At 40.7% G+C, this 144,179-nt stretch overlaps 4 protein-coding genes across 11 annotated transcripts in view; 2 read left to right on the top strand and 2 right to left on the bottom strand.

Annotated features, from left to right (window-relative positions):
* Nucleotides 1–39,411, bottom strand: part of BRD1 (bromodomain containing 1) — a 41,152-nt gene extending 1,741 nt beyond the window's left edge. Inside the window, exons 1-12 of one of the 4 annotated variants that reach the window (XM_044423321.1) lie at nucleotides 38,937–39,409; nucleotides 31,150–32,527; nucleotides 26,256–26,412; nucleotides 25,872–26,003; nucleotides 23,566–23,694; nucleotides 22,266–22,578; nucleotides 19,833–20,096; nucleotides 16,204–16,692; nucleotides 4,739–4,874; nucleotides 4,005–4,132; nucleotides 2,500–2,609; nucleotides 1,390–1,544 (exon numbers count right to left, since the gene is read on the bottom strand). In XM_044423321.1, the coding sequence (XP_044279256.1) occupies nucleotides 1,390–1,544; nucleotides 2,500–2,609; nucleotides 4,005–4,132; nucleotides 4,739–4,874; nucleotides 16,204–16,692; nucleotides 19,833–20,096; nucleotides 22,266–22,578; nucleotides 23,566–23,694; nucleotides 25,872–26,003; nucleotides 26,256–26,412; nucleotides 31,150–32,513 (3,377 nt within the window). In that variant the 5' untranslated portion in view covers nucleotides 32,514–32,527; nucleotides 38,937–39,409. Of the gene's footprint in view, nucleotides 1–1,389; nucleotides 1,545–2,499; nucleotides 2,610–4,004; nucleotides 4,133–4,738; nucleotides 4,875–8,215; nucleotides 8,424–16,203; nucleotides 16,693–19,832; nucleotides 20,097–22,265; nucleotides 22,579–23,565; nucleotides 23,695–25,871; nucleotides 26,004–26,255; nucleotides 26,413–31,149; nucleotides 32,528–35,186; nucleotides 35,228–38,936 lie in introns of those variants that run through there. The other 3 variants (XM_044423323.1, XM_044423322.1, XM_044423324.1) reach the window with 3 other exon arrangements.
* A 10,688-nt stretch (nucleotides 39,412–50,099) lies between these two features.
* ZBED4 (zinc finger BED-type containing 4) lies at nucleotides 50,100–64,657 on the top strand. 2 transcript variants are annotated; one of them, XM_044423428.1, is made up of 4 exons: nucleotides 50,100–50,270; nucleotides 55,128–55,179; nucleotides 56,370–56,472; nucleotides 59,506–64,657. In XM_044423428.1, exon 4 carries the CDS (start codon nucleotides 59,863–59,865, stop codon nucleotides 63,364–63,366), a length of 3,504 nt encoding a protein of 1,167 aa, XP_044279363.1. In that variant the 5' UTR covers nucleotides 50,100–50,270; nucleotides 55,128–55,179; nucleotides 56,370–56,472; nucleotides 59,506–59,862; the 3' UTR covers nucleotides 63,367–64,657. The 2 variants fall into 2 exon arrangements, with proteins under 2 accessions (XP_044279363.1, XP_044279364.1); XM_044423429.1 differs by lacking the exon at nucleotides 55,128–55,179.
* A 5,383-nt stretch (nucleotides 64,658–70,040) lies between these two features.
* On the bottom strand, nucleotides 70,041–101,801 carry ALG12 (ALG12 alpha-1,6-mannosyltransferase). 4 transcript variants are annotated; one of them, XM_044423489.1, is made up of 10 exons: nucleotides 101,695–101,801; nucleotides 98,450–98,625; nucleotides 95,691–95,823; nucleotides 95,325–95,498; nucleotides 92,830–93,024; nucleotides 91,605–91,708; nucleotides 90,424–90,647; nucleotides 87,902–88,071; nucleotides 82,870–82,945; nucleotides 70,041–72,631 (listed from the first exon to the last, which is right to left on the bottom strand). In XM_044423489.1, the coding sequence occupies exons 1-10, from the start codon at nucleotides 101,708–101,710 to the stop codon at nucleotides 72,397–72,399; spliced, it is 1,503 nt and encodes a 500-aa protein (XP_044279424.1). In that variant the 5' UTR covers nucleotides 101,711–101,801; the 3' UTR covers nucleotides 70,041–72,396. The 4 variants fall into 4 exon arrangements, with proteins under 4 accessions (XP_044279424.1, XP_044279427.1, XP_044279425.1 ...); XM_044423492.1 differs by having other exon boundaries at nucleotides 92,830–92,847; XM_044423490.1 differs by lacking the exon at nucleotides 101,695–101,801 and adding an exon at nucleotides 99,968–99,976.
* Nucleotides 101,802–102,577: 776 nt separating this feature from the next.
* On the top strand, nucleotides 102,578–123,284 carry CRELD2 (cysteine rich with EGF like domains 2). The gene is made up of 10 exons (XM_044423504.1): nucleotides 102,578–102,899; nucleotides 104,013–104,095; nucleotides 108,104–108,214; nucleotides 112,415–112,506; nucleotides 113,474–113,650; nucleotides 115,360–115,455; nucleotides 117,746–117,829; nucleotides 120,505–120,600; nucleotides 121,680–121,820; nucleotides 122,767–123,284. Exons 1-10 carry the CDS (start codon nucleotides 102,720–102,722, stop codon nucleotides 122,817–122,819), a joined length of 1,113 nt encoding a protein of 370 aa, XP_044279439.1. The 5' UTR covers nucleotides 102,578–102,719; the 3' UTR covers nucleotides 122,820–123,284.
* Nucleotides 123,285–144,179: the final 20,895 nt, after the last annotated feature.

Genomic DNA, 144,179 nt, shown 5'->3' with positions numbered 1-144,179 from the left:
GGTCTGTAGATGCCTTGAAGCAGCAATTCTGAGGCAGCCAGCTCCTTGCTCCCTTTGATCTTCTGAAGAGATGTGAAATAAAGGATGGACCCTGCCAAGCTTCAGAGGGCTGCATAGGGCAGCCTAAAGGTGCCACAAGCAGCCTATGAGTTGGAGATTCCCTATGGCTGATTCAAGGATGATCTCTCACCACTGAACATTACACATTATTTGATCTGCAGGCTACCAGCAGCCACAGCGTTATAATTATGCATAAACAACTGATAAAAAGGTCCAGGATGTACATTCATCACCTAGTCATTCATGAGCAAAGTGTGAACCAGTGCTTTCAGTGCTTGCCCCATTTAAGGTAAACAGTCATGCATCAGCACACCACATGAACTCTTCTCTGGAGCAAGCCCATCTTGGTATTTACATACTGAACATTGTTCAATATTACTGTGCAACAGTAAAGTTACTTTGTATGGTCTAGTTCACAAGATTACTGTGGCTTAAACAAACCATGGTAGCTTGCTTAAAGCACAATGGTTAGGGCTTTAATATGTGTAATTACCCTCCTGGATATGGCTTGCCATTTCATCTGAATCTGGGCAGCATGGCTTGTCTGAAGGCAAAACAATCCTCAAAAAAAACCCAACATAACCCAGGCAATGGTTATTTGAAGCTTTTTTCCCCACCAAAAAGCCATGTGACTGGGGTTTGGAAACCGCAATCTTTATCTGGATATATATTTTAGTAAATGATGCCTGGAACACAAGCTGCAGGGGTTTGTTAAGCCATGGTAATTGTGCAGACTATGTCAATATGTAAGCCCCTTTTGCATACAGTGATGAAAAGAAACTACTGCAGAAGCCAGCAAAGGGTTAATTTTGAATTTGGTAATTTTTATTTCTCTACATAAAGCAAATTGTTGTTGTTTTTTAAATAAAACTGATATGACCTCTATACATCTGACACATGAAGGCAATGCAGAAACAAATAGATTTTTTAGAACCTGGAAATTTTTTGCCTCCCATAATCAAGCAAGGACAAGATAATATATTCCTTCGATAGGAATAGAAGATAAATGCTATAAATATCAGGTATAATTCCTGTCAAAGCAGTATTTTCCAGTAAAAGAAAATTCTAACATACCATGATTTTTGGTAGTATTTTAGATTCAATTGTTTCAAACCTCCAGTCCTGTCAAACATGATAATAAGCATGTGCAGTTCCAATTTTACATCTCTCCATGCCTGAACTGGCACACTACGCTCTATTCCTTCTGCAAAGTTCCACTTCCAAAACATGGAAGAAGTTACAGAACCCAATTCATCACATCCTTTACTTTCTTTACAGCTAAAATACATAGGATTTATTCAACTGAAGGAGTTTTTAAAAGTTACATACCAACTTCTTTTATTGTCAAAAAATAAAACCAAGAAAAGCTTCTCATCTGATTTGGTCTGCATTTGTTCTCCAATTTTCAATACGTCAAGGGGTGGCACTGGTATTGTAACACCATTGTGATGACCAGCAACACGAGGCATTTTAGGGTCAATTATCTAGAAAATGGGGGAAAGGATGGTATATTACTAGCTTTCAGAATTCGCTGAAAATATTAATTTAAATATTCAACAACATCAACGGGTTGGATCTAAGGTTAAGCATGCATGACATGACAGCTATCAAAAGCCAACTTTCCTTCATCTTCCTGCCCACAGAAGAAACTGCCTCTCCCAGAACTCCTTCAAGTGCATTGAGGGATGAGGATCCTGCTGAAAAGGTAACTATGACATGGGGAATTTGCTAATGGGGAGTGTAATTTGCAAAAGTTAGGCAGAGGCTATTACTGTGTAAATCTTTACTCTGGATCGGATCTACTGCAGGCAAACTCAGATCCAGTTCAGACGTTAGCTTAGCAATGTGGCAACATTGCTTATAACAAGGTTGATAAGTTTACTGTTGCCATGCAGGGGAAGATCCTGTAGACAAATCCCATGCTATTATGATAAAAGTTGTATTCTTTTTTAGGTAAGTTAGTTAAAACAACTGAGACCTGAATATGTTTTATGTTTTGAAATGCTATTTCATTATGGTTATGTTCAGAAATAAAGTTATCGTTATTAACTTTACTCACTGAACGAGACACCTGGGCAAGCTTGTTGTTTTAATGAGTCCAGTGACAGCCATCCCCAATGACCACAAAACATATTATGAGTTATATATAGTACATGGTGGTATTGAAATTGGCTGTTAAAGGGGGTATCTGTAAAATGGATCCACATAGTGTAGTTATAAAGCTAGATTCTGACAGCTTCAACCCATGACAACTATCATTTGTTATTTTATGAGCTCTAACCCGTGCCTTAATAAATCAAGCAATTGAAATAAATAAAACCTTGCTTCTAGTCAACTATAACGTAAATGTCAAACACAAAAATATTCAGAATTGGTTAATCTGGAAACAGTGAAATTTAACTAATATAAATTATCTTGGGCTTTGGACTGCTAACTCACCAGTGCTGGATAGGAAGGATACCCACTGCATTTGGCCCAGACAACTTTTAGAGGCTCAAGGACAGAATTGGAAGCGTCAGTAGAAATCCACATGCTGCTGTGTCCGACTTCTAAAATGAATAATTATTTCAGAAATTAGTTCATTAGGATCATTTGCAAACAATACATGTATCATGAGGGGCACTGAAAAGGCAAATATAAGTGTACTTTGAACCAGACATCAGCATGAAGCAACTGCTATATGGTTTGGATCAATTTTCAGCAGCAATCTTTCCCACAACCCTTGCTATACCAGTCTCTGATAAAATATCAGCAAAAACCACTAAGGAGTCAGTTTGCAACAATGCTTTCCTTGCAAAAAAGGCGGACATGTCACCAACATAATGTTTGAGATCACACAACATTATTACTCATTGGCTGATTCTAAGAGTATCACAGAAGACCCAGTTAAAATCATACGTCCAAGTGCCACAGATTTTGTGAGATAGCAAAATCTGGACTGGTTCCACATTTAGCTGCATGCAACATTGTTGACAGAAGCTGACTTCTCCTCCCTTGTTTCATGATGATGATGATGTTGTTGTTGTTGCTGTTATAATACTGCCCAATAGCTGAAGCTCTCTAAGCAGTTCACAGCATTATATATTCTTACATACTACTTTGGGAGGGCCTCTGCCCTCAAAGGTAGCCAAGAAATGTTTAAATAAGTAAGTGGTGGCCCCTGAAGCTTCTTAAAAATACCACACAGAGGACTGGGGCACCCTGATGGATAAGGCAAGTTGTGACATAGGGAGCTGAGGGAGAAGAACAAATTTTGGGAGACCCCCTTTTCCCCTCAGCATCCTTCAACTTACCTCATTATGCAGGGTCCCAAACCCTCTGTACAGGATTCTGAAAGGGTATCCCCCTTGCACATTCCTAGATCTGGATGCAATGTACACAACTTGCAATTTATATAGAAGGACAAAGCAAGCAAAACTAGTATGAGTAAGTCAGACAGCTCAGAGAAGCAGGAAAGAAGCATCAAAGGGAAGTTGGTTCAAGGAAGTCAATGCCAAATGGGGCATGACAACTTGAAAAAGAGAAGCAGTATGATGGATAAAAGAAACACTATTACGAACATACTTAGCATTAAACAAAAGGTATGCAAATAGTTGAACAAGTCAATGGGAGTTAGATGCATTGTAGATAACAAAATGTGGGGAAAGGATTAGAGGGGAAGAAAAATATGGGTGGAAGGTTTGTATTTGTTATGATCAACTTTGAGCTGCATGTGTGTCTGCACATGAGCAAGCAAGGAGGAGAAATACACAACTGATCAAAAGGGACAACATCTGGGTATAAAAATCAGGCACACATTAGGAAAATCTCTTTTATACACAATGAAATTGTCAAACAGTAGATATAAAAGCGCACAGAAACATATGATATAGTAAGACATGTCCTTTTGGTACCTAGAGAACAGACAGAACGCCTGAGAAATGCTTTACAAAAATGTTAGTTACCAGCTGCAATTCTTGCTGCTTTTGCGTAGTTTCCATTTTCAATACATGATATCAACTCACTTCTGTCTTCTAACGTGTGTCTTCGTATAAGTGCTGGTTTGCCTTTTCCACACTTTGGCAGGCTAAAACTACAAATATTCAAAGTATTACTACAAAATGCTAAAATATTTACTTTTTTGCAGATAAAAAAGTTCTCCACTTCTTTAGAAGGTTGTCAATATAGTTATTTACATGCCAGAGTCATTACATGGTAATTAATGCTCTGCCTACCTGACTGACAACTTTTAAGAGCCAGCCTGAACTCAGACAGTTCAAAACCAGTGTTGGAGATTTTTAATCACTCTGTAGATAACTCACCTTTTAAACTATTCCCTTAAATGAGATCCTGGGTGGTTTTTCTATCTGTCAAAGGGCTCCTTCCATTTGTGGAAGGGACTGCAATACAGTTGACATTCCTAACTGTGGAAATGGGGAGGCAACTTTCACTAGTTTCCTCCTGAAGTCCATCATGCCACCTCTCACAGTGTTTCAGAGAGTTTTCTAACTCTCCAAAGTGAGTTTTCAGAGAAAAAAGGGGAAAGGAAGGACTGGTAAAAAGAACTGGTGAAACATGCTTACAGCTCTTCTTCTTGAAGCATTCTGTAAACACCATTCTGATCAAGGAAGACTAGATCCAAGCAATTGTATTTGTTCATCATTTAACTGATGCTAAAAATACCAGTTTTTTGTTTTACCTTGAATTACACAACAGGCTGTTACTTGAGGATATACTAGACTCTGACGCGCAACGGCGGCGAGGTTCGACTTTTCTTCCTGGAGTATCATCTAAATCTGGGTCTTTACTGCCATTCCCAAAACCATTTGAAAGACCTGGCAGGTTAAGACAGAAAAACACACAAATACAATTTGAAAATGCATTACATGTTTTTCTATGTATGTTTGAGGGGTATGCATTATCTAGCATCTCTAACAGAGCTGCGACATGTGCAAGAAGAAAGAGGAAACATTAAATAATTAAGGGAGAATAATTAAGAGAAACATGCAAAAATGTAGAGACCAGTGAAGAAACAGGAAGCCAAGTCAAAGGAACTAACGATCATTACAAGACATATTAAACAATGCTGATCCTAAAATAATACATGCAATATCAAGTATGAAGAAACATTCAAGACAAATCTAATTAAATAACTGCTTGGAAACATATAATCTAAAACTGCAACACTGTGAGTAAATATAGCACTTAAGCAATCCATTCTGCTTCTCCACTGGTTAGAAGAAAATGGAAAGTTGTCCTCCACTTGGGAGCACTCCAGTGGATCAGTGCTCGTTTCCATTAAGTCTAAATAATTCTGACACTATTGTCTACAGTTGCTGCTCAATAGATAGGATTGCACATAAGCCAAACACAACACCAAACAAGTCCAAACCTCCACAACCCAAATAGTTCAACAGTTCTTAATTTTAGTGTATGTTTGCTTCAAAACTGGGGGTGGTAGTCCGTATGAAAACATTTGAGAGATGGCTCAACTGACCAATCCAGCCTGTAGAGGATACACTAATGAAGACTGTCAATTTTCTTGGTATGCAGTCTAAGCAACAAATTATGTATCACTGGAAAGCCTTAAATCAAGTATTTCAGTGGCTATTTTGAAAAACCAAAGACTAAATAACATAACTTTTCTTCAGTTAAAGCAAGTATTATGTTTAAAACACAGTGATGAATCCTGCAGCTTATGACCCTGTTGCAATAAAAACCAGAGACAACCGGCTATGACAGAACGCAAACAAAACCAAAGAATTCTACTACAATTGCCTTGTACCTACATATGCTCTGGTGGATGGAAATGTGTTAATGTAACATGGGAATCAATAGCACACTATCCTCCTACCTCTCATTAGCTAATTATACTTCTAACTGACTGACTGCAGAGCAAGTACAGAACAGCATGTGGTGGTGGGCTGCAGAGATTGGCCTCTATTAATACGGACACACATTTCCATACACTAAGAGTATGTTGGGCACAGGAAAATCAATGTGAAAAACAGTAGTCAACAATTTGTGCCATGTTACCTTGAAGTTTTCTTGAAGCTTCCACATTAAACAATCCAGAATTGTGTATATGCCCATTCTGTGAGATGGTGCATAGGCAAAAATGATTCCATTACTCACAACAGTAAATATGTGCACAAATCTTAGTGAAAAAGACTACTACTAGAAATAGCAGTTACAGGGCTAAATCCTCATGCAAGTAAGACCTCCAAGCTCCTCCAAAATGGAACAACTTAAGTTGAAAGAAAATCTTTCACAATTATAAAGATAAATAGAAATGGAATAGAATGCAAAAACAAATCTGGACATTCCAAGCAATATGCACACATAGAGGATGGAAGCAGGAGCTTGAAGGGTCAGCATTGTCTTTCTAAAAGCACGCACTCAGATGCCTACAATTTTGCGAACCCTCAATATGACGGCATGAACTGAACTGCTTTCTCCCAATCCCCACTTTTTTTCCTGCACAAGTACAAAGCCTAAGCTAGAACAGTGCAGTTTAAAATATTTGGTCAGACACCTTCATATGAGCCCAGGCATAATGGTTTAAAACACATTCAACTGAAGTTTAATTTCCTACATCCCCAAAGAATTTTATTACTTAGGTTCTGCTGAGTTGCAAAAATATAGGCACTATATTTTTTTTAATACAGATGGTAAATGATTTAGATGGAAAAGATGTTCATGGGAACAAATACAGTTCCAGATACAACTTCGTGCAGGCCAACAAGTTATTTATGTATGTTTTTATCCAATTTATATCCCACCATTCAACCAAAATATGGTCTTCAAGGTGATTTAACTGTATTAATACAAAGGGTTTGACAGAAATAGTTAAGGTTATAATAAGAGGAAAATTACTAAACAGTACGTGGAGTTCCAGTAATCACTGCACGGGCAGTGGGGAGTCTGAGAATCAGTACTCAGCTTCTGCAACTGAGATGTTTTATTAGATGCATCTTTAAAACTGCTGCAAATGGTTAGTACTATATCAAAAGCTTATTAAACTCATGCTTTTCCATGTTAATGGATTCTTACTAAGTTGTCGCAACACTTCTGTTAAGAACAGTGCATCCTTACTACTGGTATTCTGAGTAACATTTGGAAAAGAAGCCATGTTAGCCTTTTTCAACAAGTAAGAGTCTATGATATCTTAGATACTAACTACCTATGAAAGTTCATAGTCATGGTCCCATTTCTAATAATGTCTGGTTAAATAAGTTCTTAACTACATAACCTTATGGTAAGTCTGTGAAGGTGGTACAGATCTGTGAGTTGTAAAGAACTCTAAGTACTATTAATGAAACTGTTCTAAATAACAACCATGTTTGCACTCAGACATTCAAGCACTGAAAGGGAAACCTCTCTTACAAAAACTTATAATCAAACACAGACTACTTTAACACTGCCATGATCAATTATGCCAAGGTTAATGTATATAAAAACAAAAATAGACCACTGTCCACCAGATAACTATTGTATGCTGACGTTTCAAAAAATTTAAGCAGCAAGCAATTTTCAAAGAACATAAGCTAAAGGGAAACATTAAAAGTAAAGAAATATTTTCATATTTGTGAAAAGATAAACAGGAAATATTGCACTTATTTAATATCCCTGTATTTTTAAATTCAATAACCCTTTGGTTTTAAGTAATCCAAAATGTATCTTAAATAACTGTCTATAAATAATACAGGAATGGGCAGGCTTATCTAAACATTAGGTAAGGGTGCAGTAGGCAAGCATTTTTAATAATCAAGGAGATGGTGACAACTCCATTTTTTTCCACTCAGTACTTATGTAAAATCATGTGTGTATAATTATATTTATGGTTCAGTAATTGCTACCATCTTTTTATTTCCTAATATACAGATGTTCATATTTTATGAAATCAAATAAAGGAGGAGAGAAAATATTTACCATATCTGCTGTATTATGAAATCTAAATCCTGGCCAGGGGAAGATTAGATTGGTTTGCAGAGGAATGGAGATGAGAAGGAACATCCTTAACCAATCACCCCACAAGGAGCATGTCTGAGGTAAGAGTCTGGGGGATTGGTGAAACTGCGACCAATTTATGTCACATAGATTGCAACATACAACTTTATAACTTACGGAGATGGGACAATATACTGAATGAAGAGCATAGGTTCATATATATCAAAGACTTCCTCCAACAGTGTTCAAGATATTGATTTTGTTTTAAGGATGGCTGGTGTCTCCAACATGATCCAAAATAATTACTTGAAATGTAATTGTCTTTCTGCGTTCCAAAATGATCATTACATTGAATTCCAGTCCGTGTTCAGGATAATAGAAAATAATTAGGATCCAAATAGATAATTACTCATCATATTAGTTAATATGAGAACCTGGAAGACAGTGAAAAAGCCATTTAGTCTCACTGAAAGGAAAAAGAGCTCTAAATAAGTAAGCCCTCCTCCCAACAGTTTCCAGAGCAAGATTAGCAAAAACTAAGCAACCTATTCATGTATTCTACCAGCCATATTTATTATAATATTTGAAAGCGAAAGACTGTGATAGTCTCCACTCTGAATCAATTGCTAGCAGCAGGGAACCGGGAGGGAGGGGGGTTTTTAATAAAGATAATGGGTTTTTTTTAAAAAAACAAAAAATGCTCTCCAATGAAAGAAGAGGACAGATCTTTCTTATACGTTTCAAATGTTATCTATGTACCCTCGTTTAGAAGTCACCAGCACTAGCTCTGAGGAAGTATCAATAATGCAAAAGGACAACAGCAAGGAAAGCACAAGAAAGTATCTTGCACATGCAGATTTAAAATGCATATTGTAGGCTAACATGGCTAGGGTCACAAGATGGTAGTGAATTGATTTTCACTATGTACAAATTAGAAAAGGAAACAGTTGTAGGTTTGGGTTTAACTACAAAATGACCGCCCCGCTCCTTTGCTCTTCCCATGTATGGTAGTTAAGAAGTTTAAAGAAGGCAGAGAAACCACATGTTTGATGGAGAACATCTTGGGAACCTATGTACTGGATATCAAATTAAAAGAATATTCAAAGATTTTAATGTATTAGAGATTTATTTATTTATGTTTAGATCCCACTTTTTTCTTAAGAAAGCAAAGCGGCTTACATCATTCTCCTCCTCTTGCTCTCAATCCTATCCCCACAACAACCCTGTGAGGTAGGTTGGGCTGAGAGTCTGTGACTGGCCCAAAGGTCAGCTGAGTCCCAGTCCTGCGCTCTTAACCACTACACCACACTGGCTCTCATTTTGAAAATTTATAACTACGTGCTTTGCAATCAACAACTAAATCTTACAACACAGAGTATTTCAGAAACAGCATTTATCATTATTGTCAACTGCTTTAAGAAAAAAGAAATGGGCTTGTGGGCATTTAAATTTCACAATTCCAAGAGCACATTCAGCTTTTTTTTTTCCAGAAATCATCTCATAATTTCTTCTTAGAATCTCATCGTGCAGAAAAGTTTAGAAAGGATTTTGCTTTTCCACAATGGAGACGTAATTCATAACATAATCCTGCTGATGTTTTCAGTACAGTACTGGGAAACATTATCATGTTCAATATTTCTAAGAAAAACAGGATGCTACTTCCCAGTTTAAGGGATAGCTTATTTGCCTTATTCTGCCAGTCCTGTACTTGTGTCAACTACATACTGAACTAGAATTTTGATATAGTAATAAGAAAACTAGGAAGTACATTTTTATGAAAACAGACTTCAAAAGATTGCATAAACATCTAAGATCCAGAAAGAAATATCCATAGCTTTTCTTCCTGAAAGGCAACAGGAACAATTGTTTAAACTCGCAATACATACCTGATACCTTTAATATACTTATTTGAAAAATACTAGTGCACTGAAACAATATATCCAATCAAATAGACTGCAGCCTTGCAGTCCTTTAATTTCAACTGCTCCCAGTCAACAAGTAACTATTAGACATTATTTTAAAGACTGTAGCAAAATCTAAATGAGGAAAATATTGAACCATATACTTTACTGATGTTTCGCAAAGATTTTTTGGATTTCTAGTTTAAAAGAATTTCTAGTTGAGTTAAAAGTTACAAGACAATTTGAAGAGAAGCACGCACAAGTTGAAAACACTTAAAGCTTTCTTTTTCTGGTGCCAGTGATTGAACCAATATCACAAAAAACCTTGCTTCTGGAGTGGAAATTATAGCCATCTTCTTTATAGGTTTTACAAGTATTTACTTCTCTGCTGGTGGGGATACTGTGGACTCCTGCAGCCGTTTGAGATATTTGTATTTGAACCATTTTATACTCCATGTACTCTAATGATTCTGGAGAGTTTCCTGTGCTGTTTCGTCTCCTGCCACATATTTCCAGTATTTTTTTAATAACTTGTGATTGGGTACAAGTTATGTAGGCAATAGTGCAAATACATAACCGGAGTCCATTCTATCTCTTAACTTTATAAAAATGAATTTATTACACACACAAAATGCCAAGATATTTTCTCTACTCCATTTTAAAGTTATTATTTCTTGAGCACTGTTGATGATTTTTTTTACACTTCCACATGTATATAAGACGCCCATTACAAAGCACAGCAAGGACTGGTTGCATCCCAAGAGCGAATATTACTTTAGGGGACTGATTTTGTTCCAAACTGAAATTCACTTGATAAAGGAGTTAATATTCTCATAATGCAAACTTGCAGCACTGGTTTCATGCATGTAATATTCTATAGTGGAAAGCCCCTATTGGGGCACAATGCACAACTTAACATTATCTACTTTGAGCCACTGACATTTCTGGTCTCCATTTTGCCTTAGCTTTTGTTAACATTGTGGGATCCAACATCCCACAAAAGTCTTTGTTATTAGCCTATGGTTTTGGAATGTTATAACCAATAGTAACGTAAAATGTTCATCAACATGAAGGTGCCAACATTCATCAAAGGTATGCATTGGATGCTGCTTGAAATATTGGTAACAGTTGGGATAGGCTTACAAATATCCATTTATCAGTGAAGAGTGCCTGTTGGAAGCAGAACGCAAATCTCCAGTACAAAAGTTGTGATTCTACTGCAGTTCTGATCAGGGAAGAGCACAGATAATGCCTAACTATTAAACCACACAACTTTTCCTGAACTTGTGGTATGTATCTTCCATTTCTTTGTAATACTGAGGCTGATATGCGTAACTATTCAGAGTTTCAGACATGTGATAAAAGCAGAGAAGATAATGAACTAGTTCATCAACAGTTGAGGGAATCAAAAGAACAAGAATTTGACTTGTTCGCTGTGCTGCCAGCCATTAGGTGAATATAAGCATAAGCACAAATAATATATGCAAGAAAGTTCTGGTAAGTAGGAACCCTTGACCACCCCCCTCAAAATGTTCTGACTTGGTCAGACTTGTAGCTACTAAAATAATCCCAGTATAAACTCAAATAAGCTGTTTGAGGATTTTAAAAGTAATTACAAAAAAAAGTTCTCTTTCCAACATAGCTGTGTAGAACATTTATAGAAACTGCAGTAGGCAATGGACATATGTATAGACCGTGGACATTCAACTGTAAAACCCATCTCTTTATACCTTCATTCACATATAAGCATTGGAATATACCAGGAAACAACTTGCCATATAGGCTGCAATCTCAGCAATCTAATACCCATCAAGAGGCAGAACACAGTGGCTGGGTTAAGACAATACAATAAGCCATGGTGGGGGGTTTTTTACCATTGTTGGTCTGTCACATTGTCTGAACCCATTCATGGTATTTCACCATGGTAGGTTTGGTCTTTAGAGACCAAGAACCCTAAGAAATAATGGTTTATTCTATGGTTTCCTCTGTACCACCATGGCTTGTCATGTTGTCAGAACCTAAGATCATTTTTCCCAAGCCTGGCATGCAAATAACATGGAGTTCCTTGGAACAGAAACTGCAGGAGCCACTCCAGTTACCAAGTTTTTATGTACAGACCAGAGAGAAATAGGTGATGCAGGCAGGGAGCAATGCACTGAATTTCAGGCTCAGTTACTGATGGAAAACATGATAACAACAGGAAGACTGAGCAAGGAAGTTGGAAACTATGGCAATACAGAAACCACTTGATTGTCTGATGGGTAGCTCATGGTGAAACTACAAACTCTTGGTTAAACTACAAACATGCTGAGTTGTGTGGACCCAGTCAGTGAACCCCATATAATCTATCAGCTGCTTCCCGTAACTGATCTTAATTGAAAAGCTAAACCCATCAGACACATAAAAAAATGATATGGAAACAAGTATCTGAGGTAGTATCCTGTATCAGAAGAGCGGCTCTAGGTGGACCAGCTGCAAGGAAATGGACAAAAGGTTGCTATTGCACTCATCTCCTGCTTGGGGGAATCCAATGGATCAGAATGCTGAACTAGATGGGCCACTGGTCCGATCCAGCATGGCTCTTATATTCAAGACTGTAAAGAGGACAACTTATGTCTAACATTTATATTATTCAGACCACAAACTAAAATTGTCAAGATCACTGAATCACAGGTCTGAGTTTCTTTGAGATGAACAACCACTCCTGTTTCTCAATTTTTAGGGGTATTAGATTTGTGACTATTGAGAAAGGACAGGGCACTTGGAAGCTGCCTTATTTTAGCAGTTTCAAGCAGACAAGTGAAGTATAAACAATAAAAAAATTACCTCTGCAATTCAGTAAAGCAGTTTATTGCAACCATTATATGAAAGTAATGGAATGCTTGAACTAAAGGTGCTTAAACACAGGGTATCAAACCCTATTATGAAAGTGTCAAGTAGATCCACAGAACTGTTTAGTATTATACGTATTTTTACACACTGATCCAATACAGACATAGGGTGAGTTTGCATGTTCATGGAGGAAAAATAAAACATCTTCATGAGCTACATAATTAGTATAATTACCTTTGCTATTATGATATCTGCACCTTGTAAGTGTGAGTGGTCTGGGTTATTTGATTTACAAAACAACCTGAAACCTAGGACCAGTCACCCATCCTTACTGAGTTCAGATGTCATGACCTGTGCCAGGTGAGGATAATTATTGTAATTAGGTGGCTTGTGACCACACATACGAGGAGGAGAAAAACTACCATGATTTATTTTTGTTCTGCTTATGAAAATCTAGTAAGAATATTCCCTATTATCTACCCACAGTTAGAAGATTAGCTGTGTAGCATGATTAGTATTGCCTCTCTGCTCCTATGCAAATCTCTCCTCCTTTTTCAGGGTTTGCTTTAACCAAAATCTGCTGTTACATCTACACTGGTGCTAATCATGGTAAATGCTGATAATCATTGTACTTTTAAGTGGGGGCCTTGTGGCTGAAATAAACCAATATGCTTAAGTAGGAAGTATATAGGAAGCATAAAGTACATAGGAAAGGGAGAAAGGAGCATTCAAGCCTACCCATTTTCCTAACCATGGCTAAATAAATAAATAAATAAAAGTTACATTAACAAAAGGCCATCCAAGATGAAAAATATTTTTTTCAATAAAACACAAGGCCAGGCAAAAACATTTTCCCCATTATTTTAATGTTTAATCAGTTTTAATGTGGTCTTCATAGTATTGAATTATTGGATACTGTGCCCTACTTTGTTTGTTGCAAACCATCCCAAGACACCAGTAGATGGACAGTCTATAAAAGCCTTAAATAAATAAATAAAATTCTTAACATAATATACAATTTGACAAGTAACACCTAGACAAGCCTAGCATGGTAATAGCAGATGGGACCTCAGTTTGAAGGATAAGTAAATGCTGTACTATAGATAGGGGTCACCTGTTCCAAAAGAATAAAACAACAGCATGAAAACACCCATGGACTCTCATACAATAGCTATCACAAAAACAACTTTTTCTAGCTCTACCTGGAGTTTCAGTTATGTCCTCTCCATGGTAATTATGATAATAACTCGGTAATTCATGCCTTGTTAGTCTCTGCATTAGACTACTGTAATGTACTCTTCTTCTTACTGCCTTTGAATATAGCATGGAAACAATTAGTGCAAGTTCCAGAGCAAAGGTTTCACCTAGTACAGGCCAATAGGATGAGAGAACACCATTCCAGAGATAACTTACATCAGCTACCTGTTTTGCTTCCAGGCCTGTTTTAGAGTGCTCACACACATCCTGGCTCCTGGTTATATGAAGCAATACTTCCTCTTACCTATCCCATGCACTGCATTCCTCTAAGCATGTTTTTAAGAGCATCCTACTATTTGAAGCATGATGGGGTATCATGAAATCTAGAACCACTTGTCAGAGAAACCCTTCCCCTCCCCCGTCCTACTGAGGCTTTTCTGTCAAGCCCTTGGTTGAGTTTTAAACAGTAGTAAAACCACTTTTATTTCAGGAAGCTTTTAAATCATGGGTGGGCAGTTTTGAGAGTTATTGGAGGCATTTGCCCCCTTGAAGCCCCTCTGTGGCCCATCACAACCACAGCTCCAGAAAAATGGCATCTGGAACAGCTATGGAGTGCTGAAAAGTCTGAAAGGCCATTACAAAGTTTTAATATATTTTCACAATGGGGGGCAGTGGCAGCATTAGGTCCTACAGTTGGTCATCCCTTTTAAATGAAACAGGTTTTCAGATTAAAAAAAAATGTTATTTTTATTGTTAGATGCCTACTGATTCATCACATTGTAAGTCTGAATTCTGAATTGCTCTGAAATGGTGCTATAGAGCAATTTAGAAAGTTAGCAATGGAACAGCCAATGGAATAAAAACATGGAGTCATAATGGGATTTTACATGTTTATGATGCATTTATGTTTGCTAGAGCCTAAAGTAAACCGACACAGACATACAAACACAAGTGTCTTAAAGAATGCACCAGGAACCAATATATATGTCCAGTTGTCAGCTAGACATAAATATTTTAACTCACAGGTCTTTTAGTAGTTCTGGCATATGGATTCAGAATAGGTGTTTCCAAACTAAAAAATTGTAAACCCCTGTATATGCACAAATAAAGATAACCAATCAACCTGTGCTGCTGACACTGCTTTAAATGTTATGAACTGATTTGGCATAGCTTCTCCATATGTAAACTGTAAGCATTTGTTTACCTTTTACTAGAGAAATAGCAATGTGTACCTTGGTAAGTACAATTACATTACATGGTACAGCTATTTTTCTTTCAGGAAAAAACAAAGTAGCTCCAATGCTTGACAAAAAGCATGTCTGCAGATAGGAGAGCCATCTATTCCGACATCTAGAAAACCTCCGTGTGCCCCAGTGTGTACATAAAACTCCTGTTCTGGCTTCAATAGGAAGAAACCCCTGAGCATGCAGTAACTGGTACTATTTCAGAAGTCCTGCTCACTATAGAAGTTCTTAGTTCAATCTATGCAGAGAATGACTGCAACAACTGAAAAGCCAGGTACCCATCACTCATAACTTTTTCAGAAGACTAAGGAACAAACTTTTTAATGTGATCAAGAAATGGCTAAAGCCTTAAGGCATGCATGTGCATTTAAAAAATGGTAAATATGGGACTGGATCCAAAAGTACACATATGCAGTTTTGATAAGTATTGCATGGGAAGAGTGAAACTAAATCCAAAGATATTCCTGGCAAGTATGAAAACTGCTACACAACCTATTTACTACCACAGAGCACAAAGTATTATGAAAGCATTCATGAAATGGCACTAACAGTCATTTTCGCTCCCAACTCATGATTTCTTTGATCCAACCCATCAACACCAGGACCGAACTTCACTTTACACTGAATATGGGCCTGCTTCAAAAATGGAACAAATGAACTGGTCAAAACTTTGCGTAGATTCGTATACATGTTTTCCAGCTGTTTTTTAAATAGGAAATAATTGTTCTTATGTTTCAAAACAAAGGCATCCACATATGCATTAAAAAGTAAAAAGCACAGATTGCAACAGTATTAGTAGAAAAAGTATGGAAGAAGATCTATTTTTATTTGATTTAAAGAACAGATCACAGACAGCTTTTATAGCAAAACGCAGCCTTTAAATGCAAGGTAGACAACATGGATAAACAAGCTGAGATAAGACTGTATAAGTATACAAATAAATATAAAGCTGTATCATTATCAATTGGACATGACTTATTTTAATATTAAGTAGATTTATCCATGTTATCTTCAGAAAGAATACTGAAGCAAATCTTTACCTGTATCCAAGCGCTTTACAGGGGACTCATCATCCACCTCAGAATCTCCACATGCACTCCTTGATCTTTTCCTGGGCTGCAGTAGTGTCTCCAACCTTGGAAGGACTACAGACAAAAAGGTTTTGGTCCCTAGCTGTGGAGAAGTTGGCTGGATTTCAGTGTTCTTTGCAGACTTTGGGGGGCTTACACTTTTCGATTTGCAGAAGAGAATTGATGTACGTCTGTTTACATCAGTTGATGACTCAGCTACAGCAGAAACAGTCGACTCACTGAGATTACTGTCAAGTAAGTGTTCTGGAGTGTGTCCATTTATTTCTTTCTGAATGGATGTACTATACAATTCATTGCCAAATTTTACTCTTTTGTAAAGTTTATTCTGCTCTGGATTGAGTTCTACTGGTTTGAGGGTTGGTGGCTCTGAATTAGTCTCCGAGTTTGAAGGAAGAGGTAATGCATCTGATGGTTCAAGTTTAGGGGGAGATTTATCTCCTGAAAAAATTAATAAAGTTCAATTTTTGAAAATTGATAGTTATAAGAGCTACTACAAAAACTTAGTATCAAATATGTAGCCCGCAATAATTACTGTTTGATACAAAGTATAACCCCTCATGTACATAAACTTTAAACAAACTATCCTAGTTAATGCCTATGTTTATGTGGGAGTATAAGCATGGAAAAGGTTGGCTCTAATCTTCAACATATTTATTCCATTGCAGCAAGTCCCACTGGAACCTCAGGACTTACTCTTAGTATTATGGATTTCAACTGAACAGTTTTGATTTGCATCCAAGATTTAATAAGTCTCTAAAATACTATATAATGTGAGAGAAAATAGTATTTCATGACTTAAACTGCTCATGAAAATACTAACTAATAATTTTTTAACTGAATAATACATACTAAACTTTTGCAGTTTACCTTTTTACTTCTGCAACTTGAATTGCTTTGCTAAATTAGTATATTATTAAGAACTACAAAACAACTTTATAGTTATGGTTACAAGTTTCAATTCAGTAAAACTTGCACTTAAATTTCAATAAAAATGTGTGGCAGAAAATACCAGTCTATCAGGGAGAAATAAGAAAACTTCTACCAATTCTTCTTTTCTCCATTATTTACTTCAGTGCCATTTTAAACATTCTTTACACTGGTTATGCACTAGGGAGAACGCCTCACATTTGGGTCAAGAAAGTGTTTTTAAGCACAAAAGGTTCCAGTGCTCAATTGTCTATATATAAGCTCCAAACACAGCACCTATTTCTACTGAAGTGCTGTATCAGTATTTTAAAACTGACAACACTGCATGGATGCTTTTATGTTGTCAGCAACCCAAACAGTTCTAGATGATAGATTTCATTTCCCATATCTTTTTCCTTTCATGTATTTCCTCCCCAAAGATGCTAAAAATATTGAGCGTTTTTTCACCTAAAAACTATATCAATGCCAGCATTGGTTTTTAACCTCATTTGTATAGTTGACTGAAAAAAAATCTCAGGACACTTACAGATTATATATTTTGTCCTTAACTTTTTAATTTGGTTTTGCATAAGTTTAAAATAGTTTGTCTGTAAACCTAACCTGAAAAAATATCAGTTTTCCTGGGGTTTTTATTTAGAAAGGGATACTCAGTGTGATTCATATTAATGGACCCAATGTCATAAACAGAAGAACATGGGCTGTTGATATTTTAAATAATACAGGGCAAGATGCATAGCTGTGATTGTGAGAACTGTGTGATGTGTCCAATGGTGTCTTTTTGACAGCACAGAGAACAATTGGACTACATCTTCATTTCCCCCATATGCAGACCCTCAAATCTACTATAGGAGTCATGGGGACCCTCCAGAGCAGGGCTGGTAGGCATGCAGGGGAAAAGAAAGGAAAAGGGGACATCTGTTGTGCAAACAGAATATTGGATTTATTCCTCCAAGACTAACTGACATGTACACCTGAGGTATATGGGCAGTCACCTTAGAGACATGTGAGCAGGGAGGAAAATACTTTCTGGTAGGTACATGAGAAATGCCACTACAACTAATGCAACTTTCCATGGAGTATAGTACATGAATGAAACCTTGAAAAGAGCTATTTAGCTACATTAGTTTAGTCTCTCCTCTTTTAATACATGCTCATTCAACTTTTACTACAGTCGGAATATGCAAATATACTTGTTTGGCACATACACAAAACTACAAAGAACTTTTTTTTTGAAAGATGAGTTTTCATTGGTTTATGAAGAAAATAACTTATTTTACTGCTGTGAAAATATAAGTTGTTGTCCTGTTAATAACAACGTTATCTGGAACATTGCCAACAGGCTCAGTCTGGAAGGACCTGAGTGAGACTAGAAGTACATTTTCTGGTATCGCCAGTCCCTATGCTAGCATGCAGTCTAATCCCATCCATGTTGTTACTTGCAAGTAATTTCTTGTAATTCATATCCTCAAAGTCAGCCGTGCCTGATGTGCCAACTCTCCAGATTTGTGAAGACTACAACTCCTAGAATGCCCTTACCAGGACAACAGGTCTGGGGAAGGCTATTATAGGTTTAGAAATGCAAAGGATAAGGAAAAGAAATAGAAAAATTCAGACTCCACTAATCTCCCCTCCACTGGAAAATTTGAGGGAACACTGGGAAAAAAGCTCCCATGAAAGATTTTCTGTGTTACAATAAGCAGGATATATTTTACTTATTCAAGATTTGTAGTACAAAGATTTTTAGCAACACAATCTACAGTGATTGAGAATATTATTTCCTGTGTTTACTGCACCTAGAGGACACTGTCACCTTCATGAGAGGAGCGGGCAAGGTTTTTGCTGCCTCTGAATTGGGGCTTCTTTTCTTCTACTGACCTTTGATCAAGTCTCGAGATATTAGCAGCCAGTATCCTCCACTGACTGTCCTTTGGATCTGGTCCCTCTCTTGCAGTTGATTTTTTCACACCACCCACCCCCACAGATGAAAATGACACAGGCTTCCTGCTAAAGACTATACACCATTTAAGGTTTTAATATTTTCAATGTTGTTATACAATTTAATCTGACACTTTTTCTCTAGGATTGGGTATGCTAAAATCTCACTTCTACAAACATTTGTGCTTCTGAGGCTGCGATCCCATTGTATTTTAGCACCATTTTAAAAAGTGGATCTTACTTCTAAGTAAAAAAAGCATAGCACTGCTGTATGAATTTCATAGAATATTAAACTGCCATTTTGTGTGCTAAGTTGTAAATCCATTGCATTATGTTGTTCAAGCAGTAAAATAAGTTTGATAAGAAAGTACTGCATTTATTTCAATTTTCCATTGCCAACTCAAGAAAAGTGGGGGGAAAGGGTGACCTTTTTCTCACATGATGCAAACATTTCTGGAATTTTACACTATAAGGTACTCTTAGAAGCTGGCCAGGGAAGTGGCAAGGTAGGTAGGGGTGTGTGTGTTAAGCTTAAGTACCTCCCTTTGTTATCTAGTAACCAACATTAAGAATTAAATCAGCTTTTAAAACAGACATGTTTGCAGGAGTGCAAGGCTTCCAACATCTAATACTAAATAAGCTCTTCCAGCTTCCCCAAATGCTGTGGTAGCAACTGCCAACTTATTAATACTGCCTTAAATCAACAAATCTCTTACCTTCTTCTTCACCTTCACCTTCTTGTTCTAATACTGCATTTTCTTCTTCAAAACTTCCAATACCTGATTCAATCTGAGGGGGCTGATGTTGCTGACTTATCTTGCCACGAATCAAGTTAATTTCCTTCTTTAAAAGCTTTGCTCTTTTGCTCCTAGACCCACTGGATTTCATTGCACAGGTGAGATCAAGTTTTTCTAACAACTCTCTCAGCTGCTCTTCCAAAGACATGTGCACTCTGTTAGCAGGATTCAGTAACCTATCCACTGAAGTTAAAACATAGACATTGAACAGTATTTTTTCCAAAACATTAAGAACATATCTTAAAACAGCATAACTCAGCAGCTATTAAAACAGCAATAATTCTCAATAACTTGCAGAATTCTATTCTGCCAGTATAGTCTCTGCCTGAGACCTTGAAGAGCTACCACTAGTTAGAATTGACAGCCCAGTTCACATAACACAGCAGCTCAGTAGTGGTTAAAAAAAACACCTTGGGTTACTATGAACAAGCTAGTACCCTAGTTCACACAGCTCAATCATTCCCAGGGGACCCCTTTTGGTCAGAGGCTGTGTCACTGACTTGACTGTTGCAACAGGAGCTTGAAACCATGACTTGTCTCTCCCCTGTCAAACTAAAGTGAGAATCTTCTAGGTCATTCACACTAACCAGGTTGCTTTTTAAATCATAGATTGATATGATGTGCTGACTGGTTCAATGTGGCAGCTACATATGCATACCGGTGTTCTTCAGATGTAGTCAAGTGCTCCTGATGTCTCCATTCGTTTTCTACCATTCAATATCCTAATCAACATTAACTACACTACATAGTTTATGTAGGGGATTTAGTGTAGGAGTCACAGAGCAAAAAGCTGTACTTTAACCAAGTGCAGCAGAGTAGGTTTGGGATTCAATACTCCACATTACAGTAAGATAGACGACTGGCCCCACCCTTACAGAAACCTTTCAAAGAATTATTCCCACATCACTTTTGGACAGTTTATTCTATGCTGGTTTTTTCCTGCAACTGAAAGTAACCCACTTCAAAATATTCCTATTTGTTTCAAGCAGAGTCATAATAGGCATGTTATATCACAGCTCTCATGCTTCTACTTATGCAAGACTTTGAGTAGACTTGTTTTTGGATTTCCTTTCACATTCCTAGTGGATGCTCTAGTAGATATGTAGTACAGCCATTTCATAAGTAGAAGATACCTTCTACTTGTGCAAGAACATCTTTTGTACCCAACTCAATATATTTAATTTCCCTCACACTCACAAAAATGAATGTACTACCTGGATAAATTAATCTTAATGTCATGCTGTCAATGCCACTGATGTTTCTCTATGAGTTATAGTATCACACTTCTGAATGCACTTGACAATCCTATTTCAAACAAGTTGCAATATACAGTATTAGGGATAGTTTAGAGTTTCCTTCCTTTTGAATTTCTCCTGAGTGCAGCATTTGCAATTCATCTTGGAAAACTTATGAACAGCACCATGCATTTGCTTTGTGCCATTCTTCTACTATGCATTCCTGGAAGTTATCAAGCAAGGGGATTATAAGTATTAATTTATCTTTTTAAGTCAGTTTTCCCAGTCTTATGAGTGTCTGAACAAGAAATACTTTTCTTGAACCTTGTTGTAGAGCAGAAAACTTATTACCATGATACTACAGCTGCTCTATGAAAATTTTGGAAGGAGAAAACATCCTTCCATCACTACCTTAAGGGCAATATAACTCTCTCTCCTAATATGTGTATTTCAACTGTTTCTATATGAAAGAAATCTGAAACCAAGTTATTTTTCTTTTAATCAGAGCTCAGAATAAGAATTCTGATACTGACATATCAGAGCACAAGGAGAAAAACCTCATGAATTAATGTAAGTAATGGAAAGCTATGGCAACAGCAAACTAAAATGTACCCATTCTAAACTTAAAGAAACTCAGCACATCAATTTGTTCTGAGCAGAACAATGAGTATAGTCAATTCATGGAAGAAATCCAGAACTGAACAGGGAAAATATAATCTCATCAACCTCACTCTGTTAAAATGTTTGTCATCTTCCTATGCAAACAGAACAGTAACTTCAAACTTGGGTATGTTATCTTACAATGCTCAACTATGAGACCTTTGCTGCTCAATACACAATACTGATTGCTTCCTATAACATCACTTGCACTCAACAGTTACAATCTACAGAACATATATCTTCATCCCTTCTGTGTCACATCACAATATATTGTTTAATCTCTGAATTACTTTAAAAAATCATCTGCAAGGTGGCAATTCCGGGGACTGCTACGCAGTGGAAAGTCCTAAGTACTGGCACTCCTTGCCTTTTGTGTACAACAGACTTGCAGATACAGAGAAGCAATTTGTTAGCATATCCAATATCTTGACAAAACTGGGTTATGATATGTCCTTACCGTCTTCCCACGTAAATGGTGGAGGAGATTCAAGTTTAGGCCGTTCAGGTAAGTGCATTCCAGTTTCATTATTATACCCAATTGCCTCAGCATCTCTTCTAGCTTGTCTCAGAACAATACCTCCTTGATCTCGTAACCGCACAGCAGCTCTGTAGAATATTGTATCTTTTGCATTATATTTCATACAGTTATCAATAATAAGGTTGAAATCTTCTTCAAACTCACTGAGATTTTTATAACCTTGGGTGTCTAACCGTTTTCTCATAGTAGAAAAATCCATAGGATGTTTAATATGATCCAGATAATCAGGAACCTGAAGTATGTTTTTTAAAAAGACATGGACATATATTAGTTATTGTCATTTTGATTAATATAGTAAAACTGAGCATATTATATACAGACAGTCCCCAGGTTACAAACTAGAGTGATCCCTAAGAAAATGGAAATTTGTCTTTAGGTCAAATTTGTAAGTGAGATCACATATAGTTGGCCCTCCACACATACAGGGTTTAGGGAAACAGGACCCTGTGAAAGTGGAAAAACAATGAATATATCTAGCCCAACCCTTGCCACCCAAACTCACCAGTGCCGCCTCTTTGCAACAAAGAAATGCCAGAGAGATTTCTCTCTCTGGATGGGGATGGCAGGAAGACCTGCTTTAGAGGCTTCCCTCTCTCCCCTTTCAATTCTTCTCACTCTATGGTACTGATGATTTTCTACAGCAATTTTTTTAAAATTAACAGGCTTTATGGCAGTTCATTCCAGAGTTCAGGTTGCTCATAACTTGGATGTTTGTAACTCGGGGACTGCCTGTATGTCAAAATGGCAAGAGTGTATATACTGTATCAACAGAATGCAAAATTGTCATAAAGATAAATTGTATTTGTATGACTTTCATTAATTGAACATCAAAATAAGAGAAGTACATCTTGGAGCTTTGTTTTCCAAACCTTCCTTTTTACCCTATTGTTAAAGATAAACTTTTATTTCAAAGTGATCCAAGCACAATCAACTTAACTTTAATATTTAGTTGAAAGTAAATTGAGGTGTTTATGATTAAATGCTGCAAATCTGTCAAAAATCAGATAATTTTATAAAATAAGTATTTATATTGCATGCACCCACAACAAAAGTATTTCATTTTACAGTTAATTTAGTAAATCAAATGTCAATAAATAAATCCAGTGACATCATATATTTCACTAAAGCTTTTGTTAAGATTGCTCTAAAAACACGATTAACAATTATATTGTTCTGTGCTGGTAAACTATCAACCATATCAGAAAGACTGAAGTTTCACCTCTTTAAGATTCACTGGTTGAGCAAATATGTGAGCAGAATCCTTTTCCTGTAGCTGTTCTAGTACTGACCGCAGTAGTACACTAAATGGAGTTAGCTGAAGTTCCATAGCAACCTGTTCCACTTTGATCTACACAATGGAAGAGAAACACAGTCCAGCTCATTACCAAATATGATTGCAAGCTACTTAACTATTACAGTGACGATACAAAGTTAAGGTTTAACATATCAGCCTTAAAAACTCAATCTCAAACAGGTTTAAACAGAAGTAATTCTACTACATTTAATGGGTCTTCCTCTCACATAAGTATGCAGCTAAATGCAGCCTTATTCTTATAATAGTACACTGATGCAAGCAGCAAAGCTACTTGCATTACAACCATTTATAGCTTAAGGATAAAATTCCGTGTGCATTTGGTAACATACCTAACTGCAACCATAACATTTTGCAGCAGCCCCAAGTCTGAGTTTCTGGTGAGCACACTTAGCATATGTGGGGTGCCTGCCAGGAATCAAGCCTCTTCTGAGCCATGTAAAGCCGTTTGGACCACTGTACCTGATGTAAAAGAAGGGTGGTCATGTGAGACTCACCGAGAGTGGAGCTTCACACAACTGCAGCAGCATCCCTCTTCCATGCCGCATACAGCACCTACTGAACTGCTGCACCTGACACGAATGAAAGCTGGTTGCATGCGACTCACCAGGAATGGAGCCCCTGTGTGCCCACAGTGGCATCCTTCTTTCATGCCATGCGCAGCAGCTGTAGGGGCTGCTGAATTTGACATGGAAGGTCGGTTGCATGCCTGCTCCCGGCAAGGCCCATGCAACCAACCTTCTTCCATGTCAGGTGCAACAGCCACTTGAGCTGCTACATCTGATGGGGAAGAAGGTTGCCAGGTTTGCAAAATGTGTTGTGTGAGTGTTTGTGGACTTCCCTTCAGCTTGGCTTGCTTTGCAAGATTGGGCTGAGCATGGGAGAAAGTCCATGAATGCTACAAGAATGGATTCTGCTAAGGTGCCTCCCAATTCTAAAAAGGAGGAACATTACTGCCAGGTATACTTGTATATAAAGGGTAGAAACATCCCACTCCTATCTGATGCATGCAGAGAACCTCAGCCCACCTCTCAAATCTGGTATTTCCATGGTTACACTGCACTTCCAAGGTGCCCCAAGCAACTCATAAAATGGGATGGAGAGAAGGTCTAATGATCCTCCTGAACTTGATGCTAAGGCAAGATAGGAGCTCATGACTGTGCTTATGCTGTACTTCAACAGTTGGCTCAGAATACCCAAGAAGCACAGCTCAGCTGCACAGACTAGTCACTCAATTCCTACATGATATGGAACTCAGGAATAGGCAATATGGCTTCTCCATGCAGCACTGGTTTCCAAGTGGCAAGCACAAATTTAACTGCTGGAGTTCTGATCCCCCAGCTTCATGCTTGGGGGAAGTTGTTCATGAAGTCATGCTTTTGTAGTTGCCTTAAGTGTATCTGTAACCTGATACAACTCCAGTTCTCTTCTAGAGACTGGAAGCTAGGCAAAGGAGTTGTTGTAGACTTTGTGCTTCAGCACACTGTCAAAATACACAACCAAAATAAAATTGTTTCTCTATTATAGGAAGAGTAAGACTCCTGCCAACCATACATTTAGGTCAGCTATCAAAACCATTCAAAATATATCCTTTGAATTACCATACATACCAGCATATAAGGCAACTTGTGTATGAGGTCAATATTTTGGGCTTTCTTTCTGGTGTTTGTCATATGTTGAGTGTATAGGGGAACCCCCAATTTTTGCATTGCTATTTCCAGTTTCATGGGTCCTCTTATATGCCAGTATATAAAGGTATATCTCCAGCAAGAAACAGCAAATATCACTAGGGAAAAAACGCAAATATCTCTAAGCAAAAAACACAAAGATCTCTAGTCCCTGTGTCCACTGAGAGACAAAACATGTGAGAGAGGCTGGCTAGTGCTGACACAAAGTGCATGGTGTCCCGTCCCGTCCCCCCACAGCCCCAAACACAGTCCCTGGAAATATTCGTGATTTTTTGCTAGAGGTATTTGCAGTTTTTCCACTTTTGAGGTGGTCCTGTAGTTTCAGGCATCTACTGGGGAGCTTAGAACCCATCCTCCACAGATACAGGGATGATTTTTTTTCACCTAGCATGTAAGACAACCCCCCCACCCCAATTTTTTCCTCACTATTTCTGGTTTCAAGGTTCATCTTATATGTTGGTATAAATGCTGGTCCTCTATTCAAACTCTGCCTTCATAATTCTACTAAAATGAGTTATTACATACCTGTTCTCTTTTTAATTTTTCTCGTTTTCGTATAAGCTCTATTAACAACCGTGCTCTCTCAAGATCATGGCGTAGCCTTTGCCAGTACTTCAACTTCTCTTTTAAGGCTTGTGTTTCTTCATCATCTTCCCTCTTAATAAAGAAAATAGCAGTTTATATGTCTATCAACACAATTATAACTCATATTCTAAAAAAGTGTCAAAACAATTTTAGTCCAATTACTGAGAAGCTTTTGAAATTATTCCAAGAATACTGTTTTCTCATACAAAACAAGGAGGGATATATAGCTAATGAGCAATTATACTGATTCTAGGTATTTAAGTCATATATAATCAACACAAATCATATGAAGTACTTAATCATGCTTTTGGTTATGATACATACCTGCTGAGTGTTTCTTTGTGATTGCAAACTAGACTGCAGCCTTCTCAATAAAGGAACACCATTTCTGGACAGCCTTTTAAGTAACCAGTAACTGTGTACTCTTTCAACAAATTGTTTTTTCCGCTGAATGGCCACCTGATTCATAATTTTATTTAATCTAAAACAAACAAGAGAAAAATAGTATTTTATAATAAAAGTTACAAACCTTAGCCTGAACTACAAATCTTAATAGTTTTTTTTAAATATTTTTCTCAATTTCCTACTTATGTTCAATTTCCTACTTATACTTTTGAATGACAGGTACTCATCCCACATGTAAATGCTTTTAGCAGCCCCCTTCAGTTTCAAAAGTTTACCATTTACCATGTGTGTCGGTAACAAACAAACAAACAAACGGAAAACTCTATGGCATGAGTAACTAATTCTTTGGATCTTGAGTATCAAAAAGAATTACATGAAACTGGAAAAAATAACTCCTTTTTGAGAGTATTACGTACTTTTAGCAGTTACCTAGTAATAGTTTGCAGCATTCCATACAGCCTAAATTCTTCAATAAATGAACACTTAGTAGCTGGGTTCACATCACAACAAGCAACTCTCTATGGTCACTATGTTTCAAGGTCTGTTACCTCAGTATACCTGACAGATGATCAGGCTTATGGTGGTGACTCTCCTCTCTCCCACCATCTCCTTCCCCCTCAGTCCTCCAGGTGGTATCCCAGGACATAATGCAGCAAAGAAGGAGGCTTCCTCTCTGACAGCCACAATTGCAAGCCAAGTTTGCTGTCACTTGCCAGAAGGAAACTCAGGCAAAGCACCATGTTGGGGATGCCTCTCTCACAAGTAGGACCAAGAAAGAGGAATGAATGGAGAATCCACTGAAGTGCATAACCACCAACCAGGTGTCATTGACCAGCTGATCCTCAATCCTCCCACACACAGAGAGGCATGCTCCCCAAGCCAGGCATTGCTGATTCTCACTCCTGATGCATACACAAGGGGATGGTGTGGAAAGTAGTTGTGTGGTGACCAGTTGATAGCCTGCTCCTGCCCAAAGGCCTTTAGGAATGGAGGCCAGCAAAGCAGAGATGCCTCTGAGAGTTGCACAAAACACGCAGATGTTCATTGGTACGCTCTGGCTAGCCCCAAGAAAAGAGTGGCAACAGGCTGCCCTTGCGAAGCACTTTCTGGTGCTGGCCTTTGTACCATGCTGAGTTGGGTTTGGTACCACAACAGGCTATTGTGGTATCAAAAAACTACAGAACAGACCATTTGTTTCTGTTCACGGTTTCTAAAACTAAATGTACCACTCTGAAATACCATGATGAAGTACAGACATGACAGACAAACAATGGTAGAAACCACCACAGCTTGCTGAGTCAAGCAAACCTATCCTGTGCATATTATTGTTGATTAAATGTATTAATGTATTTTTCCTGCTGCAGTTATGGAGTACAGACCTGAATACAACTGTAGACACATATCACTCATTTATAGCACAGCAACTGTCCCCAACCCCCACAAAAAAAGAGAGAAAACACATTTTGTCAGTTTACAAGCTTCCTCACTTCTCCATGAAATTCCATGGAGATAATTTTCTGACTGAATTTGGCAAGTGGCTATTTACAAGTTTGATTTTTCAGACTGTTCTTTCTATTACTGTGCCAGCTGCAGTTGCTTCATTTAAGCACCAACAGGTAGACCTTGTTTCTTTCTGCTATCTCATTATGGCAAAGTAATCTGGATAATATAAGGAATACTGAAATAATAATGATTTTCTAATAATGGGATGAAATATTTTCAGTGAAAAATAGTTCTATAGATGAATTCTAAAACCTCTACAATAAATGGCTCACCTTACCATTTCCTACATGGAAATTAAATCTGAATTTAAAGGACACTACATACTGAAAAAAACTTCACTAACTTTAACAACTTATATAAAGGCATTACAGGAGTAGATATGATTCTAGTTCATGCACACCAAGCCCTTCCCCCAGGCAAGATTTAGGCCCCTGCCCAGCTCCTCTAGAAAGCCTGAGAACACTCAATGCAATATTAAGAGCTGGATTGAAAAGCAAAACTGGAAACCCTTCCCACCTCCAGGAGCAAAACACTGTGCTCCAACATGACATGGCTTGCATCTGGACCATAGCTCTGCATTGAAAAGTAACAAAATCTCAGTGCATGACCAAAGTTTCTGAGGTTCAGTTACCTTTATGCACTTTCCAAAGATATTAAAATGTTTTTAAATGGTGGTCTATCACCACATATTTACCAAACAATTTGATGTGTTGTTTGTTAATCTCCTGTTCCCATGAACTGTTACAGCTTTTACAGTCTATGGTCTATTTTATGGTATTACATTGATAATTATTGAACTTTTTTCTGTACTTATGTTTGTCAACTTTAGTGTGATTTCAAATTTATTTCTGAAATGTTTAAGATGGATGGATGATGTTTTCTCAGAATTAAGATCCACTATGTTCTGTGAAGCTTTAAAAACACTTATGACTGTAAACAGTATTAGTTCTCTGAAGCTCTAAGAAACAAACATTTCTTGAGCAGACACCCCTTTTTTCTGCACAATAGAAGCTATTCTGGAATCCTCAACTATGAGTAGAAGAAATCTTACACTTATTCTTTAATACTGGTGATCATTAATAGAATAATGGTGTTTCAATAGGAGAATCAGTATGTTCAAATGAAGGGAACACTAATGCACAAAAACTTGTGTCACAATACATTTGTTTGTCTTTTAAGACACCACAATATTTGGCTGTATTTACATACATGGCATACATTTTTTTTCTGTGTAACACCAACATAGTTTTACCATTTCATACCTCCCTTGAAAGCTTTATGAGCTGAAAGGAAGGATATTTATACAGCAGGATTCCCATATCCACACAGATCTGTTCCAAGCCCCCCAACTATCTGCTTGAAACCACAGATAGTAGCAAACAGTGTATTATATATACTATATACAATTCTTTTTTCACCATTTTGTTTGTTCTTACCTTGCCATACATTTTTTTCTTTCCCTATTAAATCAAGAATTTTTGCTTACAGAAAGCACTTCATGACTTCCCTTTCGAGTGGAGGTCAACCATGGATAACTGAAAATGTGGTAACTGAGCCAGCAAATATGGGGGTCCTGCTGTATATTTTTAATTTACTACTTAAATTAAGTAATTTAATTAATTATTGCCATAAATTATCCAAAAATTCTATTTATAAAAAACATACTAAATGTTAAACAATCTAAAAAACTGTTTTCACATGTTAAATAAAGGATTTATTTTATGCTAGGCTCAGACTCTTGATTAAACTCATAGTTGTTTTAACATTCTAGCAGTTCACGGGACAGATGTTGAGAAAATATGTACCATGCACTTACAGTGGAAAACAACTACCCTCACAGCTACATCTGTACTATTGGCACAAAACTAGAAACTCCCTTCATCTTGAATTTGACCACCTCTGCTACTCCCATTTTTTCCTCAATCAATGCACTTAGAAACATTGCAAACAAGGAAATATTTAACTGTTTCTGATATCAGACAGTTCCACATAATAGTTCTCTGGGTTGAATACATCCAACCATATTCAACCCATCAGAGCTGTCCTCAGAGAAATTGCTCAAAATACACCAAGCCTATCTGAAATAAGTACAAAAGCGTAAGAGTACATTTTAAACACCACACATAATAATACAGTGGTACCTTGGCTCACAAACTTAATTTGTTCCAGAACTCTGGTCGTGAGCCAAATTGGTTGTGAGCCAAGATAAATTTCCCCATAAGGTTTAATGTAAATAAGGTTAATACATTCTGTAACTATTTTTTTAATCAGAAAAATGTAAAGCAAAGTGACAAAGAACAACAAAGATCGCAGTCATCTATCCACCCCACCCCATCCCGAGCACGACCACAGCTAACTCCTTACCCCCCCAGCACAACTGCGATCGCACCTGTCATTCCTGCACGTACCCTTCATCCTGGTATGCTGGAGGGGGGGAGATGGGCATGACGTGCTGGGGGGGGGAAGATGGCCGAGATTGCAGTTGCGCTCCTGCATTAAAGATGGGCGCAATCACGGGTGGCTCCTGCAGGAAAGACAGGCATGATCTTGGCCATCTCCCCCCCCCCCCCCCCCCCCCCCCTACCCGGCCCCCCCCCCCCCCGGGGGGGGGGGGCAAGATGGCTGCAATCGTGGCTGCCACCCAATGCGGAGATCGCGACCTAAGTCAAAATTTTTATGAAAATCTTGTTCACGAGCTGATTTGGTCATTAACTGAGGTGTTCATCAGCTGAGGTACCACTGTACATATCATTACAAAGTATACTGTATTTCAAGACCATTTCTCACTTTGCTAAAACATTAAAGTACATACAATTGTTAAATACATTTATCTCAAGTATCTGCTGTCAGGTAACTTAAATTAATGACCATTTATGTTAATTTGTAAAACTAAATAGTTCTGGAAAATTATTTAAATACACATAGGGAGTTATATTTAACCTCCCTGCATGTCTAGTGGTAGTTATCACATATAGTCTTACAAACCCCAGACACGAAAGCATACAATTAAAAACAAGGAATCCCATTAAAAATGTTTTCCTGACTAAATACATTAGCATTGCTAAATTGGGAGTAAGTTCTAGGTGAATCAGCGGAGTTTTCCCTTTAATTGTGAATTAACTCAAACTAACATACTCTCCTTTCTATAGATAGACTGAGTTTTGGGATAAAAATATTATTTTAAGCAACCTGTTATTCAAACAGACCTATAAAGTATTCATTCCTACCAATAAGCTGACAAACAGAAGAACACCGAGGAAAATAAAATAAAGCAAAAGACTAATTAAAGTAGTTATCTATATTTTCTTACCTCTGGGGAGGGATACATGGAGCAGATACTGCAGGCATAACTGTACAGGGTTCAGTCAGTGTTTTCTTTGACTTTTTGGCCTTTTTTCTGACCTTAGATGTAGACCTTGTTTTGGCAGTGCCTTCTTTTCTATAGAGACCATTTTTCATTTCAGCTTCTCCATAAATATTCAGAGGTCTCCTAATAGAACCTGGTGGCGTATGTACATCACAATATGCAGTCTTTTTCACTGAGAATGTTGTGCCACTGCCAGTTAGTTCTTTCACTGGTTCCATTTTCATATACAAACCAGCCTTTTGAGCACATGTAACATGGAATGCTGTATAACAATTTGCTTTGTGGCACTGAATACAGGCACCAACACCTTTCTGTTTACAGAGGTAGCATGTTAACTTCCATCGGGCAGGGGGAATGTTCTTGACTCCATCTATTGGCTCAATAAAAACTGTATTGGCAAATCCAACTTCTGGAATCCAGAGAGCACACACAACATGTCCCCATCGATCATCATCAGTCTTTTTAAAGGCACCTCCTTTGTTTGGACACAGTACACAGTCTACAGGCCTTGAACGCGACTGCAGACACTGCCTGCAGAGCCACTGACCCTCAGGTATATATGGCACCCCGTAACACTCCTGATGCACTGCTAAGTTACACATATCACAAAAAAGAATCACATTGCTGTTCTGACACTCTCCATCCATGCAAATACAACAAACTGCATCTTCATCAATTAAAGACTGATGTTCACCCTGTTTCTGAGTCTCACAATAAGACTCTTTTTCAAAACGGTCCATAAGAAATTCAAACATGTTTTGTGATACAACTGAGACTCCATCACTTTTTCGCTTCTCATTGATTATTTCTAACCATGCATAATCTTCTTCATCCATGTCGTACTCCACTTCATTATCAAGTTCTTCTGAAGACTTTTCAATGAATTTATAGTAAGTTGGAGGCCTCCGTGGTGCTGAAGGTGGGCTGTACTCAACAATATGCACTTTGGGCTCTGGGAGAGTACTTGCTGTAGATGGAATACCATGAGCACTTGGAAGAGCTTCATTTTTCTTTTTAACTTTGTTGTTCCTGTGCCTCTTCGTTCTTAGAAAGACTGGTGGCCTCTCACTATTTTCTTTATTGCTGTTGCATTCACTTAATTCTTGGGCAGTAAGATCATCTTCTAATATAATCTCCAAGGGCTCAAAGATACTGATCCTGTGCAAGCGGCCTTCAATTTCTATTTCTACCATCCTTTGAGCCTGGGCATAGGTCAAGGTTTCTCTAGTAGGGGAGTGTTTAATACTGCACGGAGAAGAAGAGTGTCGTGCTGAAGATACTCGATGACATCTTCCTTTCCTCCTCATTTGGTACTGATTACCTAAAATTATAACCACAATTGTAAAATGCATGTTTTTGCATGAAAACAGGAAAGCAAGAAATAGCTCAGTCTAGCTGGCTTTCTCTTAAAAAGTAAGCTTAATATCTACATTTCAAGAAGACATTTAAAAACTAGGAAAGAGAACAATACTTTTATAAGATCGAATTAAGAATTCCATATATATGTTCTGGAAATGATTCATTTTAATTTTTTAAAGATCTACATTAAACCAATAGGTATTTTGACTTTAAGAGAAAAAAGTAGAAAAAATAAGAATTGCCATTAATACATTTTGGGAGTGGCGGAGGAATCACACTATCTTTAATCTATTCAGCCACAGCAGAAAAGTACATATTCTATGAAATATGAAAATAAGTATTTTTAAAATGACATTCAACATCTACTTCTCATAAGTATTCAGAATTAAACTACAGATTTGCATTATGCATTTTAAGGCAACAATCCTATACACACTTACCTGAAAATAAGACCTATTAAACTTTATACTTACTACTCAGTAGAAATACAAATGATTACACTGGAAACATTGCACATGTACTACATGTAGCTAAGATTAAATATGAGTAGCAAATCTAATAGCTTTAATAATGTATAAACTAGACATTCATACATTAGATTTTTTAAAAATTGGAACAGCCTCAAAAGATTTTCTATAGGACTGAAGCTGGAAAGAGCTTATACACAAGTGTGATCTCAAAGATTATCTACATATCCTAATACCACTTCCATTTTCCAAGTAGCTCCAGTAGCCTCAGCTTGAAGGAGAAAATTCTTCAAATGAAATGCTTCAAACAAACAAGAGTTACAGAACCTGTTTATGACCCTCACATGTATGCTTTTTCACCTTCTAATGCATGAAAAACAGGTGAATGGAACTATGGGAGAAGCAGTCATTCTCATCTTAATCACAAACTAAGAGCTCAATCTTTAGCCATGTCTGACCAGGAAATTATATCTGCTCACACTCTTTAAAGCTTCAATAATACTCATGAATAAGATCCAAAAGGCTTAATCTTCATTTAATATCCAGAGAGCCACCTCCTTTCTCAATCAAATGCTTCTAGAGATTAAGGGACCCTTTAGGTAAAATTCAATAAAGGATGAAGAGCTGCAGCTGGAAAGGACATTTTGTAACCCTACTCCCATGAGCAGAAACAGTATTTGATGAAACATGGGGATGTCTTTTTGGTTCCAGTTAATGCTATAGTATACATTACTCCTGTGAATGTTGAACAGGTTTTAACCTGTTCTAAGAATGACTCTGATTACAAAACATATGTAGTGCATGTGATGGATATAATATAAATTAGGAAGCAGCATGTCCAATGAGTTATTAGGATCTATGACGACATATGAACTGGTCCTTCAAACAAATGTCAATGATAAGACTGTATAATGTAGTGCAGCATACTGTGTGTATGTGTGCGCACACATGTGCACAGAGTACAGTGTAATATGATATTTTATGAGCTGCAACAACTACATTACACTGGCAGAACAGCCCCACACACCAGCAGAAAGTGCTTCCACTCATGGCGACAGGGTTGCAACTAAGGGACAAAAGAAGTGGGGTATTGGTTTCTTTCCCTGAAACATATAGTTTGAAGAGTTATCAGTACAGAAGGAATACTATGAAGGCTCTGCTTTATCATAGGATGGGAAATTTGCTCAATATGCTGAGTCAAGAACAGAACAGAGGGAACCAATGTGTTGCTAAAAGGTGAGAAGAAAAGAAAGCAAGCCAAAAGGGTTATCCTGGGAAAAGTCCCATGACAAAATGCTAACATTTGAGAAAAATGCATTTCTCAATTTGATTAAAAAAGAATAGCCTTGTGTCATCATTTGTTTAAAATAGTGCTTCTTTTTCCAAATGTTTAAGCAGAAACTTACTATTTACTAACAGCAATTACCTGCTTGGCAATAAATCAGCTTTGTAACCTTAACCCTACCAATTAAACAATTCTCTTAAGGCATCACTTCACCTCCTCAATTAATCAACCTCTACCAACTCAACTTTCATTCCATTCATTTTTCAGGAACAAAATAGAATTGTCTATCTAGGCATTAGTAAACAACTATCAGGATTTTTATAGGGATATGAAATAACATATAATAAAGATGCAGGTGACATACTCTTTCAGGACTACAGTCTAGACTAGAATCACACTGTTGCAATACTGAGTTTAACACTTACTCCTTAGTCTTAACCAATTGCTTTAAAAAGTCAATCGGTCAAACATTAAATTTAATCTTGATTATTTTGTATAACAATTGAATATTACTAAGAAATGCTCTGTTCTCTGTGGACTGAAATGATTCTGTGACGTGAACAAAAGTGTATTAAACAGTGTTTTCAACAATGCCCAAATGTTCTTATTGCCTTTCAGAAACTGACAAAAACTAATTATTCAGTTTTAGCAAATGAACAAGATGCTATTTTTCAGAGCTATCAAGGATTAATACCACCTTCTCAAGATCACAGGTACATTCTGTGCTTATTAGACCCCCACACTTGCTAGCAAAGGTGTATTAGTGCACCCACCTTACCTATAAACAAACATTTAAAGCATGGGAGAGAAAAAAGCCATCCTTTAGTCATTCTTAGCATGAACTTTCCCTGAGCATGAAAAGTACCTACATGGAGATCAGTCTTCCACAGGATATGGTAAAATTCCTGTTTTCTCCAGCCCTTTCCTATTCAAACACAAGCATATAGCACACCAGGCCATTAGAATAAATAGGAAGATTGTCCATGGCTCCCATATCCCTTTCCAGCCATACCCTCTTCCCAAGGGGAACAGGGCTCAGTTATGCTCATGGTTCTTCCTGCCTCTGTAACAATTGTACAAGAAATGATAATGCTCTCCACTTATGCTGCAATAACTACAACAGTTGGGGGCAACTTCTGTAATTTAAGTATCTTGCACAATGCACCCTTCAGTGATATGGGCCGAAAATACACCAGGTGAACAACAAACAGTGATGTCTGTTTTCTAGCAAATTTTGAACTAGAAAAAAATTCAGTGTAAATTGAGACAACCTTCAGCATATGATCAGTTTGTATAGGAATATCTCAATAAAGTGATAAAATTTAGCATATTTACTAAATAAACAACACTAATTATGTATCCCATTTTTGTCTTAACGCACAACAAATATTGGACCTGAAATATCTGAAAAAATTAAAGCAAAATGTGATTTAAATGCATCTTGATGGGTTTTACTAGAATTTAAAGACAGTAACATTTACTTTATTTACATTGTTTAAATGAAGCAAAGGCACTGAAAACTGTTGATGCACTAATTCAGTCTTCCCCAACCTGGTGTTGTCCAGCTGTTTTGAATGACAATGCCCAATATCCTTCAGTTAGCATGGCTAGCTTTGGATGCTGGAAGTTGTAGTCCAACAGGGTATCAGGTTGTGAAAGGCTTCACTAAGTAATTTTAACAACCCAAAAAACTATGCATGACTATGATGACACATCTACTTCAATAAACTTCCTTTCCACTGAGATTGTTTAAGCCGCACTGTATTCACTATACAATTTCAATGGAACAACTTATCCTGTTTCACATTAAGACATATATTTCAGTAACATATCCGTATTATCTCCCATACTTACTAGGGATATTCACCCACAAACATTAATTGTATCTCAGCAGTGACCAAGCCTGACTAATACTGTATTTGGAATTGGCATCCATTCTTTATTACCAATGAAACTATGAAATGGATTTTTCCCATGGAAAATATAGCTTTGGATTTGTTTTCTGCAGAATCATTGGTGAGCAGATGCCTGAACTCTAACCATTTTTAAGCTCATTAACTTGGACATTTATAGTTTACTCTGCTGAGAAATTTAGCACATTATAAATCCCTATAAAATTATAGTTTAAGAAAATATTTGTCACACAACTTTAGTTGCAGCCTGAAGCAAGTAATACAACACTTCTAGTAGAAATAAAAGCAAAGAAAAACACATGTTTTATTTATTTAAAGTTATAATAAAAGCTACAGGATTCCAGTCACCAGTTTCTCCTCTACTAACTGCAGCTGTTTTAAAAAATAATAGGGTAGCTGTGTGATGGAATTTGAAGACAAGACACAATTAGAGAAACTTTAATGAGTGACAACTTAAACAAAATCTTTTGCTTTTAATTCCTTCGAGAATACTCATTTTAGAAGAAACAAATACCACTTAAAAACCAATTCAATTATTATTTTACAATGAATGCTAAGATGATAGTGTAAGAAGTTACAACCACATGTATTCCCACAAAATTAGTGAAAGTGCAATGTTTAATCATTAGTTCATAATAGGACATATCCTTCCAAATGCAAGATTTATCCATTCAAACCTATGTCAAAATAGATATTTTCACAAAACAGTCTTTCAGACATCCAGGTAACTCCCTGCTCATTTTCCGAGACTATAATTCCTTTGTTTTGTATTTAAAATTGAAATGGAATTTATCTCTTTAATATTATAAAATAAGGTATGGAAACATCTATGAGCACTTTTACATTACTACTTATACTGAAAATACAGTAGTAAATGTTTTACAGAATAATCTTCATAATGGTTAGTAAAAGAGTACAGTTCCATGGGATCTGTTCCCATTATAAAAGCATGTAGCAAATTTTTCCAATCTGCTGCTTTCCAGATAATCTGGGCTACAATTTCAATAATCTCTGACCATTAGGCATGCTGTCTGGAACTAAGTGAAGTTATAACCCAAAGGGCAATGGGCTGCAGAAGGCTGGCATACAGGATGAATCCCTTAGAAACTGTTCACTTTCATAACAACCCTATAAAGTGGACCACCACCACTTTCACAAATGGAGAAGTGACGAGTGAGTCTAAGAAATGACTCTTAAATCCAGACCTCCAAGTTCCAAGCCAAATTTATGTATTATGTTATCACACTATGTATGGAGTTTACCTTATTGACAACCAGTAACTCATTTCAGAATCTTCTACCTTAAAATAATCAAAATTTGAGAATGAAACTAAAAGTTTGTCTTTGTGTGATTAATCAGTTTAACAGAAGAAAACAGAAGAAATTTTCATGCATTAAACACAAAGCATTTTCCCTGAGCTATAAATATAATCTATACTACAGTAACTACTATAGTAAATGCAAAGTGTGTTCAGAGTATATACTTGCATCAGAAACTAACATAACAGTTATTTATAATTCCATTTGTATGTCACCTACTACTGAGGTCTCAAAGTGGCTTACGATAAGTTATCCAAAAACTAGGTCAGATAAGGAGAAAAATGTACATCATACTGAAATCTTGCTAAAGCTCAGGCTGAATGTTCAAAATTCAGCAACAATAAAAGTGAAAATGTTGCCCATAGTCTAAATAGTCAACTTATTTCTTTCAGAAAGTGCCGACCAAGAAGCCTACATTTTGTCAAATTTATGAGAAAATAACTTTTACAATACCTGCCACTACCCATAGGTGCACTAAGTTACAATTATGGTTATTTGGTATACAATTATGGTTATACCTATTACAAGTCCTATACCTATTACAGGTAATCAAAAGCCCTTCCCTTTTCAAACATACAACTTTTTAGTTAAAACTCTGGTATACAGCAGTGATTAAGAATCCCAGTATCCTAATTCTATACATGTTTACGTTGAGGCATACTTCACAGAATTCAGTGGTACTATCTAGTCACTTGTATTTGATACAAACGAAAAGAAAAAAATGGAAAGTCAGATTTCACTTAAAAAGGCTAAACTGAGCTTCCCAGAAAATAACCCTCCCACCTTGACGTCACTAAACCCATAGCTTTACAGAAAGAAAGGCAGCTGATAATAACCAGAATTAAGTGGTGAATGCAAGTAAGTCACAAAAATTAAAGCTACAATGTACTTATATGCCACCCCTCCTTTCTAGAATGGTTTCACCCGACACGAGATTCAGACACCCCCACCCAAACACTAACTTTTCCCCGCCCCGTCTCCGCCTCATCGTGACATAAACACAGTCGCTGGATAGCTCCAGATCACGCCCCCTCTCCCCTCCCACACCCCGCCCCCGCACCAATGGTTCCTTCCCAGACCCACAAAGTTCCCTTCCCCCATTCTCAGTCCCTCCCCCGAATCTCGCAGAATGGTTTCTTCCACGCCAGGCCCAGCAACTCTTTCTCCAGCCTTTTCCGCGATAAGTCCCCACCGCCTGCTCTCCCTCCCTCTCTCCTCCCCCACTTCATCCACACCCCCGCCCAGGACAATACTCGGGCGGCAAACATGGCGCCCGCCCAACACAACAGCCGCCCGGCTCTCTAGCCACAGCGGAGCTCGCTAGCTCGCTCAGGGGCCACGACTGGACCCGCCAGGCACTCCTGTACGCAGGCCTTTCCGCTCTCACCTGAGGGAGCCGCGGGGACGCGGCTGACAGACCCTCCTGTTACTGAGACACCGGGCTAGGTCCGGTCTAATGGCGGCGCAGGCTTTCGTTCCTTCCACCACTAGTGCCAGGCGGAGGGGAGACCAAGGAGGAAGAGACGGCAGCGGGGGAGGAGGAGGAGGACACCGCGGTGTCGCGGCCGCCCGCGGGCTCCCGGTCGCGGCGGCGGCGGAGGTGGCGGTTGCTGGATCCGGCTGCAGCGACGCATTCGGGGAGGGAGGCGGAGCGCGTCGCGAAGGGCCGCAGTCCGGCTGCGGGTTGGGCGCTGAGGCTCCCGTGGCCGACAAGCTTCCCCTCCTCCCCCCTCGGCACAAACAATGCGGCGGCTTCACCACAGCGCTCGCGCCGGCGGGGGAGGGGAGGAAGGGAGCGCGCGAGGGGGGAGAGGAGGAACAGGACGCGAGGGCGCCAGGCACCTCCCAGCCCCGCGGACGACGACAGCGCCGCGAACGCCCAGCCAGGACTCCGCGCGTTCTGGGGGCGGGGCCACGAGTCTCCCCCGCCGGCCCCCTCTAGGCTCGTCATCCACCCACGAGCCAATCCCCGGCCGGGACGCTCCACGGCTAACTCCCCCGCTCTCCGAGCGGGCACAAGCTGCCGGTCAAGTTGGGAAAGAGTGAGTTTCTGGGCCGGTTGCTTCTTGCCCGCCGCCTCGTATAATGTGTGCTATTAAAGTGGGGCGTGTGTGTACGTTTGGCGGCGGGGGGGGGGGGGGCGAAGGTAGCGTCTTGTGTCGGTGACAACAGCTGCCATTTTAGATTTAGGTATTTGGAGGTTTAACCCAGCTTATTGGCACATCCTACATGGAGCTTGCTTTGAAGCAAAAGGCATCGAGCAAGATGGAACTCCCAGGAGGAAACATTAGGCTGCAATCCTGCGTACACTTCCTTGAGAGTTAGCACCAGTGAATTCAGTGGGATTCACTTTTGTGCAGATGTGCATAGGACTGCACTTCTAGGTTCCTGTTCCAAGCGTACATTACAGCTTTATTTTCTTACTCATGTTTACTCGGAAGATTTTCCACCTAGATCAGTCGGTTTTTCCCAAGTAAGTTGAACAAAAGATGGTGGCTTCCGTGATTACCGTAGTGAAACTAGGCTTTGGAGGAAGGAAGCTGAACTTTTTTCCAAGGTGCACTGCACTGCCACAAGTTCCATTAGTAAAAAAGTCAATGTATTCTCTTCTTGTGATCCAGCACTCAAGATAGTTTGTTTCCAGAAACAAATGTTCTGAAACGTAAGGATACAGTATAATACACGAACGCTATTTAAGTTATACGTACGTACTGCTGCTTCGTTATAGCCGGTAGTATAGGAGTTTGCTTTCCGGTAACAACCCAGTCTTCTGAAAGGCTCAGGAACAATTAAGCGAACCTAACGGGTATAGTATGATGTGAGAATGTGGTGCAGTCCTATGCACATTTACTTGGAAGTCCCATTGAATTCCGTGGTGCTTGCTTCCGAGTTGTACATCAGTTGTACTACAATTTGTAGAAGTATTACATTAGAACCTGACATATGATGTAGTTCTATGCCAATATCATCAAGTAAATATATTCATGAGAACGAATCAACCCTTTCAACAACCTTAAAGGGGGGCTTCAAGACAAAATGTCTAATGTTGATCTGTAGACAGTGTCTTCTTGATTCATGCTTACGTTGAATGGCAAGCTAGAAGAGTCATCCATTTTATTGGATAACCATTTTAACCAAGTCTTTCTGCAGTTGTCTCATTCTCTTACTCTTGGTTGCAGCATTCCAGTCTATTACCTGCCTTTATAATTAAAGAAATTCAGTTTTACAAATATAAGTTCTGGGAAAAATACCCATTTTTGAAAAAGCAACATGTATTTATATCAAATGTTTGGAAGAAAAGTAGTACACAAAAATGCACTATATAATCTTTAATTGCATAATCACATGCTTGTTTTTCCTGCTAGCCAAAGGGATGGTTCAAGTGAAATAAGGATCTACATCTATACTGTTTTTGATCTTTTCCCAACCTTGCAGTTTGCTTATATTGCTGTATTTAAACTAGGCAGTTTCTTTCTACTGAAGAAGCAGTCATCCAGCACATGGCTTTCCTGTTTTGTTGGCAATATCAAGTTGCATCCTTGCAGTTTCATAATGTACGTATTGGTGGGCATGTCGTGAGCGGAGCCGGCTGGTGGTCAGACTAGATGGCCCGGGAGGTCCCTTCTGACTCGCTCTGTTTCTATGTTTCTAAGTATGTTGAATGCTTTATTTAAATAATTCCTTCAGCTTTTAGTTTTTTATCAAACAAATTATCTTCAATTTTAAAAGGAAGGGAATCAAATGCAGAACTAAAATGGACCAAAATGGTGAGAAGGTGCTCAACTTTTCAAGAACCCCTCTTTAAGTAGATGTTAATAAAATGACATAAGCACACAATGGATAGGGAACAAAAAGGGATGTTTTAACAGCTGGTTACCTTCTTAATGATTTAAAGTAATGATTAAATTATAAAGATTGAATGTAAGTTTTATGCTTGTTTAAACTATAATTTTACTGAACCGTTTCTTAACTTTGGAAGAATGGGGGAACAGGAAGTCCTTTTATCACTATAATAGTCATATTTTTACAAATAATGATTAACAAATGTTACTGAATTTGCATATATTGAAATTCAAGCTATTATACTTAAATACTTTGGATTCTCTGAATAAAGTACATATTTTTAAATTATCTTTCAGTTTGATTTAAATAGATTTTGATAATCTTTTCAGGGTATAATGATCTCACAAGGTGGTGTACATGGTTATAAAACATGTACATACAATCACAGTTAAACACATGTAATTTTTTTAAAAACACTCTTTTAAAGTGTTCTGGGAAACTGATGAAAACCTCTTTATTGAACTTATGAATCCACTGTCACAGGATGCTCCTGCAGTTTAGTGGTTAAGAGTGCTTGACTTGGACTCCACAGATCTAGTTTCTGATCCTTGCTCACAGACACTCAAAATAACTTTATAGGATTGTTGTAAGGATGCCTACCATCATACATGCACTTTTCCTAGTTAGTATGTTACATTTTCTTCAATCTGTGTATTTTCTTTACTGCCTCTTACCTCAGATGAGTCTGCTAGAAAAGTATCCTATATCCAGGTAAAGGTCTCAATTTACATTCTTTTCAACACCCGTTTTTTGAAGTGGGATGCATTATCCCTATTTCCTTCCTTATCCAACATGGAGGACAATCAAAATTTTCTAACCTAAATAATATACACTATTGTAGTGTAATTCTGTAGTGTCAGAGTTCAATGGGAGCATGCTTTTGCTTTGCTGTAAGCTCTCAATCATATACACAAGTAAAAGTCCCATTTTATTCTGTGAGAATTGCTTCTGTTGCAAGTAAATGCACCTGAGGATCAAGCTGCCTTGGCTATCCATGAGCTAGTGTTTTGAGGAAGAAGTCCTATGCATGGGCAACTGAGGAACTATGGGAGTTTTCAGATTTTTTTTCTTTTTTTACAAATGTGTCTAAAATGACACCCTTACCAGGTATTTTTGTAGTAAAAGAATAGGTACATACCCAGTGCCAGAACTATGCATGTTATGGTAAAGCTTGTATTTGAGTAATATGGTGGTATCAATAAATCCACATGTTTATTTAATTTTAGTTTTATATTCCAATACTGGCTGGTGAATTTGGAAGTTAGAGAGCTTTTTCTGTCAAAACATGCATAGGATTGCACCCTAATTTACACACATTTCATTAAGAATGCTTTCAGAAATTGTACCCATTTTCAGAGACTATCAGAACATAATTTGCTATAGGCAATTAAAGACTTAGTAGAAACAGAAATACATACAGAGTCCTATATCCCAAAGATCTTTCTCACAGAAATAGAGAAACATGTTCTTTTATCTTGGTGTAAGCCCAAAGTCATACAACTGGTCTAGCTACTAAGTAAAGAAAAACACTTGTGTAACATTTAAAAAGTATTATGGCATGGAAAAGCTTGGATTCATGATTATGATACTGAACGGCCTCTTACAATATCCTTGAGATGCTGAGCAACCAAATGGTTGGGAGTCAACCAAACCAGTAATCTGATAATTGTACGGTTGAGTCCAATCTGACAGACTTGTGTGTGTGTGTTTCGTCAACCCACAGATGTCAGGCTGATAAATATATTCTATTTCACTCAACACCATTATACAGTTCCAGATTCAATTGGCATTTCCAGCCAGACCGGAAAAGACCTCTACCCAGGGTTGGCTAAAAGCTGCCACCAGAGCAATCAATACTACACTAAATGGATACATCTAATTTGATGTAAGACATCTCCTTAAACTATTAGACTACATTCGGGGACAGTATATAACTAACATCGTTGCAGAGGGTATGCAAGAAGCAGTCTATCATGTATCTTCACCTAGGACTACACAGTCGTAGCTGAAACCTTGCATGCAGACTAACACTTTCATATAACAACAGTGTATAATATACTTCACTTATGCCCATATCCCCTCCAGAAATTCATATATCCTTGAATAGGCTTGCACCTTTTACCTTCCATCAATACTACTTTTGAAAAATCTTCCCATACTTCATTTTATTTATTTACTTTTATTATCCTTTTTTATTTCTGTTGTCAAATTATCATTACCATATTCCATATTTTGTTATACCATTCATTGCTTTGCATAACCCCATTCTGTTTCCAATATTTAACCACCACTAACCTGGCTGCAAATTTAAAATCAATTCTTTCTTAACTTCATTTACACCTTGTTTTTCAATAATAACAACACAATTATTGGTGACATTTCTAAATTTATATCTAAAATTTCTCTAATTTCTCCCAAGCCATTTAAATTCCATGGCACTATATCTCAATGTTTTTCCCATTTTTTCGATACATCAAATATTCTTTTTGGTCTCCGTATGTGACTAAACAAACATTCCAATAAAAACTTAACAATACTACAATTACACTTACCCCATATAATCCCTTTCCCCCACCACATTCATATATAGGAACCCCCTTCCCATCTTCTGGAGCTTTTCCTCCTTCCCACTGCTTCGAACTTCTGAGGTGGGGGAAGAGGAACCACCCCTATACAAACCCCAGACACACACTGCTCCCTCCCTGACCATCTATACCCTTTTATTCTATACCCCAATTTCTGTTATATTTCTCACTTCTCAATACTTATTCAAAAAAATCAAAAACGACAACAATACAGAATACATTTTCTATATCTATTACATATAGGTTTTCTTGTCTCTTCCTTCCTTCTTCTATCTCTCCTTTGTTTCTATGGAGAGCCTAAACCTCCTGCTGCGTTATCCAACTTTGTCTCCTCTGACTGGTTTTCTTTCTTCTTCCCTGTCTCCATTCTTGAAAATGTACGCATATCCATTAATTTCTGCATTTGTGCTGCATATTCATCATCATTGATCATTCCAAACTTATTTAGTAACTCCAGCGCTTCCTCCTTTGTATCAACTCAGTAATATTTTCCATTATATCATGGGTGTCCAAACTTTTTGCAAGGAGGGCAAGATTTGGTGAGGTGAAAATGTGTGGGGGCCGACCATTCAGCCTGACATTCTTTGAACCATTAACATTTTTTTTATTTATTTAAAACATTTCTATGCCGCCCTCATTGCAACAAAGCCATGGGGTGGCTCACAACATCCAAAATAAAAATACAATCAATAATTTAAAACATGGTACCATCTTGGCAATATATATTAAAATCTATAAATAATAATAACAGTTAAAATAACTTTTTAATAAAGGTCTTTGCCGGGCACCAAAAAGAAAATAATGACGGTGCCAGGCAGACCTCTCTGGGGAGCGCATTCCATAGGTGGGGCGTCACCACAGAAAAGACCCTCCTCTGGGTACTCACCCTCCTAATATCCTTCACGGAGGGTTCCCGGAGAAGGGCATCCACTGCTGATTGTGGGGGCGGACAGGCATATATGGATGCAGACGTTCCTTTAGATAACCAGGTCCCAAGCCGTTAAGGGTTTTATAGGTCATAACCAACACCTTGAATTGGGCCTGGACTTCAGTAGGGAGCCAGTGAAGCTGACGGAGAACTGGGGTTATATGGGAACAACGCCCAGTCCCCATCAGCAACCTGGCAGCTCTATTTTGCACCAATTGAGGTATCCGGACTGTCTTCAAGAGTAGCTCCACGTAGAGTGCATTACAGAAATCTAGTCAGGAAGTTACCAACACGTGGGTCACTGTCGCCAGGCAGTCGTTCTCCAGATAGAGACGCAGCTGATGGATCAGCCGAAGCTGAAGGAAGGCGCTCCTCACCACCACTGTCACCTGAGCTTCTAGCGACAGCTCAGGGTCGAGGAGCACTCCCAAGCTGCGAACCCTGTCTCTCAGCGGGAGTGCAACCCCATTTAGGACAAGGCCCAAGTCCCCCACCCCAAAGCCAGAACCACCCATCAACAGGACCTCCGTCTTGTCTGGATTGAACTTCAGTTTATTGGCCCTCATCCAGCCCATTACCTCGGCCAGGTATCGGTTCAGTACAGCCACTGCCTCACCTGGATTGGTGGAAAATGAGAGGTAGAGCTGGGTATCATCAGCGTACTGATGACTCTGCAGCCCACAACTCCTGATGACCTCTCCCAGCGGTTTCATGTAGATGTTAAATAGCAAGGGGGACAAAATGGACCCCTGTGGAACTCCATGGCATAACTGCCATGGCGCAGAGCCAGAGTCCCCCAGCACCACCTTCTGGAATCAGCCATTGAGATAGGAGTGGAACCACTGCAAAGTGGTGCCTCCAACTCCCAATCCCGCTAGCCTATCCAGAAGGATACCATGGTCAATCGTATCGAAAGCTGCCAAGAGGTCCAGGAGAACCAACAGGGATGCACTCCCCGTCTCTCTCCCTGCACAGGTCATTGTACACGGCGACCAAGGCAGATTCAGTACCGTACCTGGGTCTAAAGCCGGACTGAAATGGGTCCAGATAATCAGTTTCATCCAAGAGTGCCTGGAGTTGTCCCGCCACCACCTGCTCTAGCACTTTGCCCAGGAACGGAATGTTGGCCACCGGTCTATAATTGGCAACCACCTCTGCATCCAGGGATGCCTTCTTTAGGACTGGCCAGACCAACGCCTCCTTTAAAGGGGCAGGTACCCTGCCGTCTCTGAAAGAGGCATTGACCACCTCCAGGATCCAGGTCGCAATCCCGTCCTTGGCATTCTTGTGTAGCCAAGATGGGCAAGGGTCTAGTAAGCAGGTGGTAGGACGTACTTGTCCAAGCACCTTGTCCACATCATCAGGCCGCAAAAACTGAAATTCATCCATCAATTGAGGACTCGATGGTGTCATTGGCACCTCCCCAACAGAATCTGATTCAATAGTAGAGTCCAGCTCGTGACGAATCTGAGCGATTTTCTCCCTAAAATGCTTGGCAAAGTCGTCACAGCAGGCCTTCGAGGGTGGTACCAGATCTTTCTTTGGGCCCAGCCCCTGCACCACTTGAAAGAGCTCTGCCTGACAGCATTGTGAGGAGGCAATGGAAACGGAGAAGAATTTCTTCTTCGCTGCCCTCACCGCCACAGTATAGGCCCGATAGTGGGCTCAGTCAGATTCATCCCGTGATCTCCTCCACCTACACTCTAGACGTCTCCCAACCCACTTCATCGCCTGTAATTCAGGTGTGTACCAAGGAGATGAACGGGCTCTGCCAGGTGGGAGAGGACGCTTAGGAGCGATTGTGTCAATAGCCCTGGTCATCTCCCCATTCCATAGTTCAACCAAGGCATCGACAGGCACACCAGCCTTATCAACCGGAAAATCCCCCAGAGCCTTCAGGAATCCATCAGGATCCATCTGACTCTGGGGGCGGACCAAAACAATCGGGTCCGCACCCTTACAGAGGAGAAGGCCGCTCTCGAGCTCAAACCTCACGAGGAAGTGATCTGACCATGACAAGGGCATCAAACATAAGTTCATCACCCTCAGATCACGCTCTTCCTGCCCCGTCGAGAAAACCAGGTCCAGAGTGTGTCATGTTCATGGGTTGGGCCACTGACATGTTGAGACAGCCCCATGGCCGTCATGGAGGCCATGAAGTCCTGATCCGCCCCAGTCAGAACCGTCTCGGCATGGAGGTTAAAGTCCCCCAGGACCAACATCCTGGGAGTCCTCAACACCAGGTCCGAGATGATCTCCATCAGCTCAGGCAGGGATACTGTTGGGCAGAAGGGTGCACGGTACACCAACAAAATCCCCAATCTGTCTCCGTCTCCCAGCACCAAGTAGAGGCACTCCAGCTCCGGCCTCGAGAGGACAGGAAGCCCTGAGAGGGAAATAGAAGCTCAATAAACCAGAGCGACCCCCCCTCCCCTTCCCTCCCCTCCAGGCGTGGGCGGTGCTGGACCAGATACCCGGGTGGCGCCGGCACTTTGAGGGCCGCCGGGCCGCTCCCCACACGCCCTGCCCCGCCCCGTCTCCCACTCACGCCGAGGGGGTGGGGCCAGAGCAGGGTCCTCGGTGCTGGTGCAGGCGGTAGCAATTAAATGCAAATGAACAATTTTATGAAAGACTAAACAAATAACTGCACTAATGTGAAGGGTGATACTGAGATCTCGACTGCATTATATAGGCCAGGTCTGGCTCAAAAACAGTGGTTTTGATGCGCAAGATGTCACGCAGGTGAAAGTCACTTAGTCTCCTCCTCACGTGGTTCTTGTTAATGTTCATAACCGAGAATGTCTTCTTGCACAAGTATGCCGAACCAAAGAAGCTCAGTATTTTCTTAGCAAATGTTTGAATCTCTTGGAACCTGTCTTTATCCAGCTGGCGGTAAAAGTTGACAAGAGGGAGCTGTTGGTGCCAACTGCAACACTCAGCGTCACACTGCACCTCAATGAGCTCCAGCTGCAGGTGGTCTGGAGCGTCATCAGGATTCACAGAGAAAGGAGATGAAAAAAGCGTGAACTCCTTTTCAATAGCTGCAAAATCCCGAAAGCGCTGTTGAAACTCCTCAGCCAGAGATGAGATGTCTGCTTCATACCTCCTTATTTGCGCACTCATATTGTTCTGTGGAAAACTGGTCATTATTTCCTGCAGCGATGGGAAATGTGTGGTATTGGGCTGCGTTTGTGACAGGTGCCTTTGGAAAAGTAGCAGCTTGGTCCCAAAGGCTTTGATATGTGAATACAGTTGGCTTACCACTGCATTTTGCCCCGAAGGCTCGTGTTCAGCACATTCAGATGTCGTTTTATGTCAACTAAAAATCCAAAATCAGCCAGCCAAACAGGATCAGATAGCTCTGGCATCAGTTGTCCCTTTTTTGCCAAGAATTGTCCGATTTCTTCCCTAAGAGAGTAGAAGCGCTGCAGTGCAGACCCCCGACTGAGCCATCTTACCTCGTTGTGATACACAACATCTCCGTATTCAGCCAGGATGTCAAGTAGAAACTGTTGAAACTGGTGGTGGCACAGGGCTTTGGAGCAAATATAATTAATAGCCTTCATCACCGGTTTCATAACATGATCATATTTCAGATGTTTGGCACAGAGAACTTGTTGATGAATAATACAGTGGAGTTTTATAGCTTTGCTTCCTTCTTTGCTTAGTTACAGACTAGGGTTGATAATCCACTTCGCTTGCCAGCCATGGCAGGTGCACCATCCGTAATAATCCCAGTGACTTTATTCCATGGTAGTTTCATGTCATCTATGGCGGAACAAACAGAAACTAATCTGTTCCTCTTGTTTGGTCCTTAAGGCTCTGGAGGTCAAGTAGCTCTTCACTCACGTTCATGTCATTGTCCACGCCTCTCAAAAAAAATCAATAACTGAGCGGTGTCAGATGCATCCGTGCTTTCGTCGCAGGCTAACGAAAAAAAGTCACACTCCACTCCTTTTGCCTCCAACTGTCTCTTAATATCAGATGAAACGTCTTCAATTCTCCATACCACAGTGTTACGAGTGAGGCAAACATTGGCAAACTCTTGCTTCTTCTCAGGACAAATTTTCTCCACCATTTTCATCACACAGTCTTTAATAAATTCACCCTCAGTAAAAGGTTTGCAGTGCTTGGCAATCAGCGTTGCCACCTCGTAGCTCGCCTTTGTGGCATTTTCATTTGACTCACGGGCTCTTGTGAAAAAGCGCTGCTGTGTCGTTAAAGCAGCTTCCAGTTTCTTCAATTTTTTGCCGCATTCGTTCCCAGTTAGCTTGTTGTAGTTAGCATGTTTCGTCTGGTAGTGCCTCTTGATATTGAATTCCTTGAAAACAGCCACAGTCTCTTGGCAAATTAGGCAGACACAGTTGTTTCGTATTTCAGTAAAAAAATACTCCAATTTCTACTTGTCCTGGAAACAGCGGCCCTCGCTGTCAACTTTCCTTTTTTTAGTTACAGTCGCCATTTTAGAAATGGGCACACAAGCCTTGTGTCACAAGGGTCACGCGGCGAGAGTGCTGACTCAGGTCTACTGCCATCTTCTGGTGAAATATAACCACCAGCCTTGAAGGAACAGGAGGCAGCAGGGGACAGCTGCGGGAACCGCTGTGCGGTGAAGGGAAAAACGCCGGCCGGCGGGTCTGAGTGACAGGCTGAGCCGGCGGGGAGAAGAGGCTGCGGGCCACTCGAAATTTGAAAACGGGCCGCAACTGGCCCCCGGGCTGGACTTTGGACATGCCTGCCTTAAGGGAAAAGCGGCCGTGCCTGACCCGCAGCGGTGTCTCATCAGCGTCTCGCTGCTGCCTCGTCGCTTCACTTTCGCCCGCACAGAAACCCTCCCAAGGGCAGCCACAGCCCAGATTGGAACTTGAAACAAAACCGCTCACGCGTGTTCAGGAACCAAGACAATGATTTAGCTCGTGCTTTCCTAACTCGCACCTGCTCTTCAACCCACGACCACCATTCAGCGGCAACCATTTTGTCGCCGTGCCCTTTTGCTTTGCCGTCTGTCCGCTTCAGTCGATGACGATGGCCGGCGACACCGTCCGTGACGCAATCGGCTGCGCCGGCGCGTGGCCGCGTGCGTATGACGCGCCTGCCCGGCCGACAGAGGCCGTCTCTTGCCGTTCGCATTGCGTGCCATGTCCCGGCTCCGCCTCCCCTCCTCGCCTGCTGCCCCGAGCGTGGCGCAGGCGCAGTACGAACTGTGGCGGCCGAGCCGGGGGAGTCCGAGTTCAGCGTCGCGGCAGCGGGAGACAAAGCGCCGGAGAAATGAATGGGACGGGCCCACTCGAACCTTCGCGTTAACCATTTCAGCCCCAACAGGGCGGAACCGTAGACGGTAACGCTCGGATGCGAGAGTCAAGAGGTGAGGAAAGAAAAGACCCGGCTGTGGGGACGGCGGTTTATGTGGTGTGTCTCTGTCGGTCTCCGGCCCCCCCTCCGGACTCCTTTCAGCCTCTCGTCGTGGCTGTGCTTGGGTAGTGACGCCTGAAGTCAGTTGAAATCCTTCCGCTGCAGCCAACCCACTCTCCTAACCCGCCCGCCGGCCGTTCCTAAAGCCTTGAGGGTCCCTGTTGAACCGGAGTCGGGCGGGCGCAAGAAACAGCGTCCATGGCCCTAGTGCTCGACACTCGCTCGTGTGCGCCAGCCTTATTGTCTGAGGGAAGACCCTGAGGGGAAAAGCAGTCGCTCAGAACCCCTGTGTGGGACGGGGTGGACGGTGGGGCAGCCTCCATTCCTCCCGCCTTCTCTTTCTCTCTCTCTGTCTCTCCTCCCCACGGTTTTTCCCCTCGGTGACGGATCAGGAAGCCCCCCTGGGAAGGCGCTGGGCCGCACTTCCCTTAATGGAACAGGAGCGTGCGCCTGGCTTTGTCTGGCCTTCGGTTCGGTCTACTTCCCCCCCCCTTCCCCCCCCCCCACACCTTTAGTTCCCGTGTGGGAGTCGCTCATAAAGTATGCCACACTTTGTGCCTTATTGCCCAATGCTAAATCTCCTTACTCTCTCCGTCCGTTTGACATACTTCTTGAGGGGGTCCTAGGCCTTCTGGCGAAAAGAGGTAATAAAATGGGAGGTGGAGTGCAAGCCACGTTGAGTAGAGGGATACCACACCTTTCCCCACAGCAACCTTTTCCCCTTGTAAACAGCTCACTCAGACCCACTGGGAGTGTGCACCCTTTTAAAAGGAAAACGGCCCTTGACTCTCCCCCAATCCAAAGGTGTTGAGCACTTTTGTAAGCATTACTTGATTAATCCTCTTAACAGCCCGGGCAATGAAAGGAGGAACTTTCGGGGTTTGTTTCAACTATACAGATGGGAAGTTTAAGGACACTTCGTGCAGTTGCCAATTTCTAGCGAAGGTTAACGTTTATTCAGCAAAATGGGTGTTAGCATAACTCATAACATGATAACCTGTTTGTGGTTTGACTCTGGAGTTTTTCTAAGGTGGAAGTACTTATCTGTGTAGGAAAATTGTAATGTATGAAGTCACCCTAGTGTTTAATGAGTTAGTGGCTCTTTTAATCCCATAGATATGGCATCTCCAATGACAGGTATACCGGATGGCAGAGCTAGTAAAAACCTCGAACCTTGGAGAGCAGCTGTCACTCAGAATAGTTAGTAGATCAATGGTCTAAATTAGTAATAAAAGTTAGATAGATCAGTGGCTTTATATATATGATAAAAGGCCGCTATAAAGGCTACCTTAGCCTCTACATAGAGACATAGAAATATTTATATGAGTTGTGCATGTTTGGGCTAAATCATGATTTGTGGAACTTTTAAGCACTGGCTTACTGCCTGAAAAATAATCATGGAAAAGTGAGTTTTGACAAGGTTCATGTGGCAACTACTTCATTTAAACTTATTCTGAAAGAACAGCAGCAGCTGAAAGAATCTTGTTGAGCTAGTATGTTTATGAAAATTGTAGGAAGTAAACTTTCTGATTTTGTTACGTCTCTGAGTAGTCAAAATGAAATCTATATAATATGTAGATTTTTGATGTTAATCTGCTAGACACTAAGTACTTAATAATCCTTCTAGATTTTAGTATTTCCCAGGTCAAGAACCTCAGCTTACGTTGTTACGTTATCAAACTGTGGAACCTCATCATGGTTTGATTTATGGAACTGAGACCATTATAAACTCCCCTAATGGATTATTTACCTTGTTGAGAGTAATTTGCATTACTTAGAAATACAAAATACTTTCCCATGCATACAGTTGAGTAGGGAAGGCAGTGCCAATGTGTCAGATTGTCACATCTTTTCTCCTTTGTACTGAATCCAGACTATGCAAATTTAGCTTGTAGAAAATATATGATGCAAAAGCATCTTAAGGTCATAATTCACAAATGATATTCATAGTGTGATCTTGTGCATGTTTACACAGAAGTAACTTGCACTGTATTCAGTGGGGATTGGTCCCTTTTATTTGAGATTTCAGCCTTTAATATTTATGTTTCTAATTTCTTCGTTATACTCATACTTTACTTTCAAATACATGCCTAGCTAATCTATAGTTACATTACAGTGCTGTAATGTGATTTAGTAAGTTATGTGATGCTGCTTGGCCAAGAAAACATATGAGGATGGTAACACTAATGATCCAGGTCTTGTGCATTATTGTATTAGTTGGTATGAAATGTGAACATAACTTCAAAAAAATCTGATCTCTCTCTTATAGCTTTCAGTGTAAGCTTGCAATGTAAATGTTTAATTAATTAGGCATTATATTTGTCTTTTTTCTGTAATCCTTTTGTATTTTGTAATGCATGATATGTCATAAAAGTTAGATTATATTTTTGTATTAAAATGTATCAATCAGTACAACATCAGTATGATCCAGAACAGAAAATGATACTGGTACAGCTGTTCATGACTGAATTTGCACATAGATACATAGGACCACATACTATGGTTGGCCTTCCACATTTGCAGGGGTTGGGGTGCAGGGCTCCTGTGAAAATGGGAAAAAATGCAAATACCTTTACCCTTCCACAAACATTAGCTCTTAGTACTGTTGACCATACATGCACTGGATTGCTTCTTTCGCTCTCTCAGACCTTGGTCTGATCCAGCAGGACTCCTCTTCTTCATTTATTACACAACTATGTTCTTATTTCCTGCTTTTTCTTTCACTCACCTGTGCCTTCTCTTTGCAGCAAGCAAATGCCAGAGAGATTTCCCTCTCTGGATAGGCAGGGCAAGAAGGCATGCTTTGGAGGTCCTCCCTCTCACCCCTTTCACTTCCTCTCTTTCTATGGTGATGACAATTTTCCACACTAAACTGCAAAACTCCAAAAAATATCCCATTTAATTATTGATGGCAAACTTGCAAATAATCCACAAAAGTTAAACCCATGTAAGTTGAGGTCAACTGTGCGTGATCTCAATCCAGTTAAAGTTAATTGTGACTAACAACATAATTTCATCCATGTTTATCTGGAAGTAAATGTTGATTCTATGCAGTGAACCTCACTTCCAAGTAAGGTGTCATAGGATTGTAGCCTAAATCCTGTTGAATTACACATGACTAAATCAGTCTTATTATTTTCCTGTTTACTCACAAATACTTACGATTTTTGCTTTCTGCAACTTATTTGCAGATAGCTACAGAGGACTGCAGCTTAATTACAAATAATTTTATCTGGATGGAGGCCCATGTTACCAATTTCAGAACTCCCCCCCCCCCTTTTATATCTGCAGTCACTTATACAGATTAAATTACTTGCTCATCTCGAAGTATTTTAAAGGATGTCAAGAACCAACCTGCCTGCATTGGTAAAACTGAACAAAGCTGATGATGCAGCTTGTTAACAGGAAGCTGTTCCTATTTTAAAATAAGAATTTATGTATATCAGGTACGGGTGTGGGAGACTTCTTCATACAAGCAGGCAGTAGTAAGTGAATTGCTTCTCTGAAACGTGGTCCTATTCTGTTGACAGTGAGTCATATGCAATGGTGGTGTTCTGCAAACCCAAGTAGAGTCCTGCCATATATTTCAGTTGTGCAAATGTTACTTTGTGGGATATTCCTCTTGTGCATATTCCATAATCTAGTTTTGACTAGTGTCAGCATCATTTGCACTAGCCAAATTATACTGTCGAATACTTCCTAGCATCTGTATCTGAGAATTTGTAATCCATATCTGAGAATTTGCAATCCCAGGATATTAAGACTCATCATACTGCTAACAGTTGTTTGGCTTAGCCACTTTTCCAATAGTATTAATATATAGGAAGGCCACAAACTGCAAAAAGTACTGTTGATAATTTTTTCGGTCTATTGGTACATGTTTTAGCCTCTTAAATTTTTTGTCTATTTGTGTTTTACTATTTTCACCTTTTGTTGATTTCTAGATTGTCCTTAGTTAAATGAGGCATTTCTCTTTCACACACTGTAACTCTTGGAGGTCAGTTCGGAGTTATATAGTAACTATGTTGAAGTCTCATTCATTATCAGAATGGCTTTTGATGTACTTCTGCTTCAAAGTTTGGCAAAGAGTAACAGCTTTTGACAAAATGCACCTATCCAGATAAAAAGAGAAACAGTAGAATTTTTGGAAGCAAATCTGCTTCCCAGTTACTTGCTTCTTAAGTAACTGTTGATTTAGACAAGGTAATTGGGGAGGGCACATACTGTGATATCATAAGAATCTTGGCTACATTACAGTAAACCATGGTTTATTGTGATGGAAATGAGCCTAGCCTCTGTCCAACTCATACAATCTTGCTTTCTTTTCTGGCATGCTGTAACAAAGAGAGCAGAAGATTCTGTATTATCTAAATACTGAGCCATGATCAGTTTTAACTGTGCTTTATTTAAAACAATCTAGCTTCATAAGCCATGGTTTGGCATTGGATTGTTTAAAAAAAACTGTTTTGGAGGCGGTTGGATAACACAACAAACTGCAGTTAAGCAAACTGGGCAGGAGTACTTCTAAACACCTCATGCTTGTGGCAGAGGGAGGAGAAGGGAACCATCCAAGCCAGGTAGGTTGAGACCTGGATGATTCCTCTCACAATAAACCATACTTATCATGACATCTGAAAGCAGCTATTGTGTGCTTAAACTGTGAATGTAGTGTAGTAGAAGGGAGTACATGGGAAATAGTAGCATCTTGTGTGTCTTTGAGCGAAAAAGTAGAACCATATGCTGATTTATACTGAAATAATGCTTTGTTTTCTTCCCCCCTGCTCCCCCTCCCCCAACTCGCTGGTTGCAGCACTAGAGTGTCTTTCTGAAATGAAGCCAGGGAAGGATAGTTTGCTAAATAGGTGAGTTCCCTGTTATCCATATGCATTTTCTTTTACTGGATATATTTTCTATATAAAATTATAATTTTTAATGTTTCACGCTACCGCACAGTCTCTAAAGGTACATTATGCCCTCCCCCACAAACAAAGACAGATAATATTGCATAGTATCATTATGAATAAAGCAATGACATTCAGAAAGATAAGTAGCAAAACTAGAGTTACATTCCAATAGTCAGTTATTTCTTAGGAACAAAGTATATTGAAGTAAGTGTCTTGGGTTGGGGTCTTCAAATAGGGAGAAAGGAAACCAATAAGTTATTCTGAAACGAAGAATTTTGTAAACTAGGTCCAGCACCTTGAAAACCCATTGTTATGTATCTACCTGCAGAACATAACACAATTAAATGATATTGTAGGGTCCTCAATGAAAATCTATGTGAATTTATTTATAGGGAAGAGGTAGTACTGCAATATCCAGGCTGCAAACCCTTTAATCCATTAAAGGTCAAAACCAACACTTTTAATTAGGCTCAGAATTCTATTGGCAACTATTGAAGGTAAAATAATGTCAGTGTAATGTAGGCAAAATGCTAATATACATGCACTCACACATTCCAGTCAAATTTTCTGTGTTACAAAAAGTCAAACAAGCTATTTGAACTGTGAAAAAAGAGACTTTACTAATAATTTCTCATAGTGCTGAAGAATTTTAGGTGCACCAGAGTCATAAAAGAACCAGATACCTGTGAGCACTATCCAGTGCAGCCAGTATGCCAGTGGGAATAACCACTATTGCAACTGGAATACTGTTATAGCTAGCACAGCTGAAAACTGGCCAAAAGTACTGCTTCCAGAATGGGAAAAGTCAGCAGAGCTTCCATGAGCTCTGCTGACTTGCCTAAATTCAGAATTGTGCTAGCAGTCATTTCCACTAGCATACTGGCTGCACTGGATAGTGCAGTGCAGCCAGTAGTACAAATGTATTTAGAGCTGGCAAATTTCCTCTGTGCCCATAGACAGGGATTCCTATATTTGGATGAAATAGGAATCTGCAATCAGAAGTTTGAATCTTATCCATTCGGACATAAAGTTTGTCATTAATTGGGAATGATGCCTGGATTTATAGTTTTCCAGCAAAATTAATCAAAATAACAAATTCAGATAATATTACGTGAATGTGAACATGAATATTATTTGTGTTTGTATAGGGTTTCTGAGAATGCTGGTTTCTTCCTTCAAAAAATCTAATTTGTGAAAGTTGCCACGTTTCTTTATTCATGTGAAGTCTAATTAAAAGATGAAGCCTACAAGGTAAGTGAAATATTGATTCTGGAAACCTATACTTAGTATATCACCCATTTTGAAATCAGTACCAATTTGAAAGGCAGATTACTTTTTTTCACTGAAATAGATTTGACATGTAGATTGCCTTTTTCACCTCAAATTTTAAAAAAATATTTGGGTGATCTCTATTTAACATTTCTTAAGCTCTCACTTGTTGAGCAAAAAGAATGTGTAATTCAGCTTCTTATTTGAGCAGTGAGTGTTTGCTTATTTTGAGCCACCACTTTTTGCCCTCAATGCATGTTGAATTTCATCAAAGTCAGCATCTTAAGAAATAAAGTTGATAAGGGCACAGTCTTATGGATACTTAAACATGCATGATACTGAATCCTAAATAGAATATAAGAGCAGCAATGTCCAGGAAGTGAGGGGCTTTGGGGTGATTAAATATTTTTTAGATTGGAGAGCAGACTGATGGCAAATAACCTGGAGCTGAGAGAGCACTCCCTTGCAAAGTGGATAAAGCCTTTATTATGTTAAAAGCTGACCAGCTTGGTTGGTTTTGTACTACAAGACAAGTATTGCAGTAGGCAATAACAAAAAGAAAGTTGGCTAGAATACTGACCATTAGGGAAATGAAGCTTAATGATAAGAAGTTGATTCCAAACTGAATACCCTTCCTCCCTTCTACACTGAAAAGAACAACCACACCTTCAAGGTTAGTCCTCCTGTTCAAAGGCCAGTCGCTTGGAGTGTCTGAGGCTTCTTAACTGATCTGTCCTCTTCATCTGACACTATGTCTTTAGATTAACAATGTTAGGTCTATTCCCCTTCCCACATACGAATGCTAACTAAACTTTTCAAAAGAAATTGAAACTGTGATGGCCTTGACATTTCAGCTGGGGAGTCTGGCTCCATCTCTTCATATTTGATTCCACACTTTTGAAGGCTCTTTTATAGATGGAGTGGACCAATTCCTACGTAAAGTAGACCATGGCTTAGGCGGTATGGCATTTCCAGGTGCTGTTAGGTGTACAAATTACAGTTATATGAATTGCCTTTGTGAATGATTATGAGCATTGATTAGTTTTTTCCCAAGAATAAGCAAAGAGTAGAATTTAACATAAGTTTAAATTGGTATATTTAGCTGTTTGTATGGAATACAGTTCATCCCCTGCTGTATTTTTCATGTCAGTTGAATATTGGTACCCACATTAACTGAATAGTTATTGAACCAATTTAGTGGTATAGAGCATTAATTTATGTAAACTGAAGGTCAGTATCAAAGAGCAAAAAAGCCTTGTTTAAAGGTGGTAACTTTAGTTAATTATTGGATAACTGTAAACATATGCTTAAGAAAAGAAGCATAAACATAGCAAGAACAAAATATGAAAACATCTTCACAAATCTAGCAGTGCAGAGTATTGTGTTATGGCTAATAAAATGTATCATGTGATTTGCATATGTATCACATTTCTAACTAAAATTATTGTAGGATGATTGTTATAAGCGCTAATGCTTTCTCATTTCAAACAATACTGAAAGTTACAATTGGGTTACTGTCTGTTCTTTCATAGTTGGTCTTGACTACTACAATTAAAGTACAATTTATTAAACTTCCACAGCTGAGTGCAGAAATTGCATTCACATACAAAAGGTATCCATGTTGGTGTCTTTGGAGAGGGGCGGTTGAAAAAGCACTGTCTTTTTACAGCTGAGGACAGACCACAATTACAACCCCCCCCACACACACACACACAAGAAAAAAAACACTTGTAGAATTATGTGCGTTTTACATCAGGATTCATTTCAAACACATGGCACTAACCTAAAATACATTAGAAAGTTATCCCTTGTTCTTTCTTTAGTGTTTTTCCTTCTTTTGTTCATTCTTATTTCCCTTACTTTCTGAGTAAATGAAATAAATGGGCATGTCTACTGTCCGTGTCTCTATTTAGATTAGGAGTACACTATTAATTATAGTAAGGAAACTTGATAAACCAGGGAAACTGTCAGTCAAGTGGCCAATCTAGTTAGAGAACTAAGACAGCAGGTCACACCCATTCACACACCTGTCCAATTTATGCACACACTGCCACAAAACTTACTAGATGAGCAGAGGGGGAGGCAGGAGTTGGTTCAATTACCACCACCATATATTAAGGGGATATGGCCGCCAAATTTTTGAGTCAGCTTCATCACAGCTAAACTGTGAAAAATGAACTTCTGGGCCTGAACTGTTGTCCTAAGACAACCTTACTGCATCTAAGTAGGTTTAGCCCATGAGAGAACATATGAAGACCCTTTGATTCTCTCTTGAGTAGTATTGAAGAAAAGTGGAGTATAAAACATCAATAAATTGGATGGGATGAAAAGGGGAAATAGATACAATCCAACATTCACAAAAATGGCTTCACCTCTCTCTCTTTTTCCTCCTACACCAACTTAGACAGGTGACTGTGTTAGTGATAAAATATACAACAGTAACATAAACTAGCTTTTGTTTAGCCCTTTTTGATTGACATCCATTTTCAGAAGGAGGTCACTGAGATTATCTGACTTGATCTGTTTTCCATGATCCTGTGCTGCTTATCACTTTTCATGCTCCTGACCTGCAGAACTCCTGAACAGGAGTTTTGTATAGTCCTTACTTCAACATTCAACCCTTATTTGGTTTAAGTAAAATATATTAATTGGGTTACAAGCAAATGATAATCAGTGTTCAAAATACCACAAAAATAGTTTCGTATGGTCAAAGTGGTTTTGAACTTGTATACCTCAGCAAAACACATTGGGCTTGACTAAGTCCTTTGACACATCTAAACTAGATATTTTGATCCTGGCAATCAAATAGTGTATAGTGTAGTTTCTTATATGCACATCTGGTAAATTCCATTTTGTTCTGAAAGTTCCATGCCCCTCTTTCCCTTTAATTTATTAAGAATGACAATGTTTAAAAGTTAAGCATAGATGTAAAGAAATAATTATTCACTTTACAAGTGTAAGCAAATCTTACCTGAAGTGGTATCCTTATACTTTTTGTTTTTGTTTTATTTCTAGATGATGGGAACGGATTATAACGAAATTGAAATGAGTATATGATTTTATTGAAAAGGAACTCAACTTCCTCTCCTTAGGCTTCTCTTCACAACATGAAGAATTTGGTACCAACACCCATGAAAAATAATATATGACCTGGAAGTTACAAGATCCTGATGAGGAAAATGAGATTCTGCTCATTAAAGGAAGTGCTTATTTCATAAGTTTGTATAAACACATTTTTATCAAACCTACAAAGGCTAGAATGCAAGCTTATGTTCCACCCCATCCTTTTGTTTGATTTAAAAATATAATTTAAGCCAAATTCAGAATCTTCACTAAGTTATGAAGGAACAACAGAAATAACTGAAATCAATCATGGATACAAATAGGGTGGATTCTCCACAAATTGATGATAATTTTATGATGGATAAAATCAACAGTTTAAAAGTGGAACAAGAAGATGATAGCAATTGTGCTTTAGAAACCATGGATATAAAAACTGAGCAAGAAGACATGAGACAGACAGACAGCAGTGATGAACAAGATGACAGAGAAAAGAATTTTGTCCATGACAATTCAGGCAAATACATCTCTGCAGAAAATGAGGATGATTATGGATCACTGTTTTCCCAATACAGCAGCACTCTTTATGATGTAGCAATGGAAGCTGTAACACAGAGCCTTCTTTCAAGCAGAAACATAAGCTCCCGAAAGAAGTCCCCTGCTTGGAACCATTTCTTTATATCTCCTAGAGACAGCACTAAAGCAATATGTATGTACTGTATGAAAGAATTCAGCAGGGGTAAAAATGAAAAAGACCTAAGTACGAGTTGTCTAATGAGGCATGTGAGGAGAGCTCATCCTACTGTACTCATTCAGGAAAATGGAAGTATGGCAACTATATCTTCTTTTTCTTCATCTACATTATTAATGCCTCCTCAGCCAGCAGATGTTGGAGATTTAACTAGCATGTTAGCCCCTATAAAATTAGTTAAGAAAACTGTTTCTAAGATTCCAACCCCTGATCAGATAGCTCAGGAATCCATTCCTGTAGTTTCTACTGAAGAAATGCCCTCAGAAGTGTCACATACAGAAAAGAACATTAAAGAAGAAGGTGGTGTTGGGTTACCTCAACACTTATCCAACAACCAGTGTGAAGAAACAGTAGAAAATGTAGTGGAGAAAACTGTTCAGGTCCCTAAGGGTGCATCTGGCTCAAGAAGAAGGTCTGCTGTCTGGAAACATTTTTATTTGTCTCCTCTAGATAACTCAAAAGCTGTTTGCATCCACTGTATGAATGAATTCAGTAGAGGAAAGAATGGAAAAGATCTTGGAACCAGTTGTTTGATACGACACATGTGGAGAGCTCATCGTTCTATTGTTCTACAAGAGAATGGGGGTGGTTCAAGCATACCCCCTCTGTACTCTGCTCCTCCAACTTTATTGCCACCTTTATTGCCTTCAGATAGTGATCCTAGTTCTGTGTCATCTCCTGGAAAAATGGCTAAAGAACCAACCTCCGTCTGTTCTTCTCCAGATAGAATGGCTGAAGAAAACAATTCTACTCTTCCTTTGGGAGATACGCTTATGGAAGACTCCTCATTATTGTCATCATCAGAAGATATAGGTGAAGCCTCTTTAGTTTCTTCCCCTGAGAAAAGCCCTTTGGTATTTGAACATGGTTCTGTTTTTCATCAGAATAGACGGATGATGAGAAAGCTTAAATCAGAAGTATGGCATCACTTTTCTTTGTCTCCAGGGGACAATTTTAAAGTTGTGTGTAGACACTGCAGTTGTTTGATAAACCGTGGGAAAAAAGGTGATTTAGGCACAAGCTGTTTGACCAGACACTTGTATAGACGCCACCCTGAAGTCATTGGGATTCAGAAGAGCTTTATTGATGTTAGCTTAGCAAATTCTCCTTATGCTACCTTGGCTTCTGCAGAATGTTCATCCTCAAAATTGACTGACTTACCCACCATGGTTCCCAACGATAGTCAAGTCATATTTCCTGTCAGTAGCAAAAAGACCTCAAAACTGTGGAATCACTTTTCAATTTGTTCAGCAGATTCAACTAAAGTGATATGTATGCACTGTGGACGTACAATAAGTCGAGGGAAAAAGCCAACCAACCTAGGTACCAGTTGCCTTCTAAGACACTTACAGCGGTTTCATAACAATGTCCTGAAACCAGATGCCTCAGAGCCAGTTGTGTCCTCTTCTGCAAATAGTCACGTTCCACTAAACACAGATCTGTTGGGATCTTCATCTTTTGATGAATCCAATGATAAGTTTTCTGATACTCACCCTGTTGCCAAAAAAATTACAAGTCTTGTAGCTGAAATGATTGCACTTGACCTTCAGCCATATTCTTTTGTAGACAATATTGGCTTTAATCGACTGCTTGAATACTTGCAGCCTCAATATTCGTTGCCTTCCCCATCTTATTTCTCACATACTGCAATTCCTGACATGTATAGCAATGTGAAAGAAATAATTGTTTCACATCTTAAAGAAGCTGAAAGTGGCGTGGTCCATTTTACCTCTGGGATATGGATGAGCAACCAAACCCGAGAATATCTAACCCTTACTGCTCATTGGGTAACGTTTGACTCTAGGATTCGACCACAGTGTGAGGATTACCATTGCTCAGCTCTCTTAAATGTATCACAGATTGATTGTGACTACAGCGGTATCAGCATTCAGAAGCAACTAGAATATTGGTGGGAAGCATGGATAACATCAGTTGGGCTTCAGGTTGGAATTACTGTTACAGATAATCAGGCTATTGGAAAAACTTTAAATGAAGGGGAACATTCAAGTGTGCAGTGCTTTGGTCACACAGTTAACCTCATAGTGAATGAAGCTATTAAAAGCCAGAGAATGGTTCAGAACCTGCTTAGTATTGCAAGAAAGATATGTGAACGTGTTCATCGGTCAGCAAAAGCAAGGGAGAAACTGGCAGAACTGCAGAAAGAATATCATTTGCCACAGCATCAGCTAATTCAAGATGTTCCATCGAAATGGAATACTTCCTTCCATATGCTTGAACGCTTAATTGAACAGAAAAGAGCTATTGATGAAATGTCTATAGAATGCAGCTTCAGAGAGTTAATAAGCTGTGATCAGTGGGAAGTGATGCAGTCTGTCTGTCATGCACTGAAACCCTTTGAGGTTGCAAGTAGAGAGATGAGTACACATATGTCCACTTTAAGCCAAGTAATTCCAATGATTCACATACTCAATCGGAAAATTGAACTACTGTTTGAGGAAACAATGGGCATAGATACCATGCTAAAGTCCTTAAAGGAAGCTATGGTGAGTAGGCTGTCCTCCACACTTCATGATCCACGATACATTTTTGCTACACTTTTGGACCCTCGTTACAAGGCCTCGTTATTCACTGAAGAGGAGGCCGAACAGTATAAACAAGATTTAATCAGGGAGCTTGAAATATTAAATGCTACCTCAGATGATGAACAACCTGTTTCCAATGGCTGTGGTGTAGGTTCGCCATCAAAAAACTCTTATGGGGACAATAATCTTTGGTCACTTATGGAAGATATGAAAAAAGCAAAAGTTCCAGAAGAGAGGGCTAAGTTGCCAGAAGAAATGGTGCTTTTATACTTGGAGGAAGAAGTGCTTGAGCATAACTGTGATCCCTTAACTTACTGGAACTTTAAAAAGTCATCTTGGCCAGTACTGTCAAAGTTGGCTGTTCGATTCCTGGGTTGCCCTCCAAGCATTGTTCCATCAGAGAGATTGTTCAGTACATCCAATGAAAACATCAGCTTTAGTCAGTCAAGGCTAGCAATGGAACACTTTGAAAAACTTGTATTTTTGAAAGTAAATCTTCCTTTAATATACTTCCAGTATTGAAACTATTGAACAAGCTGCCAGTCTAAAATTGCTGTTGCTCACTGGATAATTACTGTATTTGCAACTTGGATTGTTGAACTGCTCCAGTAGGGGCCATGTATGACATCTTATCAGTGACTGTAGATCCAAATTTAGTTTTATTTTTCAACTTTCTATATGTCTACATGTGCCTTATTAATAGTCCTTCAGGCCAGATATTGTACATATGTGTTTTTTTTAAAAAAATCACATTAGAATTAGATCTGTCTTTTTCTCAAGTATAAAAAGTAGCTTTTAATTAAGAATTGTAAATGTTTTAAAGCAATTTGAATAGAATGGCAAAAAAGAGATGTAAACAATTCTATTATGTAGTTTTTTATTCAATTATGTAAAAACCATAAACCAGGTACTGTATATTAGTTGAATATTGTTTTAATTGCAAGAACCATTTTGTAGCTGTCAGAAGAAAGTTGTATATAAAGGTGGAATTGAAGCCATCTTTCTACTTAGCAGGTTTTAACTGCGGGCCTAATGTACTTAGGGGGTAATGATAATATTCAAGTATGATGTATGTACTAAGGGTGGCTATTGACTTAGTATTTGACTAAACTAAACTTAGAAGTATTATGAAACATCAGTTATACAGTAATCTATAATCTTGCCATTCAGTGGTTCCTATTCAGGTTTTTTACACTGTAACTGAATTAGAGCTTGAGTATTTATAAGGTCTTTGGGACATTTATTTTCAAATTTTTCCGATTAATGTTTTGTTATTTAATACGGTGTATTGAAAGGTAAAATATAAAGAGTAGGCATCATGCTAAATCCTTTTAAAATGGAGTGCATCTGAACAGCCAATACTGTTTGGTGTAAAAATTAAGTCCTGGTTTCTAATGTAATTGAAAACTGTGTACGGCATTCTCTTGCATTCCTGTTACAAGAAGCTGATTCTCAATGAATTTCCCTTATAGATTGGTGTCCTGCTTAGAATGTTATATAGTAGAATTACCCATAATTGGCAGTGTCCGTCAGGCAAATAAGATATCGTAGAACCCCTTTTAAACCTCAAACTGAGGTAATAGCCAGCATTTTAACTGTAAACAGTTTGCTCTCCACATTTTTAAAATATTCATCTCCCCATATTTTGTGCATCAAAATTCTTTGGGGAAATGAGTTGACTATGACCTTTAGGAAAGATGTAGTTTTGTTAAAATACTGTACCTCTGCCTAATTTTTGCATTTACTATGTTTTAGTGTATTTATAAATGGTGAACTCAGTTTCTGAAATTAAACATCTTATTTGCAATTTTTAGAGTGAGTCTTAACTCTCCCATTTTCTGTTTAGAGGGTAATGGGGCTTACTGAATCCAAAAAGTGATACAAGGAATTTAAGGGACCATAACAAGCACATAGAGATTATATGGCATACGAATGTGCAGGTGGGGAAAATTTTGCTCTTATTATTCATATTTTCTTTGGTCTCAATGAGATCCCCTTTCCCAAATTACTTTGTGCAGATAATGAGACATGGGTTATGGCAGTTGTAGTACAGAAGATAGTATATGGGTTAGGTATGTCCATCTGAATTTATGCATAAGAACTAACTTTTATAAGCATCCATTCATGAAGTTCTGTTCTAAACACCGTTTGGAAATACTTTTAAAAGCTAGGCTGTTGAAAATACTTTGCTAACAGATTCACAATGAGACTGAGGACAAATGAGGTGCTTTCCAACTGTAAAACCGAAAAACTGGGGAACAAAACTGGCTGTGACTAAAGAATTAAATGGACTCAAGGGTTTGTTGATTCCTATTAGTATTTCTGACTTGGAACAGCAGATTTGTACGAGTATGTCATTTCAAAAACTTTTTGAAATGCTCGTTTTTAAAGCTCACCATGTGGCATTGGTGATGTGCTGATCAATAAGTTTTCTGAACAATACAAATACAAAATACAAACAATACAAAAATAATTACACATTATTCTGATTCAGGCCTCTATGATTATACAACTTGAGATTCATAATGCTGAGGCTTTGGCTGAAAGTAGTTCATCTTACAAAAAGATGTAATTAAAACAATCATGGCAAGATGCTATTTTTACCATAACTACTGAAGTACTATTTGAGTGAAAAACTTAAGAAAAGCCATGCTGGCTCAGACAAATGATCCAGCATTCCACCTCCCCACAGGATTGCTCAAGTGGGAGATGAGTACAATTGTCCCCAACTGCTCCAGTTTCCCAGCAAGAACATAGGCATGCTGCCTGTTACTGCAGGTAGCACACTGCCTTTAAGACTAGTAGCCAGTGATAGCCACCTTCTCCATGAATTTGTCCAATCCGTTTTTAAAGCCATCTGACTTGATGGCCATCACTGGTTCTGGCAGTGAATTCCTTTGTTTTACCATGCACGGTGTGAAGTACTTTCTGTTCTTTGTCCTGACTCTACCACCACTCAGCTTCATGGGATGGCACTGGGTCTTAGTACTATAGAACAGGAAGTAAAAGTCTCCCTTTCCTCAGCGTGCATAATTTTGTAAACTTCTATCATGTCTCCATTTACTCACCATTTTTCAAAGCTAAACAATCAGCTGTTTCTTAAAGAGTTCATCTAATCCCTTAATCATTTTGGTTGCCCATTTGTACTTTTTTAACTCTGTAATGTACTTTTTCAGGTACTGTGACCAGAATTCCAACACAATATTCTAAGTATGGCTGCACCAAAGATTTGTATAGGGGGAGTATGATCTTGGCAGGTCAATTTTCAGTTCCTTTTCTAACTATGCCTAACATGGAGTATTCCTTTTTCACAGCAGCTGGACACTGGGTTGACATTTTCATCAAGCTGTCCACCCCCTCCCCCATATCCCTTTCTTGATTAGTCACTGCTAGCTCAGTTCCTATCAGCCTATACTTTGAAGTATGCATTATTCTACACTTGTTTACATTGAACTGCATTAGCCATTTAGATACCTATTCTCCCAGCTTGGAGAGATCCCTTTGGAAGTCTTCTTAATCCCTTTTGTTATTAACTACCCTAAATAGTATGGTGTCATGAGCAAACTTGGTCGCTTCACTGATCTCTTCTAATTCCAGAGCATTTATGAATAGATTGAAAAGCAACGGTAGTAATACAGAACTGTGTGGACCCCACTTTTTACATCCCTCCACTGGAAGAAATTAGTTTATTTCTACTCTCTGCTTTCTATTTAACCTTTCACTAATCCATAAGAAGACTTCCCTCTTACTCCATACCTGTTAAGTGTCCAAAAGTCTTTGATAAGGTACTTTCTGAAATCTCATTTGGAAGCCCAAGTATATAATGTGTATCCAATCTCTGTCCATATCTTTATTGACACTGTCAACTCTAAAAGTTTAGTGAGACAGAACTAAACACAAGGGGATTGCAGAAGCCATGTTGATTCTTTTTCAGCAAGACTTTTTCTCCTATCGACTTACTGATTATGTCTTTAATAATGCTTTCAATCAATTCACTCAGAACAGCTTTTCAGCTAACTGGCTTGTAATTTCCTGGATCCCCCCAGATCTCTTTTTTAAAAATTGGTATTACATGGGCCATTTGCCAGTCCTCTGGTACAGAAGTTGTATATATCTTAAGGACATATTAAATAATTTGGCAAGAAGGTCAGCAATTTCATACTTGAGTGCTTTAAGAACTCTTTGATGGATACCATCTGGGCCTGAAAGTGATAATTTTCACTTTCATTTTGTCAGTAAAGTTGAGAATTTCACCTTTTCGTCTCCACTATGTGCCTTTATTCCTCTGACTCCCTTCCAAAATACTTAAGTTCAGGAACTTAAGCCCAGTATCCCCTGCTGTGAAGACAGATGAGTCCATTCAGCTTCTCCGCTATCTCCTTAACCTCCTTTGCAATTCCTTTAATAGGCCCAGCTGCCCTTCTAGTTGGTTTCTTGCTTCTGATATATTTAAAGAATTCTTTATTGTTCACCTTGATGTTGCTAGTAATATGGTCTTTTTTCCCTCTCGCTCTCCTCATGCAGGCTTATGCTCCCATTTGTTTTCGTGATTTGGGCAGGGATGCTACTTTCTGAGTGAAGCCTTCTTTTCTATTTCCTTGACATTACTCTAACCATGCTGTTGTATCTTTGGCTTTGACCTACCTTGCTTAACTTGTAGTATACATATTATTTCAGCTTCTGTTACTGTGATTTTGAGTAATTTTCAAGCATCTTGAAGGGATTTAGCCCTTTTGACTCACCCTTTGAAATTATTTTTCTCTTTTGAAGTCAAAAGTTACTATGCTGGATAACTTATAATTTTCCCTCTAAATATATAGTAAATGAGATAGTGCTGTGATCAGTTTCCACAGTTCAGCAACATTTATATCTCATACCAGGTCACAGACAACCCATCCAGGATTAAATCCGAGATTGTGTCCCTTTCAGTTGTATCCCCAGAGTAATTTAGGTCATCGAGAAATTTGACCTGTTTGTGAGAGGTAGAACAGTTGAAGATGAGGTCACCCACTATTATAACATTTCCCTCTGTGTGTGTGTGTGTGTGTGTGTGTGAGAAAGAACTCCCTGATTTCATTTTTAATCTCAAGATCAACCTGAGCATTCTAGTTTAGGGGAAGATAGTGTTTCCTAGGACTAAATTAGGTCTGGAGTCAGGTAATCCTACATATAGTGCTTCTGTGGAGGAGTCTGTATCTTTGAGGTCATCAAGTTTGCAAGACTCAATGCCATCCTTGACATACATAGTAATACCTCCATTTTTCCTCTTGTCCTTCATACAGCGTATATCTAGAAATTACCGTATCCCATTGGTATTCTCCATTCCACCAGGTTTCCATAATCCATGCTATTTCTCCTTTAAAACCAGGCACTTCAGCTGTTTTGGTTCAGAGGCTTCTGACATTTGCCTGTACCTGTACATGGTATCCCTTTCTATTTAAATCAGTGTTTAATAAAATAAAGCAAGGATCAGGAATACATTTCCAGTTCAAATCTATGAAATCTAAGCTAAGCACTCACATCTCTTAAAGTGATTGGCTGTGACATAGTGAAGGAACACTGGCTTTGCTTGTACAGTGGCAGCCTTCATTTGGCTATTGGTTAACAAGGTTCATTTTATGCTTCAATTGACTATCAGTTAACGTTTATTTTACTTATTCTACAGTCAGACTCCCAGAGCAGTTTACAGGTTTCAGTAATAAGACAGTTCCTACCTTAGTCTCACAATCTAAAAACACAATACACAATGCTAACAATCTAAAAAAAAACATTGAAATGGAGAAGGGAGAACATTAAGTTGGCCAAATGGATGAGAATATAACAACAGAAGTTTGCACTGCATCTATGAAACTGGGTTGGCCTATTCTTGGATGCACTGTTCCTCTCTCTCCTGTGGTTGCTCTTCCTTTGAACTGAAGATTAAATTTGTTTCTTTTCCCATCCCCTCAGCAAAATGTTCCTGCAGATGCCCTTCCAGTGAAAGTTTGGGGAGCGAGAGGCTACCACTGAGAAGTTTTGTAACAAAACTGCAAAATATATTTGCTCCAAATTCTTGTTGCCATGATTAACAAGACACTCCCAGCATTCTATTGGGCATAATAATGAGCCACCCTACCCAGGTTTGCACATCATGGCAAGCCACCAAGCCCACCTGACTTGGTGGCCTACATGAATATTCACATTGGTGGCTGGGACACACTACAACTCACTGTGGCTTATTGAAACCTCAGTGGGCATGGATGATTGTGCAAATCAGGGCAGTGTAGGAAGAACGTAAGATTGAGCAGAATGAAGAGAGTAGGTGTGGATGTAAACCCATCTTAGCTCTCTACCTACTCCTTTGTGGGAAGGGGAGGAAAAGATGTTTGACCAGTTTCAGTAAATAATCTGAAAACTCATATAGACAACGCTACTGTACCTGAAGTGTTGGTTTGAATACCTAATCTATTTTAGTAACCACTGCTTTCTTTTTGCAAACAGAAATGTATCTTAAAACTCATCAATAACTCTTTCTTCAGTCCAAACAGTTTTAGTGATGCAGATTTTGAGCTACACTTTACTTTCATTGCAGTTTCCTATTTTCAGAATTAATGGCTGCCATTGCAAGTTCTCACAGTGGTTGCTACTGAATGAGGCAGGCTACATACTAGCCAGAAAGTGATGATTTGGTTTGGTTTTCTCACTGCATTTTGGGAAATTTTATCAGCCATACATTTTGGGCCAGTGATTTCCAACAGCAATCATGAATGAGTTCTGTGCAAAGCCAAACCAAAATGTGGGTCACACAGACACGTTTATCAAGATCAGTCTTCAGTAACTGAATTATTTCTGTTCCTGAGAATATGGAAATTCATCTTTAAGTCAAATTTGTATGTAAGTTGGATCATGTATAGTTGGCCCTCCACATTTGTGGGGGTTAGGGGTGCAGTACCCTTGTGAAAGTGGAAAAACTGTGTATCTCTTGGGGAGGCACCCAAACTCACCAGTGCCTCCTTTTTGCAGCAAGAAAATGCTGGAGAGATTTCCCTCTTTGGATGGGCAGAGAAGGAAGGCATGCTTTGGAGGGCTCCCTCTCTCCCCTTTCGTTTCCTCTCTATGGTGATGCTTTGGAGGCCTTCCTTTTCTCTCCTTCTGGTTCCTTTCTGTCTATGGTGATGACAATTTCTTGAAGTAGAAAACTCAACTTTAACTCAAAGTTTTAAATTAATAAGCTTTATGGCACTTTGTAAGTCCATAACACCTGTATATACATAGTCCAACACATTCTGGTTACCTGCGAAGGTAACTCTCCTTCACAACTTGAGACACGAAGTCTTTCCATAGTCAGCTGTTCCATGAATATGCATATTGACTGGTTCTTGGCTGGAGTGAGGACTGGTATTGAGACTGCCTTCATATTCCAAATTTAGCAGAAGAATATCCTGTTTCAGCCTCTTCAGGTAATGACTTCACAGAAAGGTAGCCTTTAGGGTACAGCCAGGCATAATAAGTCTCAAAATGAGGATATGGATAACTGTGTAACATGAAGCCACAGCCTGAATTTACAAGAGCAGAGCAGGGCTGTCTTGAATAAGACATTTTGGAAGGCTTTCATTCATAGGGTTGCCATAAGTTGGAGGCAACCAGACGGCACATAACAGCATAGCCCACAGCTCTAACAGTCCTGACAAGTAAAAGAGTTTGTCAGGAACAGATGTGCACTTGGAGAATGTGTGACATAGCAACACATATCTGTACACATTTTTAGTTTAGGTTGAACTCAAGAAGTAATTCAGCTGAAGGGAGGGAAAGCCTTATCTGCATGCATATAACCATTGATTTACAATAGAATTTTTGAAGGTAAGCTAAATTAAAAGGTGTGGCTTTTATGAGACCATAAATATTAATATTCCTATTTATCCACAGTTTGCATATACTCAAAACACCAGGTATTCCCCACCTCACTTAAAATGGCTACAACTAGAAATCTCAGGTGGTGTAGGATGTTTTTCTAGCAGTACTGAGTTGGGTTTTAAGCTTAAAGGAAATAATCCAATAGAGTCATCCATCAGCAATGTCTTGGAAACATAAAGCAACACAGCAGTGCCTAATATTTATGTCAGTGCTGCATAAGGGCTACTGTGATTATGGCACCAAGCTTAAGGCTGTGTGTGTTACTGTTTCACCTACCCTGAGTGGCACCAGTTGTGCTGAATACCTAAATACATTGTGCTATTCCCTTTGAAGCACAATAAAACTGATTAAATGTGTGACATAATAGGCAAGGAAACTGCAGGACAGTGTGGATGAACCGGTTTTACAGGCTGGTATTTGTTCCATCCAGATACATCTGCACCCTACTCATTCCTTGCCAGACTACACTCAGTATTGTAAGAGTAATTTGAAGCAGTATATTTGCATAACATCTGTTGTGGCCAGATCAATCCTGGGTTCCTCAATGCCTGCAGGCCACAACAGCAGGGCACTTGTATCACCTCAAGGCTTTTCATGAGGTATCAAGTGTTCAGCATTGTGACCATTGAAAGAATTAGATAAAATCACTCATTTGACTTGAAAGATCAGATTGTATGCCTGCTTGTTTGGGATGTGCTTTACCACGTAAACACCTCAGTTTAATTAACATGAATAAGAAAGTACAGAAAACTTATCTCAGATCATTTTGCTGAATGACTCTTATTAACCAAGTTTCTACTTTTGCAACTAGAATGCCTCTTGCAGCTTACTGCCATTAAAACATTTTCAAGTAAGGACAGGTTGTCAGCAATGCAGTATACTATTCTTCTCTTGATCTGTGTTTTAGTGCCTGTTGTTAACATCTTCAAGGGCAACTTATTTTTCCCCTTTGTGTTATACTCCACAACTGTTAGTCTATAAAGACAGAGAACCTGCTTTAGAGATTTTGCCATGGAGTCCACACACATAAACAAGTTAGTGCCCTATACAAAATCCAAGACAGAAAGGCACAGATCATATAGGCAATTCCCAGATACTGTGTAAGATGTTAAATCACATAGTTTGGGTGTATGCACACTGGATTTTTCAGTTGTAGATGCTTTCAAATGTGACATTTGTAAATGTATATCCAGAAGGACAGGCTGTCTTCTCAGGCTGTTACAATCATGCACTGCTGCAGAGAGTAGGCAGCAAGGCCGTGTGTACCTGCCCAGAATGGGTTTAGATGTTGTGGTCTTAAAAATGACAAAAAAGGTACTTAGTAGTCAGTGGAGGGGAAGTAATAATATACCCTTGAAACTAACAACCAGAATGACATAAAATACTACAAATTATTTAGAATCTCTGAATAGGTAACTTTAGATCGTACATCTAAATATAATACAGAGTTTTCTGCATTGTGATTTTCAAGCTGTTCAATTGCCTGAAAATTATTTACAGTTGACATTAAATATAAATGTGTATATGTGCAATCCACTCACATAAGAGAAATTAATGGTATCAAAGAGGGTTCTTTTGATCATTTACAGCCATTGCAATATGGTTTTGAATTAGTGCAATAGAATTTCATTGGCAAATGTATGTAAAATTTGTTAAAATTTATGTGCCAGAACTAGGAAGTTTTTCTAACAATACCAGTTTAGATTTCAAGTTTAAAGTAACAGGAGGTAGAGCAGTAAAATTCAGTCCAATCCCACTGGTGCCAGGTATGTGGGCCAGTACTCTGTGGGTTGTCTTGTAATGTGACATTTGAACAGGATCCATCTCCATAAGGACATGTGTGTACGAGAACATAAGTGGGTCACCTGGTTTAAGGTCTTCCCTTTTGTCATACCTGTAAGAAAACAAATGCATTTAAACATCGTGAGATATCAGTTTGCCCTCAAAGAAGCTTCTACAGAGACCCTTTGATACCCCACCCTCCCACACACACAACTATGTGAAGATGAAAGAAACACAACTAATTGCCTTCCAGATGTATTCATTCCATTGGACTTTTTCACATTTGTTCTGTTACAACCTGGAGCAGAAGTAGATTCAATTGGCATTGTTGTCACTTGATGTATGCAACACTGTGATGGTGCAAAATATTTTATTGTAGCACAAAAGTTAACAAAAACAAACTAATACTTGTTGGTTAAATATTCACCCACTTTGCTGTGGAATCCCTAAATAAATTCTGGGGAAACCCACTGCTTTCAGAAGTCATACACAGCACTTTACATAACTGGAAGTCTCCTGTGTGTAAATACTTCTGGTACATGATCTCAGATGAAATACACCTGTTTCAGAAAAGCCTCAAGTTTGTTGGGGAGCATATATAAATAAACAGAATCTTAAAGTTCAAGAAGCTATAAAAATACTAGGATAAAGTTGTGCAGAAACAATAATTAGGGTTGGGCTCATAGAAACATTCTAAACTAGGAACATTCCTCAGAGCGCCATTAAATCTATTCTTAATGTGTCTCAACCACAATTCTGCCTGGAGAACTTAGTGAGTCTTTAAGGACAGTATTAAAGAAGCAACCAAGAAGCCAATCAATTCTGAAGGAACTGGAGAAACCTGCAACTGAGATGGGAGAAATTGTCCATGGGATAGCTATCACCAAGATGCTCCACAAACCTGTAAAATGCTATGTGTTGTACAAAGCCAAAAGCACTTAGAATACCATCACCACAATGAAAAACAGTTGTGGCAGCATCATATTGCCAAGGCGGGAGGTGGGGGATGCTTTTTCTAGGCATAGCCTGGGAAGTTGGTGAGCACCAAGGGCAAGATGGATGGAGCACTTCTAGAGAAAAAACTGTTCCAGTTTGCAAGGGGCCTGGGAATGGGGTGGAGGTTTACCTTCCAGCAGAAAAGGACACTAAACATGCAGTCAGATTGTCACTGGAGTGGTTAAAAGCGAGGACTTGAATGTCATAGAATGGCTCAATTAAAGTCCATTTGCCAATCTGACTGAAAATTTGTAGCAAGACTTGAAAGCTGCCCTCCCACCTGATAGCACTTTTGCCTGTAAGAATGAATCCAGGATTCAGATCGGCAAAATTTACCCAGTTGTTGCTTCTACCACTTATTGACTTAGAGGAATGAATACTTATGCAACTAATCAGCACCAGTTTCTATTTAAAAATAAAAAATATTTTGCACCATGGTGGTGGGTATCTTGTGTACTCAAGTAAATCTGTTAACTCAATTTCACTTCCAGATTGTAACACAATAAAATGTGGAAAAGTCAGGGAAGGGGGTAAATACTTCTGCAAGGCACTGTATTCTGTCTGTGTATGAACAGACAGAATACAGTATATTCTGTCTGTTTACAGTGTATTCTGTCTGTCTGTATTCTGTCTGTGTATTCCTTAGTTGTCAGATCTAAATGTTTCTATTTGCTTGGTCATTCTAATGTTGTCTGTACATTTTTAGCTGCTGATTTGGTTTATTCCTTTCACTTTTATGCCTTGATGTTTATTTTATGCCGTTTTTTGACATTCATTCTATCTTTGTATAACTCCCTGGAATCTACTTTTGTGGATAAAGGGTTCTCTACTATTTTAACAAATGTGGACTACTGCAACAACTACACCTGAATTAAAAAATAATATGTTTTATTGTATGCTAGCCTTCCCCAACCTCGGTCTCTTCAGATGTTTTTATTTATTTATTTGATTTTATTTACAACTTTTCCATACTGTCCATTACCAAATAGTCTAGGGACGGTCTTAGAATAAAACAAAGTAAAGCACAGCATCAATTCTGTACAATGAACCCCCAATTAAAATCACAATCTAAACCTGAAAATACTGGGAAAATAAAAAGGTTTTGGCCTGGCACCAAAAAGAATAAAGTGGCAATAGATAGACCTCTCTGGGGAGTATATTCCATAGCTGGAGCACCACCACAGAGAAGACCCTTCTCCGGGTAGCCACCCTCCTAATCTCCTTCAAGGGGGGCTCCCAAAGAAGGACCTCTGACCCAGATCTCAAGGGGCAGGCAGGCACATATGGAAGGAGATGCTCCTTCAGATATGTTTTAACCTACAACACCCATCATCTCTAAGAACTGGCTGTGCTTGTTGGGGCTTATGGACCCAAAACACCTGGAAGAGCCCAGTTTCAGGAACGCAGTTGTACATGCTTTTGAGACAAGGCCTAAACATATTATAAGTATTTTATTTTTAATCTGTGCAATAACAAAGGTTTTCCGCCCAATTACAAACAGTTAAAATAATATAATACAAATTGCCAAAACAGTCCAGGAAAATCTAAATGCAGACATTTATAAGAAGAGCCATAACATCTCAAACTCTCTAAAATCTCCAAGAGAAAAGAAAGGTCTTTGACTAGCACTGAAAACAGAACATAGGGTCCTGGGTGAGCCTCTTTGTGGGAGAGTTTCCATAAATGGAGCACTACAACTGAGAAGGCCCTCTTGCTTATAGCCCCGTTCCTCTGACAGTGGCATCTAGAGAAGGATCTTTCAGAATGACTGAAGGTACCAATCTGAAAGGCTCCAGTTCAGGGAATGCTGCCTTGCACTCCCTGAAAGGACTTGGATTGTGGCAAGGAAAGAGGGAAGTGAATCTATGGAATAGTACAGAAAGAGCCATACTATTCCTGGGGGAGAATGGTATCTGTTATCTTTTGTGCAAGAAGGAGGACTTAAAACTAGTGGCTATTTGGTAACTGAATGATAGCTACAGTGACACTGCCTTGCCCAGTCATTAAAAACGTCTATATATGATCACATCAGACATTAGTTCAACCCTGGAGCCTCTAGCAACAAAATCCATCAGCCACGCATGATATCATTTAGCACAGAGGGGTAGGACAGCTATGCTGCTGTGGCAGACCAAGCGCTGGTATCTGACAGCTAAAGTAGTGGTATGCAAACCAGCTGGGTAGAGAAATGGGACACTAGTGGTGGAATGGGAATTATGCAGCTAAACACTGTTCAAAAGGCTTTACCAGCCACAGGGGAAGCAGCTACAGTAATAGAAGGTGGATACAGGGACAGGAAAACGTTTTCAACAGAATTGCAGCTACCTTTCAATGCAGCAGTACAGAGCTGGCTGGTTTGCAGCTATGGCAACATGTCCACTTGTATAAAGAGCACGGTGTGTTCTGTATTCCCTGGAAAAGGTTGTACATCTTGTTCACCTTCCCAATTTCTTCAATTCCTAAATCACTGTTTTTAAGAATGCACATATTGTTTGGTATTGATCAATACCAAGTCAGACTTAGGATGTGTAACAGATAATATAATGCCTTTCTCTCTGTATTTCATCTTTACAGGCAAAGCTAATTCCAGAGGATTATCATATGGTCAACAGAGGCTAAAATCTAATGCCCACTCACCTGGGCGGAAGCCTCATTGACTCACTAGCAATTATTTCTGAGTACACATGTATAGGATTGCCTTGTTAAATTGCTTTTCTCAATCCAGTTCCGACAGGTTGGAACTCTGTCTGGATCCTTTCAGCTTCAATCCCTTTTCATTTTCAGAAAGAATACGTTTTGGCTCAGTTCTTATGCCTGATCTCTTGCTTGCTCCACTATACAATAACAGAAATACAAATGAAGAGTCCTTCATAGCTTCAAGAAGCTTCCATCATGCAGTATTTTTCATTCCCAGGAACCTCCTATTGCACATCTTCAAAATACCTGAGTTCCAGTCTGTTTCTCTAGCAAGATCATTTCAGTGGGAAGGAAATTATACAAGTTGATTTCCCTGCTCTCCTGCCCTCACTCTACAGTTCCAGCATAGCATCCTTCAGAAGAGGAAAGGGTGGAGAAGACTGCAACAGGATGCAGGCAGTGGAGTAGCTCAGAGCCGAGCCTGGCTGGCTGGCTCCAGTTAATCACATCAATTAAGGCCTTCACCCTTGCACTGTGCTCAGCCCATCTGTGCTGCAACTATTATCTTGTGCCTTCTTCATTTACTTTTTTAATATTCAAGAATGCACGAGCCATCAGACTGACATGTGCTTTATGAAAGACGACGACTTTTCTGCCAGCTTTCTTAGAGTCGCATTCCCTCTCCAGAAGATTTTGAGCAGTGAAGATAATGTGTAGGGTGAAGAAACTCAAGTTCAAGGGTTAAATCCATCCCACCTAGGATCCGGGAAGTGTGTAAAGGAGGAGGTGTTGCTCTTCACTTTCATAAAATTGAGCAAACTTGATATTCTAAAGTGTGAAGACTCCTCCACAAAAACTCTATGGGTGACGATTCCTGGCTCCAAAACTAATTTAATCGTAGGAGTATGCTATCATCCTCCAGACCAGAATACTCAGGTTGATCTTAGATGGAAAATGAAATCAGGGAGGCTTCAAACAAAGGCAGTGCTATAATTATGGTTGACTTCAACTGTCTACACATTGAATGGTTAAAATGTATGTCAAGTTCTTATAGAAAGGTTACATTTCGTGATATCCTAAATGATTATGCCTTAGAGCAGATGGTCATGGAACCAACCATAGGTGAGGCAATCCTGGATTTAATCCTGGGTGAGCTTACCCAGGACATAGTACAAGATGTAAATGTTGTTGAACCTATCGGAACAGTGACCACAGCACTATCAGATTTAATATACAATTAGGTGGAAGATTGCCAAAAAGGTCTAACACAGTTGTGTTTGACTTTAAAAGAGGAAACTCCTCTAAAATGAGGGAACTGATAAGAAAGAAGTTGAAGAGGGGATTCAAGAGGGTTAAATCTCCTTGAAATGCTTGGAGATTGCTCAAAGCCACAATAACAGAAGCACAGATAATATGCATACAACATGTGAGGAGAGGCAGCACAAAATCCAAGAGGTCACCAGCAAGTAACAAGCAGAGTCAAGGAAACTATTTGAGAGAAGAAAGTTTCATTCAAGAAATCGAAATCTTGCCTAAATCAAGAAAACAAAAGGGAGCACAAATTTGTACAAGGGAGATGTTACAGATAATAAGAGAAGCAAATAAATGTTTTGATGAGAATATCAGTACAACATCAAGGCAACAAAATTTTATTTAAATACAGGAGAGGAAAGAAATGCACTAGAAGAGCAGTTGGAGCACTGAATGATAATGGAATTAAAGGAGCACTAAGGAAGGATAAAGAGATTGTAGAGAAGCTGAATGAATTTTTTTCATCCGACTTCACAGCAGAGGATGTCGAGTAGATGGCTGTTCCTGAATTTATGTATTCTGGAAGAGACTCATAGGGATAAAGGCAGATAGTGATGACAAAAAATGAAATTCTCAACCTTATTAATAAACTGAAAGTCAGTTAATCATATAGCTCAGATGGTATCCACACTAGAGTTCTTTAAGAGATCAAATGTGAAATTGTCGACCTTCTTAGCAAAATATTGACTATGTCCCTAAAAGCAGCGTTTCTGGCAGATGATTGGAGAATGGTACACGTGACAGTAATTTTTAAAAAGGGATCTTGGGGATGAAGGGATCCAGGGAATTACCAGCCAGTTAGCTTTTGGATAAATTGCTTGAAAACCTTATTAAAGATAGAATCAGTAAGCATATAGAGCAAAAAGCCCTGTTGAAAGAGAATCACCATGATTCTTACAAGGGTAAATTTTATCCCACTAATCTGCTGGAGTTCTTTGAGAGTGGTGGCATAGTGGGAAATGTATACATGGGGAGGGGTCCCTTCATGGTAGTCAGAGCCACGCCCCATCACAGCTACACTCATTGCCAAGATTATGAGTTCTATAATTGTACAATAAAAATGAGGTTTGGTGCTTTGTTTGAATTTCTGTTGAGTAATGAATGCAAGATTAGGCCATCTCTTTTTCAGGAGGAGCAATCACCGCTTCTAGAAGTTATAATGAATGAATGATGTTTTAAATTACATCCATACCCTGCTCTCCAGCCAAAAAGCTCCCAGACTGGCTTATATGGAATTAATAAGGCTGTTCCTGTCCACAGGCTTGCTATCTAAAATCATGACATACAAGGGGAAAGGAACAGGGAGGAAAGAGGAAAAAAGGAAACTTGGCCACTAATTACCCACTCTTATAGAAGCACATGTAGTTATATTCTCCGAAGAGCAGTAGTCTGGATTGATAATCACTGTTTGATTTCTTTTAATTTTCTGTGGTCTCTGCAACCACTGATTGTGTGTGTGCCTATGTGTGCAAGATCCTCCATGAGTCCAGAGTCCAGGTGTTCCAGTTTCTCAAAATATCCAATAATCTTGTATTGTGCTTTCACTGGATCCATACTGAATCCTGTGTAAAATAGCCTAACTGAAGCAAGAGGAGCTTAAGGCTATCAGAATTCATGGCTAATTTTTCCCATTGATTCCAGTGAATATACTCCAATTACAATACTTCTATCCCACTCCAGCCATTATTTCTCCCAATTGCCTAAATAACTGGGATTGGGGAGGGGGTAAGGGGGGGTGGGAGGTACTTTTTGGAGCAGCAAAGGAAAGCTGACCACATGTTGCTGAGGAGCAGAAGCCAACCATGAGGGAAAGTGTTACAGAAAGCACACAGGCAGGCCTCCCCAGATAGATAGTTCCCAGGAACTTTTGAGAACTGTTGAAAAAGCAGCCCTGAAAAATTCAGGCCTCCAACACAGTGGCAGCTGCCAGGCACGAACCAGCAAAATTAAGTCTCTTGAAAGGCACTGGGGGAGGGACAGTGACCCTGACTTCAGTGATCCAGTGATCACCCCGAAATAGGTGGGAGCTCCCTGACCCCTCGAGGGCCTCCCCCACTACACCCTTGTTTGAGAGTGTTAATAAGGGCAATCCAGTAGACACTGTTTAGTTGGACTTCTGAAAGGATTTTGACAGTCGTTCACCAAAGGCTCCTGGGCAAACCTAGCAGACATGGAATTAAATGAGTGCAGGGCAAAGAAGGGCAACTAAAATGATCAAGGCGTTTGAGAAACTCCCCTATGAGGAATGGCCACAACTGGGATTGTTTAACTTAGGAAAAAAAGGCAAGTAAGGGGAGTCATGATAGAGGTGTTTAAAATTATACTTGGTTCAAAGAAAGTAAAGAGAATGAAATTATTCTCCCTCTCCCATAATATTAGAACCCAGGGTCATTCTGTCAAGTTAATTGGCCAGAGAATGAGTACAGGTAAAAGGAAGAACTTCTTCACACAGTTCATATTTAATCTATGGAATTAACTGCCACAGAAAGTAGTGGTGGCTACCGATTCAGGTAGCTTTAAAAGGAGACTGGACAAATTCAGGGAGGAGCTACCAATGGCTACTAGCCTCGCTGGATACATGTTGCCTCCATTATCAGAGGCAGCATGCCTGCATACACCAGCTGCTGAGGAACTTGGACAGGTGGGACTCTTGTACCTACCCATCCCACTTGAGGGATCCTGTGAGCAGCTGGTTTTCCACCATGTGACTGGATGGACCATCACCCAGATCCAGCATGGCTCTTCTTATAGAAGCCTGAAGAGGCCTCACCCCTTCTCTTCAACCAGCCAGTGTTTGGTGTTTTCTTGGCTTTTACGCACTTGCCCCCTTATTCTAATGAAATGCTTTTCCTAAAGCAATAAGTGGACATTTTGATCCACCCACCACTGGAATGCAGTTTCCAAGAATTTGTATGAAATGGAATTCAGTCCCCAGACTGAAAGAAATCCAACACCCCTGATGCAGAGGGACAACAATACAGCAGTCTGCTCTTCCAAAGCGGCAGTCTCCCTTCCTAATTTACACAGTATAGGGCTATCCAAAGTAGCACAGATCATTCTCCTACAGACTTTAATTCAAGGAACAACTCCCTGACACTAGGCTAGTTTTCCCATCCTCCTCAAAACTAGCACGGTAGTTAGCAGGTAGCACCCCAGAGTCAGCTTCTAATTGAAACAGAAAGTCTAGAATGGCTGCTGGTTAAACCTACACACCTGGACAAGTCTTCAAGCAGCACTTTACCTTTGGCTACTGAAGACGCTGTTATTAGAATGCAAGCATCACCAAATACTACTATTCTAAAATTCTCCACACTCTTTCATCCTAATTCAGTGGCTGTAATGCCAAGATTAGCGAGTCTGGTCTATATTAGCTTCCAGCAGTCTGTCTTGTGAAAAATAAATTAATGCCTGTAATTTTCTTAAGGCATTATTTGGTATGGCAATGAAAGCTTGCTGCAGTCCAGATGGCCCTCATGAGTCAGTTTATTCTGTTACCAAATCTTAAATTGAGACTTCCACTAGAAGAGGAAAGATGAAATAATATTCTTCCACATATTAATCTTACTGGTGTATATTAAATTATGTTTGGGAGTTCTGAAGAGGAAGTATACCCCAGTTTTAGGAAATTCAAAAAATTTTCCCCAAATTTCTATTAATGAAAATTTGAAATACCCCAAATGAATTTGGGGACTGCATACCCGCAACTTATATGAAAGTATGCATTTTGCATATTAATATTCAGTGGTATTAAACTCTTTAGTACAAAATATAAGAGTCTATTTGAAAATTTCTTCAGAGCTGGGGTATGTTGCCAGTTTCTGGACTAAATATCATAGGTTCAAATTCACTGAAGTTGAAAAATGCTTTCTTTGTTGTTTGCAGAGAATGTAAAGAACAGCACTAAATATGCACCACCAATTGTGTAGTTTGATATTTACTTTTTCCTGTGGCTTCCTACATACTCTGTGAGTGAACCATGTATGCTCCTAGCTCATATGCAGCCTCGACCCTGTGCACAAATGCGTAGCCCAAGCCAAAGCCAAATAGCATAAGAACTGCAGGATCTAGTAACCTTCCAGTGCTAATAACCACCCAATACCCAAGCAGGTCTCGGAGGCCCCTGGGGTATGCTTCCCCATGACACTGACTAGGGCCTTGGGCAGTGACACCAGCAGAGCCAAAAGCTCTGTGCAAAAGAGCCTTGCACCCTTCCACTATGCTCCATCATGCCCTTTCACGCTTTACGCACTGCTGCCTCCCCTTCTGTGCAGGAAACTGCCTGGAAGCTGGCGGAAAGCAGTCCCTTCCAGTGGTTCTAGACTAGGGCAGCTTTTACACTTAAAAAGCTCCTCCTGCTTTTTAGACAGGGTTCCAACAAGAAGCAATACCAAAGAAAGGGCTTCTTCTCCCACGCCGGCCCTGTCTGACTAGCAGGCTTCTGGCACAGCTTGTAGCTGAGGCCTTGCAACACAGGTTGAACTGTAAATTTGTGGGAGGGTTCCCAATTTCAGGCCATACTCAGCAAGGCTCCAACTCCCAAAGTTTGAGGAAAAGAGCACCACTAAGGAAAGATGAGCATTCTGGAGAAGACCTTCCCCTCCTGGCACAGCTTCCTCAGCTTGGCTTGCCCTCCTCTCCTACCCAGCTGGAACCTGGTCACTGCCGAACAAAAATGGCTGATAAGCACCACTTTGTGGAGCTCAGCCCTTCTGTCACCTCATCACCACTTGACTCGGCCAGGAACAAGGCAAGGCATTTGCTCAAGCACAGTGACCCACCACCCCATCCAGTTTGGAGGCCACCACTCTGCCTCTGCTTATGTCTTGCAGCAGCCATAATATGTTTTATGTTCTTATGTATCTGCAAGAGCTAAAGCCCACAGATGCAAAGCAAGAAAGGTGTTGCATGTTGTATTTGAAGGGTTCCCATGGGATCCCCCAATGTTTGTTTGTTTCTTTCTTTCTTTCTTTCTTTCTTTCTTTCTTTCTTTCTTTCTTTCTTTCGAGTGTACTAATTAGTACACTTATCCTGTTGAGTGGTTTTCTTGTGCTTGTACATGTACTTTTCAAATGTTAGGGCTAAAAGGTTTTCTTCCAGTCTCTGGGCTTGGACTGAGAGTTGAAGGAAAGCTCTTCCTCTTGGTGTCATTTCTTGCTGGATCCCTATCTGCCAATTCAGAGGCTATGCTCCTCTAATACAGACAGTGGCCCACCCTAGAGCCTCCCGGGAAAGGGAATTTACACAGAGTCCAAATGTTTCTTTCCTACAGAACCAACTAAGTTGGGCTTTGCAACTGTGACAAGCTGTTTAAGAACATATTATAATCATGTTAGCACGTGCATTCATGCGCAGCAAACAGCAGAAAACTCCTATTTTGAAAACACTGCATGTTTTGTTTGTTTTTACCTCCAATCTGAATTGACTTCCAAAAATCGAGAAACTCCAGTCTGTGCTGCAGCTCCATCAATATGGACGGAAACATCTGAAAAAGAGAAGGAATGACATTTCTAAATAAATAGACCCTCAGGATGGAGATACTTGAAAGCAAGAAGTAAGGCCTTCAATGTGTTTTACTGCCAGAACTAAGCTCAGTCCTTTCCCACAAATATTTCTTCCAGGTTCTCCCCTGCACATTTTTTTGTTTCAATGACGAGGCTCCTGTTGTGTATCTCCCTTGCGAATTCCCTTTTGGGTAGTACAGAGGAAACCTAAAGTATAGAAATGTATCTACTTGTCAGCACTTTTTGTAATATGGAAACAGTGACAGGAAATCTTCAGATGATGCAAGTTTGCAAATACCATTAGTCTGAGCCAGCATAACCAATGGTCAGGGATTATGGGAGCTGTAGTCCAACATAATTAGGAGGGCCACAAGTTGCCCATCCCAAATGTAAAATCTTTGCCACTGCATCAAATAAGATACTCCTGAGAAGCCCAGTTCAGAAAAATAATGTTTTACAAAACAGTGGGGTGAGATTAAAAGGGTCAGCATGCCAAAAGGAAGAACAAAGCAGTGAAGGTGGACAGACATGGTGGGAACAGGTTCTTTCTCATTGCCAAAATTCTTCTTTAAGTCAATGAGAGCCAGAGCAAAGTGGTTACAGAACCTCATTAGGACCAGGGAGTTCCCAGTTCAAATTCCACTCAGCCATGAAACTTAACGGGGTAACCAGTGACCCTGGTCCAACCGCACAAGGTGCTTGTGAGGATAGAATAGGGTGGGAAAGAACCATGCATGCTGCCTTGAGTTCTTTGGAGGAAAGGCAGGATAGAAATATAAATAAGGCATCCGATATAAATAAGGAACCTGATGGTGCTGCTGGTCCCCTCCAGGTCTATAGTTCAATGATTCTGTCCCATGGCTTGTAAACAGCATCTAGGCAGCCACAGGAAAAGAACTCTGACCTTGGAGCTGGGGATCAGTGCTTGGATCACCCCGCTCCATAGCTGGTGTAAAAAGAACTGTGCCGACAGCCTTTCCAACATCTCAAGATTGACCTCGGAGAAGAGGTAAAGAGGGCAATCAGGGAGAGGAGAGCACACATCTTGGCAGCACTCCAGCCTCCTTCCCTCCCTGTCCAAAGTGCCACAGCCAGGCAGGCAATAAAGGGCATCTAGCTGATTCACAAGCTGAGAGGTTCCTTCATGTTCCTCCCATCATGCCTAGGATGCCAGCAGTTGTCCTAGTTCAGAGGCTTATGGGCATCCCCACCGGATTGCTCCCCAAACAATATAATTGCTAGGGAGTAACCGGGTATTAGACCTACGTAGTGTTGCATGAACATTTTTCAAGGTTTTCTTTTTCAACCATTCTCCTTCAAATAAAAAAAAAAAAATGTTCAAGCAGGAAAATTTGGATAAATTCTCCCAGGTGAGAAGATGGGGACCAGGTTGTCCACACTGTTGGCAGTGCCAAAACCAAAAAACTCTTTGGAGGGAAAGAAAGAATCTGTGCCACAACCACAGTTCATAATGAGCTCTAGCCAGACAAACTGTTGGAGAATTTCTCCTCCCTTGAAGAAATTTGATGAAATGTTCTCCCCTACAACTCCCTGCTAATTTCTCTGCTCATAAATAGGGTGGAGATTTGTGAGGCCATTTGTGCACAGCTGTAATTATAACACAAAAGCCCTTTTCATGAAAAGGTTCAGGCCGGACATCTTTCTTGATTAACCTCTTCTGAGGTTTGTCTCACCCATCCGGCTGGGCTCAGACAGAGAAGTCCGCCTCGGGGATCTCCCAAACTTCTCTGTCTTTCCTTCCTGGTAGCTGCCTTCCTTTACAGCAAGGGTGTTTAACCTCTTCCAGCTGAATAGCCAAACTCAATTTCAAAGAAACTTTCGGAGGTCATATTCCAGTGATGGGTGAAGCCAAACCACAAAAGATTGCCAATCCATTTTAGCTTCAAGCTTCTGGACCAGTAACAAGCCTCCAGAAAGGTGTTTCCTTTCCTGAGGATGTGAAAAAGCTGTAAAAGCCAGGAAGCCACCAAATGATCAGTGGCGGGAGGCCCAGAGAGTCAGATTTGGCCTGCTGGCTTGAGGTACAATGCGCCTGCTTGACAATCTTCTCTGAATGGACTCTGCTGACTTACCATCTCACCACTAATAGTCATAATGATTTGTACACAATTATGACAGCCTTTAAGCAACAGTGCTCTCCCGTCCCAGTATTACAGCTACTGTCAAAGAAGTAGTGTATGATAAATGTCAACTCAGCTCCCTCATGACTCCCCAATCGCACCCCTCCCGGAGCAAAGCAGATTTAGGGAGACTTGAGAAAAGCTGCCCCGAGCTGGGATCTTTCCTTCACAATAGACTGTTCTTTGGCAAAAACTCTTTATTTCCAGTGTACATCCACTAGCCAACAAAGGAAGAATCTGAGCATGCATAGAGGAGCAGCTTGTTGAACCCAAGAACACTCCTTTTCGGTGACCCTAGGCCCACCCATCTGGATGTGACCTGTGGGATGGGCAAGCCTCCTAAAGTGACACAAGCCCTCTAGTTGACTTGCCCTTCTCTCCCGGAGCTTCATCATGGGGTCAAAGACAGGGCCAGGCTCTTCTAGCTCCTCTCCCATGTCCCCTCTGGCCCCCCCAAACCCTGTCTGTTCCCAGAGTCTGCCTGACTACCCAGAGATGGTAGCCCTGAGATGAGCTTTTCTGCCTCTGCCATCTTTGTGTCTATAGGCAAGGACTCCCCATCCTCATCCTAACAGTCGGTCCCACCTGGCCCTGGAAAGCTCACCAAGAATAGCTGCTTCTCTCATTCCCATCAGCAGCCTTTCTCAGCCAGGGTTCCTTGGGTCCCCAGGGCTCTGTGAAAAATCACTGGGGATTCAGCAAGAAATCATGGAGAAGAAAACATATGTTCACATGTGCACATGTGTGCTTATCACAGAAATATATATTTAATATATTAATACATATTTTATATGAGGGGGGACCCAAGAAAACAGGAATTATCTCTTGGAGGGTGGGCCCCTTGTAATACACATTTTCCCTGCTAGGTGAGTGTTCCATCTGCATAAGCTGGGCGCTATGAGAGGTCGTGTTTGGCTTCAGTGAGGTTTTTTGGAGACTCTTTCAACGGGTTTACCTATTTCGTGATGGCTGATTTACATGCACAACATACAGCAGTGAAGTTTGGTTCATCTGAGTGTTCAGCAGCTTTTGACCAAAATGGTATGACCCGAGTCCCTCACCTTCCCTATTCACCCGATCTCACTCTGTGCAACTTTTTTTTTTTTGTTTCCCCGGATGTAAAATGTCCTCAAAGGGACATGTTTTGCCGATGTGGAAGTGGTGAAACAAACAAACAGCAGAAGCACTAAAAGGCATCAAAATCGATGAGTTCAAAACCATTTTTGAGCAGTGGAAAAAATGTCTTGATAGGTTTATTGCATCAAATGGAGAGTGCTTTGAAGGTGACTGAAGACTGAACATGTAAAAATAAATACACGATCTTTTATAAATAAATTCCTGGGGTTTTTGGGTCCCCTCTTATATATCACTGTGTTTATATTATGTAACATAAACACACATGGTGGGCCACTGGTGAAGTCTCCTTGGGCAGAGATGGTCTATCTGTAAGGTGCAGTGCTGGGACAAAGAAGTGGAAAGGCTGCTGCCTTCAAGACTGTTTGGTGGGTCTTTCCCACCATCTGAGCTAGAGGGGCCTTCCTCCTCTGAATCTGGAAATCAGCCCTAATGGGGAGCGTGGCAGAGAGGTATGTCACATTAATGAAATAAATAGCAACAATAATAAAATTAAATGTTGTGGTACTTCGGAGTACATGTGCATAGGCTGGACTGAGCAGGTTACAGTTATTATTGTAATACAGTGGTAGCTCAGCTCACGAACGCCTTGGTTCACAACCAAAAATTTCATAAAAATTTTGACTTGGGTCACGAACTCCACATCGGGTGACAACCAAGATCACAGCCATCTCCCCCGCACCCTCCGAGTGGGGAGATGGCCGCGATCGCAGTCACGTTCATGCAGGGAAGACGTGCGTGATTCCTGCAGGAGCATGCCCGTGATCGCACACGTCTTCCCTGCACAAACGCACTCGGGGGGGTCGGGGGAGATGGCCATGATTGTGTCCATCGTTCCTGCAGCAGCACGCCCGTGCCAGGATTTCTTTGAGAAGCACCACCCCAACATAACTGTAATGAACAGAGTGTTGAATCTGATGAATGATAACGTGGTTTCTCATTTCCAGAGGGTTATGCAGTGCAGGGAAAAACAAATGACTATAGACAGATTTTTCACTAAAATTGACCCTGCAGCTAAGAGACAAAGAAGAGAGGAAACCCCTGAAAGGGATCTCCACAATGTCCTTATGGAAGGGGACTCTCCCTCAAAACAATAACCCCCCCCACCCCCCGACCTAGGTTTTCCACTGTACTGTACAGTACTTTGTTACTTTGTTGTTCTTTGTCACTTTGTTTCAAATTTTTCTGATTAAAAAAATAGTTACAGAACGGATTAACCTTATTTACATTGAATCTTATGGGGAAATTTGACTTGGATCACAACCAGTTTGGGTCACAAATGGATGGATTTGTGGAATGGATTAAGTTCATGAGTCAATGTACCACTGTACTCATTAGGATAATTTGTAATTATTTGTATGCAAGGGTTTCCCTAAGACATGAGAATTATTTCAAGGTTTCCCCAATGTGAAAAGCTTCAGCAGGGCAGCTTAAGAGCGAAGAAATGCTAAAGTAGGAATGAGTCCTTCACAATCTTTTCTACTCAAAGTAGCTCCCCTTTCCTCAAAGGGAGAGAGGTACAAAATGTGTTGGCAAATGCATGAGCACATAAGATGTGGCTTGCCAGCACCTTTGCCAGAAATTTGGCAATAACTATAAATATAAATTATAAATAAGCAAGTTATAAAATACTTGCTTAACTTTTGAGACAGCTTTACACACCTGATGTTGAAGGTACTAACTGGTGCAGTTTCTGCATAGCAACTCCTCCAGGATAATTGAAGTGTGAGATGTAGAGCGATGTTCCCGAGTAAGCAGCATTAGCTAGAAGGTGTGCTACAACCAAGAGGGACCCTATCTTGTACACCCATGACTTCTTGTAATTGTTGAGACTGTGACGAAAGAGAAAATGGTACGATACTTAATTACTGATCTTGCCATCACCAACTTTACCCAACAATAGCATGGAAAATCATTAAAATTGCTTCACTAGTAAATTTCAGAAAATGAGGATGCATTTGGAAACAAACAGGAAATTGTGGTTTATTGTTATGTATGCAGACCTTGAATTCACATCTTTTGTTTCTTCTACTTTCCTTTTTCATGGCCAAGAGGAGAATGGAAGCTTTTGCTTCCATTTGCAGCCAAAGATAGTTTATGATGAAACCCTAATCTTAGGTACAGTTTATTGGAAAAAGCCAGCTTCATAAACTAAGATTTCCAGTTTGTCTTGTTTTAATAAACCAGTGAAGACTAACTAGAATTTGTCTGGGATTTGACATAATGCTAAGTTGTGGTTAGCAAAAATGGAAGCAAACACTTTAAATCCCCTGTTTGTGTCTGGGTCAAGAGGAGGGAGGGAGACCACGAGCTCAAGGCTCATTCACAAATCAATACGTAAATTATTACTGCATTACTCAGATTTTATTTTCTAAGTATTCCTTCAGTTCTGGAGGGATGTCTGATTAACTGAGCAAGTCAATCTTAACATCTTTAATTCTAGTCTCTTGTATTTCTGCACCTTATCTTCATACCATTAGCCTCCCTGGGAATATAACTTTGCTATTTTTACAGCTAACTTTTTCAGAAAATTCCTTCTGTACTTAACCTCTAATCCATTAAACAAGTATGGAGCAAACTGTAGCCTTTCAAATCTTCTGGCCTACAACTTCCATCACCCAAGCCAGCACAACCAATGGCGAGGGGAGTTGTGCGCAAGAACATGCGGAGGGACACAAGTCGCCCACCCCTGCTTTAGACAGATAGTAACAGTAATATTGCCTCCTCCACTATGTACCTACCTGGATGGTAAGGTCACTTTTGGGGATCCTTCTCTGAGAGCCTCTTCCAAAGGTAGTGAGATGGGTAGCTATGGAGAGGAGAGCCTTTTTGGTTGTGGCATCCCGGTTCTGGAATGAATTCCCCAAAGAGGGGCACCTGGTATGTACTCTGTATTCTTTTTGGTGCCTAATGAAGTCCTGTTTATTTTCCCAATATTTTAATAGTTTAACTTTTTAACTTGGCTTTCATATATTCCATTTTATTCTCTCTTGCTGCTATGCTTCTTGGCAGAATCACAGTGATTACTCTTATGGTATTCTTCTTCCTAATTGTGCATGTGTGTGTTTTAAAAAAGTATTTAATTTTAACTTTTGTTAATTGCCCAGAGAGGCTCGGCTACTGGGCAATATAAAAAGGAAATAAATAAATATTGTGTTCTACCTCCACTCTAAGACTTTGCCAAGCCTTTCTTTCCCAGCTGCCCCATCCCACAAGTCACTTACAAAAGTCAAGAAGCATCACACCATGAAGTGTAGGTGAAGAAAAACAGACAGGTCACCCATATGCCTGCAAGTTATCTGCTGTTCGCATGCAAGGTGAGAGGTCAAGAAAAGTGCTACTTTGAGAAGGGTCACAATAGGGTGGAGAAGTAATGCTTTGGATACAGAAAGCATCCCAGGCTCAGAGCATAAAACCCTGAGCTGACAATCCTGAGCTATCTGAAGCCACGAGTAAGGCATCTTCCTAGGCCCCCTGGCTCAAAAAAGTTGTCTGGCTCTTCAGAGACTTTGGCAGTTGAATAAACCACAATTCTGCAACAAAAAGCTCTGGTTCTACTATAAGAGGCAATTCTGAAAATGGGGAAATGTTTAGATCAACTGAACGTGTGTTCTGAAGAATTTATGATGCAAGGCTCTTCCTGTTATTTCAGACTGAGAAAGAAAGTGTGGGTATTCGTGAAAATACAGACAGAGGAGCTATGTTATGTTATGCCACCTTCCCCACCTTCTCCAACTGGACTACAAATACCATCATCCCCAGCCAGCCTGGCTATTATATACCAACACAACTGGAGGGTACCAGGTAGATGGGCTCGGCAAAGGAATCTCATCTCCAGACTGCTAGAACTCTCCTCTTGGTTACTCTTCTTCTCTCTTTAATATTTCAATGCAATGTAACATTCATAGGACTGTGGATAAGCTACTCATGTTTGCATTGCAGATTTCTAGTTCCTCTGATTCCAGAAGATTTTGTTTCCAGCCTGGATCAATGCAAGGGTCATCATCAATTTATTATTTACAAATTGCCCCGTTTTAGGTTTTAAGACCAATTTTGCCTGGCATCCTAAACACTTGAATAAAGGCCCTGATGGAATGAGACATGTAAGTACCATTTTCTCTAAGTCATTAGAAAACTATCAAGCAATAATAAGCAATAAAGTCAAGATATGTTACTGAACTTACATTCGTGAACAGCCTTTGGCAGCCACTATATTGAAGACTGGAAAAGTGTATATGATAAACCGCAGCTCTTTGTGTGGAAGGAACGAGTACAAAAAAATAAAACCAAGTGTCGGTAAAATTAATATCCTGGTTCTCTTGTCTACCACACCTAATGGTATAAATATAATACTGCATCCCAGAGCACGAGGCAAAGCTGAATAAAAATACCATAAGAAAGGAGAAGTCTTTCAAGAGAAAGGGGTTAAGGATAATTTTGAATGTAAAAATAAATCATTATTTGAGTTAACTATTTCTCTGTTAAGGTAACATCTGCATTTGAGAATGTATCTGATGAGAAGCATATATCCAGTTCTTGTACCTTACATATAAGCTGTTTATACTGATCAGGAATGAGGAGGCAAATTAAGGATTACATTCAGTGTTAGTCTTGCTTAGCATGTTTATACTGAAATGACTAGGTCACAAATTAATCTAACACTGGGTAGAACCCTCCATTTAGTGGGATACCGAAATATGACTGTCCCATTTAGTATATGGGCCATCCAAAGGAAATATGCACCCAAACTAGGCCCAGTGGTAGAAAATACTTGGAAACCAAAGGTGCAGTCCTAGGCATCTTTAAGCATTCTGGATCTACAACATCCAGAATGGCTGTCAGAACACCTGGTCAGAGCATGGCAGGAGCTACAAGTTTTTTCTCTTTCTTGACATGCATAGCATTGCCCCAAAGAAGCTAAGTCAACATTTAAAAGTTAAACCAGCTTAAATACAAAAGATTTGCTAAGCCAGTTCTCAGTAACCATACTATTTTAATAGCTTTAAAAAATATTTTATTGATTATTTAATAGATTTCAATCATTTTTTCAGTCGTGAGTTATTTAGTTTTATCATAGTTGGTGTATTTATGATATTATTTTACTTATTTTATTCTGATTTATGTTGTAAGCCATCCAGAGATGCAAGTAATGGATGGCATACAAATTTTATAAATAAATATGATGATTATACTTATATTTATACGGTTGTATTTATTGATTTTGTTGTGAGCTGTCCAGAGACCCAGAGTGATTGGACAGCCTAGAAATATCCCAAATAAATAATAAATAAATAAAACATCATGAGTAGGTCAGAATATCTGACTCTACTGCTACTGCAAAATTTGCTCAACAGCTAAAGGATACGCCCCAGTTTGAACTTTTGTTCAGAACAGTGTTATACCAAAATACTTTCCCCTCAGGCCATAGAAGCTGCCTCCAAAACACAGAGTCCAATGCCACGGTGAGTCCTAAAAAAAGAAAAAAATCCAGAAAGAAATGCCTTTACAAAAATAACCAATATCTTTGCTTCACAGATAAAAAATAGGATCTGAGTCACAACTGAATGAAAAGCTTCAAACTAACTTGATCAACAGAAAGATACAGACATCCATCCTGCCATGTCAAAAATGCTGTGACTTGAGGCTACAATAATTGCTCCTCATTCTGCCTCATCCACACTTTAAGAAATACCCTAATTAAATACTGCTATTAATTGAAGGCTATGAGTCAAAGGGCAAGTTCATGCACAGATCCAGCTGGTACGATCTCTACACCTGACCAAGTTTGGACACAGGCCTTGGACTTGCACAAAAACATATCCATCCGCATCAACTTGAACTATATGCATGTGTATGTGCTCAGCCATTGGTTCTGGAATGGCTTCTTGCAATGGACAGATCTCATGGGAAGGGCTTTATGTACGTGCAGAAAACCCAATTCATGTAAAATGGTGTGCAGATTCCGCTGTGTAGAAAACAGCCTTCCACAACTTGATGCCCTCCAGATGAGTTGGGAGTGCAACTCCCAGCATGACCACGCTGGCTGGGAATGATGGGAGCCACAGTCCAAATTGTCCAGAAGGCACCAGGCTGGGGAAGGCTGGCACAGAAAATACACTCTGTGGCCATTTGTGAAGCAGATCTAAATTGGTTTCCAGCAAGTCTCCTTACTTGTTTTGTAAATTGCAGTAGTAACATTTTAATTGCAACCTCTACACACACACACACACACACACACGTGTGCATGTGCGTGTGTCTGTGGGTGTGTGCAAGGGCACATGCTTGCATACACCCACAGAAACATTTATATGAACATACTGTTTGTTTGGGGTTTTTTGCATTTCTGCAAACAGAGATACACATATGCACTCTTTTCCTCATCTCCTAAACAAGAACCTTAGAGTACAATCCTGCAAATGTTTAAACTGGAGAAAGTTCTGTAACTGCTGCCTGGGGTATGCTGGGAGTTGTGGAACATTTTCAGTCTAACAATGCACAGGATTGCACTCTTACTCATTTAAGACTGCACTGGATAGTTTTAGAAGAGGCATTTTGCAAGTTCTGCTAGTTCAAAAGCATTGAAGACTTACCTAACCAAAAAGCTCCTGCTGGAATTGCATAGGAAAACAATTTCATAATGGAGAGTCTTTTATTAAACAGTGTCACCAGGAGCATGAGGCCCAAGAATATGCAAAGCTCTGATCTGAAGACAATAATTGCCAAAGCTGAGAACCAGATAAACAGGCGGTGCTTTTGCTGTATCCAAGACGTAAATGCCAGCAAAACTGGTGAATACATAGATTGTCATTAGATCACTGATTTAGTGCTTGAATATGCCAAGCCAATTAACACAATATTCATTATAAAGGCAAAGTGCTACTTAATCCAATGGGAAATACTGAACAAGCACTTAAAGCAAGGTCAATAAAGCTGGTGATGGACAACCTGTGGCACTCTAGATCTTGTTGGACTACAAGTCCTACCATTCCTGACCACTAGTCAGGGGGGGTCAATGGGAGTTGGAGCCCAACATCATCCTGCAGGCCAGTTCCCCCACCCAACAAAAGCAGAAACATCTCCATCTGAATCTGAGAGCCAAGTAAACCAGAAAGGACTTGCAAGGGTTCCAGAGTTATCTACTCAAAGACCACCTTAAGAATTCTACCAGTCACAATGGACAGATTAACTTTATCACTGAAGGAGAAAGAAGATACTGACTTCTATCAAACTTGGGAACTTTTTTATTATTGGCTGGAGAAACGGGACTTGGCTTAGATTTAAAGATGTCTTTAAGTTGTTATAAATGGATTTGATTATGACTATGGAATGTTAAAAAATATGTAGTAGAGGGCTGACCCAGTACGTCCGATGTATTTGATGACTGATGTTTTTAGTAGTAGTTTAAAAAGCTGAATAAAAATCTTAAAAAAAAAAAAAGAATTCTACCTGTCACAGTGAGGAAAGCCCTGCTGTTTCCCCCACAGACCTCTCCTTCCAAACAAGAGATGACCTTATATCAAAGGAGAAGTTATGTCAGCTGAAAAGGACTGAACCTCAGGGCCAAAGCACTGTAGCCCAGGAGAGGCCCAAATGACTACTCAAATGTTAGCGCTTGACTCTCTATGGGCAAGCCAAGACCCACCAGGACTAGCTTCAATCACCACAGCACCCCTTATCTTTCATAATATTTCATTACAGGGCTCAAAGAAAAGTTGCAGATGCTGTGATCCTTTACAAAAAAAAAAAACCCTTTTAATGTATATTATCCTTTTGTACCACATAGCAATGTTTGCTGCCAAATTAAACAGGGCAGCAGAAGCAACCTGTTTTATTCATGATGTAGCTATGACTTAAGTGAATTTAAATTGTGAAGCTATGCATGCCCAACCCCAACCCCTTTTTAAAGGGTTGGGAAATAGCATTTTAAAGGGGCAGGGGTTCCCTTCCCTGATACAGGGAAATGCACGGTTTGCTGTATGGGCCAGTAAACAGGTTAAATTTAGCTTCTTGTCAAGTCAACAAACTATTTTTGCCCTTGCAGGGGAAAACTGCAGTGCAGTCTGCTTTCCAGGGGGAGCATTCAGAGGTAGAGAAAAGGTTCCCCAAACTTTCTCCATGCACAACAAGCTTTGGGCTGCCCTGTCTTAAGTCAAATACATTTGAGTTGCCCTGGCCAGCTCCAACATATCAGAAATGCAGAAGCAGATGTAAAGCATGGAATGGTGAGAACAGGGAGCAAATATTACCTGTGTGCTGCAAAACGGCAGTATAACTGGCAATATATCAGCTTCAGCTAATCTATCAGCTGCATCCCTACCTGGAGGACAACTGCCTTCCAACAGTGATGCATTGGTTACTTCCCGATTAGACTTCTGCAACGCCCTCTACGTGGGGCTGCCCTTGAAGACGGTCTGGATACTTCAGTTGGTGCAAAATGCCAACTGCCCAGGTTGCTGACAGGGACTGGGCATTGTTTTCATATAACCCCAGTCCTCTGTCAGCTTCACTGGCTCCCCATTGAAGTCCGGGCCCAAATCAAGGTGCTGGTTATTACCTATAAAGCGCTTAACGGCTTGAGACCTGGTTACCTAAAGGAGCGCCTGCGTCCATACTTGCCCTCCCGCTCCCTGAGATCGGCGGCAGAGGCCCTCCTCCGGGAACCCTCCGTGAAAGATATTAGGAGGGTGAGTACCCGGAGGAGGGCCTTCTCTGTGGTGGCACCCCACTTATGGAATGCACTCCCCAGAGAGGTCCGCCTGGCGCCATCATTATTTGTTTTTCGGTGCCAGGCCAAGACCTTTTTATTTAAATGTTATTTTAATTAATTGTTAATTTATTTATTGTTTTAATTTATTGCCTGGATGTTTCTAGTTTTTATATGTTTGTATTGTTATTTATTTGATGGAAGCTGCCCTGAGGCTTATGCGAATGGGGCGGCATATAAGAATCCCAAATAAAATAAAATAAAATAAAATAAAATAAAATAAAATAAAAATATGTGGCCATCTAACCCTCATCCCCACCCCTCCTAAGATCCTGTAGCTCTACTGCTGTTCTGAAGATGATGCTCAGCATAATTACTTACCGATAGGAAGTGCAAACACATTGGGCAGAGTTCGAGTGCAGTAAAACATCAGGTGGAATTGAGTAGCAGTTATCAAGCAGAAAATCATAGACACTGTTGAACCAAACTGTTTTCTCACTTCTCTGTGCAATCTCCACAAGGTGTAAATCACGATCAAGCCCAGGCTTCCTCGGACTGAGGGTAAAATGAAATGTAAAAACGGTTTTAGTGTCTGCAGTAGATATCACTGAATGTAACATTGCAAGATGATATAAATTACTCTGGCAAAGTAACAACATGGGAGATTGCAATTACATGGGAAGAAGAGCAGGACAGAACACCCAGGGATACAGGGGTGGTTCCTGATGTGTGCAACATTTCTCATACCTATCAGTTGGGAGTAAAACTTTGACATGTGCAAAAGAGACAGCACATATATGGCCGGGCTGGAAAGTGCAGCAACAAAAATTGGACCAAGGAACGTTCTTGGGACAACACCGGGAAACTCATGGTGATCATACTGCAATTAAAAAACAGAGAAGAATAATGCAGACAATAAAGGAACGATTGCCACAGTTCAAAATTCCATTTCTTGTTCTAATTTAGAGCCAAGGTGGGTGAAATTAGATGAACAGTCACCAGCTTACTTGGCTTGTTACTCCAAAGGGATTTACTTGGTAACAAATGACAGCCTTGCCAGAATTCATACTGCGTCTTATTTTCAGTCTGATCGAGAGCCAAGACAGGAAAGCAGGTTTTCAAGAGGCTGCTATTATACCAAGCCAGATCCTTGCTCTCTCTTGCAAACTAGTGCAACTCTGTAACCAGCTTCTTTAACCCCATGGCCTCCAGGTTTTTGACATGAACTCCCATCTGCCCCAGCCACATGGCTAATGGTCAGGAATCCTGGCAATTTTAATCCAAAACATCTGGAAGACGCCAGTTTTAGAAGGCTGTTCCGCACAACAGACTGTGGCCAGAGTCGTACAATCAGGGAAAGAGGAGAAGCCACAGCTGCATCTTCTATCCAAATCTGCCAGCTGCACACTGCCTCCCTTCTGTAATTACACATGCCACATACAGATTGCCAGCTCGTTCAAACCTGGTGAGGCTGGGTGACAGGGTGGTTTTAAACCACCCAAGAACTCTAGAACAAGCTATGGGCTGTGGGCTGGTTTGGGAGCTGACTCCATCTCCCACCTTGCCAGTTTGGACAACAAAGCCATCTGTGCACCACGCAGACATGTGACTGGCATACTAGGAGGAAGGGAAAGAAGCCACTCTGCCTTCCTTTCCTCCACAACCATGCAAACCTAATCAGTGGTTCTCCACGGCTTCAGGAGGAATCTTTCCTAGCCCTGCCCGCAGAAGCTAAGATCTGAACTTCCGATCTTTTGCATGCAAAGTACACATTCTACTACTCAGCTGCAGCCCTTCCCCTGTACTTTGTTCAAGCACATTTTGGTCTAAAGAAAACAATAAAACTAACAACCTGAACCTCATTCTTCCGACTTCTACTAAGTTCAGCGAGGTTTATTTACGAGTAAGAGAGCAAAAACTGCAGCCGAAGGCTGAGTGTTCCCACTCCTCACAGGCCCTCCCCACCATCCTTAGGTACTGGGATCATTTCAAAGTCTTCTGTGTGAACTTGGGTTTCTACACTCCTTCTGCTCTTTCTGTGCTTCTATAATTGTGGAAACTGCAGCATGGTAAATGCATGGTGCACCAGTTTGTAAAATGTACTTCTCCACATGATCTCAAGCATGGTTCTAAAGGATTGCATAGAAGTTATTCCTATATGAGACCCAGGCTGGCCCTTATGGCCATGAAACCAAAGATTTATTTATTTATTAGCTCTCTATCCTACCTACTAGCCAAAACGTCTCTCTGTCTAAATCTGTTCACTGATTTGTGCAGTGCCGTCCTCCAGATGGAGGGCTCCTAGCACTACCAGGCAAGAAAGCACAATGCAGCCAGTCCATATTTTCTTCCTTAGCATTTTTTTTTTGCAGAAAGAAACTCAAGGCAGAAGTAGTGGAGAAACACTGGAAGAAAGAGTAAAAGACACTGTTATCTAGTCTTCCTGTCTAACCATAAAATTCTGCAAATGATGGGGAAGCAGGGTGTTGTGATAAATGCCCCATCTATAATACTCTTGAGCTGTTCATTGTTGTTCACACAGCAAATCCAATTAGACAAAAACTGAAGTGTATGTTTCCCTTTTGTCCATTTACGTATGAGAAAAGAGTGCAGGAATTATGTGCATAATCCTGAATCACTCACGAGAGAAATACAGAAGGAGGCTTGTCTTTCAATCCACCCACATTTTCTAGTTGTTATTTCAACTCCTTCACACGCATCCAAGATCCTCCTGGTGATGCTACAAACCTCTGAGGCCCATTCTGCTGTCTCTTGGAGGACAATATTTCACACAGCAGTGTTCAAGATGCAGAATAAACTTCCCCCTAACATTAGTCTTGTGCCAACACTTTATTTTTAGGGAGATGTTGAAGACCCATTTTATTTACATAACCTTTCCCTGTGTAGCCTACCATGTAGGTATGACCTATTTTAGACATTAGTTATTATTATTATTATTATTATGACCTGTGTATACTGATTTGAATTCTAAGTGTAAGCAATTCATAAATGTTCACGATCGATGCATTTAACAATGTAAGATGGAGTAGTAATGCTGGGCCTCACAGTCACATGTATATGACAATTCCTAGGTTGTTTTACCCACAAACAGCCAGAGATTACCCTGCTTTGCATCTGGATTACAAAACAACCCAGAACTGGACTTCTTCCATGACATGTGGTCCTTGAACTGTTGTGTTGTTCACAGAGAGTTTTAAACCACCCAGAGCTCCAGCTCCATGCACCATGCAAGCAACCCATGCAAGAGGTCATTGTCGGTTGTTTTGCAATCTGGACGCAAAGCCGAAATGGCATGCAGGAGGCAGCTCTTTCCCACACGGTACTGTTCAAACCACTCTCACCAGGGAAGTTAAAAACATGGCAAGCTGTAAATATGCTACTGGTTGTCCAAAACCTCTGTTTGCTGATATTCAACTCAACAGCACCCTAGTCATGAAAAAGATTTCTCCATCAAGAGGATCCTCAAAAGGAATAATCCCATTCACCTTCTCCAAGTCCAGCTTGTGGTACACAATGTCATGGATGGCCTGCAGATTAAAACTCTCCTCTACTTTCGTAAACGGGCAAACTGCTAAGTGTGTGAAGGCAACAGCAATGATCAGCAGCAGCAGCTGTCCTCCTGAGGGCTTCTTCTCAGCCATGCTGGATACAAAATTCCCACCTGCATTACAGTGAGATCAAAAATGAAAAGGAAGTAAGGATCTCTTCAAAGCCAAGATGCACTTGGGAGATGCAGCAGCATGGCACACAATAAATATGTGTTCAGCAGAAATCTGTTCCAGCACAGATTCTTAGTGTGAGCATCCTATTTATTTATTATTAAATTTATATTCCGCAAGTCAATCAGAACTCTCTAGGACAATCTAGGAGTGATGGGCAACTTGAGTCCCTCCAAATGATTTGGCCTACAGCTCCCATCTTTCCTTAACATTGACTGCCTGTTAGCACCTGGCAGAACGCAGGTTGCCCACTTGTGTAGTGCAAAACATGACATTTAATGACATTACCTCCTATAATACATGGTTTTATGTATAGTATATGGCAGTGCTGTCCTATAGGTATCTTCCAGATGTGTTGGGCTACAAGTCCCATCATTCCATCCAGGATGGGTATTTGTACAACGTATTTGGACAGCACCAGGATTGGAAAAGCTAGTATATGAAGTTGGTTCTGACATATAGAAGAGTAACACTGCTTGAGGCTTGCTTTCATAAGTTTTGGATTTCAACTCCCAGGAGTGCCAGCCGGCATGACCAATGGTCAGGAATGCCAGGATGTGTAGTCCAAGTATCTGGAAAGTGCCAGGTTGAAGAAGGCTGGTCTAGAGCCCCTGACCCACTCCCAAATTTACTACACTAGTTCATGTATTGATTAAGAAGGGTGACTAAGATGACTCTTTTACATTGGTTAATTTGAATAATCTGCACAGCAATAATCTGCTAGAATTCCCTGGATAAATTGTGGAAGAGCACCAAGGGTTTCTGAGTACCAATTTCTAACAGCAGCAACAAGTTACTCATTTATGGAACGAGTGGTAGGGAAAGACTAGGTAGGAGTGGACGTGTGTGTGCATAAAACGATTTGCCAACTTAGTACTGATTACAAACGTCTGGGCTGAGCACCCTGCTTCCTAATCCTTCGTGTGCGCCTTGCCCCTGTTGGTAGATCTTAGGGCTTTAGAAAAACAAACAAGCCTAAAGTACGCCCATCCCTGCAGTGAAGTCAGAATGGCGGGCAGGCTTTGCTTCAGGATACACCTCGATTTCAAATTCCTTCCCACGGCTCCTGCGAAGCCGATCCGCCTTCGCCCCGATCCCTTGCCCCGTTTACTCCCACGAGGAGCAACTTCGTCAGCGCTCCTCTCCCCCTCGCCCGGTGAGATCAAGCAGACGGAGCAAAGCAGGCAAAACGAATGAAAGCCGCCCGAGCGGGGCCGAACACCAACTGCGCCGCACTCCATGTTGTTCGCGCTTTCCACCCGCTTCCGATGAACCTGGACTTACCCGCAAAGGACTCACGTGGCCTCTCCAGACCGGGCAACCCGAAGCGCACGTGATGCAATTCAGAGCCACAGAGACAAGGCGGGGCCAGGCTCGTCAGGTGACCCGCGGCTTCAGTGCAGTGATCTGCCGCAACCATCTTTGATACGGGCAAAGGAGTCCCGCCATCTGATCGCCTCAAGGCCATAGTTAAACACTTGGAGCTATTCTACGAAATGCTGTTCAATATCTACATGAAATTGCTGAGTGTGGTCATCCGGAGCTTTGGGGTGCGTAGCCATCAGCAAGCTGCTGACACGCAGCTCTAGTTCTCCTTTTTATCATCTGCAGGTGAGGCTGTGGATGCACTAAACCCCTTTCTAACTGCAACAGTGGACTGGATGAGGGCCAAAAAGCTGAAGCTCTATCCAGGCAAATCTGAGAGATTGCTGGTGGGTGGTCCCTCTGACCAGATGGGGTTGAAATGGGAATAATAGCTGGGACCTGCAGGTCTGAACGCATAAGATGGGTTCTAGCTTGCTTGCATTGGCTGCCTGCATGCTTCTGGTACCCATTCAAGGTGCTGCATTTAACCTATACACAGCTTAGGACCACAATAGCTCTCCCAACCATGATCTACCCAGACATCACACTTGATTTATTTTGTTTGTTAAATTTATATCCTGCTTTTTTCTCACAAACTCAAAGCAGCTTACATCATTCTCATCCTGTCTCAGCAACAACCCTGTGAAATAGGTAGGGCTGAGCAGCAGTGACTGGCCTAAGGTCACCCAGTTGGCCCCATGGCCAAGCAGGGACTAGAACCCAGGTTGCCTGAGTCCCAGAGTCTTGCTCTTAACTACTACACCACACTGGTTCTCACTGGGGCCTTCCTTCAAGTGCCAACTCCAAAGGGAATGCGGAGAGCGGCAACAAGGGGAAGGACTTTCTCGGTGGTGGCCATCCATCTATTGACCAGATAGTCCATGTCCTGGTATGTGTGTATGCCCAAAATACACAACAGGGAAGGCTTTCTTTTAAAGATTTACTCTCAAGAAGAACTGGCTACCAACAAATCATTCCATATGGCACACTTGAGCAGACCTCAGTTGGCCTTTTTATAAATTGATCATTAGAGGGCTACATGTAACACAGTTAACACTCTCCAATAAGTTATTGAAGCAAAAAGTTACAGTGGCATGATCTTTCCCGTTTGCATGCCAAAGATGCTACTAAGCTACTACACAGAAGAGGAGGAGGATGGGGTGGGCTGGTGTGAATTGCTCTTTGTCTGAGCGGCTGTTATCTGTCAAGTGCCAACTAGCTTTCTCTGGAATGGTGCCTGGTTAGTGTCAGCTACATTTCAAGGATGTACACATGCTGCTTTCTATAAAAGAGGGTATTATTCAGGGTAGGTGTCAATGAGTGAATGATTTAGCTAATGAAAGTTGTACCTATTGATTTGTGCATGATATCCATGCAATTAATTCCCCACTGCAACGTGGCTGGTTTCAAATCTGTCATCTTTGCAGCACCAGGTTAAAGACAGCCCCTTTTTTTCTGCCGTTTTAAAAACTTAGCCACTCAGAGGTTTGAGGGGGATCAACAAGAGTTTCACAGAGTCGCTCTTTTGTCATTCCTTGTTATTGTCTATTCTATTGTTTTAGCTGTTTAAAACTAATACTTTCTCTGATTTTATGGTATCTTTATTGCATTTTTAGCACCTGTTTTTATGGATTTGTGCATGATACCTGTGCAAGAGAGCATCTGAGAGAGCGTTGGCTCTGGAATGGTACAGAAATTAAATCATCATCCTGGCGATAGGAGTCTGCAGCCTTTTCCATTCCCTTTGCTCAACAGTTGTTTATGATTTTGCCAGCCACAAGACGACGTCACCAGTCACCGTTCACTTGCCCGGATTTAACATGACAGCTAAATCCAATTCCTGGCGAGGGTCATAGAGATAAGAATAGAGAGTCATTGCAGTGTCGATCACTGAAACAACCCGAGTTTCTCCAGTTTAGCCCTTAAAAAAAAAAAAAAAGCTTTGCCGGAAAGGAACCGCTGTCCTAAATGAATGGATATATTGAGAGTTTTAGTATAGCTGTAGCTGGGCATCAACCTGTCCACCCAAAACGTAGCAGTAAGAGGAATAATATATGAGGATTCTTTTAAATTCTAATCTCACTTTGAGTGAGAAAGGTTTTTACTTCTTCCAGCCTGAATAGAGAACTCCTCTCCAAATGCCAGTTTAATCTACTAGCCACATTTTAGAATAGGAGGGCTGAAAACGGAGTGGTTGAAGGACAAGGACTTAAGCACCTTCCGGCAGTGCAGTCCACTGTTAACCCAACCACGGACAGATCTCCTCCGCGAGAGTTGTGGGGGGGGGGATTAAATCTGCAAACTGAACCCAAGAATCTCAGCCTTGCATAGGTCTATAATTTAAAAGCGTATGAATCGGCTACAGGTGTTTTCTTTTTACCCGCCTCCCTTCGCCATACGTGGGGTTCCCATTGGCTCGGAGCGTGGCGAGCGTCGATTGGACCACGTCCTAGCGGCCGAGCGCGAGGGACGCCGAGGCGTACTGTGTGATTGGCGGGGACGCGAGCAGGGCAGGGCCTGAGTCGGAATTCCGAATGGCCCCGGCGCGGAGCCGGTAACGGGAGTGTGTCGGCCAGAGAGCCATGCCCAGTGCGAGCTCGGCAAGGGCGGTTGCCGAGTGAGAGCGGACGCGCGTGTCAGCCGCGGCAGGGACAGCGGGGCGCTGCTAGCGATGCGGCCTTCGCCTGGCTCGCGACCCCGTCGGGCCCCGTGGAGGTGGCTCTGCGCCGCCGCCAATCCGCTGGTCCTTCTGTTCCTCGTGCTGCCGCCGCCGCCGACTGTGGGCTCCCCTCAGGAGCGGCTCCGGCAGGCATGCAATACTTGCCGTGGCATCACCGAGCGATTCAGTAAGGTAAGACAGCGGATCCACGCCTGCTCCGCCTCGCAGATCCTCTCTTGCCAAACTTTGCAATCCCGCACGCGTCTGCTCAGAAGGAAGGCCTGTGGAGGGTGCTCCCAGGCAGGGGTGGCACTGAAACGCCTTTGAGGAGCAGTCCTGTGAAGGTTTAGCTAGGAAAAACGCCCTATGACTCCCAGCTTCCCCAGTATGACTGACTGGGGGAAGGGCAGGGATGCTGGGAGTTGTAAGACTTTTTTCCCGTCTGAGTCTGCAGGGTTGCATCCTTGCAGCTCTGCTACGTATATGCACGTGAGAATGCTTGTTAGTCTGTACGTGTAATTATGTCATTTAGTATGGAGTTACATAGCCATTCCGTGGAATCGACTGTGAATTTAACTTTTTTTGGTTTCTTTGTTTGTGGAAAACAAAATATAGTTATGTTCATAGGCACCATAATGTATGTGGCAAACTGTACTCTGTTATCATCATTGCCAAGTCCAGCTGTATCTAAAATTGTAACAAAAAAGTTATCTCATACTTTTTCTCTGGATTAATTACTCTGGAACAAGTATTCTCTCATTAAGTTCTTAAAAGCAAAGAATTAGTCTCATCCACATTGAAATTACATTGAGAAGGTGAAGAACTAGCTTTTTGAAAAAGTATAATCAGACAAAATTTCTCCTTATTTTTTCTCATTTAGGGATTGTAGGGAAAGGGCTACAATCTTATGACTGTATACCTGAGAGTCAATACCAATTACCTCAATGGGGTTCCTTTTAAGTAGATGCATATTGAGAGTTCTTAGCAACTTGGTCCAGCAGCAAAGTAATTCAACTCTGCTCTGTATACATGCTGTCAACTCTTTGTACTTGCTGCTGTGCAAAGGCAAACAATTACAGAAGTGAAGTAGCTTGCTGTGCTCAGTTTGCATTTCATTTTGGCTTAATCTGTGAAATACAGAAAACATATAAAATAACATGGATATTAGCTACAAATATAGAATCACTCATAGCTTTTTAATATATGTTGTTAATATTTTCATTTAAATTTGTTTCTTCTTTTTGGTTGTGAAGTACCAGTCAAACATTTTCATTACTCTCTTGAAATGTAAACTTCTTTCTGCAGGGTCTAACAGATACTGCAAAAAAGAATTTTGGAGGTGGCAACACAGCTTGGGAGGAAAAAACACTCTCAAAATATGAGTCCAGGTACGTGTGATCATTCTTTTCAAGAAGATGGTAACTTTTCCTATAGTTTGTAGGGTACCTGGGACTGGGTGAAGAAAGCAATGAGCATTTTAATTCAAAGGAAGTTGAGATGCTTCTCTGTGTAGAAATTAGAAACTACAATCCTAATAACCTCTAACTCTCAATACTGGAGCCCAATAGAGTTCTTCATGAAACTGAAGCATGGGAGGCTGAGGAAGACCTTGTTCACATAGTAGAGAGTTAAATGATGGAATTTGCTGCCAAAAGATGCAGTGATGGCCACTCACTTGGAAACTTGGAAGAGGAGCTTAGACAAATTCATGGAGGCTGAAGCTGTGCTGATGATGTGTGCCTTCCAGTATTACAGGCAATATCCCTCCGTTTTCCATGGATGGGAGTTTGCTTTTGTGCTGTTTACGAATAGAATGTCATTTTGACATGACTGACTAATCCAAAGTCCATATTCCTTTTTTAAAAATTTCTTGGCATTCTACATTTATTGGTTCATTACCACTTGAATTTCTTTCATGCACTTATACCACAGGAAACTTAGATTTAGAATAATACCCAGGGTCAGTTTTTGAAAATAAATTTAGCCCATTTTATAAATCTTGACTCATATTCTCCTTTCCACACTTTGATACATAGGTTTTCTAGCTAGCTTTAACAAATCAGGCAAACTATGATCAGCAATGTGAATTAAAAAAAACCAGGGTGATATGCATAGGATTTTAAAAACTTGAATTTGGTAAATGAGAAAATTCTTCAAAATACCTCATGTTAATTTTATGCCCAGTGCACCACAAAGATTTAACTTGAAATATTAAGAGGGGCAAAATGAAATCCTGTTTAATGTGATTTAATGCTGAAATAATGTAGATTTTTCTTGTCATACTTATCATAGCTTTAAACTAGTATCATGCATATAGTTAAAATTAAGAGAAAAGCAAATTGCTGAAAACTGTTGACGGACAAATATATTTTAGGTACCCAAAGAACTGCATGATCTGCTTACAGTCTTTTATTTGCACCTTTCAATTGTCAAGTTTGTCTAATACTGAACTTGCAAGTAGTATCTAGTCATTTTTACCAATGACCTTATGAAATGCAAATATTTCTGCAGAAAAAAAACACACTGGAACAGTTCCTATTTTGGAAGAGGTTCTACCCTACATCACTGTCTTGCTCCACAAATGGCTTCCACACTCTGCTTTGAAACCCTAGTGCTAACAAGTACAGTGGTATCTCGGCTCACGAACTTAATCCATTCCACGACTCTGGTCGCTACCCAAATTGGTCACAAGCCAAGTCAAATTCCCCCATAAGGTTCAATGTAAATAAGGTTAATCTGTTCTGTAAATATTTTTTTAATCACAGGGAAGACAGGTGTGAGTGCAGGCATGCTGGGGGTGGGGGAGACGGGTGCCATCACGGGCACGCTCGGGCGGGGGAGGCGGGCACGATCGCGGCCATCTCCTCCCCTCCGGCACAACCGTGATCGTGCCTGTGCAGAGAAGACGGGGGCGATTGTGATTGTAACCAATGTGGAGTTCACGACCTGAGTCAAAATTTTGCCAAAATTTCTGTTCGCGACCCAATTTGGTTGTGAACTGAGGTGTTTGTGAGCCGAGGAACCACTGTATTTGTCCAATGCAGATATCACAGCAAACTTTTGTTAGAGCAAACAAGGAAAGGGAGGAGGAAATTTGTGTGACACAGGTTAAGAAGGACGCACAAGCCCAGAAGGGGCTGCTGGCTTCTGTAATATCTGAACTGTGGATCCATCTCATATGTTGTGAGCCGCCCCGAGGCTTGTGAGGCTTCGGCGAATGGGGCGGCATAGAAATGTTTTAATAAATAAATAAATATGCAAAATAGAGCAAGCCATCGCCTGTGAGTAAAGTACTGTGTCCCGCTGCCCAGAGTTTTTGCTGCTGCAGCTGCCTTTATTGACCCACTGAATTGCTGTAAGACAGTTTTGAGAGTTTCAGTGGCTCTGCAGAGGATCCGTGCTCTAGAAGTTCTCGTACTCAGGTTAAAGCTGGAAGGAACAGAGAAAGGACCCTTTTATAGCATTGCATTTCAACAAGTCCCAACCAGACTCTTTTTGCAGAAGAAACAGTGTTCTTTCCAAGAGTGATTGTAACCTGAAGGGATGTAGTTCACAGCAGCAGGAAAAGATGGGAGAACATGGGCTATTTGAAATCTTCCCCTACCTGTCTCCACCTTTTCATGCGCAAAACCAGTTTATTCCTTGAAGGAACTCAATAGTTCACTGTTTGAGAGTGATCAGCTGATCTTTCAATCTGCGCTCTATGATATAGAAACCCTATCTCCAATGTTTGCCTTTGTAATTATTTTTGAACATTCAACATTATATAATGAAAGGTCTTTCTGAAACCACAGACTTTCCTTGCATGTGACCTTGCCAAGAGCATATTGAATTTCCTGTTTGCATGGGCACATGTAAACCAATTGCTTTTCTGAGCTTTATCAGCAAGAAGTTAATTGAAAGAACTAAGAAAGCACATTGGCCAGTATCCAGTACTGCTGATGTATCTTGTCTGGTTCTTTGGCACCCACGAGACTCACTACAAGTGCCACAGGAATAGGGCCTTCCCAGAGGAATCCCTGAAATACTTATCTTTGGGACTGGACAAGTCAGTAGAGCTCCTTTATGTGAGCCATTCTAGAAATGCCTGTAGTGTTCCAGAAATGAGTGTGCCAGATGAATTTTTTATTCCTTTAGTAACTACTAGATCCTGCTAGCACATGGCATTATCGGACACAGCTGAGTAAAAGTTGGCCTGCAACCTGGAAATGTACAGTCAAAAATTTCCCTTTGCACAGATCAGCTTGTCCTGTGGCACATGAGTCTCTGACATCACAAACCATTGCATCCAAGATGATAGAATCAATGATGGCCAACGAAACAGGCAGTTCACTTTTAATAATATCCATTTTGCCAGCAGGGGCCTGAAGAAATTTTTATCAGGTACTATTTGACAAATGTTACTACATGAGGAGTGTACAATAGCCCTTCCTTTGGAAACCATTCACTTACCATCCAAGCTATGATCTCTACCTTTAATATGCCATTATGCACTGAAACACTGAGTAAGAATGATACACTTGTGTGAAGGAAACAGTAATGAAACTCAGTTATTATGAATGATAGCTTTAGTTGTGTTTTCACTAAATGCAGCCAGCATATCTTGGTTTATTATGAATGAATCCTATCTTATTCTACATGAACTGCATGCCGATGTATGCATTCCATTCATTCTTGCTTTGGATCAGCCAGGCAGCACAGCTAGTTTAAGAAACTTGGCAGGTTAAAAAAAAGTCTTAAAAACAGATATTCTGGCTTCTTGTTTCTCTTACAATCCATTATTGTGAAGCAGGGTTTATTCTTGGTTTATAAACTGAGTTATTTAGGAGTGAGAAGCCAGGATTTCTTCATTTGACTCTCACACTGAAAAAGCAGAACTTGGTTTGTTTAGCATTGGCACTGGCAGGGATCTTGGGTTACTGTTCCACAGAGTTATTGTGGTACCCTGGCTTTCTGTTCCATGTAAGTTTTTTTAGTAGTTGCAGACTCTGTTGAAGAAAGGCAGAGCAAGCAAAATGGAAGCGAAGGAAGAAAATAAGGACTGCAAGAGGTGTAGTGGGAGCAACTTGTCATTTGAGTACTCATGTAATTAGTAAACATACAGCCAAGTCTTATGCAGACTTACTTCATTACAAGTCCCAATTTTGCTGGCAATAATTCCTAAAAACCACACAGTAGGATTACAGTCTTGAAAGTGCTATTGGTGCAGAACGTTTAAGCTACTTCACACATGTTTGCTTTAAAGATTTAAGACTTCAGATTTTCTGTTTGCAGCTCATGCAATTTCAGAAGCTAATTATAACCCCAATTTCAATTTTTTGGAGTTGTTTTAATTTACATTAAAGAAAACGCTTTAGGCCTACGCAACTGATTTCCCATAACTTGTTTTCATGCAGTGAAATTCGCCTAGTAGAGATAATAGAGAACCTGTGTGACAGTAGCAACTTTGAATGCAACAACATGGTTGAAGAACATGAAGAGCGTATAGAAACTTGGTGGTTCAAATGGTAAGTAATAAATATGGTAGAATTTATTGCAGTGTTCTCAGTATTGTATTTCAGAGAAGTGCAAGGTAAAGCTGGGATATAATTTTACTAAGCTGGACCTAAACCCTAACCCTAATACAGGGCAGAACTCTTGATATCACAACAAACATTTTCAGCATGCCAGCACCTAACCCTAATTTCATGCTGAATTCTACATGTTACAAGCTTCAACTGCAACCTTAGTAAACATGTTACAAGCCTGTTATAGCTCCTCTCTTTTCCCATTCTAGGCATGTTCTAAGGATCACACATTTTATAGGACCTTTTTCTTTTTCCCATTGTAAAGGCATTCTAAGAATCAAACACTTCAGCAAGACCATTTTTTCCCTAACTGTAACATTAACCTGGGCCTTTTGATAACTGTAATTTTAGGGTGAACTCATGACACAGTGTATATTTTTGGATTTCTACCTTGTTTTTCTACACAGCTCATTTTTTTTCTCCTTTGAAGCCTCACTTGCTTCATCCTGATCTTGGCTTTTCTAACCCTAATCCTAACCTAGATTATCTTAATTTCAGGCTTTACTCCGCATGTCACACAGTGAATATTTTCAAAAGGCCAGGTTTTTGAATATTTTTTTCCTGTACACTTCATTCTTTCTGCCCATTCTAAATATGTTTCAAGCCTTGGCACCTTCTCTAGGACCTTGGTGTTTATAATAGTAACCCTATTATGTTAACCAGGGTAAGCTATGTCTTACCCTGACTCTAATTTTTCACTGATTTTTGCATGCTATTAGTCAAATTTCTGAATTGCCATCTTTATGAATGATTTACTGCAAAGTGCATTTATTCTATAATTCCAAAGCCAATCCAAGCCCCAGCATCTTCCAGGGGACCCTGGTTTTAACTGCCCTAACCTTTGTCTTAACCATACCTCTAATTGAGGTCTGAATTCCTTATGCCACAAAATACATTTCCAAACTGCCAGATAGGGCTTGGGTTTTGACAATATCCATACCCTTGTATGTTCAAGGACCTGAGTGTTGTTGTCATGATGGCGAGAAAGTGAACTGGTAAGGGAAAAAAAAAAACCCCTTTTGTGCTACCTTTCTTGAAATAGTCTAAATGCATGGTTGCATTTGTTAACTGTAGGGTTAAGGTTGTGTTTCAGGTTATGGTCAGCATTTGAAATGTATCTTCCCGTTTACCCTTCTGTGGGCCTGGAACTTGCTGAGATGTAGGAGAAAAATCAAACTCCGTAAAATCCCAGTTGTGCAGGCTTTCCTTCATCTGTTGAAATGCATGATATTATTTATCCACACTAGGGTTTGGGTCCAGCTTCAGGGTAGAGGTACGGCTAGCCTGATCTTTTGTATGATTGAAGTGGGTGGGTGTCATTTTTAGATGATGTAGCTTAGTGACTTGCAAATACTCAAGATACTCAAATAGACGCTTAAGTAATCTGTAAGAGCCTGATAAACTCATTTTTTGGAGCCTGTCATTTATTCCTGAGGTTTTTTTTTTTACTGTTGCCACATGTGGCTAGAAGGTAGTGCTGCCGTCTTCCCTTATTTGGTGTCATCTAGAAGTTGTGGACCATAACACCCAACTTTGTTAAGCATTGGCCATGTTGGTTGGAGCTGAGATGATCTGATGTCAAAAACATACCAGTTTGGGAAGACTGTGCTGTTTTATTGTGCATGATAAACATTCTAGAGCTTTATTCTGTAGGATTCCATGATAAGGTTCTTATTAATTCCAGATCACTTCTGCTCCATTTGCAACTAAAGAAGACAGTTTGTCTAACCACAAGCCCTGACAGCTCCACCTGGGATTAGAAGGGCAAGTTGTTCTTCTTTGTATATCATCACTTAGCTGTAGAGCTTAAACACCAGCATTCTATCTTCAGTTACACCTGCAAAATTAAACATTTTGTTAAACTGTGTTTAGAAAACACATTTCTGTTCAGTAATTTTTTACTAAATTACTGTGCCATTTTTTAATCTGTGCTTGGTTTAAACAGTCCCGAGATTCTAGTAATGGGACAGTCTATAAAACCTTTAAATAAATAAATAAATTTATATGGAATCCTAATAGCATCAGTAGATTTTTTTGTTCCTGGACAGTTCAAAAGTATGGTAAATAAATATTATATAAATTCAGCTTTCTTTTTTGAGCCTGAAGCATAGATAGGTCAAAATAGAATGAAAACAGATGAGTACAACACATTTCTGAATGGGGCAGGAGTCTCATTGTATTTAAAATAATGGGATGGTGCACTTATTAATATTTTAAAGTGTATTGGAAATGGTATTTCATCAATAGATCTTGAACTGTGCACTTTAAACACTAACCAATGGTTAAAGGTGCAATTTCATTATATAGGTTATTACCCATTTCTTAAGTGTCTGGCAATAAAGATATTGAAGATAGCATCATCTCTTCTAAATATCTTTTTCTAGAAATGTTCTGAATGCTCATTCTCCACCACAAACATTTCCAAAACCAGAGGATTGTGGGCATACCCATCTGCGTGATTTGCTTTCTGGCAATAAAAAATGGCTGGTTAGATTGTAGACAATGAAGCTGTATTGCTTGTAACTACTTTTCTTTGACAGGATCATATGCATGCATTCCCATGCATGGGTGAGCAACCCCTGCATGCCTTTTGGGTTGTGACCAGGGTTAGTCTAACTTAAGGGCCTTTCATTCCAGTGGAAGTCCTCTGAGTATGACTAAAATTGAATACAACCCCTTGATGGAACCTTTTGGAAATTTCTTTTAGGTTCAAGGCCAAAGTTCAGTTGAAAGACCCTACATCCAATGTGCATACTCTTTCCCACCTCAGAATGTTGGCATGCTTGACAGCCTCACTTCTTTCTGACCATTACTGCGAAATAACTATTTCTGTGTGAATTAAGTATCATGAGGCAGTAGAATAGACCCTAATAACCTATAAGAGTGAAGGCTCCGAGTATTAAGAGTTTACTAATTCTCAAATTGAAGACTTGGAACTATTTCACTTACAGTGTAACCTGGATTCATTAGCTTAATATCTCCCACTTTCACTGTTATTTGATTCTCAAAATTCTCTTCCATTATTCCCTTTGCCTCAAAACACCAGAAACATGCTTTTTACTCCCACTTTCTTGATTTATTTTTCTCTTCCAGCTCCATTCCTGATCTTTTATACTCTGGCTGCTTCATTCAGCTCAGACAGCAAACTCAGAATTATGTCCTCACTGCCAAATCCAGATTCTCTTTGCCACCTTTCACATAGTTGATCAGCCTCTCTGACTTGACATAGTGGTTCCTTCTTGTGTACTTGTGATCTGCTTCCTTTCCCTTTCTTCACTGAGGTCTTTCAGTTTATGATATGGGTTTTTTCTACATGAGTGTAGAACTGTCAGCCCATGGGTCAAATCTGGCCTATAGGGCTCTCTAATCCCATCCATGGAGCCTTCGTGAAATTGCTTCCTGCCAACCGGGAAGTAGTCACTGTTATCTGAGAATGGAGGTAACAAACAGAGATTTCTTTGTGTCCTGCAGCCTTGAGATGGGCAGCTGCATGCAGGAGAATCTTGGCTGTTCTCTTCAGTTTCAGATGAGTGAAAATAGCAAGGATGTGAGTGGCAGCAGCCTGGTTACTTCACACGACATCTGGAGTCTTTGTGGGAACTCAAGAAGTGTGACCAGGTCATTTGATGCATGTCCAGAGTCTTTATGAAGAGGGCATGTGCTGCACAAAGAAGGCCAGTTGAATAATTCTCAAACAGTTAAGGTATCTTTTTTGCAAACGCCTCACCCCAGCAAGCTAGTTCTGTGCACCAAAAAAGGTAGGAGCCATAAAAGGTAGGGAAACAACTCTGATGCTTACGTTCTAGTACCAGTCTTTGGTCTCTCTTTCCTCACTGTGCAACAGTGGACCAAGGCTCTTTCCAGGAGAAGGTGCTTACAAGCTGAAGAGGTGGCAGAAAGGTCATAAGCCAGTACTGGAAATCAATGAGCAAAAGCAGCTCACTGTTAAAAATTACTACACTCTGTACTTGTAGTTCAAAGACTTGCCCTTTCCATTTGGATTCTTAATAGGAATTTCAATAAAAGTCCTTAGAACTGTGATCTTTATATATTCAGACCAAAATGTAATGTTCAGTATATATGTAAATGTATTCAGGAATCTTGTGTTCTAGTTCAGAAATGCATGACTTTATTTTTCAGGAAGAAGAAATATCCTGATTTGTTTAAGTGGTTTTGTATAGAAACTATTGAAGTTTGCTGTCCTCCTGGAACACATGGACCAGATTGTCTGGGTAACTAAACAAAAATAATAAAGTAGTGGCATCTCTTTAAATTAGTAGTATGCAGAAACTTTAATTGAACTGATGGTATCTTTGTACCAGCAGTGCTGCTTTCTGCTAAAAGTTAATCATGAACTGCAGTCCTACCAGTAAAGTTACCACATGGAGAGTGTGTAATAGCCAGTTTCATTATTCAAACTTAGTAGAATACTAAGAGAAGGTCAAAAGCATCAGGGAAAACAAGCAAAAAGAGTTGCGGAGAAGGCTGATATTTGTACCAGTCTAGCCACATGGAAATTATGTATAAAGAAAACTGGAGTTAGGATTTTGGTTCAAGGGGGCTTTGTTGGACTGGTAGCCAAATCGTTTTTTTCCTCATCTCCTGTATGAATTTTACAGAAAATGCTTCCCCCAGGATTGCAGCCTGTGAATGGAGTCACCCAAGTTTATTGGAGAGGAGTTGGGATTTTTGTATGACTTTTATTAGAAGCAAAGATAAACCCACTCAATAGGTTTATCAAGACTAGGGGTGCTGAACCTCAGGCCCATGGGCCAAATTTCACATGCCTGAGGTCCCAAAGCAGCCTACCAGGGTTCCCCAGATAGGCCTTTCTTCTTCTGTCCAACTGTAGTTGTTTGGTGATTTTCCAGTTTTTTCCTCTCCACTCTGAAACCTTGAAAAGCCTTTCCTATGGCTTAAGTACGGCCAATAAGTACTTTAAGATGGAATATATAGATATTTTAGGCTCCTCCCTTTTTGTCTTTAGCCACGCCTACCCCTGGAATGTGGCATCTGATGTTCTCTGAAATGAAATTCAGCCCCTAGCCTGAAAGAGGTTTGACACCACTGAAAACAGAGGGTTATTATGATTAACTGAAATGATCAATAGGCTTGACTGCTGTGAGAAAAGTGCTAAGAAAATAAATTATTTGCTTTTAGTTTGAAGAAATTTTAAAATCATGGTTTGTGTAATTTAAGCTTGCCGTGGGGGATCGGAAAGGCCTTGCCATGGTAATGGCCATTGTGATGGAGATGGCACCAGGGGTGGTGACGGATCATGCAGCTGTAAAAAAGAGTACAAAGGAGAATTTTGCTTGGACTGCTCTGATGGCTACTATAGCTCCCACAGAAACGATACACATTCTGTCTGTACAGGTATGAGCCCTCTATTTCCTTTAAATGTTAACCTGGAACCAGAGAACGTTAATAACTATAGATCAGTGGCAAACATCCCCTTTCTGGGCAGTGGTAGCTGAGCAGCTCCAGGCACTCTTGAATGAAACAGCTTATCTAGATCCATTTCAAACAGGCCTCAGGCTTGGTTTTGGAATGGAAATAGCTTTGGTTGTCCTGTGGTATGACCATTGCTGGCACAAAGACAGGGAGTGTGACCTTGTTGATTCTCCTGGACCCTTTAGCGGCTTTCAGTACCATCAGCAATGGTAACCTGGATAGACTGGCTGGGCTAGAAGTAGAAGGTGCAGGTGAGGCAGTGGCTGCTCTGTATCAGTGTCTGGGCATGGCAATGGATTGGATGAGGGCCAGTAGGAACTCAATCCAGGCAAGATGGAGATGCTGTTAGTGGATGGTTCATGTGTCTAATTGGGTGATCTTCAACCTATTTTGGATGGGGTTGCACTCCCCTAAAAGCACAAGCTTCGTAGGATTCCATGGAAGGTCGCTGGGCGCTCAATGAGAGATCGTGGAATGCACACACAGTGTTTTCACATATATTATAATCTATATTATATAAATACTACATTTGTGATATAAACACATGTGGACATGAAAGTTATTCAATCATTTCTATAATGTTTGTATATAATAAATTTATCACGTAATTCTATCTCCTGCCCCCTGCTCAAATTCCTCCTCTCCTTCCAATGGTAGGAGGACAGGAGTCTCCCTTAGGACCTAAGGCTTAGGTTCAGTGTGGGATGACTGGCTGTTAATCTCTCCTAGCAACCACTCTCTAGCGTTTCAAGTTAATTTTCTCCCTCCAGCCAGAGTTGACGGAAGTCTCTTCGAACCGCCCCTCAAAATTAGGAGTGCAATTACCAACCCACCTCCCTGGGTTGGCACACTAGAGCTATATGAGGTTGCACATGTCATCTCTGGCTGGGACTGCCTCCCACTCCATCGAATGTGTCATCATCATGATGCATCAACAGCAAAAATAGAAAACATCTCATTCTGGTCGAAGATTAAATCTGTGTGTGCTTATTTAAAGTTCAACCCAGAATTATATATTTATGCATCACAGTACAAGCACAAGTTCCCCATTAAAGAAGTAAATATCATTATTTTAGATTTAGGGCAATATTCTGTTCATATTACTTTGATTTATCTTAACAGTTTTCAGTAACCATACTATTCAACATGGTCAATATTTTTTGTGTTGTATATAGTACTAATTAAGATGTATTACCAGCCTCTATGTACATTAAGTCCAGGTCCTACCTTTATCATAATTTTTATGCAGGGGTTCCCTCAGGCATGAAAATTATTTCAAGGATTTCTCCAAAGTAAAAAGGTTGAGAAAGCCTGCTCTAGAGAATCAGAAACATTGTCAGTGCAACTTAACCTTATGTGTGTTTAGCCAAATCTGGAAAATTTTCCAGGAAACCCATGCCACTGACTTTGAGATGGGAGGTGGAAATAGAAAAAAAAAATCCCCTTACTCTCTGAATTCCAAACTTAGCTACAAGGCTCTTATTCTTGACTTGCTTGATCTTTCAACTACAGATTCTAGGGATGAATAGCAACATTTTGCTGCTGGTCCCCACTGGTTCTGTTGCAACTGAAAACTAACTTTTGAAGCATTGTATAAAGAACTTTTCTGCAAATCTTTCTTCTCTCGATAGCTTGTCACGATTCCTGTAAAACATGCACCGGTGCAACTAATACAGATTGTAAGGATTGTAAAGAAGGTTGGACCAAAAATGAAGAAGCCTGTGTGGGTAAGGCCACCTGAGACAAAACTGTTCATGATAAGAGCGTAAGTTGCATCTGGGCCTTGAAAGCACTATATTTTGTTATATTTGTGTTCCTGTTGTAGCTTGAACAACTTGACATTCCTGATCCAAAAAAAATAATGGTTTTCAGTTTGTCTTTTTAAGTAATTATTCCATTAAATTCTTGTAATGTTTGGCCATCCTTATTTTATAAGGTGGTGGCAGGTTGCTCTGAATACCAGTTGCTCTGTACTTTCATTTCATTAGAACATATGTGGTTCAGTAATCCCTGTTGTATGCCCTTTTTCCACAATAGATCATGCCCATTCACATTCAAACATGGAATATCGAAATACAGCATTACAACTGAAAACAATTAAAAATAGATCAACAAATGCAAATTAAAATCAACAATAATAACCACAGTATTAATGCTAGTTAAAGTTAGCATACTATATTTACAAGGGTATATTCATAGTATATGTGCATAGTACAATCCTTATGAAATACATAATAATGAAATATACAAGCAAGATCACAGTGAAACAAAAAGCTAAAGTTAACCCTTCTAGCACTAGCAGGCTGCATTGGGATAGCACTCATGCTTATTGCTTGGCTTAAATTATTTCACAGTTCATGATGAACTGTGTATTTTGTCGAGGCTGGGTGGGCTCACATAATGTTAACCTCTTCCACTCCTCTCTAATCTGTGAAAATATGGCTTGCCTTCAAACTAGAATCCGAAATCCATTTCTCACCCATGGAAGTAAATAATGGTTGCCACTTTGGATGTAAAAGCAAAGTATGGTTTGCCCAAATTGGGAGGCAGGAAATAGGAGTGCATGAGCCGGAGTGCATGAGCCTGTAGGATATATATGTAACTTCTACCCATATTGCTTGTATGGTAAGTGCCATAAGAACAAGATCCCAAGCTATTGGTAGGTTGAGTAAGCATGAGTTCAAGAAGAGGAACCTAATGGCCTGGGCTAGCCAGTGCAGGGGAGTTAAGGAGTGAATGATGAAATTCTTGCAGAAGGGAAGCCATGGAGAGATTTCCTTTGTAGTCAAAACTGGCCTTGCAAGAGATGGCTATCGTCCCAAGCAAGCACAATTAGTTAACTGGAGGTGAGGTGAGGAAAAGAAACCTCAGCCACCAGGAAATTACCCCAGCAATAGCAGACAGCAAACTGGCAAAGGACACACCTTTTACCCACAGAAAACAGACATTGTCAAGGAGCAGCTAGCAATGAAGAGATAACTAAGGTTGTCAAAGCAGTCAGACGGTCAAGTCAGTAGCATTAGTCTGACAAACAGTAGGAGCCTTCCTGCTTCCATAGAAGCAAGTCCAGAGAAAAGAGTATAAGAACCAGAAGCTTAATGAATTGTAGGGGCACATACAGGAGACAGGCAGGAATGCGCATCCCTTGCATGCTTTCTGCCTCCACAAGGGACCACTGTCAAGAGTTTGCCTTTGTTCCATGAGCTTTCATAGACTTCTTCTTGCTTTGCAAAACAGGGCCAAGGAGAGCAGGAAGTCCTCAAATGCTAGAGGGACAAATCCCACTAAGGTTCATCCCAGGTCTAATGTTGTATATCTGCATTACTGTAGGCAGGAGCACATTCCCCTCAGCAGCACATACTAGACATCAGCATAAGATCCCAAGCCTCTTGGGGCATCTGGGAAGGTAAGCACCCCACCCTTTGAGGTGTGTTGCCCCCTCCCCCAAGATTACCTGGCATAGCAAACCACAAGGCATAGCATACCACAAGATTATTTGTTTGTTTGTTTGTTTATTTAGCAAACTTATATGCTGCCCCCTTCGCATAAGCCTCGAGGCGGCTTACAAACATAAATAAATACCACCAATACAGTAATATAAAATTGGAGACATCCTGGCCAAAGTTGTTAAAATCAATAAATAAAATCAACAGTTAAAATGACGTTTAAATAAAAAGGTGTGACCTAATCTATTTTGGGGGTCCAAATGTGTTTTAAACTACTGTCCTACTTCTTGGGGTCATAAGAATAATACAGGCCTTCCTGGCTGGAACGCAGAAGGATCCATGCACATCCATTTTCTTAGGACTGCTGTCCTTTGTAGTCTTTGAAAGGCTGTTCCTAGAGGCTGAAGGTTCGTGTGGGTGAAGAATCATTCAGGGTGATACCGGATGTGGCATGAGTGGTTGTAGTGAGGAAGAGAAAACAGACAGTGCTCCATATCAGCTGTTTGGAGTTTGAACTATTCCGTTTTTGTTCCAATACTAACATTTGATTGTTCTAAATTGTTTTTTTCAGATGTGGATGAGTGTGCTGTAGAAGACTCTCCATGCCGTTCTGACCAATATTGTTTAAACACAGAAGGCTCTTTTTCATGCAAAGGTTGCCGTTTGATAATATGTATAATTTAGCCTTAACTTGTAGAGTGTTTGCTTTTGCATAGGCTAATACAGTACCAGATTTGGGGCTTGAAAGATGATTACTGACTTCATAACCATCAACAAACTTTGCATTAGAAAACACACCATGCTTTGTCCTTCATAAATGTTTCTATAGTCTATCTCCAATTTTAGTTTAGAACAGGTGTAGACAGTCAGTATCCACATGTTTCGGGCTTTGACTCTCCACATTCCTGACCATTGACCATGCTGGCAGGAGTTTCTGAGAGTTGAAATCCAGAGTATCTGGAGTTGTTCTTAGTGCCCACACCTGATTTAGAATGATACTTAATGACTGGACATTTTAAATAGACATCTTTCTATGGCTAGCACATGAAAGTATTAGGCTGTGACAAATTTACACAACACTTTCCAGATAAAATCAATTGTATCATTGGATGCCATGGTTGATATACACCTGGATTTAATATAATAGGATTTATATAATTTGATGTAATAATGGGAAATAGGGATTTAACCTCTCCCAGATGGGCCTATACTTCCCCATTTGACTGGCCCTCACACTGTGTGTGTACTCTGGACTTTGGCTCTGAACCTAGGGATGACTTACGCAGCCACACTAGTTACTTCCCATTTGGACTGCTGTAATGTGTTATACAAAGATCAAATCAGTCAATCCTAAAGGAAATAGACTGTTCTTTAGAAGGACAGATACTGAAGCTGAAGCTCAAATACTTTGGCTACCTAGTGAGAAAGACCTTGATGCTGGGAACCATTGAAGGCAAAGGAGAAGGGGACAGCAGAGGTTGAGGTGGCTGGACAGAGTTACTGGAGTGGTGGGCGTGGGGTTGGGTAGACTCCGGGAGGCAGTGGAAGGCAGGAGAGCTTGGCATGCTGTGGTTCATGGGGTCATGGACCGTTGGGCACAACTTTGCGATTGAACTTGGTGTTCTACAGGGGTCTGTTTTCAAAACTTTCAGCTGAACTTTCAGCTGGTCCAGAATGCGATGGCCAAAAAGGTGACTAGGACTGGTTACTGGGAGTGTGTGAATCCTTTGTTATGGCAGACTCCTTGGCTACTAGTTTGTTTTTGGCCACAATTCAAAGTGATATGAAGTTCTAATTGGCAATTTTGCCCTTGCCTATTTTATCTTAAAATAAGATACCCTCTTCCCAGAAGGGAAAACAGTGACCTCTAACATAACGGGGGGTGGGGGGAAGGATATATGAAAGCAACACAGTAACTGGAAAGGGAAAGAGTTCCGTGGCAGATAACTGGATCATAGAAATGTAATCAATGTATTTTTTGTATTGTTATATTTAATGGTAATTTATTATGTACTATTGTATTTCAATGTATTTTATCATGTTGTAAGCCGCCCCGAGGTTTCGGCAAGGGGCGGCATAGAAATGTTATAATAATAATAATAAAAAAAAAAAAGACAAAGCTGTCGTGATGGGTGGAAGACCAAGAGAGAGTGTTAGAAAGCATTGAGAAGATTGACATCTCCAGGGAAGGTAGTAAAAGCAGAATAGCCTAGTCCTCATTCAAGTGTCAAAGCATGAGAGAAAGAGGAGATGGTACCCAGTTGGAAGGTAGTAATGGGAACAGAATAGAGCTTGGGGAGATTTCTGAGGAAAACAGAAATGTAAAATGAATGTGCTTTTAGCAATGTTTCTCTTGTCTACAGTTAGTATTCCCCATTATGTGCTTATCTTGCCTTTCTCCTGTGAAGAGCCAAGGCAACTTACAACTGAAAGTCTTTCTCCCTGCAGCCTACCTCCTTTTCCTTTCCCAGCAGATCAAGGGGAGAGGCTTCTAACTACAGTCCTTTTTTTATGTTGAAGCTGGCCAGCCAGGTCTGGTTTCTGAAACAAAGAGCATTATGTTAAAAAAAAAAAAAAAAAAGCAGGAAACATCCATCGCGAACACTAGACATTACTTAATGGGTCAGCTCCTGACCTGGCGATAGGCTGAGCAAGCTATGTCTCTTTCCCTCTGACCCTCCCAGTTCTACAGGATCTCCCCTGCTCCCCAACCAGAGATGGTCTGGTCCTTACCAGCTGCTTATCTCAAAACTCACCAGCCTTTGCCTTTCACCCCAGCTCTTTCTCTAGTTCAGTTTCAGAGCCTGAGGTATCTATCTTGAAGAGCTGTATTCTGCGACAGGAGTCCCAGACCCTACATCTTACCATCTATTTTATCCTCACAACAACCGTGGGAGGTAGAGTAGGCTAAGAGTTAGAACTAGCCCAAAGTCACCAGTGAGCTTTATGACTGGGTGGGAACTAGAAGCTTGGTCTCCTGAGTCCTGGTCTCCTGGACTAACCACTGTACCATGCTAGCTCCAGTTGTAATTTAAAAAGTCAGGAACCTTTTCACCACCTCTGCATCATGCAGGCTAACTTCAGAGATACGTAGTTGACTAGCAGTGCAGTAGAAATGTACAATGTTAAATTGCACAGGTTTTGATATGAGAAAATACACATGGGAATTGTTCTGTCTTTTTTCTTGTACAACTTTGTTTTACGTGTGAATGTAACCATTGCCTTCTTTGTAGTTAAGCATCTGTTAGTGTTATTTTTTCCCTTTCTAATTAGTCTTCATCGTCATTACAGTGTTTTAAAAATAATCCAATTTGCATTTTTGTGTTTCAGCATGTGATCGTAGCTGTTTGGGATGCACAGGAGAAGGCTCCAGCAAATGTAAAAGCTGCACATCTGGCTATGAAATGAAAGATGGAACATGCACAGGTTAGACTTTTACTTTACATTTCTAAACTCATAGTTTAATTTTCATGGAGGTCTGTTGGTTGCTTTTTTTGGCCCTAATTCTCAGTCCTTTAACAACTTAAAATGGAACTTGTCTCCCTCTCTCAACAAAACCCATTATTGTTACTTTGCAGTGGCACTTGTGAATTGGACATGCAAAAAGTACTTATATCAGCACTGCAGCTTATATGGAATTTATCATTAATTTTAAATTAAACTGTAAAAACTTGAAAAGCTGTTGCCGAGAGAAGTAATACTCCTTGAAGGTTTTTATTTATTTATCTTTGTATGCGACCTTTCAACCAAATGAATCCTATAGTGGATCACAGGAAAATGGTGGTGCGGGGGATGACATCCCAATAGAATTGGTGGAATAAAATTAGTAATGCAAAACAAGGCTATTATTGTGAAATCAGCAATAAAGCAGTAGTTGGAAAATAGTAAAGACTCAGAATTTTGAAAGCCTGGAAGAATGAATGTCTTTTTTTGCACCATAAAGGAAAACTTATACATTATGCAAGTCTTTCTTGAGAACCCGTTCCATATGTCATTTTAAGGATTCTAACCATCTGAATTTTTAACTCTTGCAACTCAGATGATGCCTGCAAAACATAACAGCAATATAGATTTCATGTACTGTGTTTGTATGATGGTTCTTTTAATATGCCATAGTTTGTAGCAGATGAAATTATGACTGACTATCATTTGATGAGAAATGGGGTAGTAACTGCTCTTTCTTTCCAATGGGGTAATTTATGATCTGCATGATTCTTGTCAGTGGGATTTTTTTGTGAGAAAATTAGTTCAATTCTATTTCTCCAGAGGTGGTGGTGGTGGGGAGAGTGCTTTAAACCCTAAATGTGCAGGGAGCCCTTGCTTTAAAAAACAACACAGAAGAAGACAACTTGGGAGAATATGCTTGTCTGTACATAATAATAAAATGTAACTTCTAAAGACATGTGTAATCAAGAAGCAAGAGGAGTATTAGTAGCATTTATTTTCATTCACTTTCTTAGCACTTAAATTGAATGTCTTTTTAATTCCTTGCTCATTTTTTAAAGATGTGGATGAGTGTTCGCTGTCAGAAAAAGTGTGTGTAAGAGAAAATGAAGACTGTCTTAATACTCCTGGTAGTTACAGATGTGCCTGCTCAGAGGGCTTTCAAGACCAGGATGGAGTCTGTGTTCCCACACCCAAAGCAGGTGGGTGACTGCTTTTTCACCATTTCTTGGTGAGAGGTGGAAAGGGAAATCTGGTAAATTCAACATTACTGCAGAACTACTAATACATGCCAAGTATTCAGTATTCTTGTATCTTCAAAAGGCATTAATTCTGAAGTCTAGGGTGTCTAATTTTGATATTTGACATACTTGCTTGTCATCCTGTTGGTATAATGTTGTGAACAAGGATGTTAAAAACTTGGTTCTAAGTCCTCATTTAGTATGAAGCTCACTGGGTGATGTTTAAGCCTGTCAGTCTAACCTACTTCATTGAATGTGTTGAGGCTAAAGTGGGCTGAGGGGTGTGAGGGGCAGGGCAGGGGGGATCAAGAATGAAGCTACTGAAGGTGGGATAAAAAAATTAAAATAAGAATAGGTTTCCCCATTCACTTCTTTTTACCTTGGAAGACACTGATTTTGAGAATTATTTGTGGTTACTCTTGATCAGCCTTACCCAACTTGACGCCCTTTAGCTGTTCTGGACTCCCATGCTCACTGTGGGATGCTAGGACTTAAAAGTCCAACATATCTGGAGGGCACCAGGTTGCAGAAGTCCAGTTCTCTGTAATCTAAAAAAATAACGAAATTTAATAACCAGTCCAGTTTCTATCCTTGGCAAGGCTAGATTTTTGCCCTTGATCTATTTGATATTTCTGTAGTTTTAAAATATGGTAGTATTGCATATTCAAAAACTTTAGTGGCTTGGACCCAAGTGCTGTGCATTATGTACTTAATGTACATGGAAGCTTTTAGCTCCTTCTTCCAGCATGCCCATACAAGGGTAGACAGGGGGACCATTTCTGTACCTCCCCATGCCTGCATAAAAATGCTTTGCACACAAGTATGGACCTCCCATGAACCCAGTCAATATCAGAAATGTAACTGGAGGGGGTGTTTTGATTTAATTAAGATTCATTACTTTTGACAGAAGAAGAAACTCTAACAAATTCATCTTCGCCTGATGTCCATGAGGACTTATGATCTACATTCCAAGAAAAGAGATGTGGATATCTAACCCTTAAGTTATTGGACTGAAGAGCCACTACAAGGGCAAGTTGCCAGTATGACTCCCCTCAGGAAAAAGGATGATGGATCGCCCTTAAAACTGCATTCCTTTATTAAATATAAACAGTTGCTACTTTTTTATACTGCCATTAAACTATCTTAGTAGAACTGATTGGAGACAGAAAAATTACACCTTTTCAGTGGATTTGATTAAATCCAACGATGTATTGCCCTCTCTAGCATTAATTATACCTTGTGGAACAATGAAAAAGGAAAATGCATTGGCAAACTAAATGCCTTTAGATGGAGATGGCTTTTCATTGACTAGAACATATCTTTTTGATGCTGGCAAAAGGAGGATTTGGTGTTGTTTTTTAAGTGTAAATGAAAACTGAATGCCAGGTATGGCATTCAATAAAGATTTATTTTGGCTGCTTTGTACTTTGCATGCTTTGTTGGCATTGACTATGCATAGCAACTGTAGATAAATACATTTTCCCCTGTCATACAGATTAGTTGGTCTGGAGTAGAGGAGCTGGCTTATCTTCCTTAGCCTTTGCAAAGCAAGGGAGAAGGTCATTTTTATCTCAAAATTCAGTTTTCTGTGTTTTTTAAGGGATAGTGCATTTAATGCCCCATAAATTGGAATTCTACATTTTATATACCAGAAACAGAAGAGGGTAACATTCTGCTGGATTAAGTATCCTCTTACCCAGTAAAGGCAGAGAAATGTTAAACAAGAAATGTTTAGAAACAAGCATTTAATTTTACAGAAGCACAGAGCAACTTTATGAAGATATAAAATATGTTGATCAATTATCTTGTAAAGTTTATTTTCAGACATATTTTTGTTCCTGCAAAGGCATCTCTCAATAGATGGAATGTGAATAGAGGGTAAAAGCAAAAGCATGGTCAAACAACGTTGGAAAACATTCAGAATGTCCAGTGGAATACCGAGATGTAGAGTGCTTCTAATTTTGCACAGATGTTCACTTATATATAATCTGATTTAATTTGTTTTTGTCCTCTCTTTCCTTGGATAAGCTCCTGAAGCAGGCCCATGTATGTTTTTCAACACCAGAACACATAGGGCTGCTCTTTAGAATAATGCTACATACTTTTTCAACATCCTGAGACTTCCCTGTATTCCATGAAACAAAATCATGCCACGTTATCAAAGATCTACCTCCAGGAATCGTTTTGTGTGTATGTAAAACCTCTCCAACTTGGGGAGAGCTTTAGTGCAAGACAGTTGATGCATAGTAATCACTTTCTGGTTGTTGAATAATATATCTTTACACTTCTTCTGAAGAAGTGGAATCTTCTTAGGTGTGTCTGCTACTATGTTCAGTCTTGGAATGCCACTGCGTACTCATCTGGGTGATCTTGCCCTGCTTCATAATTACCTGGTGATTTCTGTGACTTTGCTAGGGATATAACTTAAGAGCCAGAGCCCTAGGCAGTCATGCAGAAGTCTCATCCAGCCTCTTTATATTATAAGGCAGCAGTTTTCATGGCAAGGCCCAAGGACCACTGGTGGCTCCAGGTCACCTTAACTAAGGCTGTATACCTGCACACACCTTTCTTTTCACAGTATCTACTCTTAGTCCATTCTCTAGCTTTGCTTTGTTTTCTTTAGCAGTGGGCTTGCCACAGTGATCTGGGCTCTCAGAGATCTGAGGAGTGGTGACTCAGGTGACTGGGATGCCACACCTGATCTGTTAGGTGGCTGGTGAGGGGGAAAGAGAAGAATATAGAAGCACTCAGCCAATTACGTCTGGGCCAGGAGAGCCCAAGAGGGGGAGAGAGCAGTGTGGCTGGTTAGTTGTAGTGCCACACTATGTAGGCTGTGCAGGAGAAATAAGGTGTGCAGATGAAAGCTGGTGCAGTGGCATGGCTAAAACCACTGAGCTAGGATTTGGGAGATCCAGGCACTAGTCCACATTCAGCCATGGAGCTCACTCAGTTATTCTGGGCCAGTCACAGGTTCTCATAGGCTTGTTGTGCCATATGATTGAGAGGAGAAGAGAAAGCACTGGGAGATGGGAGAATTTGTAGGACTTGAGTAGAGCAGTGCCCTTTCTCAAGGACAAGGGAAATGCTGCTCCCAGTCAAAATCCTGTCCAGTGACTAACCAGTGAAGGTGACATGGAATAGAAGAAAGGGCTCTAGTCAAGTGTTGCCACTTGATTGGCATATGAGGAGCATTTCTCCCCAAGCCCTGAGAAAAGCTTCCAAGCAGCCAAGCAGCAGTGCCTGTAGCCAAAGTAGGGAAGGCCATAGTTCCAGGCAGATGCTGTTAGTAATGGGGCATCTGTGCAATTAGCCATTTGTGTAGAGGCTCAGTTTCATGTCATGTATCAATGGTGGTAGGGAAGGAGACAGAGCGTGTCTCTACCAGGCAGAGGTAAGTTATACATTGGGCCTTTGTCTTGCAGAATTTGGGTGTTCATGATACAAGTGTTGGCAAAACTGCATATGTATTGAACTCCTTTTTTCAAAGCATGTTCCAGTATGTAACACACAAAGTCTTCCATGTACATAGACTGTAGCAGTCCAATGAACAGATCTGAACATAGCTAAGATGATCTGGGCTTTTTGTCACAGAAATGGGGTAACAACATAGAAAGAAATCCTTTTCTCTTTTCTTTTTAGCAGGGTTAGTATTATACACCATAATACCACTTGCCACTGCCAGCCCCCATCCCCGTGTGACTAGCGTTCAGATTTGGGGACACCATCTTGATAATAAAGAGAAATACCTGCAAGCACCCATCCTATGTTCCTGTATTTTCATTTCCAGCCACAAGAGGGAGTACTCCAGTTGTAAGAGTTGGGAAAGTCAATGTCAGCTGGATCTTGCAGCAAGAGAATAGGAGCTAAAGGCACTGTTTTTTGAAACAGATGTATCAAGTGCTTTTGTAAGTGGGACCTGAGGTTTTCCTCTTACTGTGAAGAGGATGCTTTAAATGGTAGCTTAATTTTTATGTTGCATATGCATATGAGAGTCGGCATGGCACGGCGGTTAGAGTGTTGAACCCAGACCTGGGTTCTAGTACCCTCTGGATCATGAAGGTCAGTCCCGGACTCTCTGCCTGTCTCAACACCATTCTTGTAGGGATACAATAGAAAGGAAGAGGCTTATCTTAGGGTCCCTTGCTGGAACAAAGCCAAGCTATAAATACAATGAATAAATACAGTTGCTACCTTTTCCTTGTAGGTATTCATAATGTAACTGACCCCAAAATGAACTTCAGCAACTGATTGATAACTTCTCAGTGAAGTCATGCAGCCATGATGATAACGAACTTCTTTCAGCCTAGAACCCAAATTCAATTTCAAAGAAGCTCTTGGAATGATGTTCTCATATTTACCTATCATATTTATATACCTTTTTTCCTTCAAGGTGCTCAGGGCAGGTTATGTAATCCTCTTCCTCTTTTCAGTGTTATCCTCAGAACAACCCTGTGAGGTAAGTGAGGCCGAGACTCAGCAACTGGCCCAAAAGCAGCCAGTGAGATTTGTGGCTGAGTGGGGACTAGAACCTAGTTCTCTTCGACCCAGTTCAATACTCAAACCACTTTACTACTGGCCCTAGCACAGCGGACCCTCAGGACCTCAGTGGTAAGTGGGGCCACAAATACAGAAGCCCCAGGATGCCTTCGCTTCAAGCAGTACTGTGCACTACCGTGAACATGGGAATGAAACTCTTCCTTACCTGTGCAAAAGGCATTGTTTTCCTGCTTCTTTCACAGGGTAGGGGAGAATTTTGAGAAATTTCTCATTAGGGGTGGAATTCCATTTATGTTGTAAACACAGGAGGTCGCAGAGGAGCTTTCTTTTTGTTTTTACTTTGAAGCACATGACCCCTCAGAGCCCTATGCTGCTGTGAGCAAGTAAGGGGTTTTGGACACCCCCCATTGGCCTCCTGGGGCCAGGGTTCCCCTCTCCTGTTACACGCTGTTACACAAGAAGATTCTTCCCATTCTTTCTGTACTCTCTGTTTCCATGCAATAAATCGGACAAGTTAGTACTACTCATTGCATTCTTGAAAGCTGTGAGCTCAAGTCTTGTAGACAGCCTACCTATAAGTAGTAGGCCAGTCTACTGGGAAACGACAAGGAGTTCGACTTTCTTACCACAGATGGTTCAGAGTCAGCTTTGCAGACTGCCATGCCTTACGGGGTGCGCAACCTCAGATCTGGCTACCAAGTAAAGTCTTCCTGGATTCTGAAGGCCACACCGCCATCTTCTGACCCTAGTTTTATTCTCTCAACTTTCAATCATTAGGTGCTTTCCCAATTTTTGTGCAGTTTGTGTGTGGGGGGGCAGGAGGTGTAGTTTACCTCTCCTAATGCTTAGTTTGTAGCATTATTATTTTGCTGGCATTTGGCTCCTTTTCCTTTAAGTCACACCCACCACTGGAATGTGGCCCCTGAAAGCATCTCTAAAATGGAATCCAGACCTTGTGCCAAAATTGGTTCCGCGTCCCTATCTTAAACCCTTTAACATGAAAAGGGCGGGGGGATTTGGAATCAGATTTCATTAATTCCTGTAATAATTGCCAAGGCAGCTTTTATGGATACATCAAAACAAAATGTTTTTAGCAGAGTGCCCCTAAATGTAGAACTAATTGATGTTCAAATGCAAAGGAGGTTTTTTGTCCCTTAGGATGTGATCACTTCTACATGCTAAAAAGCTTGGATATACTAGCTCTTATTTTAATGAACACTTTGCTTAATTTTAGTTTATTAGGCTGGAGATGGAGGGAGGATATTTGATAGAGCTTGGTGGGTAAAGTGATAGTTCCTCCTCTGTGAGCAATTTAAATCCTGTGTCAGGCTTCTCTTGTAAAAAGAAGCATTATCACAAGGGAGCCCCAGTGATATGAATCAAGTTCCCCACTATTAATATGTGCCCCCCAAAGGGGAAAAGTACACATTGAGCTAGATGCAGAACAGCTAGGAATGAGCATACATTTTTCAAAAGGATCTGCATTGCGGTTTCTGTCAGTGAGAAAAAGAGCAAATCAAATCTTTTTTTTCTCTCTCTCATACTTTTAAAGCTGGTGATCATTTTGGCAGGCTGAGAGCAGCTCAGCAACCTGGCAGCGACTAGCATCCATTTCCTGAAACTCTTTCACCATTTAGATATCTTGAGGAAAGGATTCTATCATTTAAGACTGTAAATCTATAATTTCTTTACATGCACCCTTTACAGTTTCATATGTTTAGGTGCAATCCTATGCAATTTTAGAAAAAGAACTATAACTCCCACGATGGCTCAGACAGCTATTTTGGGAGTTGGATGCTTTTAAAAAAATCTGTTGTGCCTCTAATGTAAGTAAAACACTATTTTTAATTATATAATTAGTGTTTAGTATTAATTTGAAGTGTTGGTATCTTAATAATTCTCAGTTATTTAATGCCTTATAGCATCCCATGTTTTTCTCCCATAGCAGGCCTTTCTTGAGTGTTCACAATTGTACAGCCAGATTTGGGGGTCCTTTACAAGACAGTCTTCACCTTCCAAAGCTTCTCCCACTGTTTTATCTCTTCCCATATTACATGGTCATAGTTACGATGGTTATGTCGATAGGTTTTTCTGGGAATTCTGATTAATATGATTTGGTTAGACTTTTCATGATAGTCCGTGCTACAGTATTAGAGCCACTCATGAGTTTGTCACTTCCAGAGTAAAACGCACGGTGTTTGTTGGAGGGAAATTGTCCCATTCCAATCGGCTTTAGTTCATTCACACCAAGGCCTGTGATCTTTAACCATTCCATTTCTTGAAACAGTTTTCAGTTTGTCTTGATTCATCCTTTCTATATTCCAATTAATTGCATGTGCTGTGCAGCACTGGACTTTCCTTTCATCTCTGTGCAGGTCAGCCACTAGACTTCCCTTTGCTATAATCCAGTTGTAACAGAGCTTATTTGTACACCTGCTTTGCTCTTCCGCAGTAGCTGGCTTGCAAGCTGCGAGTCTCCTGGTATACGATTTCTCGTTTCTTTTAGGATTGTTTCATCATAGGGTTTTCAAGGTAAGAATTACTCAGAAGTGGTTTCCCATTGTCTTTTTCTGTGCAATGCTAACTATCCTGAGCTTCACTGCTGCCGCCTGTGAAAGATCCTCTACCAGTGTCACCTTCAGCTTCTGCTGCTGCCCAGTAGCTGCCCTTCAGGAGCTCCTGCATCCCATCACCATTAGAGAGATCCATTCTCTTCTGCTGATGTGACTGCTATTCCTTCAGGGGATGGATACTTCTTACTCTGGTGCACTACACTGGGCCATTCTGGCTTTGACCATCGTCCTGCTAGGAGATTGGACTGAAAGAATCTGGCTTCCTGGCAGCGTTGCTTGTGGCTTTCCTGACACTCACACTTCCTCACCAAGAGTGCTTCCAAGAATGGGAGAACAATGCAGCATTTTTTTAATTATGATATTATTCTCTGCAGAGGACTAGTGTAAAATCTAAATTTCATTCTATACCAAAGCATCACCTTGCAATGCATAATGGAATACATAGGAAATATGAATATACAAATACAAGAGAAATGAAGTTGCAGTTTCAAAATGGCATGATTTATTCTCCCTGTTTGCCTTGAAAACACTAGCTGTTAATTTTAACATGATGTTCTTCCAGTTTGTCATGCTTCACGTAGGGCTGTATTCAGAGACAGGAAGGCAGAATTCAGTGATGGTTTCCTAGCTGTTTTTCCCACCCTTGTCAGCCTCTCGCACCTCTGAAAGCCTTCCTGAGGGTTAGGGGCCCCTTGCAAATGGCATACCATAAGGGACTGCAGGAGGACAGAAAAAGCAACAGCAGCAGCTCCTGGCAGGATTATTTAGGGGGCAGTGATGTCACCTTGAACAATGTAATAGGGCAAATTCCATCAAGAACATACCTAGGTGTAGATGTTCACCCAAGCTGGCTGCTTTTCCTCAGGTCTCTCCCTTTCTTCTCCAGAGGACTCAGATGAGACTTTAGAAGCCCAGTCTTTGTATTAAAGCTTTAACAGACCTCACCAAGTAGTGCAGTCTCTTAAGATGTGGGAGAAGCATCCACCCAAGTGAAAAGTTGCATCCAAACTGAACTTGCTCTCCTTCCCTCCCTTTTAGAAAAACTTCTGGCTTGACCCTCAAGGTGTCTTTTGTGGCTTGAAGGCCAGATGGTGGGAATTTAGGACACTTAGTGTATCTGATCACTTCCCAGACTTTTCCTGGCAGGGTGGAGGAATACTCTCGCATTCTCCTCCCACTGCCCCAATTCTGAAATAATATCCCTCCTTTTCCAGGGCAGGCTGGTTCTTGTGCTCTGTCTAAGAATTTTCACTAGGTAACCTTGCAGTTGCCCAACTCTGCCCCTTCGCTTCCTCTTGCTTGCTTGCTAGTTGTGAAGTCACGCCCAACCCATCACAACCCCATGGACAACACTCCTCCAGGCCTTCCTGTTCTCCACCATCCCTCAGAGTCCACAAGCTCACACCAACTGCTTCATTGACTCCATCTATCCACCTCATCCTCTGCCGTCCCCTTCTTTTGCTGTCACTTGTTCCCGGCATTAGGGTCTTCCACAGTGAGTCCTTCATTCTCCTTAGGTGGCCAAAGTATTTGAGTTTCATCTTCAGTATCTGGACTTCTAAAGACAAATCTGAGCAGACTCATGGGAGAGCTGGGCTTCCTCTCTACAGACGAATCAATGAACAGACAAATGGTAGGCTTTCTGACCTCAGGTGTTCAAGGCAGTGATGCTGGTAGGATCTTCAAATTGTGTTTCATGGGTGCAAGACTTCAGGGTGCTTGTGATACAGAGCAGAGGATACAGGACAAATACCCGTTCCTGAACTTACATATACAGGGTTCTATAGTGCAACAACACTTAAAATATTGTGTATTGCTCTGGTTGCTGCACCCAAAAGAGGACATTGCAGAGTTGGAAAAAGTGCAGAGAAGGACAACTCAAATGATCAGGAGTGTGAGATAACTCTCCTATGAAGGAAGGTTACAACAACTGAGATTGCTTAGCTTAGAAAAAAGACAAGGAGAGCCATGATAGAGATGTTCAGGATTATGTACGCTATGCAGAAAGTGAAGAAGGAGGTGTATTTCTCCCTTTCCCATAATACTAGAACCCAGAGCCATCCCATCAAGCTGACTGGTGAGAGATTCAGAACAGTAAAAATTAAGTACTTCTTTCAAATAGTGCATGATTAACCACCATAGTTAATTCCATGAGTTGCAGTGGTGGTCACCAATTTGGATGGGCTTGAAAGGAGGTTGGTGAAATTCATAGAGAAGAAGGTTATCAGTGGCTTTGCATCTTGATGTGTGCTGCCTCCACTAAGCAAGGCAGTCTGCTTACATACATTCACTGATGGGAAACTTGAGCTGTTGTACTCATATCCTGCTTGAGGATTTCTGTGGCAGCTGGTTTGCCAATGAGTGAACAGAATGCTGGACTCGATGAACCCTGGGTCCCATCCAGCATGCCTCTCCATATGTTCTTAAACTGTTTAAATTAAGAGCACAAATATTCAATGAGTGTCTGAACCGGGCCTATAGCTTTTTTTCTCTCTTTGCTTTTTAGTGTATACCAAAATTAGCCCTCTCTCCTTTTACCACTGAGCTACCTAAAGGCATGGTATATTGCTAAAGTTACTATATTTCTCTTTGTTGTTATAAAAACTGCCATCGCTTAGGATCCAGACATCAGACGTGCTTGGCCATGATATTATTGAAACTATCTGCCCCAAGCTAGAATCCCTTTAATCTTTGAAAATCATCTTGCTCGTGTTTTTAGTGTCTGAACCCCTGTATCGCTTGAAGGAGCCAACCAGTTTCTTTTATGAAAATCCAGTATGGTTAAGATATGACTAAGAGTGGCATTAGGTAGCACTGAATTAGGAGTGTGTAATAGCTTGGCAGCACATCACATGAGAATGAAAGACAAATCAGAAGCGATATATTCACCCACCTGTATCCATCAGGACAGGCAGGGCTGGGAGGGAAGAATACACAATGCAAGATGTAATTTACGTAGCAATATACAATGCAAGGCAGCAAATCTTGACCTTGTTCCTACGGTTCCTTCCTAATCCATTTGTTTTTAAATGGAAATATGTCTTGGCATGACATAACAAGACTGCCAACGTGTAACAGTGGGGTCAGAGGTGTTTGATGTTCTAACTTTGATCTTGTGTGTAATCAATGCACTTTCGGCTCAGATCTTGAATACACAGCTCTGGTAAGCAAAACCAGTTCCCAAAGCTTTTGATCTACAAAATGACTCATTTGGGCACAATTCCACATGACATTGGGACTTGCAAAAAAATATTCTGCTATGTTGGGGGTTTTCTTTGCCATTTGCTCTCAAAATATTGCATACTAACTGTGCTTTATGGGCATCACAGACTCTTGTAATGTAGAGTAATGGAGAGTCATGACCTAGTTTGGTCTGCTTAAAACTTTGGGGGCCTTTTTGTTTAGAAAGAATATGATTAGTGTGGAACAAAAGGAATGATTAAGGGGATGGTGGCAGTGGAACATGGTAAAGGATTATAAAATTACTGTGTGGTTAAGTGAATGTTCATAAAGAAATGTTTCCCACTCATAATATCATACGGGTGTCTCTCATTCATTGAAATTGACTGGTTGCACTTTACCCAGTACAGTTAATGTAATGAGGATCATTGTCAGAAATGTGAGCTGTGGCCACTAGGTTAGAGGACCTCTAAGAATGGAGACCTAGAGACTCTAGGTCTATCAAGTGGCGATTATTCATGATACCTAAATGGAAGCATCATGTTCAAAGAAAATACCGTGCACGATATCAAATTATACATGATGTGGGGAAAGTGGATAGGGATATGTTTTTCTCAAAATACTAGAATGCGCCAGGGTCTTCCCATGAAGCTGATTAGCAGGAGATTCAGGACAGAGAAAAATAAGGCCTTCTTCACACATTGCATAGTTAAAATGGAGTTCACTTCCACAAGATACTGCAACGAGCACCAGCTTGGATGACTTTGTGAACAACTCTTCTAATTAGGTAAAACTTGATGTCTCCTCATGTGCGGTGCCTGTGGCATTTTAATTTTAAACACCAATGTATCATCTTGCCTGGGGTGTCGTTACTACATTAGCCCCTGGTGCATTTGACAAAGTCTGCTGGTGAATTCTTCGGGCTTTTCCTGCAAGTTCAAAGCGATCTTGGAATTCCAAGGGGAAGAGTTATTCATAGTGCTTTCCTGTCATCATTCATAGGGGATTACTTAAAATAAACTGTGCAGGCCACTGCTGAAAAACAGCACCTGAGCAATTTTGCTTCTTTCTGAGAATGCTGGCCTTCCCATGTCATTTCTAGCCTTTAACTGGAAAATGACCTGCACATGATGTGTTGGGCATCTGCAGGCCATATGAGTGAGTGAAATCCAGGACTCACATGGTACTTTCCTCTGGAATTTCTCTACATCCTCTTATTGAGCGGCTGTTTCTCCTCTTGATTCTGGAAAGGAAGAATTGACAAGAACTGGCATTTTTACTTCACAGGGATTTTAAAGCTTATCCCCCTTGCCAGAGAATATATTGACTGTGTTAAATACCAGGTTTTATCTTGTGAAATGCAGGATAAAATCATAGAGAATTCACATTCATTTATTTGTTTTTATCATTTCAAAGCCATCCTTTGGGCCAAATAAAAAAATCTGGGTGGTTTGCGTAAAAGAATTGGGTACTATTATTACTAATTAAATAAAAGTGAAACTATTCAAAATAGAACTGGCAATAACACTGCTCAGATATAAATCTGTGGTGCAACCAAGCTTAGAATTCTGTCTACACTTCTGATTTCCACATGTAAAAAAGGGATATTGTAGAGTTGGGAAAAGTGCAGAAAAGAGTGGCTAAATAATCAAGGGACTGGAACAACCCCCTTATGAGGAAAGGTTATAGTGTCTGAGCTTGGAGAAGAGCAAATGATGAGAGACAAAATTATGCATGGTGTAGAGAAGGTAGATGGGGTGACATTTTTCTCTCTCTCAACACCAGAATCTGAGGTCATATGAAGACAACTGGTGGGAGATTCTGGACCACTAAAAGAAAGAACTTCTGCATCCACAACCTAAATTATGGAATTTGCTACCACAAGATGTAGCAATGGCCACCAATTTGGATGTCTCTAAAGGAGGACTGGAGAAATTCATGGAGGATGAGGCTATCAAAGCAAACTAGTCCTGATGGCTATAGGCTACCTGTCCTATGACTAGCAGTATATCAGCTGTTGGGGGACCTGCTTGTGGAATTCCTATTTGGCCACTCTGTGAAAAAACATACTGAACTAGGTGAACCCCAGGTCTAAACCTGCATGGGGCTCATATTTGTATTCCTAGTGTGTAATAAAAGGAGTACGATAAAGCACTGAGAGGAAACTAGTTTAAAGGCCACTCCTGCCCGGCCAAACCTGGAATTGACAAATTCTAGCACAATTTTCTCTGAAATTGTCCAGTTGATAAAGCTGGTGCTCCTGTCGATGCTCTGGTCGAACTGTGGAATGGGGAAATGACTGGGGCTATTGACACGATCGCTCCTAAGCGTCCTCTCCTGCCTGGCAGAGCCCGTTCATCCCCCTGGTATACACCTGAATTACAGGCGATGAAGCGGGTAGGGAGATGTCTAGAGCATAGGTGGAGGAAATCACGGGATGAATCTGACCAAACACACTTGAGAGCTCATTATCAAGCCTATGCTGTGACGGTGAGGGCAGCGAAAAAGAAATTCTTCTCTGTTTCCATTGCCTCCTCACAATGCCGTCCAGTGGAGCTCTTTCGGGTGGTACAAGGGCTGGTTCATCTGGGCCCCATGAAAGATCCTGTACCACCCTCGATGGCCCACTGTGACAACCTTGCCAAGCATTTTAAGGAGAAAACCGCTCAGATTCATCACGAGCTGGACTCCACTAGTGACTCAGAGCCTTCAGGGGAGGTGCCAATGTTGCCGTCTGGCCCAAAATTGATGGATGAGTTCCAGTTATTGTGGCCTGATGATGTGGACAAGGTGCTTGGACAGGTATGTCCCACCACCTGCTCAATTAGACCCTTGCCCATCTTGGCTACTTAACAAAGCCAAGCACGGGATAGGGACCTGGATCCTGGAGGTTGTCAGTTCCTCTCTAAGGGACAGCTGGGTACCTGCCCCTCTAAAGGAGGTGGTAGTCCAGCCAGTCCTAAAGAAGGCATCCCTGGATCCAGAGATGGCCACCAATTATAGACCGGTGGCCAACATCCCGTTTCTGAGCAAAGAGTTAGAGTGGGTGGTGGCAGGACAACTCCAAGCACTCTTGGATGAAACTGATTATCTGGACCCATTTCAGTTTGGCTTCAGACCCGGGTATGGTACTGAATCTGCCTTGGTCACCCTGTATGATGACCTGTGCTGGGAGAGAGACAGGGGGAGTGTGTCCCTGTTGGTCCTCCTGGACCTCTCAGCGGCTTTCGATACCATCGACCATGGTATCCTTCTGGATAGGCTAGCGGGATTGGGGGTTGGAGGCACTGCTTTGCAGTGGTTCCGGTCCTATCTCAATGGCTGATTCCAGAAGGTGGTGCTGGGGGACTATGGCTCTGCGCCATGGCAGCTATGCCATGGAATACCGCAGGGATCCATTTTGTCCCCTTTGCTATTTAACATCTACATGAAACTGCTGGGACAGGTCATTAGGAGGTGTGGGCTGCGGAATCATCAGTACGCTGATGATACCCAGCTCTACCTCTCTTTTTCAACCAGTCCAGGTGAGGTAGTGGCTGTACTGAACTGGTGCCTGGCCGAGGTAATAGGCTGGATGAGGGCCAATAAACAAACTCAATCCAGACAAGAGGGAGGTCCTGTTGGTAGGTGGTTCGGGCTTCGGGGTAGGGGACCTGGACCTTGTCCTGAATGGGTTTGCACTCCCTCTTAGGGACAAGGTCCACAGCTTGGGAGTGCTCCTCGACTCAGAGCTGTCATTGGAAGCTCAGGTGACAGTGGTGGCAAGGAGCGCTTTCCTTCAACTTTGGCTGATCCATCAGCTGCGTCCCTACCTGGAGAACGATTGCCTGGCAACAGTGACACATGCATTGGTTACTTCCCGATTAGACTTCTGTAACACGCTCTCATGGGGCTGCCCTTGAAGACGGTCCAGATACTTCAGATGGTGCAAAACAGAGCTGCCAGGTTGCTGACGGGGACTGGGCATTGTTCTCATATAACTCCAGTCCTCCGTCAGTTTCACTGGCTCCCCATCGAAGTCCAGGCTCAATTCAAGGTGCTGGTTATCACCTATAAAGCCCTCAATGGCTTGGGACCTGGTTACCTAAAGGAGCGCCTGTGCCCGTATTTGCCCTCCTGCCCCTTGAGATCAGCGGCAGAGGCCCTTCTCCGGGAGCCCTCCGTGAAGAACATTAGGAGGGTGAGTACCCGGAGGAGGGCCTTCTCTGCGGTGGCACCCCACTTATGGAATGCGCTCCCCAGAGAGGTCCGCCTGGCGCCGTTGTTATTTGTTTTTCAGTGCCAGGCCAAGACCTTTTTATTTAAACGTTATTTTAATTAATTACTGATTTATTTATTGGTTTTAAATTATTATGCCAGGATGTTTCTGTTTTTATGTATTTGTATTGATATTTATTTGTTGGAAACCGCCCCGAGGCATATGCGAATGGAGCAGCATACAAGAATTCCAAATAAATAAATAAATTCTTCAGGCAGCCTTCTTGTACTGACAATCACAGCTGGACAGGGATAAGTTTCATTGGAAGGAAGGCCACAACTTGTAAGGACACTTGTCCCCTTCGGGCAGATCGTGGGAATGACCTAGTCTAACCGCTGGGCTGTCATAGCTTTCTGAGGGGCCCATCCAGCTTTGCAATCCAAGGCTTTGCTTCCTGTATGTCATCCTGGCAAAGTGCAAGGATGCACAAAGGAATTGTCAGGACAGCCTGGAATTCTCATGCACAAAAGCTACATTGACCCAGATTCCAACACTGGGGAGAAAGCTAGTGAAAATCAGAGATGTTGGGGATGTGTCTATGCAGCCATTTTCAGAATTGGGTGACCATCCTCCCTGAAAAAGTAGTTGCAATCCCTGTAGAAAGAAGCTTTATGGAAGGCATGCAGGTGAAAAAGAAGTCAGAGAAAGCCCAGATAGGCCCAGGAATGGCTGTCTCGTTGCCAAGCGCCCTTCCAAAGACAAGAAGGGAGTGATGTGTTTTGGCTGCCACCTGACTTTCCTCCTTGTCCTCAGTACCTGTAATACAGAAAGGCCTCCTTGGGCTGGCCAAGCTTCCCCCCCATGGCTCACTGTAGACTTTTTGTAGTCATGCTCTTTTGGCAGGGCAGGTCGTTCAGCCTTCATATGCTGCCCCACATTCAGCCTTCAGATGTTGACCTACCCGGTTTGTCAGAGCAATTTATAAAATGTCTTTAAAACTGTTTAAGGACACTTAAAAATAAAGTGCCAAATGTGTGAAAAGATAAGCATATTAAACATTGGCCTGGTGGTGGAGTGGGGGATGACTCAGCAGTCAAACTTCCAGAACATGGGAGGAGGTGTGAAGATGACAGCACTTGACTCAAGACTATTCCTGTGTCATTCCAAGGCTGAGGGTGGGGAGAAGGAGAGCCTCCTCCTGAAAGCAGGAATGCCCACACCTGTTTATTGCCAAAGATTTCTAGCCAGACACAATGAACAAGAAGATTGTCAGGTCTTGAGGAGTGATGCAGCATTCCCTGGTGGCCTGGTCCACCTTGCAGGTTGAGGACCAGTGCAAGCACTGGCAGGTTGAGGACCAGCGCAATCATGTGAACTAGGTAGGAGCCACAGGAGGCCCTGTGAAAGGCTTCTCAATGCTGTCCTGTTTTGCTACAAGCAAAGGGAACTCTTTGTGGTGACAGCTTTGAATTCCTGATACAGGGTCTGCCTCCAGTCTTGCAACGTCTTGCCACTTGCCTGATCCTGGTCTTGCCATCCCTTGTTGGTATCTGACCCATGTCTGTTCCTGACTTTGCCTTCACACCCTGCTGCATCTTGCCAAGTTCTCCATCTACTTCCACCACTGCTGGTCCTGGTGTTCCAGGTGAAGACACCAAACAGAGCTTCACAACTCTACGCACTACAAACATGGAGCTAGGTGCCAGAAACAGTGGCTCTACCAGATTCCTGGACACCCCAAATGTGTCCATGCACCTGTGTGCCATACTGGGCCTTAATCTGTTTTCCTAAATCCTCCGAACTCTGTTTAATGACCACCTTCTTAATCAATAACTTTGTTTTCCGAATGTCAGCACAGCTTGGCACTTTCCGTATTTGGAGAAACAAACCCTACAATTAGTATCCTTTCCTCTTCACTTTCTGAACAGCTTGAAGACTATAGTAAAGGTAGCTTAGTCTTTGCTGTTCATATTTGCCATCCTATAAGCTTGTTTACATGCCAAGAATCATAAAATGGCTACATTTTCACCAGTGCAATGACAGGATTCCTTTTACCACCTTTATTTTAATGTTGGAATCTACAAAACAGTGTAGAACAACAATCCTTTCCCTAATTTCGTGCCAGCTTGCCTGACTTTTCCAAGAATGAATCCTTCCTCAGAAGCTCCGGGCACAAAACCACCATAATTCGGAGTGACAGCTGTAACCATGTAGTAAGCTCTTCATCTGGATTGGCTGATGGATGCTGCATTGTTATAAGCAAATATAGAATCATAGGATGGTGCGATGGGACAAACTATTACAATCACCTGGTTACTTGTAGCTAGATGTTGTACTTCCCCACCGGGTGGCCTCAGGATAGATATACTGGCCATTGTTCATTGTCCCACAAACACTGCTGGTAGGGAGTGCTTTATTCCTTCCACATACCCCATAATCTGGGGTCGTCATGGTCTGGTACATTCCAGGAGAACTATTACCATGCTGTGAAAGGGCATCCCGTGTGGGAAATGACGGCTGCCATATCCTTTTTCCTCCCTTCTTACGAAAGCCGGCGTTGAGTTCTGCATGGCTGGCCATTAGTGAGGTGACCATGAGAAAGCAGGGAGTGACGCGGGGCTGTGAGAAGCAGGTGTGGTGAAGGCAGAGGGTGAGTTCTTGGATGTTGCTGGGGCAACTCATGAATCCAGAGAGGTGTTAGGATGCCAGGTTTGATACCCCTTTTCTTGGCTCTGCAAATGTTTGTCTTGTCCAACAGCATTCTGAAAGAAGAAAGCTGGTCCTAAAATAACCCACTGGCTGTCAGGCATGTGGGGCTTAACCTGGGAGTGCTGTGCCTCACCCAGCACTGGTGCATGGCTTCCTGCACTACTGAGGTCACTAGACAGGGGAGGCTCCAATACTTGTACCATGAGTCAGAATCAGGCAACTACTGGGGGCCAAGCTTCCTTAGCCTCTTGTGGGCTGCTTGAGGACCGTTCTTCAGCTGGCTTGCTTTAGTCTACTTATGGCTGGCAGTCTGACTGGCTACAACTCACCTGTTGGCCTTTCCACCTTTGGACTTGAGCATCAGGCCATGATTTTTAAAACTTAGAATCATAGAATAGTAGAGTTGGAAGGGGCCATGAAGGTCATCAAGTCCAATGCCCTGCTGTTGCAGGACACCACGTTACACCATCCCACTCAGAGACAGGTCCTTTTGTGGTCTGTCAAGCACCATGGGCACTGATATCACAAAGTACATTCAGCAATGCTAGAATAGATTGAAACACAACCCTACTGAAATATCCGAAGCTGTTTGACCCCCGGTTCATATCAATTTGGAACAGAAAAACAAATTTCATCAAAATAGTATGACTTAGATTTGATTGCCGTGATATGCCACTCACTTCAAATGTTCAAAGGGGGAACACCCGAGGAAAAAAAACCACACACATCCAAATGCAGCCACAGAAGTTGCAGCTTGACTGCTCTTCACAGTTTTTTCAGATAAGCTATTTTAAACCGTGCCATCAAGAGTAGTAGTAATTGCAGTTTCTTTTTCTGTTCTCTCTCTGTGTCTTTTAAAAAATGTTAGTCTGGTTATTCAGACTAACATATGAGGGTAAAATTTAAAACAAGAAAGCAGATACTTGAATTCTTTAGCCAGCTGTCACGGTGTCCAGAAGGGTGTGAAATGCAGACAAATGTGCCATCTGAACGAGAGGGAAATAAAATCACAACAGACCGTGAGCATCTGTACTGTGAAGGCTGCATGTTATACAGAGAAAATTGTGTGGGCTCTTAGAACATTTATCTACAGATGCCACTTGCTGGTTTTAAATGTGGCCATTCTATTTATATATGAACGTATCTATGTGCAATATGAAAAATGACGTTTCTATAAATTTAACTTACTCATTTACTGCATTTTATCTTGCTATTCAGACAATTATCATCCCCCATGTGGCCCACAGCAAAAGAGAGATACAGTCTGCCATCAGCATTATGAACTGCAAGAACACGGGAAAGGGAGTGGAGGGCAACGATCGATTTCTCAAGGCCCAAACAAGGTAGTCTGCTCTAGGTGGGCCTTTAAATGTGCTTCAGGACAGACTGAACTTTCATTCCTGGAGCTATTGTTTAAATGATGCTGCTGCTCCTTTGGCCAACAGGCTAAAGCAGTGCCTTCTTTGACCCTCCTTCTGGACCCTCAGGAGGATACTGTCTGTTGGAGCTGAGTAGACTTTCTGGCTGGGTGAGGGAAGTGAATTCCCTGCATCTGTTCCTCCTCTGGCCAATGGCAGGCTGGCCTCCCCCTCAGCTTGAAGTTATTCCTGGGAATCAGTTTCCAAGGGTCTTGGCTGATGGTGGAAGGGACAGCGTACTTCCCTTCTGCTCCCCAGTTCCAGGGCAACTCTGAAAGTATGTATTTACAAAAGGAGAGCTTTTTACATAGCCAGCTTAGCCAAAGAGAGCCCGCAGCCAGGTTTGCCATAGACGCATGTCCTCTTTTCTTGATGACATCATTATCCTGTTAAAGTTCAGACTGAAGCCAGAAAGTTGGGGTGCTGGCACTCTCTGGGTATTTTGGACCTCAGCTCCCTCCATTCCTGACCATTGACCAGGCAGACTGCCACTAATGGGAGTTGTAGCGCATAATATCTGGAGTATCTACCCCAGGCTTGGCATAATTCTTGAGGGGTTTGGAGGAAGCTAGGGTGACACAGAGCACAAAGTGGCTGTAGAAAAGCAAAGTTCAGAATCTAAGCCACTGAGTTGAGAAGCTCATAGGATGGGCTACAGAAACTCAATATGGGCCAGCTTAATCCACTTTGCAGGGTTGCCATGAAGCCTGTTCCAAAATCCATGGCAGACAAATGACCTACAAATGTAAAGATAAAATCAACAGATGAAGCTACTGTAGCGTTGGTTGCATGGCTGTGTGGATGATGCAATATTCCCAGATCAAATAAATGATGCATTTCATGGCAATACATAGAAATGGAACCCAATAATCCATTGTTGCAGTGCAAGAAAAACTGCTTGAAGAGCAAGTAGTGTCAGAGTGAAGAGATGCTTGATCTCTGTTCTTTATTCCCATTTCAAACCAACTCTCGAGTTGTTTTTCCACAACCCTGAGAGTGTATGTGAAGAGCCACAGGGCTTGCATCACACACAGTCATGTGTAATCTCAAAACTGAAATGTATGAGAATTATATAGATATGATTGTGTTTCCCTCCCCTGACCCGTTTGTGTCAATTTTATTAGTCATTCTAGCAGATACCTTGTATCTTTGTATTGTGCTTTGTCAAATTTTAGGGCTTAAGGAATCATGACACTGTTTGTAAAATCAGTATTTTGAGCATGTAATCCTATGCATGCTTAGAAAGAAGACAGGTCTACAATTCCCAGAATGCCACAGTCCACTTCATCGGCAGAGGCCTGCTGGGAGTTGTAAACCTTTTGTCTGTCTAAACTTGCATAAGATTGCACCTTAGATAATTCTAAATATAGGGCTAAGGGCACATTCTTTTGCCTCTACACACTGCCTAGACAGCCACAGGACTGATCACAGTCCCAGCTCTGACCTCAGAAAACTCTTTCAAGGTTAGATCTGAGACTCCAACTGCTAAGCACCCTCCTCAATCCTCAGAGCAGCACAGTTCTTTCCACAGCAGCTGTGGCTCCAAAGTCCCAACTTTGGAGTTGGTGCTTGGGGCAGGGACACATTCCAGTGGCCAGGGAGGGGAGGGGTGAGTCTCCACCAGGATGTGAAGCATCCCCCAAGAATCCCCTTACTTATGACAATCCTTACAAGTAGGGCAAAAACCATAGACAGCTGAAATCAGCTGGGTACATCTTTACAGGGTGACAGAAATGTAAAAATACCCCTTGCCTCTATGCTTCTCTTGTGCTCAACTAGACGCATCAACATCTGAGTTCAGATGGGAAGCCACACTGGATTAATCCCCAAGGTAGAATCCTATGCATATTCAGCCAGAAACAGCTCCATGCATTCTCCAGCCAGATATACTGGCTGAGGCATGAAGGACTATCCAGATTTTAAAAAATCCATGTTTGTTGTTGTTGTTGCTTAGTTGCAAAGTTGTGTCCAGCTTCTTGGGACCCCATGGACAACATTCCTCCAGGTTCTCCTGTCCTCCACTATCCCCTGGAGTCCACCCAACCCCGCACCCACCTCCCCAGTGACCCCATCCAGTCACCTCAACCGCTGCTGTCGCCTTCTCCTTTTGCCATCAGTTGATCCCAGCATCAGGGTCTTCTCCAGTGAGTCCTTCCTTCTCATTAGCTGGTCAAAGTATTTGAGCTTCAGCTTCAGTATCTGTCCTTCTAAGAGCAGTCAGAGTTGATTTCCTTTAAGATTGACCGATCTGATCTCCTTGCAGTCCCGGGAACTCTCACGAGACCTCTCCAACATCACAATTCAAAAGCGTCAGTTCTCTGGGGCTCAGCCTTTCTTATGGTCCAACTCTCACAGCCACAACTGGGAAAACCATAGCTTTGACTATACACACTTTTGTTGACAGGGTGATGGCTCTGTTTTTTAGTATGCTGTCTAGCCAAACATGCACAGGGTGGAGGAATTCTAGGCCCGTGTATTGAGAAATGGCCCAGTATGTGTGCATGGGATTGGGACTTTTACTGCTTCCAAAACCCTGCATATTCTAGGGTTATCTAGGGCTTAATCCTCCAGTCTTGTCCAGTCTGTTTTTGTCCACTTTGGCATCTATGGTTCCTCTTAAAGTGTTCCTTCTGACAAACAACACAGTGCTTGTCACTTTGGCCTAGAATAATCGTCAGGGGATAAATTCTGAGCTATAGAAAAAGAGCTGGAAAAACTGATGGCACATTAATTACAGCAGCATTAAAATATGGTGATGCATTTAGTCTCTGAATCTGGATTCTTTTTGATTCTAAATTATTCATATTTTTGTCAGCCTGCATTTGCTGAGATATATTTTATTTTTCATGACAATTTGATTCTTTTTTTGAGAATTCAAAGGATTCTATTTCCACTGATGGGATGGAAATCGAATGGCCTGCTTCAGATAAAAGAAACATGATAGCATGATAAAAAAGAAACTTGGATGTTTACTTGGAAAACTCATTAACTAACTCTACGAAAGCTTCTTCGCCATTTCTTTTCTAGAAGCCTTTGTCAGCTGTTTGGATTCAAAGAGCTGATGTAATGTTTCCTATTGATCTTCTTCACATCTTAGCTTCTTAGTGGTTGCTCCTGGAACGTTGCCATCTCCTTTTAAGCTTTAAATACATTCAGATGAGAGGGGTAATTTCAGTGTAATACAAATGACCTAATATGATAAATATTTGTGTGCATGTGTATATTTGTGTGCACACCTGCACTAGAAATATATAAAATGTCAACCTGACACAAATGTACACTCACGCACACCTACAGAGAATTTGTCATCCTGGCATAGAATTATAAACTAAAACAATTTCTCAGGTTTAATCCCGGCAATGGGCCTGCTCTTTCCCAGCAGACAATTCCCAGCAGATGATTGTCCAGGTCCCTCTTCAGCAGAACTTCAGATTGCTGCAGCTAGGTAATTTTAGGTTCAGACTAAATGCTATTATGGTGGGGAAATGGAGACCATAACATAATGGAAGAAGAGGAAGAAGTAGAAGGAAAGTTGCTATGGTGACCGGAAACTGATAGTCCTGGTGGACTGGCATGTTCTTGCCAGCCAATGGGTTGAGGTCTCTCTGGCATGTCCCCATCATCTCCCATTTGCTGGATGGTCATTTGCCCCAAACCACTGGCAGGGGGTTTCGTAGACTGCAACCTCAAGGCCCTGTCCCAGTTACACCACTGGAACAACACATTTCATGATGCTCAGAGCTGG

The sequence above is a fragment of the Varanus komodoensis genome, unplaced genomic scaffold, assembly GCF_004798865.1.
Source record: "Varanus komodoensis strain SLA01 unplaced genomic scaffold, ASM479886v1 scaffold13_3, whole genome shotgun sequence".
Classification (NCBI taxonomy): Eukaryota; Metazoa; Chordata; class Lepidosauria; order Squamata; family Varanidae; genus Varanus; species Varanus komodoensis.
This window is presented reverse-complemented; position numbering and strand designations above follow the sequence as displayed.

Excerpts from the sequence above, each read along its gene's own strand:
- ZBED4 (XM_044423429.1), top strand. The coding sequence starts at position 59,863 with ATGGATACAAATAGGGTGGATTCTCCACAAATTGATGATAATTTTATG.
- ALG12 (XM_044423489.1), bottom strand. Across the intron at positions 95,824-98,449 it reads ACAAGCTGGACTTGGAGAAG|TATGATCACCATGAGTTTCC; the intron begins GTGAATGGGATT and ends TTTTAATTGCAG. Across the intron at positions 91,709-92,829 it reads AGCAGGAGCTTTTTGGTTAG|GACTCACCGTGGCATTGGAC; the intron begins GTAAGTCTTCAA and ends TTCTTTTTTTAG.
- CRELD2 (XM_044423504.1), top strand. The coding sequence starts at position 102,720 with ATGCGGCCTTCGCCTGGCTCGCGACCCCGTCGGGCCCCGTGGAGGTGG. Across the intron at positions 102,900-104,012 it reads TCACCGAGCGATTCAGTAAG|GGTCTAACAGATACTGCAAA; the intron begins GTAAGACAGCGG and ends TTCTTTCTGCAG. Across the intron at positions 112,507-113,473 it reads ACATGGACCAGATTGTCTGG|CTTGCCGTGGGGGATCGGAA; the intron begins GTAACTAAACAA and ends GTGTAATTTAAG.